This window comes from Moschus berezovskii, chromosome 4 (assembly GCF_049115385.1).
Source record: "Moschus berezovskii isolate FMDL1 chromosome 4, NW_MosBer_1.0, whole genome shotgun sequence".
In the NCBI taxonomy this organism is placed as follows: Eukaryota; Metazoa; Chordata; class Mammalia; order Artiodactyla; family Moschidae; genus Moschus; species Moschus berezovskii.
In genome coordinates this window covers 105,445,935-105,585,309 of record NC_142463.1, presented here as the reverse complement: position 1 = coordinate 105,585,309, position 139,375 = coordinate 105,445,935, and the positions used below count along the sequence as shown (strand labels likewise).

Here is a 139,375-nt window from a genome sequence, read left to right as displayed (position 1 = left end):
AACATATTAAAGAGCAGAGACATTACTTTGCCAACAAAGGTCTAGTCCAAAGTAAACTATGAGTTTTCCAGTAGTCACCTATGGATGTGAGAGCTGGACCATAAAGAAGGCTGAGTGCCAAAGAACTGATGCTTTTGAACTGTGGTGTTGGAGAAGACTCTTGGACTGCAAGGAGATCCAACCAGTTAATCCTAAAGGAAATCAGTCCTGATTTGATGCTGAAGTTCCAACACTTTGGTCATCTCATGTGAAGGGCTGACTCATTAGAAAACACCCTGATGCTGGGAAAGATTGAAGGCAGGAGAAGGAGATGACAGAGGATGAGATATTTGGATGGCATCACTGACTCGATGGACACGAGTTTGAGCAAGCTCCAGGAGTTGGTAATGGACAGGGAAGCCTGGAGTGCTGCAGTCCATGGGTCGCAGAGTCAGACACAACTTAGTAAGTGAACAACAACAATATAATATCCTAAGTGCCAGCTGCCACCTCCCAATCAGGTCAGTACCTTCCCTAGGACGACAGCTCTCCAATCTTTTCAACATGTGAAGTCCACCCATAGGTCCAGTTCTATGCCTAGTACTGTCCTACTTCAACCCCAAATCTTCCCCTAACAACATTTGGTGAACAGTTGTATTTGATGCCTATTTCAAAGGAGAAAGAAAAGAAGAAGCCATTCATCCTTCATTTCTGCAGTCCTTCAACAAATACTAGGGAGGGCCAGCAGGGGCTTCCCTGGTGGCTCAGTCAGTAAAGAATCTGACTGCAACACAGGAGACCTGGGTTTGATTCCTGGATCAGGAAGATGCCCTGGAGAAGGGAATGGCAACCCACTCCAGTATTCTAGCCTGGAGAGTCCCATGGACCGAGGAGCCTGGCGGGCTACAGTCCATGGGGTCGCACAGAGTGGGATAGAACTGAGCAACTGAGCACACACACACACGGCAGGTGCTGGGCTTTGGATACAGCAGTGATCAAAACAGAAACGGGAGCCTGCTACACAGAATGAAGTGAGTCCAAAAGAGAAAGATAAATATCGATACTAACACATATATATGGAATCTGGAAAAATGGTAGTGATGGACTTATTTGCAGGGCAGCAAAAGAGACTCAGGGCTCCCCAGGTGGAGCTAGTGGTAAAGAACCCTAGAAAATCCCTTGGACAGAGGAGCCTTGGGGGCTACAGTCCATAGCGTCACAGAGAGTCTAACGCAACTGAAGTGACTTAGCATGCAGACACGATAGAGACACAGACATAAAGGACAAGCTTGTGGACACAGGAAAGGAGAGGGTGGGATGAATTGAGAGGGTAGCATTGACACATACATTACCACATGGAAAACAGCCAGCTAATGGGTAATTGCCATATGACAGAGAGAGCCCAACCTGGCGCTCTGTGACAACCTAGAGGAGGGAGGGAGTCCGAGACGGAGGGGACCCGTGTGTAAACCTCTGGCTGATTCATGCTGATGTACGGCAGAGACCAACACAACACTGAAAGGAATTATCCTCCAATTTGGAGAAGGCAATGGCAAGCCACTCCAGTACTAGTGCCTAGAAAATCCCATGGATGGAGGAGCCTGGTGGGCTGCAGTCCATGGGGTCGCTAAGGGTCGGACACGACTGAGCAACTTCACTTTCACTTTTCACTTTCACACATTGGAGAAGGAAATGGCAACCCACTCCAGTGTTCTTGCCTGGAGAATCCCAGGGACGGGGGAGCCTGGTGGGCTGCCGTCTATGGGGTCACACAGAGTCGGACACGACTAAAGTGACTTAGCAGCAGCAGCAGCAATAAATACCCAGTGAAAAAAACAGAAATGGGAATCAGACAAGTTACAAAATGAATAAGCAAAATGTAAACATGTTACTTGGTAATCTGTTTTAGAGAAAATTGAAGCAGGAAAGGGGCAAAGGAAGGAAGTCAGACAGAGAGAAGAAGGGAGGAATGGAAAGACAGAGAGACTGAAACATTTCTTTTTAACCACAGAACTTTGTACCCATAGGTCCTGTATTTTACTCATGATGCCAGTTAATCATTGCAACCACTCAGCAAGGTGGGCTCTATTACCATCTGACCGAGCCAACAGATCAGAGAGGTTAAGTAAACTTGCCTGAGGAGCAGCCCCGGCTGCAGGGAAATTTCAGGACTGTGGCTTCCTCCAAACCTCCTACTGCTGCTCAGAGGTGGCTGAGAGGTGAGAATTCAAGTCCCTTCCAGTCAGGAGCAGTTCACCCAGTGTCCACAGCTGTGACCTCCCCCACACCATGGGGACCACAATGTCTCAGGAGGAACTTCCTGGCGAGCTAAAGCCACAAAAGCATGCCCGGGGGCCAATAAGGTCAGAAGAACCCCCTCCGGTGTGCAGACTGCTCTGGCCTCAAAGTATGTTCAGACACAAGTCTGGACTGATCTTATTGTCCCACTTTTATTTTTTTTAATTAATTATTTTAATTGGAGGCTAATTACTTTATAATATTGTAGTGGTTTTTGCCATACATTGACATGAATCAGCCATGGTTATCCATGTATCCCCCACCCTGAACCTATTGTCCCCCTTTTAATGATGTGGTAATTGAGGCCTGATAATAGTAGACTGCATTCTTATCTGTCTTTTGGCTCCAAAAATCAGAGCTCCTGCTTTTCAAAATTCCTTGCTGCATCCAAGCCTAAATGACCACAAACGTTAACTGAGTCAGGGGCACATGGAACGTTCAGGGCCAGGAACTAGGGTCAAATTTCTACTGTCCCTCCACCCACAGTGGCCTTTGTGACAGGAAAGGGGAGAGCTGGTGACTGAGGTGTTTATAGAAGTGGGATGTCTTTTCTTTCATGGTTGAGGGGCTTAGGCCCCCTTCCCGAGTTACTCCAGTGGGTTGAGGTCTCCCCAGGCATGGACCTCTTAAGGAGGACCCAAAGGAAAGTGTTCCTAATATCTGGGTCAGGCTTCCCAGAGGGGGTGGGCCTCGAAGGATGGAGCTAAGGTAGTATCTGGCATGCAGGCTGCCCAGGTCCCCCGTACTTTCCACCTTTCCACCCCAGGCCCCCCCCAGGAGGGCAGGCCTGCCCTGAGCTTTAAGTGGTTTCTGTGGTTTAGGGGTGGGGAAGAAGGGAAAGAGAAGTTGGTGACTGTTCCCCAGTTCCAAGCCGCCACCACCACCCTCCACCCCTTCTAGGCTGCTTGCCCCTCACTTTCAGATTACCCTGATAAGGGAACTTGGGCACGTGGGGGGTGAAATGATTCTCTGATCCCTATCAGCCTCTTCCTTGCATAAAAATGTGAGGAGGAAATAACCCATGCCCTGCTCTGAAAGGACTGATTAGTCTAGAAAGGGGGCTGTGATTGGAGCAGAAGAGAGGAGGGCAGGCACGAGGGGACTTCCTAAAAGGATGAGCTACCTTCTTGCCCCAGGGAGAAAGAACACCAGCCATCCACGCTTAGGAAGGTGTAGAAATGTCCAGGAAGCATGTAACTAGCTTAGGTCTAGGAGGACCCTGTCTTCCCAACCACCAGTCACTCCCTCCCCACCTTACACAGTGACCCAAGGTGGTGGGGCTGAGAGAGGCAACCAGACTTGTGGTATCTGGGGCAGGCAGGGCTGCCTGGCACCATGCCAGGGCTAAGTGCCCATTGCCAGGCGCTCTGCATGGCCTCTGCTCTGTGTCCAGGCTTGGGAGGTCAGGAAGGATCCTGAGAGACCCAGAGTCACAGAGGAAGGGAGGCTTAAAGAGAAGAGAAGAGAGAGATGAGGCACAGAAAACAGAAGATCCATAGGCGTGGGGGGTTGGCAGGGGGAACACAGAGAGAGGGTCCAGAGTGGAAGCAAAGCCAATCGTGGGTGGGGAGGGGCTAGCAGAGCAGCACTCCCAGTGCCCCTGCCTCCCTGCCTCTCACTGGCTCTATTGATCTGCCTGGGGGTTCTTCAGAGAGTTTGCTTACTGAAGCCTGCCCAAGGGGCTGCACCCCAAAACAGACCAACATCCTGTTCTGTGCAGAGAAGTGTACACAGACGCGTGGGCCATGTAGTTACCAAAAGGACATGGGGATAATCAGAGTCTCAGAGACACAGACACACGCCCTCAGACTCTCGGTACGAGAAGGTCCCCAAAAGTTTCCACTTCACTCTTCCTCACTCCCTACCCCCTTGTCAACCATCCTGGGAGCTGGAAAGCCCTTCTCCACTTCTAACCTCTGTCCTGACTCTGGGAGCCACCTGGGAATGGAGGTGCCGCTGGGAGCTGAGCGTGAAGCTCCAGGGGGCACGAGTGGAAGATGGCGAGATGGGAGGGCAGGCTCAGGAGGGGGCAGCTACTCGCCCTCTCCACGCCAGGTGCCACGTGCGCCGCGTCGGGGGGAGTGGGCTGCAGTCACGAGGCTGAGGCGTGTCTGGCTCCTGCTCCACTGTTTACCAGCTGGGAGTGAGAGCAGGAGGAGGTGCCAGGGAGCCTCCCCACTGCAGCCTGGCCCCTGGCCAGCCGGCCTGTTGGGTAACCAGGAGAGCCAGGCCCAGCTAATCAAACTCTGGGCCGAGGCTGTGCAGGAGATCAGTGGCACTCAGGACCCTCAGAAGCTGTATCCTGCGGCCTCCCCAGAGCCCTTCCTCCGTGGGGGCTGCCAGACTGGGGGAGGGGGTCTCCTTCCTGCAACTACTGCATGTAGCATGTCTCCTCCACACTCCTCTCCCATTGCGCCTCTGCCTCGGCACACCCCCCCAGCACCTAGCAGACCAGGAGGCTGTGAAGGCATCAGGGAGCCGGGGAGTTCTAGGGAAGTTCAGCAAAGCGCAGAGGCTAAGCAGGCAGAGGCCTCAAGGAAACCAAGAACTGCTGGGATGAACCCGATCTCACCCTGTAGAAGAGGCACCATCCCCCAAATAAACCATCCTATCATCATCTCTCCCCACCCCACCTCCCCTTAAATTACCAGTCACCTGTCTTGGTGGCTCAGTGGTAAAAAATCCGCCTGCCAATGCAGGAGACACAGGTTGGATCCCTGGGTTAGGAAGATCCCCTGGAGGAGGAAATGGCAATCCACTCCAGTATTCTTCCCAAGAAAATCCCAGTGACAGTGAAGCCTGGCAGGCTGCAGTCCATGGGGCTGCAAAAAGGCACGACTGAGTGACTGAGCACGCACGGTCTTGGTCAAATAAAAAGCACATGATTCTAGAGTCACAAAGACCTGGGTTCAAAGCAGAGCTCAACCACTTACTGTCCTTGTACAATCCTTGGGCAAGCTGGGACTATCTTTGACCATCATCTAGCTTACGAGCATCACATAGTTATCTGCAGCAACTATGCTTGCTCCATGGTGGACACTGGATTGGAGACAATCATGGGTTTACAGAAAGTGACTGGTAAAGGGCCCAGCACACAGTAGGTAATGCATAAGGGCCGGTGCCCTTCCCGTCACCTATCCTCTCTCCTCAAGCCCCAGACTCTGTTCCTCCCATCTCGCCCTGTGTCCCCGCCTGATGCCAGGACGCTCTGCCAGCCACTCCTTTCCCCTGCCTGCTGTCGGGCCAGGTGCTCCCTCCTCCTCCCTCTTCCCTCCCCTGGGCCCTGCTCCCTGCCCTCCTGGGCAGCCAGGGCAGCAAGGACGGCACCAAGGGAGTTGCCCCATGGACAGGGCCCCACAGAGACACCACCGAGCCTCGCAGGGTAAGAGGCCCTGCAGCCTCACAGGCAGGTGGAAGGGGTTCCCAGGAGGTGCAGCGGAGGGATGGGAAGGGGCTGGTCGGGACGTGAGAGGGCTGGGGCAAGAGGAGAGAGAAGGAGAGAAAGATGCGTTGGCAGGAGAGGGTAGGCAGGGGAGGGTAGGCCGGTGAGACAGGACAGGTCTTGATGGAGACTGAAGAAGACATGGGAGGAAGGGCTGAGGACCAGGCAGAGGAGAGAGAGGAGGAGGGAGAAGCAGGAAGCACATGGAGGGGAAAGAAAGGGAGACGTGAAGAAGGAAGAGACAGGTGGGCTGGGGGAGGAAAGCAGAGGAGAAGAGTCAGGGAAGCTGGAGGGAGGAAGGGCCAGCATGTGGGCAGGGTCTGGTTTCAAGTGAGAGCGCCCCCTGGGAGGAGGGGCGGACACTGCTCATCTGGCTGGGACCCCAGGCAGCAGTAAGAGGCCGAGCACTCCACCTTCTGTTCATTCAGCGACGGAGGAAGCCTTCCTGCCTCAAAAGATGACAAAGGTCAGGGAAGCAAGCAATAGAACCCTGTCCACTGCCCACGCCCACCCCCAGCACTTTGCTCCCCACTGGCTCAGGGTGGGGGCTGGAGGATGCGGTTTCATTTCTGCAGAAAATGTGGGACACTCGGCCAGGGGCAGCGGGGAGCCGGCGGGGTGTGGAGAGTCAGGCAGTCCTTGGCCCCAGGGAGGGTGTAACTCAGAGACCGCTCAGCGGGATCCCATGGCCACAAGCTCGGTCAGGGGTGAGCCCTGAGGTAAAAAGTGGTGGGGCCACCTGGTGGAGGAAGAACTCCACTGCCCGGACAAGCAAGGGGAGCTCCCCCACCCCAGGCCTGCTGTGAGGTTCAAGGCTAGAGGCTAGAGAGAGGGTGCCACGTCAGGGAGGAAGCTGGGTGGGGCCAGGCAGGATTGGCGGCAGGCGGGAGGGGCCGGATGGAGCCACTCCCTCTCTGCGCAGTCCTCCCCCGACCCTACCCCACCCCAGCTGAGCCCCAGACCTTCAAGTCCATCACTCCCACCCAGTACAGTGGAGGAACTGGCTTGTAGGGGGCATCTCCTGGGCAGAGGGACACTGTGTGAGCCGGGAAGGGAAAGATGCTGAGCATCGGGCAAGTGCTGTGCTTAGTCGCTCGGTGGTGTCCGACTCTTTGCGACCCCATAAACTGCAGCCCGCCAGGCTCCTCTTCCATGAGGATTCTCCAGGCAAGAATACTAGAGTGGGTAGCCGTTCCCTCCTCCAGGGGGTCTTCCCAACCCAGGGATCCAAGCCAGGTCTCCCGCATTGCAGGTCTCCCGGATTCTTTACCATCTGAGTCACCAGGGAAGCCCATTGGGCAAGTAGAAGGGAAAGGTAACAGGAGAGCAGAGTCAGAGGTCAGGGGAAACATAGGGGGCTTAAGGCAGGCCTGCAGCGTTTAGTGAAATGAGAGACTGGCCTTGTGCTCTGTGAGGAGCTGCTGTGTGGATGTACAAAATGCACTAAGGTCTGGCAGAGGGAGCTTCTTCACAGGGACTCCTTTGATAGGTGTTTAATAAAAGTTAACCATATGAATGAATGACATGCTCTTCCCTGCTCCAACCAGGCTCTAGCTAAGGCTTCCCCCACAGCAGCCGCCCCTCTGGAGGTCTGTGCCTCCCTGCCTCCCTCCCACATCAATCCACCTGCGCTCCCTGCAGCCTTCTCTTCACCTGGACCAGCCACACACAGCCTGAGGCGTGCCTTCCTCTGCAGGCTGGGGGGCCAGTGGAGCCAGAGCCTGCAGGAGGCAGTGTGTGTGGTGCGGGTCCCTGTGCTTGCAGCTCTCCCTTCTTCTTCTTCCTTCTAACATCCTCACTACCCTACCCTCAACCCCTATACCTTGAAATTCCCAGGTGCTTGCAGGCACAAACAAGCAACCAAGAGTTTTAACTCTGGCTGCTTGGCTCAGTAGTAAAGAATTCTCCTGACAATGCAGGAGACGTAGGTTTGATCCCTGAGTCAGGAAGGTTCCCCTGGAGGAAGAAATGACAGTGCACTCCAATATTCTTGCCAGGAAAATCCCATGGACAGAGAAGCCTGGCAGGCTACAGTAGTAGGGTTGCAGAGCTGAACACGACTGAGCCTGCTTGTGCAGCCAGCAGAATATTTACTGTGTATCTCTAAGGGGCAGGCACTACAGAACAACAATATGAGCAAGGCAGACATAGTCCCTGCCTCCACAGGGCTTACTGTCTAGCAGGAAAGCTCCCTCTTCGTAGATCATGAACAACCATAGCAGTGAGACAGTGTGATGAGTGCCAGGAAATCAACTGCTGGCGCTGAGTGTGTCTGCACACAGGCAGGAGGGCTTCTCTGGGGGAAAAGACCTGATTGGGAACCTGGGGATGAAAAGTCGTCTAGACTGAGGAGGGGCCGGGAAAGGGCCTTCCAGGCAGAAAGAATAATGCGGGGAAGTCCCAGAGTGGTGAGGAGCCCGGCACATTTCAGGATTTGAAGAGGCTTCACATGACTGTAGGGCAGAGTGAAGAGAGCAGTGCAGCGGAGGTGGTCCCACCTTCTCAGACGCCAGGTTCTTCCAGGAAGGATTGGGGTAGGGATGAGGGCCTGAGCACTGGGGAGGATCTCTTGACCCTCCATGGTCCTCAACTTTTGGCCCTGACCCCCTCTCTTCTCCTTACAGAGCTGCTGGCTGCAAAGAAGACCCACACCTGTGAGTACAGGATTGGGGCAGGAACTGGTGCTGGGGTGTGGAGAGATGGCAAAGAATTCAGCAAGGGCGCCAGGAGGTCCATGTAAAAGCAAGGCAAGTGCCTTGCATGCACAGAGCTGGAGCAACCGGGCAGAGGTGGCCAGGCCTGAAGGGAGATGGAGCTGAAAAACCAGGGAGATGGTGAGACGAGGAGGAGGAGTGATAAAACCTCAAGATTGGGGGGCAAAGGGAGGAGAGAAGGGAGAAGCCTGAAAAGTGCGAGGGAATGTCGCAAACAAGTAAGGAGAGGACAGTGAAAGGGAGCCACAGGAAGGAGAAGGGGCTGCTGGACAGAGGCACGGGTCAGGCAGGGAGATGCTGGGGCAGGGCGGCCTCGGGGCCTCAGGGAGCCTGCACCAGGCTTTGTGGCGGCAGAGTCAGGTTTGCTGTGCATCTCTGTGGTTAACACATCCCAAGGCATGAACAAGCCTGGGGCCAGCCTGTGCAGAACAGGAAAGCCTTCATCTTGGTAGGAAACCCATGGAGAGAAACACTCTGGGTCCTGGGGATATTGAAAGACTGAGGCTGCAACATGTGAGGAAGGGGTTAGAGCTCAGGAAGGACTTACCAATGGATACTAGCAAGGAACACCTTCTCTCAGGAACTCTCAACTCATCAGATCTGTCCTCCTAGTTCATAAGGGAGGCTACACCCCCAGAAAATGCACCCATTGCACCTTGGTCTCAAAGCTCATGTCCCATCAAGGTGCCCTTCCAGCCCCAGGATGCCTTCTCAGAATCCTTGAACTGAGGAGGGCCACTCCCGGGCATGAGAGGCTACCTGCCTTTCCCCATGGCCCTCCCTTGGACTGCCTACGAGTTCCTCCTGAGAGCTCACTGCGGCTCTTTCTGCTGCCGTCATCGCCTAGAGCTCCCTGTTCCAAGCGGAGATCTCAGTGGGCTCAAGCATCACCCTCCTCCCTGAGCTGGTCAGATAGGGGCTGGGGGGCCACCAGGAGGCTACATCCTTCTGAGTGGGGGGTTGCTTGGCTCAGCACAATCCTGATCAGTGCCTCGCCTGCCCCTAGCCACAGGGCCCCACGGAAATGCTGAGCAGGGCCCTGGGAGGAAAGCGGGTCAAGGAGTGACGCGGGCAAGCTGGGGAGGTGGGGGCCAGGGACCATATGTGGGTGGGGGGGAGAAGGGGGACTTTCGGAGCATCTGGAACTGGAAGAGGCTAAACGCCATTCCTACCCTCAACCCCTTACCACAGAAACCTCGACCAGGACCACACCCCCTCATCCCCTCCCAACCCACTGGCCCTGTGCAACCATACCCCCACCCTACCCCCACCCGTGAGGGTCCTCAGGAGGACAGGGCTGACAGCCCCTCCCCCATCCATTGCCAGCTCATGAGCGCCCAAGAAAGGCCAGCGGGCAAAGGCCTGAGCCAGGCGCCGTTAGAGTCCTGGCAAGATCAGAGGCCTCTTAGGAGGTTTGGCCCAGAGAATCCAGGAAAGATGAATGCCTCCCCCAGGCCCAGCAACTCGGAAAAGTGGGCTCTGGAAGTGGAGACAGTCGTAAAAGGGGGCTCCAAGACAACCCCAGGAAGGGAGAAGCCCAAGAGGGACTCCCAGACTGAAACGGACACCTGATTACTAAGGGGTCCTGAAGAGGGAACCCCAAGGCTGAGGTGCCCACAGAGCAGATATGAGGCTGAGAGGACCTCTGAGGTTGATGGACCCCCAAGAAGGAGTCCAAGACCAAGAAACTCTCCAGAGACTCACACAGCAGGAGACCCTCCTAAGCAGACCTGAACCAGAGAAAGCTTCCCATTTCTCAAGTGTAATCTGGGGTCAGACACCCTGCTTTTGAATCCTGACTCTACCACTTTGCTAGCTGTGTGGCCTCAGACAAGTTACTTAACCTCTCTGTGTCTCACTGTCCTCATCTTTGAAGTAGGGATAATGGCACCTACAACTTAAAGTTTTCTGTGAGGATTAGATCACCCATGTAAAGCCTTAAGAACCATTTCTGGCACGTGGTTAAGCATTATTATTAACATCATCTTCATTCCAAGTTCAGCAGTTTTGCTCCTGAGGAAATTTCTGACCGACTAATCCCTCCTACAGATAGTGGCATTTGTCTGTTGGTTATTACCGCTACTTTAATCACTTCTGCCCTAGCCCAGGACATGCACCGTGTGCAGGGAGGGCATGAGCGTGGTGGGCGGTGGGCAGCCTCCCAGACTGCATCTCACTGAGCACGGCTGTTGGCAGTCCATAGGGTCACAGGTGGCCCCAGGCAGACATTCTGTGACTTACCTCTAGAAATAGCCCCGTCCCTGGAGTCACCTGGCAAAGAGGGTCAGGGTCTTGGGGATCCTCAGGGGGAGGGGGAGTAAGGACCTGGCCCCAGCCTCGTGTGAGCTCCATTCCGGCTCCCCAGCCAGAACTACCCTGGCGGGTGGAAACAGCTTTTACGCGTGTGGCTGTCGCCTGTGGTTTTGGAATTTTCCAACGCCCCCTGCGATTGGCTGCCCCGCCCCTCACACTCTGCCCCAGGCCCAGATTGGCCACATGGGGCGCCTGTCATCCTACCCGCTGCACCCCAGGGGTGGTGGGGGGGTGGAGTTGGGGGGGTTGTCACTTGGCCACCTGTGTGGTGCAGATCTTAAACCCCCGGCCCAGAAGCATTGGGGGAGAGCTAGGTGCAGAGCTGCGGACTGAGGCTCTGCCAAGAGGGCCTGGCCCCCAACCCTACTACTGTCAGCTGCGCCCCATCCCTGGACCACCCCGGCTGAGAAGGACAGGGAGCCCAGGAAGCAAAACCCAGGACTCAGTCATGAGAAGTAAGTAAATGGGCCTCCTGGGAGCGGGGAAGCCTGGGGCCCATCATCATTCTCGGGCCTTCTGAAAAGGAGGGAACAGTGTGGGCAAAAGCCGAGTGCTCTTCCCTGTCAGGGTGTGTCCTGGTCAAGGGTAGGATCTGTTGGGTGGAGCAGTCGTGAGTCTTGTTCCTCAAGCGGTTCTCTTAGAGCAGTCGCAGTAAAGGGACTATTGAGGAACTCCTCTGTCATGGGCTCTGACAAGGATCTCCCAGAGTAGGTGAGGTGCCCCGTGCCTTGTTTTACAAAAAGAGACTGAGACCCAGAGGGGCCCAGTGCTTCACCCCTAGATCACACAGCTGTAGTAGGTGGAGGCTGGTAGTTAACAGGCAGCCCAAACTCGCTGTCCTGGCACCCACAGCAGTGTTTCCCTCCACGCCTCCAAACTACCTGTAGGCAGGGTGAGAACAGAGGCCGGAGGAGCCGCTGTGCCCTGAAGCAACAGGTCGGTGAGGGTAAAGAGAGGGCAGCTGGCAGAGGGGGTCAGAACCCCAGCATCCAGGCCTCTGAGCCATCACACTCCGTGCCCACTGCAGGATCATGAGGACCAAGTGGAATCCAGCCAGGGTGCCGTGTGTGTGTGTGTGTGTGTGCGCGCGCGCGCGTGTATGTGTGGTGTGTGTGTATGAGAGAGAGACCCCTCATCCCAGGTTCAGATGCCCGTTTGATGAGTAGGATCAGGCAGCAGAGATGAGAGCAAAAAGCCTTCAACTTTACCGGCTTCCTGGCCCAAAGCCATGGGCCAACAGCTGGTGGGCAGATGTCTGAGGTCCCTGTGCCTTCTAGCAGAGCAGGAGTGGGCAAATCGCCCTCGTGTGGGGAGCCAGAGACCCCCCCAGAGCACAGGGTGAAGAACGAAAAGGGAAGCCCTGGACCCCTGTGGCCTGAGGCATGAGGCACCCCCAGCCTCAACTGGGGGTCTTCCCACAACCCATATTGTATGCTGGAAAAACCCACGGGCTGAGTCTAAATACCAGGTTCTGAGGCCACCTCTGTCCCTGACTAGCCTTGTCCTTAGGCAAGTCATTGCACCCCTGTCTCTTGTTTAAAAAAAAAATAAGTAAGCTGAATTTAAAAACAAAACTAACTTTGGAGAAGCTCCCGTTCTGACCAAGAAGAGAGTGGTGGTCTCCAAGTCAAGCAGCCCCCAGGGCAGTGGAGGAAACTCAGAAGAGCCACAGAGAGGTGGCCAAGAAAGGAAAGAGCTTCACTTCCATGCTTGGGGTGGGGACTCCAGTGCAGGTGTATGAGCTGGGGCCGTCAGGAGGGCTGAGGAGACCGAAACTTCAGTTTCCCTCCTAGCTTCTTCCCAGTAGCAGCAAAGGTTAGCAGGAAAGGTTAGCAAAGGTTAGTCTTCCCAGAAATGGTCTCAAATCAGCCAGTCCACATTGAGAAGCAATGGTTGGATGTGCTTCAGAGCCTGGCAAGAGGGCAGGAGAGTCGGGGCTAAACAGGGGAGATGCTGAACAGAGCAGCTCTACATGACAAACCCACTCCCCACCAAGCTGGTAGGCTGGAGAGGGGTCTCCTCCCATCTGGGGTTGGTGCCACTGGTCCTTCTCCCTTGGACATCTCTGGGTACCTCATAGTCCCTCGTGAATAGCAGCTACCTCCATGTTCTCTGACCTTCTCTGGGGCGGGCAGAGCACTGGGGGCTTGGGACTGTGACCCACACAGCGACCAAGGTCCAGACCCACAAGAAGCAGAAAACAGACCAGTGGCACTTCCCTGGTGGTCCAGTGGCTAGGACTCTGTGATCCCAATGCAGGGGGCCCAGGTTCGATCCCTGGTAGGGGAACTAGATCCCACACGTTGAAAATAAAATATTCTGCATGCTGCAACTAAGACCCAGTGTAGCCAAATAAATTTTAAAAAGAAGAAGAAGAAGAAAGAAACCATACCAAGAAATAAAGAGAGATGCAGAGGCCAAACTCAGATGACAGAAGATCTATGAAACGCATGGGGAGAGAGATGTCTAGATAGAGCTGCAACTGGAGAAATGCCAGGAGAGCCGAAACATTGCGACGTGTAGCCTGAGACAGGGCTGAAGTGCAGGAGATGGAAAGGCACACAGACACAGCGGGTGACGGAGAGAAAAGAAGGCGGGCAGGAGAGGGGGACACTGAGTATGATCAGGTGTAGGAAGGCAGAGCTGGGAGGGAGGGAATTGATAGGAGTTCCAAAAGAGTGATAGGGACTCTGCCATCGTGACCAGCTGCCGAGTAGAGAGGAAACATCCATCAGCCAGAAGAACTCCCCAGCCAGCCAGAGGGAGGAGGGCCCCGTCAGCTCACTCCGGGGCATGGCTGCAGTGGAGCCAATGGACACAAGGCCCTGGCATTAGGCCTGGACGGGGAGGTTGGGAGGGCACGGGCTCTGAGGTTGCATTCTCGTCTTTGTTGTGCCCTGATCTTCCTCAAGTCTGGTCATGATGAGGAGGACCCGTGAACCAGAAAGAAGTTCAAGTCCCAGGGTGCCACAGACCTCACCCAGAGAGCTCAGGGCCATGCAGAGGGCCCCCTCCTTCCTTGAATCGCTGTTGGACCTTTGGCTTTTTCTCTCTGCCCATTTCTAACAGGACTCCCAAACACCTCCAGCTCAGGGCTCTAGAAGGTGGGAGCACCCCAGCCTGTCCCATCACCATGAAACATGGGTATTGGTGTGGCTGCCCCTCCCAGGGGCTCCCTCCCCCTACCCTGCCTCTGTCCCCTGATTCAGACGGGGGACAGGGACTTTCCCATGCTGAGAGCTCTCCTAGAGAGGCAGCCCTGGGGTCTCCTCCAATGACTAGTGCTTTCTGAGATCTAATCTCCACGCCTCCCTGGGACTCCAGGCTCAGAAAGGATGGAGATATCCATCTAGGAGGAGGGATGGCAACAGGGCAGGGGCTCGGGGCCAGAGCCTGGGTCTTTCTGGATGCCCTGGCCTTCCTACAGCCGCAGAGGCCCTCTGGAAAGGAGACTCGGGCCTTGGGAAGGCCACTGGCGGTGCGTCTGGGCTCCTGCTCCTTACTGCTTCCTCCTGGTGATTCATCCCCTCCCCCAATCCCCGGGTTGTTTTCACTCAATTCTTTTGTTTCCCCGCCTTTCTCCTGTCCCAGACTGCGGGGGTGGCGGGGGCACCAGGAGGGGCTTTCAGGTGGCTGGCTGTCTTTCGTAGCTTTTCAAAACCCCAGACTCTCCCTCGCCCACCTGAGTTTTAGCTTCGCTACTTTCTCAGCCCTGGGACCTGGGTGTATCAGCAGAAAATTTTCACCAAGGGTTCGCCAGGTATAGCGGCTTCTGTTCTGGCCCCCACCCTGCCCTCCCCTTCCTGCTCTTTGCGGCGGGGAGCCCACCGCCGTGGTTTCCAGCTTTGCAGAAGCAGCGGGAACTGAGAGCTGAGAAAGGAGGGAGGCTGGTGACGGGCTGGGGTACACAGGGATCCCCTGGCCGGAGGTTTGGTCTCTGTGGGGAGAGGGACTGAGTTGGAGCTGTGGGGTGAGGGCCCCTGAGCTAAGAAAAGAGATACAGTCCTTTCTCACTCACTGGTTTCTGCAAAGAGACCTGCCAGCATGCCTGACCTGAAAGCCAGACCACACGCCAGAGGAGCTGTGGTCCTGCGAGCAGTCCTAAGTCAGGAGCTCGGCTGGGGTGGGCGAACCATGGTTAAAGGCAGGAGGGGGCTGACACCACAGGAGAAGGTATGGGACAGAGGGAATAATGACTCTGTGGATCTTTAGACTAGACATGCGGCCCGGCTTTAGTTCCATGGGTGTCCTCTCTGAATTCTGGTCCTAGCCCACCCCCCTCACTTCGCACTTCTGCTGCAGCTGGTAACCATGCTCCCACCCACAATCTGCCTAGTGCATTTGAGTGTCTCATCCTTCTAGACTGAAAGGCTCAAAGGTTGGGGACACTGGCTCTCAGGTTACAGAGACCTGGGCTTACATACCAGATCTCCCACTTCTGGTGAGGACCAACAAGCTTGTGCAACTGTAGTCAAGCCACTTACTCTCCCCTGGACTCACTTTTCTCATTCTTAAAATGGGGGCGATACAAAGAGTACCTACTTCACGGGGTTATTGTGGTCATTAAACGAAAAATGTATGTAAAGCCTGGCACAGAGTAAGAATTCAGCCAATGCTTATGTCCATCATCCTTGTGTATGCTCAGCTGCTCAGTCATGTCTGACTCTTGGCGACCCCATGAACCGTTGCTCCACTGTCCGTGGAATTTCCCAGGCAAGAATACTGGGGTGGGTAGCCTCCAGGCTTTTCTGTCCATGGGATAAAAAATACTGGAGTGGGTTGCCATTTCCTTCTCTAGGGGAACTTCCTGACCCAGGGATCAAGCCCATGTCTCTTGTGTCTCCTGCATTGGCAGGTGGATTCTTGACCACTCTGCCACCTGGGAAGATGCCACCTGTCATCATCATCCTTAATCAATGTCCTTTGGAGAAAAAGAGACAGAAAGAGGAGAGAGGAAAAGCCTAGCCTTGGGCAGATAGAGCTCCAGGGGAAGATGAGGACCTCAGGGTGCCTCTGTCTGCATCTTTCTCTGCCAGAGCTGGGGTGGTTCTGGGGTTTGAGGGGAAAGATCCCCCTGGGTTGCAGCCCCTCCTTTGCTCCTACCACTTCCTCTCTGTGGCATAGGGCACCTGGACAGGGCCCAGGGCTGGCTTTCTAAGGTGGCACAGGGCCAAGCTCGGGACGCATTCAAGGAGCCCTATCAATGAATCTTGCAGCTGTAAGAAGGGTGAGATTAGAGGAGGCTGGAGGGAGGGGGACAGCCTACTTTGTCTCTACCGTATTTCCCCACATAGGAGGTGCTCAGAGGAGGCTCCCTGGGGATCCGTCAATCCCCAAAGCAGTCCAGAAGAGATTCATTTTCTTTTCCTCGTACTGTGTTGGAATGAAGTTTTAGAAGTCACACCGGTTGGCAGATAAAAGAAGATAAAAGAATGAGCTGGGGAGGAGACCACCAGCCCCACGCTTATGCCCCAGGAAGAGGCAGAAGCAGGAAGAGGGACCACATTCTTGCTACTCAGAAATGTAGGGTGAGGACCAGCAAGCTTGGGCACCAACCAAGATCTTGTTCAAATGCAGAACCTGGGGCCCTCCGACTTCCTGAGTAGGGACCTGTGTCTTAACTAGCTCCCTAGGGGATCTTGTTGGCGACTCAGAGGTCTAGGGCCACGCAGTCACCTGGTGGTTTCAGGAGGTATGTGTGCGTGGGCACGTCGTCTCCCTCCTTGGAATTGAAGGGCCTCCTTTGATGGGCCGGGGAGGGAACCACAGTGAGCTACACAGAGCTTCCTGAAGCAGCAGGCAAGTGGGGACGGAGTGAGGGCTGTTGTGGGAGCCCTGCTGCAGGGGTTGACCTCGAGGCTCCTGACCTCTGCTTAGTTCTAGTTCCTGGCACTGTTAGGCCCTTAGATGGTAAGTTCCTGGCAGGCCAGGCTCCTGGGAAACAGCTTGAGTAATCCTGTGATTACTCAGCTCCCCTCCCCAGTCGGGGTTCCCACCAGCTGCTGCTTCGGGGACAGGGCTCACGGGGGGCGGTCGCAAAGGTGAGGTATTCAAGGTGCTTTTCAGCTCCAGCTCACCCCACCGCCAGCTCTGCCAGTCCTCTTCCCGTCCTCTCCCCGCCCCTCCCCCACGAGCCACTCTCGTGTGCACCGGTGCTTTCTCTTTGAGGTTTCGGGTAGATGGCATGGCCGGGGTGCAGGTGGCAGGGCCAGGAGGGAGGAGTAGGATAAGAGGGCCTGACAGTGCTGACAGGGCCAGGGCTTGGGCACGAGGCCGGGACACAAGTGTGGGTTTTTTCTGTGTTTCCGGGGCTCTCGCTGCATCTCTGCGTCGTCTCCTGGTCCCGAACCTCTTGGTCTCTCTAGCTGAGGGGCTGGAGGGTCTAGCCCGAAACCCCTGACCCGGTGTGCCTGTCTCACTCTGTACCTCTGTCTCGGACTGTGGCTGGGGAGGGTGGGACTACGGTTGGCTGGCCCAGTGGCTGGGGTCCAAACTCTGGTCTCCCCCAAACACGGGTATTTGTGAAGGTGGTCTGTGGCTGGCCACATCGTCCTATGAAAAGGGCAAGGTCTCGGTGACACTGTTGTGAGGTTCCTGGGGCTGGGACCAGCAGTGGGTCAGGCGGTGGGACCGAGAGACGTGTCTGGGTCAGCCGTGTGGCCAGCGCATACACGCACACGGATGTGGCTCTAGGAGAAGGGAAGAGGCAGGGAGGCCTGTGGTTGAGCGCTGGGCTGGAGCCCAAGTTCCTACTGTGGCTTGGCCTAGTCTCCCTCCCGCTTACTTTTTGGGTGACCCACGATGGTTTCTGCCCTCTCCGGGCTTAGGGCCACTGGGGAGTGAGATCCCACAATGCTGGAGGGGAACTGTGTGGGGGAGAGGCAAGAGCTGACTCCACAGGAGACAAGTACTTCTCTTGGGCCTCAAATGCCTTCAGGGTTCTGTTCCCACCGCTGTGCTCAATGGCAGCCAGCACACAGTGTTCACAGCTGCAAGGCACGTTCCTCAGGTGATTCCATGTACCCGCCTGTGCTAACGCCCGTCACCCCCTGCACCGGCAGTGAAGGCTGTGCTTGCCCTGATTTTACTGACAAGGGCAGTGAGACCTAGAGAATCCAGAGGCTAAGATGCGCAGGTGTCCCTGCATCCTCTGCCCCTTTCCCAGGCAGCCAGTCCTCCCCTGTTCTCTCTTCCCTCCATTCATTCCCATCTGCTCTTAATTTACTGGAAAGAATCTGAAAGCTCTCTTGCCATCTGTCCTAGATGATCAGGACAGCCTATTGGGTGGGTGCTGGGCAGGCTAGTGGGACTGCCTGAGAACTCGAGTTAGGAGAGACTCGACTTCTGATGGAGGGATTTCAGACACCCTGTCCCCCATGAGAGGCAGCTGCTTACTCTGACTCAGGTCTAGACTAGCCTGAGGGGATGATGGTTTAAGGGTGACAAACACAATATTTGGGGGAGTAGTGGACAAGCCGTGGTCACCCTCCCCACCTCACATCAGCAGGCCCTACACCACAACCAGAGTCCAGGCCTAGGCCAGAAAAGAGTTCACAGGACTGTGGATTTGCCCTGTAGGTGGGCTGCTGCTTCCTCTGACCCTTGGAATCAGAGATGAGGAGAGGCTGCGGTCCTAGACCACTTTTACGTCCTGCTCCATCCCAGGCAGGGGAAGGCAATGGCAACCCACTCCAGTCCTCTTGCCTGGAAAATCCCAGGGATGGAGGAGCCTGGTAGGCTGCAGTCCATGGGGTTGCAAAGAGTCGGACATGACTGAGCGACTTCCCTTTCACTTCACTTTCATGCATTGGAGAAGGAAACGGCAACCCACTCCAGTATTCTTGCCTGGAGAATCCCAGGGACAGGGGAGCCTGGTGGGCTGCCATCTGTGAGATCACACAGAGTCAGACGTGATTGAAGCAACTTAGCAGCAGCAGCAGCCACCCAAGGCATTCTCCCTCAGAGGGGGAGGCAGCAGGTCAGCAACGGCAGAGGAGAGACGTGCGTGCCCTTAGGAGTGATGAAAACACCTGAAAGGGAACCCATCCCTGCCCAGTCCCTCCAAAGATTGGCTGGTGGAGAGGCCGGCGGCTCATCCCTGAAACTTAGCAGGGAGCTGTGGGCATTGACAAGGATGGGGCAAAGTAGAAATGAACCTGGGGCCCGTAACCAACTACAGCAAAGGCACCAGGGCAGTAGGTTACAATGAGTGGGGGGGGGGGTCCTGGCAGCCAATGGACAAACACTAACACACAAACACGCACAATGCACACTGGCTCAAGCAGCTGTGCCTGTTGGCTCATGAATCACATATACCTTTCATGCACACACACACACACACACACATGTGCACACGAGCACCCCTTCAAACAGGCAACATGCCCACTGATGTGTGTGCCCCTGAAATCACAGACATGGATCAGCAGAATGGAAAGCTATGGGGATCTGGGATATAGACCCAGCTCCTGAGTAAGCTAGCTGTGTGAACCTGTGGATCTGATCTCATCTGGCCTATTCCTTCCTCGGCAAAGGGGAAAAAAAGAGGTCTGAATGATCCGAGGGGCTCCAGTCCCAGCCAGTGTTAACATTCATGATTTGGGCTCACACAGCTGGAGGCAGAGGCCCGCGCACACACACGTAAGCGTCCATGCACAGAGCCACCCTCTGCTCTGGGCCAGGAACCTGGGGGCTCTGTTTGATCCGCTCCCTGGCTCTCAGACATCCAGAAGAGTTGGCTTGCTGACCCCACTTTCCTGGGCTCCATCAGGCTCCTCTCCGCCCTCTCTGGGGCCCACCCTGTGACCCAGTCCTCTTGGCGCCCCAGTCTCTGCACAGCCCCTCCCTGAGCCTTCACAGCCCAGCTGAGGATGGCAGGCAGCTCTACCTGGCCCCCAGGTGCCTCCCGCCTGGTGCACCACATCTTCCCACCAGGCCCCACACTCTGCCCTGGGGGCCAAGCCCCAGCGGGGGGAGGGCAGCTCAAAGGAAGCCCCCTGGGCGGGAAGCAGGTGTTGTGAAGGAGTGAGGACTCCTAGGTCCCCAGGCGGGAGGGAGGCAACTAGAGCTTTTCATCTCGAAGGGCTGAGCAGGTGGCCTCTCTGCAGCTGCTTTCTCTGCCCCCATAGAACTGATACATCCCCAGCCGCTCCGCAAAACTAAAACAGCCTCCACAGATCCTTTGCTGAGTGGCGTTTGGCAGTCACTCCTTCTTCCATCTTATTGTTCTTGTTCAGTCACTAAGTCCTGTCCCACTCTTTGCGACCCCATGGACTGTATGTAGCCCGCCAGGCTCCTCTGTCCATGGGATTCTCCAGGTAAGAATACCGGAGTGGGTTGCCATTTTCATCTCCAGGGGATCTTCCCGACCCAGGGATTGAACCCATGTCTCCTGCTTGGCAGGTGGGTTCTCTACCACTGAGCCACAAGGGAAGCCCCATCTTCCGTCTTACAAGAGAGAGAAAGCAAGATGAACTGGGATAGGGCAGCAGAGGACACACCACATCCCTATATCCACCTCCCAGGTGCTGGGGTAGGATGCTCTGAAGGCTCCCAGGCTGACCTCTGCTCTTTCCTTCTTCCAGCACAAATTGAAGTGATTCCTTGCAAAATCTGTGGGGACAAGTCATCTGGGATCCACTACGGGGTTATCACCTGTGAGGGGTGCAAGGTGAGTGCTCGCTCATACACAGTCTCTTCAGAGGGTAGGAGAGGGGGCTCGGCGGCCTTCGTACTGCCTGTAGGGCTGGTCTCCTGAGACAGCTAGGTAGCTGCCCGGTGGCGCCTTGCCTGGAGAGCCCTGTGCACTGGAGGGCCTTGTCTTCAACTAGGGAAGCGACTGTGGGACAGATTATAACGGAGGAGAGAAAGCTGAGGGGTCCTGCGATCTGGAGGCCCTCAGACTGACCTAGGCCTGGCCAGGATCAGCAGCCACGGTCTTCCCCTGCCTTCCCCAGGGCTTCTTCCGCCGGAGCCAGCAGTGCAATGTGGCCTACTCCTGCACCCGCCAGCAGAACTGCCCCATTGACCGCACAAGCCGCAACCGATGCCAGCACTGCCGCCTGCAGAAATGCCTGGCCCTGGGCATGTCCCGAGATGGTGAGGCCGAGTGGGCAGCCCCCCGGGGCTTCAGTTGCCAGAGCAGCGGCCTGACCAGCGGCACCAGACAGGGGTTAAACAGCCTCCCGGGTCTCCGCCCTCCATCCTTCCCTCTGGCGGGCCCTGGTCTCTTCCACGGTCCAACGTGGGGGTGGGCAGGCTGCCCTCGTCAAAGGTCTTCACAGTCCCCAGCCTCAGGCTCTGCAACAACAACCCTTATTTCCTCAAACTCCTAGACCCTCTTCCCCTTCCTCGGGAGGGACTCTACTCACCCAACTCCCCTCCAGCCCAGATCCCATCCCCATCCACAGTCCACATCTTTCCCCAGGCGCCCCATTGCGCCAACTCCCCGTACCCCTATCCCCAGCTTGGGACAAAGGGCTGTGACCATGAATGGGACCAGAGTCACCCTGAGAACAGCCCGGAAGGCTGAGGTTGGTGAGGGCAGCTGTTCCTGGTGCCTTTCTCCATCTTTCTCAGCCACTGCCTCCTTGCAGCCCCCAAACTGCTCCCCCCTCCAACACCACAGAAGGAGCCCAGGGTGGGGCTGGGGGAGGCATGAGGTGATGGGGAGCCAGAAGGAGCCTGTCAGCACTTTTCAGCGCCCAAAATAACAAAGTGAAAGGAAACACGCAGGGTTGCAAAGGGGCAGGCGGGGTGAGGGGCTGTGCCCCCACACCTGGGAGGGGTGGTGGGGTGAGTGAAAAGGCAGGAAAGAGAGAGCAGAAGAGGATGTTCAGAAACAAGCCGCGGAGCCTGGGTTGGGCTGTGGTGAGTATCTAGGTCACCAGGGAGCCTGCAGGCCTGACCACAGGGAGACCTGTGTTCTCGGCTCTCCTCTTCCTCCGACCCTCCTAGATGGGCGAGGTGACCCTGATACAGCTTGAGGCTCCCTCCTCAGCCATCTCCAGCCCCATAGCCGGAGGCCAGGCTCCTTGGCCCAGACTCATTGCTCAAATTCTGCCACTTAGTCGAAGCTGGTTTCAAGCAGGGAGAATTTGCTCAGAAGACTGATACGTCTGCTGATACATCTGGGCTGGACAGAGCCCAGAGGCAGACATGAGTTGGGGGGAGTGGGTCTTGAACAGAAATGCCTGGAAGGCAGGCTCTCCGGCCAGACTGGAGAAGCTCTGCTCGGAGTGAGCTCTTCAAGGAGCAGTGAGTTAATCCTGCAATGATCACAATGCCTACTGACTCTGCCCTGTACCATATCCTCCCGCCTCCAAAACTCCTGATCCCCCAACCTCTTTCAGCTGTCAAGTTTGGCCGCATGTCCAAGAAGCAAAGGGACAGCCTGCATGCAGAGGTGCAGAAACAGCTGCAGCAGCGGCAACAGCAGCAACGGGAACAAGCAGCCAAGACCCATCCCGTGGGAGCCCAAGGAGCAGACCCCCTCGCCTGCACCTTGGGGCTGCCAGATGGGCAGCTACCCCTGGGTTCCTCGCCTGACCTACCAGAGGCCTCAGCCTGTCCCCCCAGTCTCCTGAGAGCTCCAGGCTGCGGGCCCTCCTACTCCAACAGCCTGGCCAAGGCCGGGCTCAACGGGGCCTCGTACCACCTGGAATACAGCCCTGAGCGGGGCAAGGCTGAGGGCAGAGAGAACTTCTATGGCACAGGCAGCCAACTGGCCCCAGACAGGTGTGGACTTCACTTTGAGGACCCCAGGCGTCCCGGGCTTGGGGAGCCAGGACGGGGCCTGGACAGCTACTTCACCCCCAGTTTCCGCAACACCCCAGAGGTGCCTTATGCTTCCCTGATGGGGACTGGTAAGCAGCTGGGGAGGCGAAGAGCATAGAAAGATGAGGGAGGAGCTTCCAAGAAAGGGGCCCTGTGGGACTTCCCTGGTGATCCAGTGGTTAAGAGTCCACGTTTCCACTGCAGGGACATGGGTTCTATCCCTGGTCAGGGAACTAAGATCCCACATACTGTGCAGTGCGGCAAAAAAATGGGGTGGGGGCCCTAGTCAGCATCCCATGTAAACCAAGCATATACAAGGGTCTGGGGGGAGGCAGAGCAGGGCCAGGCCAGGCAGAGGAGCACCCTTGGTATGCGAAAGGTAGGAGCTGGCTGAGATGCAACCTCTGCCTTCCTCCCCTGGCCCCAGAGCACCTGGTGCAGGACGTTTGCAAGTCCTACCGGGAGACGTGTCAGCTGCGGCTGGAGGACCTGCTCCGTCAGCGCTCCAACATCTTCTCGCGAGAGGAGGTGGCTGGCTACCAGAGGAAGGTGAGGCCAGGACACCGTGCCGGGGAGGAAGAACCCCCGCTGCTACCCAGGGAGTCCTGCACACATGAGTGGGCTGGGGCGAGGCAGGGTGTCACAGAGAGACAGTGTGTACCCGCTTTTAAGTATGCACCCTAGCAGATGGGTGAGCGCTTCTCCTTAGCTCCTGCCTATGGTTGTTTTACCTGGTCTTCATCAGTAAAGAATTTGCCTGCAATGTGGGAGACCTGGGTTCGATCCCTGGGTCAGAAAGATCCCCTGGAGAAGGCAATGGCAACCTACTCCAGTATTTTTGACCCCCATGGACAGAAGAGCCTGGAGGGCTGTAGTCCATGGGGTCGCAAAGAGTCAAACACCACTGAGTGACACACACACACACACACACACACACACCCTATGTCCTTCACCACCCCGACCTAGAAGTACAGACCTCAGCATACTCTCCTTCCTCCTCCTCTGTCAACAATAGTCAGACTCCTCATTAGCATCTGTTTCAACACTCTTTCTCTGCCAGGCACTGTGCTGAACACTTTGCATAAATTATCCTTGACCCTTACAACAGCCACCCTATGAGCCTGCCATTCCTGTTTTTAATGGACTGAGAAAATGAGCACAGAGGCGTTCATAGACATACTCCACGTCACAAGGTAGTGGAGCCAAAGGCAAATGTAGATCCATTGGGCCCCAAAGTGCACTGTGCTAAGAATAGGCTAAAAACACAAGTGCTGAGAATGTGGGGGGTACTTGCAGCTTTGTCTGGGCTCCCGGGGCCTCAGTGGGGTCCTGGGGGTCCTAAAAGACAGCCCCAGCGGGATCGCCCTCCTCCTCTGCAGTCGATGTGGGAGATGTGGGGCCGCTGTGCCCACCGACTCACTGAGGCCATTCAGTATGTGGTGGAGTTCGCCAAGAGGCTCCCGGGCTTTATGGAGCTCTGCCAGAACGACCAGATCGTGCTACTCAAAGCAGGTGCCCAGGGAGAGCAGGCGGGCCGCGGGGTAGTGGGGCCCAGTGTGGAACAGGCGGGGCTGCGTGGAGGGAGGTGCCTTAAGGGCCCCAGGACACTGAAGGGGGCTAGAGACAGATTCCTGGCTCTGTGTGACAATGCGCCTGCATTTCTCCTCACGCCCCAGGAGCCATGGAAGTGGTGCTGGTCAGGATGTGCCGGGCCTACAACGCTGACAACGACACAGTGTATTTTGAAGGCAAATACGGTGGCGTGGAGCTGTTCCGAGCCTTGGGTGAGGGGCAGGGGGAAATGAGCAAGAGGAGTCCGATGCCAACCCCATCCGAGGCTTCCAGACCCAGGGCGCCCTCTTTTCAGGACAGATTGCCCGCTCTGCTCCAGACACCAAGGGGGCGGGTGTCCTCGGGCACCGTGGCCCTCAGCCGCCTTGCTCACTGTTTCGTTTCCACCCTCCCAGGCTGCAGTGAACTCATCAGCTCCATCTTTGACTTCTCCCGCTCCCTGAGTGCCCTGTGCCTTTCAGAGGACGAGATCGCCCTCTACACAGCCCTCGTCCTCATCAATGCCAGTGAGTGTCGCTGGGCTCAGGCACAGGACAGGCAGGCGGTAGGGGCACGCGAGGTACTGAAGAGTTTGGGCCTTGTGCGCTGTGCTCAGCCTTCGCAGGGGGCGCTAGTGCAAAAGAACCCGCCCACCCGCCAGTGCAGGAGACAGAAGACAAGTGGGTTTCCATCCCTGGGTCGGGAAGATCCCCTGGAGGAGGAAATAGCAACCCACAGGCAGGCGGCGGGGGCATGCCGGATACTGAAGGGTGTGGACCTTGGCTGTGGTTAAATCTGGGAAGGTGCTTTATAAAGCAGAATAAGCCCACCCAATGTTGCTGTAAAATAAGATGAGTCAAAATAAAGATCCAGAGGAGCCTGAGAGAGGGAAGAGAGAAGCGCAGGTGGGGCTGGAGGAGCGGGGAGACACGAGGAAGAGAGGAAGTGAGCCGCTGCCCTGAGAGCAGTTAGGCCACATGTGAGTCCCTGCCAGGGACTGAACTGTGGCTCCACACTGAAATCAGCTGCGGAGCTTTAAAAAATGAGTGCTGTGACTCTGACATCGTGGATCTCAGGTGCAGCCGGAACACCAGAATTTTTCACAGCCTCTCGTAGGTTATTGTAATGTGCCACTAAGCTTGAGAATCGCTGCTCTGTGTGAACTCATTTTAAGACAACACGCCATTGGGAATTCCCTGGCGGCCCAGTGGTTAGGACTCCATGCTTTCACTGCTGAGGGTGCGGGTTCAGCCCCTGGTGGGCAAACTAAGATCCCACAAGTCCTAGGACAGAGCCAAAAATAAAAACAAAAGGCTACCTGCCATCAGGGCAGGACTCTGGATGTCCACTCCACAGAATGGAGTGGGCTGGGTGAGCCAGCTAAATGCTAAGGATTCCGAGAACGCGGGGAAGTGGGTTGTGCTACTAACCTGAGTTTGTAGACCACGTTACCAGTCCACTGGCTCTGCCAATGAGTAGAGACTGAAACATGCCCCTTGAACTGCAAATAAAGACTGAAAAGATGACTTCTGGTTATTTTATGGAGTCAGGACAAAAGGTGGTTTGTCTCTTGAAGTCAGCCACAGACTGCTGCAGAAGCCCCGGTGCTGACCTAGTTGGCTACACAAGGCCCGTCTCCTCTCTGGGGCCGTCTTTGCCAAGTCGGGGTGAAGGGGGAGATCTTTTCTTCCCCAGAGCAGAGTTTTAGTGGAGAGTGCTGAATGAGCTATGTGCAATATCAGGTACCAGGGAGAAGGCAGCCTGGAACTGGAAGATCAGAATGTCTCATCTCTTTCATCTCTCCCCAGTTTTCCTTATCGAGAGCTACCCAAGGCCCCACAGCTTACCAACTCCAAAGCAACACACCTCCACACCCCCTACACTGTCTCTCACTCAGCTAAGCAGATCTCTGTTCAGCACAAATGTCCAGAATGACACACCCTTTGGGGGAAGTTAATGTCCATGTTCTTTCTTGTTTTTACTGTGGTCCCATCCCCTCCTTCAGACCGGCCAGGGCTCCAAGAGAAAAGGAAAGTAGAACAGCTGCAGTGCAATCTGGAGCTGGCCTTTCATCACCATCTCTGCAAGACTCATCGCCAAGGCATCCTGGCAAAGGTAGGAGCAGTCCCTGGGACAGAGGAGGACAGGCCCGGCGCCAGATCTGTGACCTCAGGGTTTGCAAGGACCAGGGTCTGAGGGTCCAGAGGAGGAAGTGCCTGAGAGCTAAGTTGTACGAGAGAGCTTGCAACAGCACAGGACACGGGGACTGAGCAGTCACTTCTGTGTGGGTACAGATGAAAAGTTAGGGGGCCTGAAATTGGGAGGGACCTCCAGGGAACAATTCAGTTTAATAGAGCCACCGCTTACCAGCACCTGCTTGTACTGTGAGTGGAAAGATACAGAGATGCCATCCTTACCCCCACCAAGAGTTTTAACCTGCTGTGAGGAAGAGATTTGTATACCAATGACTCTAACACAGAATAGGATGTGATACGGGATAAAATAATAATGTGATTAACAACGTGCTTTCCCAGATATACTCACCTTTGTGACAACTCAGTCAGTAAGAGAGACGTTAAAAGCCCCCTATAGTGATAAGCAGACCTAAATGACTTGTTCAAGTGTACACAATCGTGGGTGATAAATGCAAGTCCCGCGGCTCTTTCTACTACATCTCTGTGCCCCTGATGTATTACTACAATAAGAAATATTGGGGAAATGTGACGGCATGGAATAGGGGTTAAAAATAACCTGAGGGCAAAAGGAGAGGATCATAAATGCTTCCGAGTGAAGGTGGCATTTAAACTAGGCCATGAAATATTTATTTTAACAGGCATTGAGGGGTGGGGTAGGCACTCCAGGCTTAGGGAACAATATGAGCAAAAATAAGGAGGCAAGATAATGTGTATATGGAGAATAGTTCATGGAACATTTTGACTACACGTAAGATCGGAAGCTGGGATAGATTGATGGGGGCAGGAAAGTAGCAGAAGACAACCTTAAAAATCAGGTCAGGGAGCAAATCAGAGAGGACTTTCAATGCCACGTTAAAGAATTAAGACTTTATTTCCAGGCAATGGATAGCACCAAAGGCTAGAGGAATGATATCATCAGAGCTATTTTTTAGGCAATTTAATTTGGAACCAATGTTAGGGGACCATTTACGGAATGGTTCAAGCAAGGGACCCTTGCTGTGTGCCAGGCACTGTGCTGGGTGCTGAGAATACAGAAATGACTTAAATGACAGTCTCTGCCCTCCATAAACCTCAAGTCTGGTAGAAGAGTTCAGGAGGAGAACCTGGGCGGGCAGTTGGAAAGCCGATCTGGTGGAGTCCCCCTCGGAATGCGACACCTCCCCACCGCCACCCTCGTGCTGTCAGTGCTTATGTGGGCCACTGGGGAGGCCGCCGACCCGCTCCACCATGTCTGTCCTTCTGCAGCCACACAGCACTCCTCAGCTCCCGCACCTGCCGTCATACTGAGAGTCAGATCCACAGTCTGTGTCGTGGCCCACCGGCCTCATGACATGACCCCCGACTTCTTTGCTCACCTCCTCTCCTTGCACTGCCCTCTCAGTCACCCACCCCAGCAGCACTGACCTCCTTGCTATTCCTTGAACACATCAAGTTGCTTCTCAGGGCTTTTGCACCTGCTGTTCCCAGTGCCTGGATGCTTCCTCCCCTAGTTTTCCAAACAACCTGCTCCATCCCTTTATTCTGGAGAGGTTTTCTCAGACCCCCCCATCCAAAAAGCTTTCTACCCATCAGTCTGCTTTATTGTTTTTTTGAAGAAGTTTTCTAATATTTATTTTCTGGCTCCCTCACTAGAATATACGTTTAATAAAGGTAGAGATTTTATTTCACCGATGTATCACCACAGCCCATCACAGTGCCTAGCCAAAAGGTTCTCAACACAAATAATGAGAGTGAATGAAACAATGAATGAATGAGGCTGTTGCAACAGCCCAAACAAATGCAAAATAAAGCAGGAGGAATGCATTCAAGAGGTATCAAGGGACCCCACGCTGCCTGCTCTTCCCTGGCCGTCCCTTTCCTAGATAACTAACCTGGGGAGAAAGGGATGGTGGCTGGTGAGAGGTGCTTTTAAGCCTCACTTGGCGATACAGGAAACTGCACAAGATAAATGGTTTTCTCAGTCTTTCTCCGGTGAGGTCTCTCTGCCTCTGTCTCCTCATGGATCTCTGGGCCTTTTGCATTCCCCTCCACTGGCTGAGTGCTGGCAATGCTGGCTTACTTTTTGCAGTGTTGGGTATCTGTTTTGAAATTGCTTAGTCCAAAGAAACAGTTACTGAGCATTCGCCGTGTGCAAGCAGTACGATAGGTACAGAGGATACAGAGCGTGGGGGAGGGGCGGGAGGGAGAGAGGCTCGAGGAGCTTAAATCTAGGCTGGAGAGAGGGACAAACTGGATCATTTTCCTAAAGTGGGATTTAAGTGCTACACAGAGGGAAGCCCAAAGGAAGGGACCTTTAATCCAGGGAAATAGTCCTAGAGGAGGTAACACTGGAGGTGAGTAAGAATTAGCCAAGCACAGAAGAATTGAAAAGGCATTCCAGGTAAGGGGAACAGCATCAACAAAGGCAAACAGGCACCTAACAGTACGTAAGAGAGTCACGGACTTGCACTATTACAAAAGCACAGGGACTTCCCTGGTGGTCCAGCGATTAAGACTTCAAGCTTCCAGTGCAGAGGGCATGGGTTCGATCCCTGGTCAGCGAATTAAGATCCCACATGCCACATGGTGCGGCAAAAAGATTTTTTTTTAAAAGCATGAGAGAGTGAGAGAGTCCTGAACAGGGCTCATTTCAGGAGGAGCAGGAACACTGTTTGGGGCTTCAGCCAGAAAGCGTGCTCCTGTCCCACGGCAGCTCTCACGCACCTCCAGTTCCTTGAATACAGACCTACCCCTACCAATGGGATCTGGCTGACCCAGGAGAGCTGAGTGTGCAGGGCAAGAGCACAGAGGGTCGTCCCAGCCCAGGAAGGACGGGAGGACGGCTCTGACCTGGAGACAGAGCTGCAGTACTTACCCTCCTTCCCCATGAACCCACCTCCAGCTGCCACCCAAGGGGAAGCTGCGGAGCCTGTGTAGCCAACACGTGGAAAAGCTGCAAACCTTCCAGCATCTCCACCCTATCGTGGTCCAAGCTGCTTTCCCTCCACTCTACAAGGAACTCTTCAGCACTGAAATCGAGTCACCCGAGGGACTGTCCAAGTGACCTGGAGGAGGGACTCCGTTCCCTTTCCTAAAGCCTGCTGGCTCACCTTTCCCTCCGTCTTTTCCTTTCCTGTGGCCCCTGGAGGGTGGTCTCTGACTGTTTGGGGGGATGGGTGAACAAACGCTGAGACTGGGTTTCAGCCCACCGGCCTGCCTGGCAGCAGGCCAAGAACCAGAGGGTCGGGATGGAGGGACTCCATCCCCAGCCTCAGCTTTGTCCAGGCTTCTTTCCCATGCCCTGTCACCCCCAGCTTCTGGGAGGCCTGGGGTGGAATACAAGGACCTCTCGGAGGACCTAGGTATCCTCAGGACAATAAGGGGTTCCAGGATACCCTGGATGAATGGAACTCAACTCTGGACTCAGAAGCCAAGAATAAGACTTTGAAATACCTCATTGCATTTCCCTGGGGGCTTTGGCTGGGGCGGTGCAACAAGCTTGGAGACTGGTGGCCGGAGCCCAGAAGGACTTGTATATAATGATGAATCTGCATCATTAGGTTTTCTGCTTTCCCCCTTCCTCCCAGCTCAGCAAGGAAATGGTTGGGCAATCTGGGGTCTTAAAAAAAACCCAAAAAACTGAATATGTGAAGGGTAAGGATGGGATGGGAGTAAGGGAGGGGCTGGGGATGATAATTTTATGGGATTTGCATATAGGGATGGGGTATGATGAAGACCGAGAACATCACAGACAGACACACAGACAGAACGCAGACTTCTTATGGGCACTTTAAAAACAGACTTTAGGGGTTACCCAAATCTGTCAGATACACACATCCACAGACAGGTGAAACATACTCACACACTCAGCCTGCAGTCACATGGCTCTATAGACACATTTAATCTGACACAATCTGTCTTCCTTGAGGTCACAGCTCAGAGGAACTTAGCGGCCCCAAGGAAGAGTCCCAATCCTGAGGGATCCCAGAACATTTCACCTGGGACCCTAGTTCACCAGTCTTAGGCCAGGGGTGGCCCAAACTCTATGGCAGCGCCAGCTGACTTCAGTTGCAAGAAATCCTAAAAGAAGAGATAGCTGGACACTGATCTGTCACAGGGCCAAGGACAGACCCTGGTCCCCACCCTGCAGCCCTGCTCTTGTTATAAGAAAGGAAGCAGATGCAATTCTAGCACTCTCTACATGGATACCGCTGGGTCCAGCAAGGTGGAGAAGACCATGATCTTGCCCAAGAACTTCTCTTGGTTTTATAAATAGCTGTGTGCCCTCCTTGGAGGGAAACAGCAGGTGGTCAGGAGGTTTGTTTTTTTTTTTTTTTTCTTTTTTTTCCTCTCAGGGGAGTATAAGCATAAACTCCAACTTGTGCCATTCTTTATAAAATGATTTCAAAAGCAAGAGGTGTGTGTGTCAGGTGGGAGGAGCCTTAATGAAGGTTATCCTAGTGAGGCTCTGAAATCTCATTTCTGCGTGATGACCCAGGTTCCTAGCCCAGGCAGCCATCAACACTGTGTCTACCCTGAGCCGTCCTCCATAGAGGTGAGGGAGCTGACTATCAGGAATGCCGCCCCCCACCACTGAAGCAATCTCAGACTAAGCACCACAGCGGGTGTTCTGGACTGAGAACTTTCCCCACAAATGATACCCACAGGGGACATTTAGAATGAGAAGTGGTACAGAATTGCCCGGCATCGGGAGACTGAAAGACAACCCTATGGAGAGGGCCTGGCCAGCCCCAGAGCTCCCCGGGGGGAGTCAGGATGTCCGAGAGACTCTGTGGAGCTGCCAACCCTCCCACCCCTGGGGCTCCAAGCCTCCCCCTGTGCTCCCTCCCCACCACTGCCAGCCTGTAGTGGCAACTGCTGCAGCCCTCCCTGGTTGCTTTATTTATTTATTTTGCACCAACAGGGTTGCTGCAGACTCATTCTCGCCCGGTTTAAAAGAGAGAGAGGAAAAAAAAAAGGAGAAATGCTTTCTGGCTCTTCTCTCTACCTCGGTCTTGGCAGCAGGCGGCCGCAGCAGCAATAGCAGCAGCGGCCCGGCAGGCGGGCAGGCGGGGAGTGAGGCACACGGGGAGGAAAGGGCCGAGGGGCAGCTTGAATGGGACGGGCCCCCAGCCCCGGACAGATGCGGTGCCCAACTTGATGCCGCCCTCTGGCTTCTCCGGTAAGTGCCCCCATCTCCTGTCCTGGAGCTGCAGCTGCCCTTCTCCATAACATGCTCAGAGACAAGGCCAAACCCATGGGGGCTAGACGGTTTGTGCCCACTATGCCCCCAGCCCACCATTGATCTTGGCCCCTTAGGACTTTGATGGGAAAAGTAAGATGTCCCAGGTGCCCCTGGGCAAAAGGACTCCAAGATCTCCCTCTATTTCCTGGGTGCTCTCTACTTCTGGGAAGGATTATTTTGCAATCAGTGTGGATATTCCAGAGATCTTTCCTCCAGGAGCCCCCTCCCCGTGTAGTTCCCCACGCTTCACTCAGGTCTGCTTTAAAGAAGCTGTCCAGTATCAAATGTGTCCCTGGACTGGCACACAGAGACAAGAAGAAGAAAGAACCTCCTTGAGGGTGATGCCCCTGGACCCCAGCCCACATGAGGAGAGAAAGAAGCGCTTCTGACACCTATCTCTTCCTGCAAAGTGGCCGGGAGCCAGTCCCGTAGCCACAGAGCTCGGCAAAGGAAGTTTGTGATTACATTAGCCACCTTTAAAGAGAAGGGGGCTGGACCTGCCAGCCCCTGGTCTGGCAGGCTCTGGAGACTAAGACGATGCTCACAAGAGTGGGAAGGAGGGAAGCTGGGTTACACGCTTCACTGCACTTTTGCTGAATACAGGAAAGAGGGAAGAGCAGGAACTGCAGCAGTAGTGATAAAGAACTAGCTGTCAGGTGGACTTCCCAGGACAGGCCCTGGGGGAGGGGGACAGGGATGCAGGAAGCTGGGACACTGCTCCCTGGAGAATTCTTGGCATGCCATCCGTACCTGTTAGGTTGGGATAGGGAACTGAGGAGCCTCCTCAGTAGCCTCAGCCAGGCCATTCTTTCTCATGCCCAAGCCTCAGAACAGTGTCCCACGTCCCTTGCTCTTTCGGACTCTTTCTGCAGTTCCTGAACTACTGTGGTCCTCTGAAATAGCTGTAGGGTAGCCACCTGAATGATCCTTGTGGGAGGGGGTATGGTGTGGGAAATAAAGGGGAAAAAAATCACACTGTCTCTAAACTGTCTTTCCTAAGTTCCACCTGGGAGAAAATGGCCCATGTGGTAGAAAGCTGACCTCATAGTGCCCAGAAAGTCAGAAGTCTGAAATGTCAAAGGTGACTGGGATCTGCAGCTAGAAAGAGACCCAAGCATCCTGCCTCCCAGGGAGCATTATTTCACTCTTGTCCTCTCTCTGCAGCCATCCCTTGCCAATTCCAGCACTTCCCCTCTCTTGGGGTCCCAGTGGCCATTGAACAGGGTGGGTCCATGGGACCTTTTCTCCTCTGTCACCTCATTCAGCCTCCAGTGGTCATCATAGTCACCATCTTCCTAATCTTTCCCAGGCACCTGGCACCCAGAAACTTACTTTAAGTTGACAGACTGGGCACACAGCCTGTGCCGAGATCTCCTATGCCAGCCAAGGGCCTGCTTACTCCCACCACAGTATATGGTCAGACACTGGCCCTCCTCACTTGCCTATGCCTCCCTGGCTCCCAATGTGTCTCTTGTGCATTTCTCAAGCAGCAGAGGCCAAAGGCAACAAGAGAGCTCTCTCAGACTCCCACACGGGGTTTGAATCAAAACACCACAGAGGGGCATGAGAGAAGCCTAAGTCTGAGGACCAAGCAAACAATGCTTGGCCTCTCTTGGGTCCCTTACACCCCAACGTCATTTACAGAGGAGGTGGGCTGCCCTTGGGGCTTTGGGGAGGGATTCACGTGTGCCCTGTATCCTCTGCCACATTTAATGTGTAGCTTGGCTGTCATCCATAAGGCGTTCTGGGGAGATTGCCTCGTGTTAGTCTGGGGCCTCGGGCCCTGGGCCAGGCTGGAGGAGGGCAGAGAGGCAGTGACTGGAGCCTGGGGGCTCCACATGCTTGAGGCCCACATGCTTCCCAGGCTTGGATGACTTAGTCAAGGTGAGGCCTCTCTCCGATCAGGATCCAGGGATATGACCCCCTTAAGCCTTAGACAAAGCTGTGGGCAGATAAAATGAGAGAAGGGTGGGCAGAGAGGGACAGGGCAGAGACTAGGAGAGCAGCTGTCAGGAGAAGGGACCTGGGTATTTCTGGATCTCTGAGATAGAGGGAAACTCAAAAGTTACTTCCCTGCTGCTTCCTGTCATGTTCCCATAAAAGCTTCCCCACTGGACTAGGGTTCCATGAGCTAGTAAGCACTTGGCCTGTTACCCAGGGGTGGTGGAGGGGAGTAGAGAGTCCCCAAAGAGGAGGCTACAGGGGGTGTACGCCAGAATCCCTCCTGCGTCTGCACACCGCCTGGCCACGCTGAGACAGGCAGCTCAATCCCTCTCCTCTAGGGAGGCTCAGGGAAATCCACGGTACCCATCATCTGAGCCACTTTCCAAAAAGGGCCATGTCATCCTCTGTTCCAGGAGCAAAGAGGGTATGGCTGTGGCCGCAGCTCCAAGGCAAGCCTGGCCTCCATGGCCCCCCGTCTTTTTCCTGCTCCTCCTGCCGGCGTTGGGGAGCAGCGGCAACTGCCCTGTTGTGTGTGACTGCACCTCCCAACCCCAGGCAGTGCTTTGCGCCCACCGACGACTGGAGGCTGTCCCGGGGGGACTCCCACTAGACACCGAGCTCCTGGACCTAAGTGGGAACCGCCTGTGGGGGCTTCAGCAGGGAATGCTCTCCCGCCTGGGCCAGCTCCGGGAACTGGACCTGAGCTACAACCAGCTGTCCACCCTGGAGCCAGGGGCCTTCCACGGCCTGCACAGCCTACTCACCCTGAGGCTGCAGGGCAACCGGCTGCGAATCATGGGACCTGGAGTCTTCTCGGGCCTGTCTGCCCTCACACTGCTGGACCTTCGCCTCAACCAGATCGTCCTCTTCCTTGACGGCGCTTTCAGGGAGCTAGGCAGCCTCCAGCAGCTGGAGGTTGGGGACAACCACCTGGTGTTTGTGGCTCCGGGAGCCTTTGCTGGGCTGGCCAAACTGAGCACCCTCACCCTGGAGCGCTGCAACCTCAGCACCGTGCCTGGCCCGGCCCTGGCCCGCCTCCCAGCACTGGGGGCCCTGAGGCTCAGAGAACTGGACATCGGGAGGCTGCCAGCGGGGGCACTGCGGGGGCTGGGGCAGCTAAGGGAGCTGGAGATCCACCACTGGCCATCTCTGGAGGCTCTGGAACCAGGGAGCCTGGGTGGGCTCAATCTCAGCAGCCTGGCCATCACCCACTGCAATCTGAGCTCGGTGCCCTTCCAAGCACTGCACCACCTGAGTTTCCTCAGGGTCTTGGATCTTTCTCGGAACCCCATCTCGGCCATCCCAGCCCGGAGGCTCAGTTCCCTGGTGCGGCTCCAGGAGCTCCGACTGTCGGGTGCCTGCCTCACCTCCATCGCGGCCCATGCCTTCCATGGCTTGACGGCCTTCCACCTCCTGGATGTGGCAGACAATGCCCTTCAGACACTGGAAGAAACAGCCTTCCCTTCTCCAGACAAACTGGTCACCCTGAGGCTGTCAGGTAACCCCCTGACCTGTGACTGCCGCCTCCTCTGGCTGCTCCGGCTCCGCCGCCGCCTGGACTTTGGCTCTACCCCACCTGCCTGTGCTGGCCCCCAGCACGTCCAGGGGAAGAGCCTGAGGGAGTTTTCAGACATCCTACCTCCAGGGCACTTCACCTGCCGACCAGCCCTGATCCGAAAATCCGGGCCGCGCTGGGTCATGGCCGAGGAGGGCGGGCACGCCGTTTTCTCCTGCTCTGGAGATGGGGACCCAGCCCCCACTGTCTCCTGGATGAGGCCTCAGGGGGTTCGGCTGGGAAGGGCTGGGAGAGTGAGGGTCCTGCAGGATGGGACGCTGGAGATTCGCTCTGTGCAACTCCGGGATAGAGGGGCCTATGTCTGTGTGGTCAGCAACGTGGCAGGGAATGACTCTCTGAGGACCTGGCTGGAAGTGATCCAAGTTGAACCGCCGAATGGCACTCTCTCTGACCCCAACATCACCTCGCCAGGGATCCCAGGGCCTTTCTTCTTGGACAGCAGAGGCATAGCCATGGTGCTGGCGGTTGGCTTCCTCCCCTTCCTCACCTCGGTGACCCTCTGTTTTGGCCTCATCGCCCTCTGGAGCAAAGGCAAAGGCCGGGTCAAACATCACGTGACCTTCGACTTTGTGGCACCTCGGACCTCTGGGGATAAGAACTCTGGGGGTAACCGGGTCACTGCCAAGCTCTTCTGACCTTTCCTTCCACAGTGGGGCCTCATCTAGGCCAGCTTCAGGTACCACAGTGGGAGAGAACCAAGGCTGCTTGGACTGGACGTTCATCCCAAATGGCCCAGATCTTCCCCACCTTCTGCCCACACCATGCCAGCAGCAGATGCTGCCTCCTCATAGCCTGCCTCCTCAGGCTTTTGCAGTTTAAGGATAGCACTGACATCTCTTCCCTGAGGGTCCCAGGAAACAGAAGGTGTAGATCCTGTAGTCAGCCCAGCCCTCCCCTCACACCACATACATGGCAGGAACTATAACCCTCCAGTCTGCTAGTCTAAACTCCAGACTTCTTTCACACACACTTACACATTCCCTGAATAACCAATGCCAACATCCAACCGCAGTGATAAGGCTGCTTCATGGGTGGGATTGGAAAGGGCAACTGCTTCTTGGAGTCTGCTCCTTATCCAGGAGGTGTCTCTCCCTCTAGGCTCTGTCCCCTCTCTAGGCACAAGGATCTAGGGCCAATGACCTCAAGCTAAAGAGAAGAGGATGTGACGGGGGAGTGGGGTATGGGCAGGGGGTGGGGGGGAAAGACTACACACAGGCACTGGGTCTGCATGAGCCCCCAACCCCCGCCATGTCATTAAAGTTGCTGTCACATCATTAAACCTGCTATCAAAAGGCCATGACAGTGGCAGCCACAACTAAAGGTAATCGCCCGAGTTTTCTTGACTTCAGTCTTTTCCACCCCTTCTGTCAGAATCCCGCTTCCTACCCTTCTGCCTGCCTATTAAGCCTGTAACAATGACCTTGCCTGAATCTAATGAGCCTGACAGCCAAAGGTTTATGCAAAAGGTTGCCCGCCATGCCTGAAAAGATCAGCACCCCCAGCCCATTTCCATGTCAGCCCTTTCCTGTGTATGCTCCATCTCCAGAGTTGAAGGAGAGAGTCTCTGCCTTCCAAAGGATCCCTCTGCAGAAATTCCAACCCAGGACACCCCGCTCCTCCCCTTTTTCTCCTCCCCTTTTTCTCATTCTGGCTGGAATCTCCCTACCATTCCTGTTTTGCAGATCCCTAGTGCCGTTATGGCAAGCCACTCCAGTACTCTTGCCTAGAAAACCCCATGGATGGAGGAGCCTGGTGGGCTGCAGTCCATGGGGTCGCTAAGGGTCGGACACGACTGAGCGACTTCACTTTCACTTTTCACTTTCACACATTGGAGAAGGAAATGGCAACCCACTCCAGTGTTCTTGTCTGGAGAATCCCAGGGAAGGGGGAGCCTGGTAGGCTTCCATCTGTGGGGTCACACAGAGTCGGACACGACTGAAGCGACTTAGCAGCAGCAGCAGCAGCAGCAGTGCCCTTGGCAGAGAAGGAAATGGCAACCCACTCCAGTGTTCTTGTCTGGAGAATCCCAGGGAAGGGGGAGCCTGGTGGGCTGCCGTCTATGGGGTCACACAGAGTCGGACACGACTGAAGTGACTTAGCAGCAGCAGTAGCAGTGCCCTTGGCAGAAAGCAAGAGAACCTCCACAAAATGCTAACAAAAACAAGAATCTGTCAAAGGAGAGAGACCCAGAACACAAAAGGACTAGGTTAGGAGGAGCAAGGCAGGAGGGGCACCGCAAGCTCTCGTGAAACGTGGAGGGAAGAAGGAGCACCAGGAACTGCACGCCTCTCCACCGTCCTTATGGAAACCCCACATGCTGAGGCGGAGTAGGAGGAGATGCTGCCTGCCTCTGAGTGTACTTCAAAGAGAGGGCAAAGCAGTGCCAGAAAAAGTGGAGGTGCTGAGAGCTCAAGAGAGGCAGAAGCAGTCTCAGCATCATAGGAAGGGGAGGAGTGAAAGGGGAGGAAAGGAGCTGGGAGGAGGGACCGAGAAGTGGAGAGTCACGAGGTCCTGGGAGCCTCTTTCTCCCTCCCTCTCTCTCTGCAGCAGCATCTGCACAGCATCCTCAGTTCCCCTCCATCTTCTGGGCCCCCACCCATCCCTCACCCAACAATCCACGGCTTCATCAGCTTCCGAGACGTACCTGCTGTCATAGTCCTTGCTCTGGGGAGACTCTACTCATCAGAAGACTCCCAGCCCAAACTATCCCTGACAGGTGAGAGAAGCTGGTGCCATATGGAGGCAGCCAGACTTCACCAGTAGGCAAACTCCTCAGCGGGCAGAGGTGGGAATGTTGGGGTGGGGGGCGTGGAGAGGACGCAGAGGTGAATGTGAAACCCAGCAGTTTGGAGAGTGAGGCTGGGGAATCAGGCAATCTTGAGTACCCTGGAGCCTCTAACCCTGCCCCCCACCATGCACAGACAGTTCTCTTAGCCTTGCAGCAACCTCTCCTCTCCAGGTTATAAGGCACCAGAAAGGTTCCCCTGGGGCACACCCCTCTTCCCCCATCTCCAATATCTTCCACCAGCTGCTTGTTAGATTGGCACTTGGGAGACAGGTGCTAGAAGTCCTCATTTCAATTGTGCACGTTGCCATGCAGAAAAGGGCAGAAGCAGCATTGCGGTTCATAGAAATCTTCCCTGGGAAGCACCCCCACCCTGAGGCAGTGGGGAACAGATGACATGTGTCTAGATCAGGAGCTGCTGCTGCCTGAGCCCCACAGCCTCCAGAACAGCCCAGGAGAAACAGACTGCGAGTCACTTGTACTGTGCTATGCTTAGTCGCTCAGTCGTGTCCAACTCTTTTCAACTCCAGGGACTGTCGCCCGCCAGGCTGCTATGTCCATGGGGATTCTCCAGACAAGAATACTGGATGCCATGCCCTCCTCCAGGGGATCTTCCCAACCCAGGGATCAAACCCAGGTCTCCCGCATTGCAGGTGGATTCTTTACCAGTTGAGCTACCAGGGAAATCCCTCGAGTCACTTAGGTGATTTCTAATTTTCTGGTATCACGTTGAAAAAAAAAAAAAGCAACAGATACAATTAATTTTAGGGCTATAGTTTATTTAACCCAGTGTACCCAAACTATGATCATTTCAACATGTTATCAATATAAAAATGAGTGATGAAATATTTCACAGTATTTTTTCATACTAGGCCTTTGAAACTTAGTATATCCTTTACACTTATGGCACATTCCAATTTGGTAACTAAATTTTCACCAGAAATATCTGATCTGTATTTAGGTTTCATAAAATTCATTGTTGAAAAAAATCAACTCATACATCCAAGTTGTTCCAACCATATTAAAAGTTTTCTAGGGACTTCCCTGGTAGTCCAGTGGTTAAGACTCTGTGCTTCCACCGTAGGGGTGCATGGTTCCAATCCCTGGTTAGGGAACTAAGATCCCACATGTAGTTCGGTGTAGCCAAAAAAGTTTTCTGTAACTAAATATTGATTTTAACACTTAAATTAACTGAAATGAAATCAATTTTAAATTCCACTCCTCAGTCACACCAGCTATCTTTCAAGTGTTCAATAGCTACATGTAGCCAGTGGCTACAATATTAGAGAACACAGCTCCAGATGTTATAACTCTAGGTGTAGACTAGGGCCTCCCCAGAAAAGGTAGGAAAAGTATCCCCCCCCCAAAACACATTCAACCTAGAGGAAATGCCTGTGGGGCTCCCCCACCCCCACTACCACCCCTTGCTCTCCTGATACAGCCTTTCCAGAACACCTTCAAGGAGTGACACTAATTACTGTAACAAGGTTACTGGGATGAGCACTTGTACCACAGCTTGAACCATCATCAGTAAGCCAACTGCTTACCTCACCTGTCTGGAAAGGCTGCTTTAGCTGGGGGTGGGGGGAGCTGGGGGTGGTGGTATGTGTCTGTGTGTGGACAAGTGTGTGACGACAACCAAAGACGTGGTCAGGTGGCATGTGTGTATGTGCAGGGATGTTCTGGTCCACATCACAGGCAATCCGATGCCAGCTCTCCCCTGGGGCAACAGCCGTGGACATAGAAAGGAAATAACACTTATCTTATGTCAGTGGTTATATGCAGGATTTCTAATTTAATCCTCACATCAACCCTATAAGATAGGGAATCTTGGCTGATGGAACTAAAAGGTCAGGTAGATTACATAACCTGCTCGAGTTCAATTCAGTTCAGTCGCTCAGTCGTGTCCGACTCTCCGCGACCCCATGAATCACAGCACGCCAGCATCACCAACTCCCGGAGTTCACTAAAACTCATGTCCACAGAGTCGGTGATGCCATCCAGCCATCTCATTCTCCGTCGTCCCCTTCTCCTCCCGCCCCCAACCTTTCCCAGCATCAGAGTCTTTTCCAGTGAGTCAACTCGTCGCATGAGGTGGCCAAAGTATTGCAGTTTCAGCTTTAGCATCAGTCCCTCCAATGAACATCCAGGATTGATCTCCTCTAGAATGGACTGGTTGGATCTCCTTGCAGTATAAGGGACTCTCAAGAGTCTTCTCCAACACCACAGTTCAAAAGCATCGATTCTTCGGCAGTCAGCCTTCTTCACAGTCCAACTCTCACATCCATACATGACCACGGGAAAAACCATTGCCTTGACTAGACGGACCTTGGTTGGCAAAGTAATGTCTCTGCTTTTTAATATACTATCAAGGTTGGTCATAACTTTCCTTCCAAGGAGCAAGCGTCTTTTAATTTCATGGCTGCAATCAGCATCTGCAGTGATTTTGGAGCCCAAAAAAACAAAGTCTGACACTGTTTCCACTGTTTTTCCATCTATTTCCCATGAAGTGATGGGACCAGATGCCATGATCTTTGTTTTCTGAATGTTGAGCTTCAAGCCAACCTTTTCACTCTCCTCTTTCACTTTCATCAAGAGGCTTTTGAGTTCCTCTTCACTTTCTGCCATAAGGGTAGTGTCATCTGCATATCTGAGGTTATTGATATTTCTCCCAGCAATCTTGATTCCAGCTTGTGCTTCTTCCAGCCCAGCGTTCCTCATGATGTACTCTGCATAGAAGTTAAATAAGCAAGGTGACAATATACAACCTTGACGTACACCTTTTCCTACTTGGAACCAGTCTGTTGTTCCATGTCCAGTTCTAACTGTTGCTTCCTGACCTGCATACAGGTTTCTCAAGAGGCAGGTCAGGTGGTCTGGGATTCCCATCTCTTTCAGAATGTTCCACAGTTTATTGTGATCCACACAGTCAAAGGCTTTGGCATAGTCAATAAAGCAGAAATGGATGTTTTTCTGAAACTCTCTTGCTTTCTCCATGATCCAGCGGATGTTGGCAATTTGATCTCTGGTGCCTCTGCCTTTTCTAAAACCTGCTTGAACATCTGGGAGTTCACGGTTTACATACTGCTGAAGCCTGGCTTGGAGAATTTTGAGCATGACTTTACTAGCGTGTGAGATGAGTGCAATTGTGCGGTAGTTTGAGCATTCTTTGGCATTGCCTTTCTTTGGGATTGGAATGAAGACTGACCTCTTCCAGTCCTGTGGCCACTGCTGAGTTTTCCAAATCTGCTGGCATATTGAGTGCAGCACTTTCACAGCATCATCTTTCAAGACTTGAAATAGCTCAACTGGAATTCCATCACCTCCACTAGCTTTGTTCGTAGTGATGCTTTCTACGGCCCACTTGACTTCACATTCCAAGATGTCTGGCTCTAGGTCAGTGATCACATTATCGTGACTATCTTGGTCGTGAAGATCTTTTTTGTACAGTTCTTCTGTGTATTCCTGCCACCTCCTCTTAATATCTTCTGCTTCTGTTAGGTCCATACCATTTCTGTCCTTTATCGAGCCCGTCTTTGCATGAAATGTTCCCTTGGAATCTCTAATTTTCTTGAAGAGGTCTCTTGTTTTTCCTATTCTGTTGTTTTCCTCTATTTCTTTGCATTGATCACTGAGGAAGTCTTTCTTATCTCTCCTTGCTATTCTTTGGAACTCTGCATTCAGATGCTTATATCTTTCCTTTTCTCCTTTGCTTTTCGCCTCTCTTCTTTTCACAGCTATTTGTAAGGCCTCCTCAGACAGCCATTTCGCTCTTCTGCATTTCTTTTCCATGGGGATGGTCTTGGTCCCTGTCTCCTGTACAATGTCACGAACCTCCGTCCAGAGTTCATCAGGCACTCTATCAATCAGATCTAGTCCCTTAAATCTATTTCTCACTTCCACTGTATAATCATAAGGGATTTGATTGAGGTCATATCTGAATGGTCTAGTGGTTTTCCCTACTTTCTTCAATTTAAGTCTGAACTTCGCAATAAGGAGTTCATGATCTGAGCCACAGTCAGCTCCTGGTCTTGTTTTCGCTAACTGTATACAGCTTCTCCATCTTTGGTTGCAAAGAATATAATCAATCTGATTTCGGTGTTGACCATCTGGTGATGTCCATGTGTAGAGTCTTCTCTTGTGCTGTTGGAAGAGGGTGTTTGCTATGACCAGTGCATTCTCTTGACAAAACTCTATTAGCCTTTGCCCTGCTTCATTCCGTGCTCCAAGGCCAAATTTTCCAGTTACTCCAGGTGTTTCTTGACTTCCTACTTTTGCATTCCAGTCCCCTATAATGAAAAGGTACCTGTTCGAGTACACAGAGCTAATTAGTAAGGGGGCTGCTTCTGAACTTAGGGCTGTCTGACTCAAAAGTCAAATGCTCTTCACAACATTGTCGGACAGCTCCAGTCTCTGCTCTCATTACCCGCTTCCAGCTGCAGGAACTGACCTGTGAGAAAGGTAAAAGCCAGGGGACATCCTCCGCCCCACCGACTCTGACCAACTCTCAAGGAAAACTGCGGTCAGCTGTTGATCCTCACCTTCTTTCAGTCACTCTAATGCACCTGATTCAGGAAGCAGAGGATCAGCTGGTTTTTAATCTTTTTTTCTCAGTCTCCTCTCCCAATGTCCTTGCCTCTGCCCCAGGGACCAGCAGAAAGAAGCAGAAATTCCAGAAATCAGATGCAATGCCTGGATGCCAGCAACACAGCCTCTTGTGATTAAAAATGGAGGCTTCAGACTTCATAGGTGCTTTTCAGAGTTCTAACCTCAACAACCTCTTAGGTTATAGAGCTCCGGCTCAGGAATTTCTAGTACGGTGGGACGACTGGTGAACTGCTTTACTCTCAAGAATTCAGCTCTATTCACCTGCCTACTCCTGCTTGAGAGAACCTTCCTGAGATCATCCTGCCCAATCCTCTCTCTACCCCTCCTCTCTTTCATTTCAGACACGATCTCATCTAAGTTGAGAGAAGTTTGGACCCAAAGACATTCTGGCAGCACTTCCACACTCCCTATTTTGGTTCCTGAGATACTCTAATTTCCCTATGTCCTTTGCTGGGCTGTTTCCCTGATTCAAAGGAAGAGCATGCTGCAAGGCAATGATCCTTAACTTTGAGAGTTACAGACCCCTGTGAGAATACCCAGTGCACACAACGGACAAAAATGCTTATAGAACCTCTGCTGGGAGAAGCCTCGGGTGACAGGGAGAAAGGTGAAGGCTTAGGCTGCCTGTGCTCTCCAGGTCCATTAGAGGCAAAGAGAGAAGGCTAGGAAGGGCTATGGTGTGAAGTAGCTAATTGCATAAGTAAGAGCAAGTGATAGGACAGATCCTATAAGAAAACATACTGTTGCCTCCAGCAGCTCTGCTCCCCTCCCTGCCACCATCCTCCCCGCAGCATTCATCTCTCAGAGAGATTCAGGAGGCTTTGGGTAGGACTTTTGCTCTAAGAAGTCAGTGTGGTGGTGATGCAGGCTGGAGAGTGTGTGAGATAAGGAACTCCTGAATCCTCTTCCTCCAAACTGCTTTGTAAAGGGGAATTAAGGAGGAAGACTTCGAGCTGGATGGTGGTGGCCAAAGAGGCTGAGGAGAGTGTCTCTCTCCTAGGATGCCTGCCACAACTCATTAATCTGACCTAAAGACAGAAGAGTAGCACCAGCATAATTTCTGATACTAAGACCCACGCTCCCAGTTGCTGGTTTCTGGTGAAGACCCTTGAGTGATGGGGCGAATCCTACAATGGGCAGAGCCACTGTGTTGTTTTTCAAAACCTCAGATAGAGTATCATTTGAATGGTTTGCATGTTGTCCAAGAAGGGAACTTTGTAAGCAGCAGGCTCTGGAACTACCATATTGAGAATCCCTCCCTGTCCAGCGCTCTAGCTAAAGTCTACTTCCCTGCTTTGCCTTGTGAAGTAGAAACAGCTGCCGACTGAATTCTGGGCCACCCACACTTTAACTAGTTTCACCTGCTGCCACCTACACCTTGTTCAGAATACTCTTCAAGGAAATAAAATGGACTCTTTAGAACTGGAAATAAGAATAAAGAAATCACAATTCACCCAATCCCAATTTGTCCTATGTCATCTTCTTTTTATTGTGACTTTTTTTGTTATGCAAGTATTTTTTATTTTTATGTAGCTGAATTTGTCAGCATTTTCTTTGATAACTTCTAGGTTTCATATCAAATTTAGAAAAGCCTCCTACTATCTAAGATTATTAAAAAATTATCCTATGTTTTCTTTAAATACTTTTATAATGTCCTTTTTGTATATGTAAGTATTTAGTTCACCTGGAATTTATTTTGGTGTTATGGTGTGAAATAGAGATCCAATTTTGTTTTGTGTGCTAAGTCACCTCAGTTGTGTCCAACTCGTTACAGCCCTATGGACTGTAGCCCACCCAGGCTCCTCTGTCCATGGAATTCTCCAGGCAAGAATACTGGAGTGGGTAGCCATTCTGTTCTCTGGGGGATCGGGGGATCTTCTCAAACCCAGGGATCAAACTCACACCTCTTACCTGTCCTACACTGGCAGAGGGGTTCTTTACCACTAGCGCCACCTGGGAAGCTTTTATCCAACCCTTATCAGATATCCAAAGTATAGCAACAGACAATTTACAGAAAAATATAATTGCCACTTAAACATACTAAAAGATGCTCAACCTTATAAGAGAAATGAAAATTAAAATTGCAGTGAGATCCCATTTACACTATCAGATTGTCAAAAATCCAAAAGTTTTATAACAGCTGTCTAAGCTTGCTGATGGCAGAGAAAACTGGTAAAACTTCTGTGGAAGGCAATTTGGCAATACTATACTTACCAAAATCCTTTTCAAATGTTGTTGGTGGAATGCAAATGAGAAAAATCTTTGTGGAAGAAAGAGAATTTGTGAAATTGTATATAGCCAAATTAAAAAAAAAATACACACACTCGTCAGACTTAAATGTTTGCAGTCCTAAATATTTACTGTACAGATATACAAGAGACAAACAACATATACCTGGGTTATCAATACAATGTTAAAAGACTGATTGAATAAACCGTAATTCATGCCTCAAGCTTACCGTGAAACTAACTGTTAGGCAGATACATGTGTGCTGCCACAGAAGGATATCTGGACCATGCAAAAAGAAATTGCAAAATAGTCATACATAACACGTTACCAACTGGATAATATATAGAAATTTAATGTATGCATATTATAGAAATCTTGTGGAAAATCCACAAGAACTGGTAAAACCGGTTGCTTCTTTAAGGATGAGAAACCTGTTCATTCCTTGGTAGAATGTACATGTATTACTTATTCAAAACACATATTTTTTAAATTAATACAAAATGGAAAACTGAGGCTCGATGGCATCTCCTTAGTTGAGTAAACATATAATCTTGCATTTATTTTACAAACATTTACTGCATGCTTATCATGTGCCAGGCATTGTGACAGAAGCTGGTGCGCACGATTCCCACATTACATGGAGCGCTCAACCCCTGCCCGCAGGGTGAGCCCCTAGTGCGGGGCGGGGACTGGAGGCGGGGAAGGAGCGGGGCCATCTCGCGAGGCTGTCCGCCGCTCTGAGTGGGTAGCAGGGCCCAACCGTCCATAACGGTCCAAGCACCCGGACGGCGACTGGAACACACTCTTCCAAAGCAAACCGCCGTCTGCATCCCCTTCCTCGCCCCCACAGAAACGGCCCCTACCCGCAGCTTGTGCCTTCGAGCCAGTAGCCTTGACCGGTCTCCCTTGAATCCCCAAGGAAGGGTGGGCCCCCGATGCCCGAACTGCCCACAGCTGCCTTACCACGGGTTGCTCCGAACTTGGGTCCTTCATCTCTCCTGCTGTGTGCTGTCAGTCCTCCTCGTCTGTTCGCTCCTCGACAGAGAAATAGAGATCTCAGGCTCTGCGGCGCAATTCCTTCCGCTTGGCTTTTTCTCCATCTCTACAAAGCCTGTTTAATGTTTTCCCGCGGGATGAGGCGCGGGGGACGTTTTTCGTGTCTCCTGAGTCTCTGTCATGGTTTGCGGACCGATCGAGGCAAAGGATCGCCCGTCAGGCGGCGGCTTCCCCGGTGGTCACTGGGTTGTAGAGGGGCATTGGCTTTGTACAAAGGCACTAATTCTGTGCGAACAGTGATGCGGTTGAGTGATTCCACCCCCTCGCACCTCTGGAGCGCTGATTTACAACCCCACCCCCACCCCCACCTCAGTGGAAGCCTCCTAGGTAATTGGCCTGGAGATGAGCTGGGCGTACTCGTTGAGTCTCCAATTGGCTGTTTAATACGCAGCAGGTGCAATCTCAACGCCGTCGGCTTTCCCTGGAGTCTATTGGCTGACCTGGTGGGCAGGGCTTTGACTTCCATCCGGGTAATTGGGTACCGGCTCGCAGCACAGCGCCGTCGCTCAGGGGCAGCTCCCGCGAGGATTGGTTTCGAGGAGGAGCTTGATTGGTCGGGCTTGCAAACCGGGCATTGATTGGTGCGGGCGGGCTGCGGGGGCGGGGAAGTGGCGGCTGAAGCGAGGCTGGCGGGCCTCGGAGTGGCGCTGCTCTTGAGAGGCGGCTACAGCCCCAGGGGTGAGGTGCGAGGCAAAGAGCGCGACGCTGACTCCAGGAGCGGTAAAGGCAGGGACCAGGAGCGGAGGTTTGGGGAGTGGGGGAGGCTGAGCCAGGGACACCACTGGCAACAAGAAGGCGGGGAATGTGGGGCTGAGAGAAGAAAGGCGCCCCCGGGCAAGACGAGGGTGTGGGGCCCGGGAGCTAGCTTCTGAGCCTGGGGTGGTGAGGCGCTATGTGGGGGCAGCTTTCTCCCACCCCGGGACTAGTAACTGTTTCCAGAGAAAGTGCGCTCGTCCCAAGGTAGTCACAGCGGACCCTTGCACCGTGCGAGAGGGTTTGCCTCTTATTTCCCAAAGCTTTTTCTTTAATGGTCTTCAGTATTTGTTTTTCCAATTTCCCTCTTTAGTTTTTAATGCAGACAGAATCGTGGGTTTTGACTCAAGACTCCTGTGTCACAGCTACTCTTTCCTCAGCTGAGAGAAATGGGTGGAGGCTTTTTTCACTCACTGGTTTAAAAATAAATGTAGCAAGAATGAGAAAATTGAATGAGCTGCTTCAGTTCAACAAACCGATCACCATGTTTTAGGCACCTTGTAGGTTCTGGTTGTTAGGAGATACTGGAGTGATATATCAGATCCTGGCTCCCATGGAGTTCACTTTGTGTTTTAAAATGCATATCAGATAGTTGTTAGCAACTGTTTTAATACAAATATCAGGAAATGTCAAAGTTAGCTTTTACTGAAAAGAGTTGCCTACCTACATTTCTCAACTTTGAAATGACCCACAAGTCTACTGTTTACCTAGGAGCTATGATCTTAAGTTCTAGTCTCCTCCTTACATTCAACTTGAAGTAATAAAATCAAGCACAAGTTAGCATTTAGTACTCTTGAGAGTCCCTTGTACTGCAAGGAGATCCAACCGGCCCATTCTAAAGGAGATCAATCCTGGGTGTTCATTGGAAGGACTGATGCTGAAGCTGAAACTGCAATACTTTGGCCACCTCATGCGACGAGTTGACTCACTGGAAAAGACTCTGATGCTGGGAAAGATTGGGGGCGGGAGGAGAAGGGGATGACCGAGAATGATGAGATGGCTGGATGGCATCACCGACTCTGGACATGAGTTTGGGTGCACTCCGGGAGTTGGTGATAGACAGGGAGGCCTGGCGTGCTGTGATTCATGGGGTCGCGGAGAGTCGGACACGACTGAGCAACTGAACTGACTGACTGACTTGACTATAGAATTGGCTCAATCCCTGGTAGTTTAGATGGTAAAGCGTCTGCCTACAATGCCGGAGACCCGGTGTTCGATCCCTGGGTCAGGAAGATCCCCTGGAGGAGGAAATGGCAACCCACTCCAGTATTCTTGCCTGGAAAATCCCATGGACTGAGGAGCCTGGTAGGCTACAGCCCATGGGGTCGCAAAGAATCTGACGCGACTTCACTTTCACTTTCTATTTTTCACTGTAGAATTAGTCTCATTTCCATCATATTTTCCACTTTTAATTTTTAAGAGAAACTTAGCAATGTGAAAGGATATGTAAATTGTAAGCAACTATACTTGATTAATATCAATTAAGTAGAGATTCTTTGAGATATCAGCTGATATTTTAGCACAAACCTCATTTGTAGTATCTGAAGAGATGTTAGTATAATTTAGGTTTTGTGTCAAATGGAAGTCACCCAGTAAATTCATCCATGTCACAGATATTCATCCCCCCCCCCAACAGATCATCAATATTCTATCTCAGACACTACCATCTACCAGGTGCTCAAATGAGAATGTGATAGCCAGCTCCTTGGCTCACCCTCTGACTTTTCCATAAATCAATTGCTGGGTCTTGTGTATTCTTTCTTTGAAAGCTCTCTGAACCGTCTGTCTGCTTCTCTCCATCTCCATCATTGACCCCTGGACTAGCCTCTGAATTGGTCTCCCTGCACCAGCTGTTGCTGCCTTCAATTCATTCTCACTACAGACATAGCCGTTAGTCAATGATTATAAGCGATGCAAGTGCTATGAAGGGATGTTTGGAGTACTGTGGAAACCCATAGCAATAAAACCCAGCTTAGTACAGAGTCATACTAGGGTCATTCTGTCCTCTCTGAGACAGAGAAAAACATTTTGAGGTGTTCTAGAGACCCTTTGCTGCTGCTGCTAAGTCACTTCAGTCGTGTCCGACTCTGTGCGACCCCATAGATGGCAGCCCACCAGGCTCCCCCGTCCCTGAGATTCTCCAGGCAAGAACACTGGAGTGGGTTGCCATTTCCTTCTCCAATGCATGAAAGTGAAAAGTGAAAGTGAAGTCACTCAGTCGTGTCAGACACTGTGCGACCCCATGGACTGCAGCCCACCAGGCTCCTCTGTCCATGGGACTTTCCAGGCAAGAGTACTGGAGTGGGGTGTCATTGCCTTCTCCAGAGACCCTTTGGAAAACCTCAAAGTTAGTTAGAGGTAAGATGAACTTTATTTAGAATTTGAACTTTGGGAAGTTTGTCAAAAATATCAAAAAGTTTTGAGACTTCCCTGTCCGTGGTTAAGACTCTGAGCTTCCAACGCAGGGAGTGCCAGTTCCATCCCTGGTCTGGGAACTAGGATCCCACATGCCGCTCCGTGTGGCCAAAAAGTAACAACAACAACAAAAATTTTAATATATCAAAAAGCTTTAAAACGCTTAGTCAAATAGGATTATATGTGGAACGATTCTTAGTCACCGAACCGAAGTGACAATAAAAGATCTCAAAGGCAAATATAGAAATGTATTTCTGTTCCTCATATCTTTTTTCTGAAAACATTTTTCTTTTCTTGTATACTGCAATGTTTCCCTTATTCCGTAGCTTAAATTGCGTATATTAATTAGAATTCTCAGCTCTTAAAACTAATTTTTAATGAAAACTAACAAGCAATTATTAACTTTTTTACATTAGCATTCTGTAGATTGGCAAGCTTGTATGTAGTATGTAAATATTCATATACTATTTATGCTTATAAATAGCACCTAAATACTATTTATGATTTCTAGAAAGCATGTGCTTTTTAATAGAAAATGTCTTAGCATGGCACCAAACCTATTAAATAGTTCCAAATATCTTTAGTTTCTTTGTAAAAGGAAATCTATATTCACTAATGCTACAGTATCTCATTTTATTTGGTAATTATCTATTCAGTAGACTTTTAGCATTTAACTTAATTTAGCAAAACACTAAAATTTCAAATTACCAAAATATGGAGAGCATTTTGGATAGACATTCCCAAAACTTAATTAGTCTGAAAGAGTTTACCTCAAGGGTCTTATTTCATTTACCTCTATTTACTTAAAAGTTTCATCATATCAAGTTATTTTCTTGCCAGCAAATTTTGCAACAGATTTAAGGTCTTGTTTGATTTCTAATAAATCTAGGTACAATAAAAATATTATCCATTATGTTGATGATTCTAAAGAAATACATATTATTAATTCCACAAACTTAAGCCAACTTTAATACCAGATATTGATTCAGTATTGAGTATTTCCCAGATGTTACCAGAAAATTGGCTTCACCTCTTGGTGGGTGTCAAGCCAAAAAACCAAGTCAAAGACTGGGAGAAAAAAAGGATTCATTACTTGCAGCAAGTAAGGAGAACACTGAGGATCTGTCCCAAAACAGTGTCTCCTCAAATAGCAAAACTGGTGGATCTGTGTAAGGGCACATGCATATTCATGAAGGGACTTGGGTGATTGAGAGTCCTGGCTTTAGTTGATTGAAGTCAGGACAGTCAGGAAAAGACATCATCATCCCTTAGGTGTCAGTTGATATGGTGGTTCAGTGCTTCAGGGTAATCTTTAAAACTGAAATAGAACCTGAAGTTCTGTTAACAACTGATAATATTATCTTTGCTGTTGTTACTTCTCTTGCCTGATAAGCCGTTGTTTTCTGGATTCTTTGTTCCCTTAAAATTATTAGTTACTGTCATGAGACCTGTTCAGGGACAAGCATTGTGACCAGGCTTAGATCACAGAATGACTTAGGCTAGAAATGGCTTCTCTACTGTCAAGAAAACAGTGTCCAGGGACCTCTTATCCTATCTGCTTACAAGATCATGTGAAATTTCTGAGTATTTATGTATATGTTTTATTTCCTTTAAACCAATTATATAGAGTTCTTTTACAAATTAATTTTGGCAATACAGCACATCTGTCGGAGAAAGCAATGGCAACCCACTCCAGTACTCTTGCCTGGAAAATCCCATGGACGGAGAAGCCTGGTAGGCTGCAGTCCATGGGGTTGCGAAGAGTCGGACCCGACTGAGCGACTTCATTTTCACTTTTCACTTTCATGCACTGGAGAAGGAAATGGCAACCCACTCCAGTGTTCTTGCCTTGATAATCCCAGGGATGGAGGAGCCTGGTGGGCTGCTGTCTATAGGGTCGCACAGAGTCAGACATGACTGAAGCGACTCAGCAGCAGGAGCAGCAGCAGCACAGCTACAACACAGATACATAACAGACACCCTATAGTTTTCATTCTAAAATTTCAGCCGTGAATCAGGGACAGTAACATTAAACCCATCAGTCACAAGCAAATTCAAATTGGGTTTCTGGCAGATGGAACAAATCAGTCACGTTTTTAGATGGAGGTGATGGAATTCCAGTTGAGCTATTTCAAGTCTTGAAAGATGATGCTGTGAAAGTGCTGCACTCAATATGCCAGCAGATTTGGAAAACTCAGCGCTGGCCACAGGACTGGAAGAGGTCAGTCTTCATTCCAATCCCAAAGAAAGGCAATGCCAAAGAATGCTCAAACTACCGCACAATTGCACTCATCTCACACGCTAGTAAAGTCATGCTCAAAATTCTCCAAGCCAGGCTTCAGCAGTATGTAAACCGTGAACTCCCAGATGTTCAAGCAGGTTTTAGAAAAGGCAGAGGCACCAGAGATCAAATTGCCAACATCCGCTGGATCATGGAGAAAGCAAGAGAGTTTCAGAAAAACATCTATTTCTGCTTCATTGACTATGCCAAAGCCTTTGACTGTGTGGATCACAATAAACTGTGGAACATTCTGAAAGAGATGGGAATCCCAGACCACCTGACCTGCCTCTTGAGAAACCTGTATGCAGGTCAGGAAGCAACAGTTAGAACTGGACATGGAACAACAGACTGGTTCCAAGTAGGAAAAGGTGTACGTCAAGGTTGTATATTGTCACCTTGCTTATTTAACTTCTATGCAGAGTACATCATGAGGAACGCTGGGCTGGAAGAAGCACAAGCTGGAATCAAGATTGCTGGGAGAAATATCAATAACCTCAGATATGCAGATGACACTACCCTTATGGCAGAAAGTGAAGAGGAACTCAAAAGCCTCTTGATGAAAGTGAAAGAGGAGAGTGAAAAGGTTGGCTTGAAGCTCAACATTCAGAAAACAAAGATCATGGCATCTGGTCCCATCACTTCATGGGAAATAGATGGAAAAACAGTGGAAACAGTGTCAGACTTTATTTTTTTGGGCTCCAAAATCACTGCAGATGCTGATTGCAGCCATGAAATTAAAAGACGCTTGCTCCTTGGAAGGAAAGTTATGACCAACCTTGATAGTATATTAAAAAGCAGAGACATTACTTTGCCAACCAAGGTCCGTCTAGTCAAGGCAATGGTTTTTCCCGTGGTCATGTATGGATGTGAGAATTGGACTGTGAAGAAAGCTGATTGCCGAAGAATCGATGCTTTTGAACTGTGGTGTTGGAGAAGACTCTTGAGAGTCCCTTATACTGCAAGGAGATCCAACCAGTCCATTCTAAAGGAGATCAATCCTGGGTGTTCATTGGAGGGACTGATGCTAAAGCTGAAACTGCAATACTTTGGCCACCTCATGCGACGAGTTGACTCACTGGAAAAGACTCTGATGCTGGGAAAGGTTGGGGGCGGGAGGAGAAGGGGACGACGGAGAACGAGATGGCTGGATGCCATCACCGACTCTGTGGACATGAGTTTGAGTGAACTCCGGGAGTTGGTGATGGACAGGGAGGCCTGGCGTGCTGTGATTCATGGGGTCGCGGAGAGTCGGACACGACTGAGCGACTGAACTGAACTGAACTGAACTGAAACCCTTTTTACTAATACTTAATGGAGAAGATGGTTAAGATTTTGTCATTGACAAGTTCCAAATTACCTACACCCTTCCTAAAATTTGCATTTTGTTTTTTAAATTAAAGTGTAATTGATTTACAATGTTAAGTAAGTTGCTGGTATACAGCAAAGTGATTCTGCTATACATACATACATACATGTATTATTTTTCATATTTTCTATTATGGTTTATTACAGGATATTGAATATAGTTCCCTGTGCTATACAGTAGGATGTTGTTTATCTACTTTATATATAGTAGTTTGTATCTGCTAATCCCAAACTCCTAATTTATCCCTTCTCCATTCCCTTTCCCCTTAGGTAACCATAGGTTTGTTTTCCATGTCTGTGAGTCAGTTTCTGTTTTGTAAATAAGTTCATTTGTGTCATATTTTAGGTTCTACATGTAAGTGATATCATATGGTATTTGTCTTTCTGACTTATTTAATATGATGATCTCTAAATCCGTACGTGTTCCTGCAAATTACACTCTTTTTTATGGCTGAGTAATATTTGTGGTAGAGTAATAATTGTACCACATCTTCTTTCACTACTCCTCTGTCAATGGACATGTAAGTTGTTTCCCTGTCTTGGCTAATGTGAATAGTGCTGCCATGAACATAGAGGTGCATATATCTTTTTGAATATAGTTTTCTCAAATATATGCCCAGGAATGGGATTGCTGAATCATATGGTAGTTGTACTTTTAGTTTTTTAAGGAACCCCCATTCTGTTCTCCATAGTGCCTGTATCAGTTTACATTCCCACCAACAGTGTAGGCGGTTTCCGTTTTCTCTACACCTTCTCTAGCATTTATTGTTTGTAGACTTTTTGGTAATGGCCATTCTGACCAGTGTGAGATGATACCTCATAGTAGTTTTGATTTGCATTTCTCTAATAATTAACAGTGTGTTGAGCATCTTTTCATGTGTTTTTTGACCGTATGTCTTCTTTGGAGAAATGTCTATTTAGATCTTTTGCCCAGTTTTTGATTGGGTTGTTTTGTTTCTTTAATTGAGCTGCATGAGCTATTTGTGGTATAATCTGAAGTCAGGGAGCCTGATTTCTCCAGCTCTTTTCTTTCTTAGAATTGCTTTGCCTATTTAGGGTCTTTTGTGTTTCCATAAAAATTTAAAAAATTTTTGCTGTTAATTCTGTGAAAAATGTCATTGGTAATTTGATAGGGATTGTATTGAATCTGTAGATTTCTTTGGGTAGTATACTCACTTTGATGGTATTGATTTTTCCAATCCAAGAACACAGTACGTCTTTTCATCTGTTTGTCATCTTTGATTTCTTTCATCAGCATTTTATAGTTTTCAGAATACAGGTCTTTTGCCTCCATGGATAGATTTATTTCTTAGTATTGATATTTTATTCTTTTTGATGATAAATAGGATTGTCTCTTTAATTTCTCTTTCTAATCTTTCATGCTTCAGTCTTGTCCGACTCTTTGCAATCCCATGGACTATAGCCCATCAGTCTTCTCTGTCCATGAAATTCTCCAGGCAAGAATACTCGAGTGGGTTGCCATGCCCTCTTCCAGGGGATCTTCCTGACCCAGGGAAGATCTCTTACATCTCCTGCATTGGTAGGAGGGTTCTTTACCACTCACACCACCTGGGAAGCCCCATAGAAATGCAAGAGTGTATGAATTTTGTATCTTGCAACTTTACCAGATTCATTGAGCTCTAGTAGTTTTCTGGTAGTATCTTTAGGATTTTCTGTGTATAATATCATGTCATCTGCAAACAGTGACAGTTCTTTTCTTTTCCAATTTGGATTCCTTTTATTTATTCTCTGATTGCCATGGCTAGGACTTCCAGAACTATGTTGAATAAAGTTGGCAAGAGCAGACATCCCTTGTCTTGTTCCTGATCTCAGAGGAAACGCTTTCAGCTTTTCACCATTGAGTATGATGTTAGCTGTGAGTTTGTCATATATAGTCTTTATTATGTTGATATAGGTTCCCTCCATGCCCCATTTCTGGAGAGTTTTTTTAAAATCATAAATTGGTATTGAATTTTTATCAAAAGCTTTTTCTGCATCTATTGAGGTGATCATATGATTTTTATTCTTCTATTTGTTAATGTGGTATATCACACTGATCAATTTGCAGATATTGAAACATCTTTGCATCTCTGGAATAAATCCCAGTTGATCACGGTGTATGTTTTTTTAATGTACTGTAGGATTTGCATGGTTGGTATTTGAGAATTTTTGCATCTATGTTCATTAGTGATATTCACCTGTAATTTTCTTTTGTCTGGCTTTGGCATCAAGATGATGGTGGTGTCATAGAATGAGTTTGGAGTGTTCCTTTCTCTGCTGTGTTTTGGAACAGTTTCAAAAGGATAGGTGTTTACTCTAAATGTTTGATAGAATTTACTTGTGAAGTCATCTGGTCCTGGATTTTGTTTGTTAAAAGTTTTTAAATCACAGTTCAGTTTCAGTACTTATGATTGGTCTGTTCATATTTTCTATTTTCTTCCTGGTTTTCTTTCCTTTCTTCCAAGAAAGGAGACTGTACTTCTCTAAGAATTTTTCCATTTCTTCTAGGTTATCCATTTTATTGGTGTATAGTTGCTTGTAGTAGTCTCATATGATCCTTTATAGTTCTGTGGTATCAGTTTTTCATTTCTAATTTTATTGATTTGCACCCTCTTTTTTCTTTGATGAGTCTGGCTAAAGATTTATCAATTTTATCTTTTCAAAGAACCAGCTTTTAGTTTCATTGATCTTTTTTGTTTTCTTCATCTCTATTTCATTTATTTCTGCTCTGACCATTATGATTTCTTCTACTAACTTTGGCTTTTGTTTTTCTTTCTCTAGTTGCTTTAGTTGTAAGGTTAGGTTCTTTGAAATTTTTCTTGTCTCTTGAAGTAAGATTGTATTGCTATAAACTTCTCTCAGAACTGCTGCTGTGTCCCATGGGTTTTGGATTACTGTTTTCATTTGTCTCTAGGTATTTTTTTATTTCGTCTTTGATTTCTTCAGTAATCCATTGGTTGTTTAGTAACATATTGTTTAGCTTCCATGTTGTTTGTTTCTTACCTTTTTTTTTTCTTTAGTTGACTTCTGATCTCATACTGTTGTGATTGTTACAGTTGGAGAAGATGCTTGTTATAATTTGTTTACTATCATTACTCTCTTTTGTTTAACTTTCTATGTTTGTAGCCTCTGTTCCTCAGCCTGCAGGATTGTAGCTTCTTGCTTCTGTTCTCTGTCCCCTTGTAGGTGAGGTTGGTCCAGGGGCTTCTGCAGGCCTCCTGGAAGGAGAGACTGGTGCCTGCCCACTGGTGGGTGGAGCTGGGTCTTGTCCATCTGGTAAGCAGGAGTGTATTTAGAGGTGGCTGTGGGATCAGGACAACTTTAAGCAACCTGTCTACTGATGGGTGGGGCTCTTTCCCACCTTGTTAGTTTTGTTGTTGTTGTACTGGGTCTTCATTGCTGGGTCTTCTGTTGCTGCACACAGGCTGCTGCTTCGTTGCCGCACATGAGCTTCTCATTGCAGTGGCTTGTCTTGTTGCAGAGCATAGGCTGCAGTAGTTGCAGCATGTGAGCTCAGTAGTTGTGGCACATGGGCTTTCGTTGCTCCACAGCATATGGAATCTTCTTGGACCAAGGATCCGTGGATCCTGGACCAAGGATCTGCCCATGTCCCCTGCATTAGCAGGTGGATTCCTATCCACTGTACCACCAGGGATTCCCTGTTGGTTGTTTGACCTTAGGCATCTCAGCACTGGAACCTGTAAGCTTTTGAGTGGGGCCAGGTCTCAATGCCAAAATGGTGACCTCCTGGAGAGCTCACACTGAATATTCACTGGGGCCCCTGCCACCTGTCCTTGCCCCCACCCAGCCACAGCCAACCTCTGTGTCCCCAGGAGAACCTTCAAGACCTCCAAGTAGGTCTGGCCCAGGCTTCTGTGGAGTCACTGCCCTGGGTCCCAGTATGTGTAAAACCTTGAATGTGCTCTTTGAGAGTAGAGCCTGTTTCCCCCAGTCCTGTGGCGCTCCTGCAGTCAAGCCCCACTGGCCTCAAAGCCAAGTGCTTTGGGGACTCCTGCTTCTGATGCCAGATCCCCAGGTTGAGGAGCCTAACTTGGGGCTCAGAACTCTCACTCCGGTGGGAGAACCTTTTCTATATAATTATTTTCTAGTTTGTCAGTTGCCTACCCAATGGGTATGGGATTTGATTAAATCGTGAAGCGCCCCTCTGTCTTGTTGTGGTTTTTCTTTGTCTTTGGATGGAGAATGTCTTTTTTTATTGGTTTAAGTCTTTTTTGTCAATGATTGTTCAGCAGTTAGTTGTGATTTTGGTGTTTTTATGAGAGGAGGTAAGCTTCAGTCTTTCTCCTCCACCATCTTGTCTCTTCAGTATCCAGAGTACTTGCAAGCCTCTTAATAAGTGAGATTTTGTTGTTGTTTAGTCACTAAGTCATGTCCAACTCCTTGTGAGCCTGTGGACTGTAGCCTGCCAGGCTCCTCTGTCCATGGGATTTCCCAGGCAAGAATACTGGAGTGGTTGCCATTTCCTTCTCCAGGGGATCTTCCCAACCCCTGGAAGGGAACTCTTATCTCTTGAGTCTCTGGCGTTGGCAGGCAGGTTCTTTGCCACTGGCACCACCTGTGAGTTTTGTATTTTTTCTGGAGGCCACACCTCTGGTCCTATGAAGACTAGATTTTTAAAACAAGTGTTAGGGGAAGCACACTGACTGAAAACCACCCACCCTGGCAAGGCACCATAGTAACTATTTGCATGAGTTATTTTATGACAGGAGGTCCTGGTAAGGAACACGGAACTCATAAGCCACCACTAACTGGAAGAGTTCGGGAAAGAACAAAAGGAGACACCATGTGTCCAGTCACCTTCCGTAATCCTTCTGTTGGCATCCATCTTGGCTGAGCAATGCATGTGCCACCAGGAAGGACTCTGAGTCAGGATGATTGGCCAAAGACAACCTGGAAACTAATCCCATCACCATAAAACCTGGGACTGTGAGCCATGTGGCAGAGCTCTTTTCCTGGGTTCCCTTACCCTACAACTCTCTGCCCAGGAGCCCTTTCCAGTAATATTTCTTGCTTGGTTAGCACATGTGTCTGCTTGGACAGTTCATTTCCGAATGTTAGACAGGAGCCCATTTTGGGGCCCTGGAAGGGGTCCCCCTTCCTGCAACACAAGGACAGTGATTTTTAATTCCTCATAAACCTGAGTAGCCACCTCAGTGCAAGGACTGACATATGCATTCACCAATGCTGGAATTTTATGTTCCCTCATTTAGCTTGGGGGACAGAGACCCCACTCCCCCCAATAAAATTCCTGTCAGGTTTTAAATATCAGCTATGATTAGTTTAGTCAGGCCAGTGGTCACCCATCTTGGCAATCCATTTACAAACACTTTTAAGGATTCTTCCTGGGTTTAAGAAATTATTTAGCTATGGTCTACAATCTCAGGTGTCCCATTTCTTTTTCTTTTAATTGAAGTATAGTTGGTTTACAATACTGTGTCAGTCTTTGCTTTACAGCAGAGTGACTCAGTTTTACACATATATATTTCTTTTTTTAAATATTCTTTTCCATTATGGTTTCCTGCTTTATATATAGTAGGACCTTGTTGTTTAGCCATTCTAAATGTTTGCATCTACCAACAGCAAATTCCCAGCTGGTCCCTCCTCTCCCTCCCCCTTGGCAACCACAGGTCTGATCTCTGTGTCTGTGAGTCTGTTTCTGTTTGTATTGGTCCATTTGTGCTGTGTTTTAGTTTCTACATGTAAGTATGATATTTGTCTTTGTCTTTCTGACTTCACTTGGTATGATAATCTCTAGTTGCATCCATGTTGCTGCAAATGACATTATTTTGTTGTTCTTTATGGCTAAGTAGTATTCCATTGTGTATATATATGTCTCATCTTTGTCCATTCATCTGTCAGTGGACGTCTAGGTTATTTCCATGTCTTGGCTTTTGTGAATAGTGCTGCTGTGAACATAGGGGTGCGTGTATCTTTTTGAATTATAGTTTTGTCTGGGTGTATGCCCAGGAGTGGGATTGCTGGATCATATGATAACTCTGGTTTTCTGAGAAACCTCCATACTGTTTTCCATAGTGGCTGTACCAACTTGCATTCCTCAGGTGGTCCCATTTCTAAAGGTAACCATTTAGTAGTGTCTCCAGAGTGGAAAGGCAAGTCAGAGAGAGGATTATTAGAATGAGTATTTAAAGATAGAGGGGAGCAGTTTTTAGGTACCTATCATTAATCTTTCATTACCCTTCTACAACAAGTATTTCAATGAGGCTATTTTGAAATTTTGAAGTCTTTTGAAGCTTCTGCATATCAGTTAAAATAGGTACAGTAAGATGAGAGCTGTCTAAAATTTTAACTTGGAAGTTTTTCAATTCACAGGATCCAAAGCTTTAAAAAGTTAGCCCTGTACAAATATTTCTCTCTACTAACCTAATTTTTAAAAGAGAAAAATTCTTTCCACTATTTCTGGTAGACCCTGCAGGCAGAGTTTCAGGAGACTGCCAGCTTTTAACTGCATTCAGAAAATCAGTTTTGGAATGCCAAAAAGAGAACCCAGTCTTGGCCATTTCAGGGTGGGGTTTCCTCTAATTTTTAGTTAAGTATTTGCAAGCATACATAAACCCAGCTGGTATTCCTGTAGGTGGCTGTCTGTCTGCATGAGAGTTTGGCCTTCGAGGCACGATTTCCCATTATTAACTTGGCAACCTAATTCAGATATGAGATAGAGTCTGAGCAACATTATAAGGGCAGTATAGTGGATGGAATGTGTGCTGCTTCTGAGTCTAGCTCCCCAAGAATGTTATGCTTTATGGTTCGGGCAGGGTTCTGCCAGTGGAGTGGTTTGGTCGATGCATGGTGCAGATACACAGTGCAGCCGGGAGAGGAGAGAGAAGGCCAAAGGGCAGAGAAAACTTTTAATGTTTAAATTATCCTCAACTTGCCTTCGAATATGAATTTTTATTTCATCACATGTAATTTGTTAAAGTTAAAAACAATGGTTGTAAGTGTATTGATGGGCTAAGGAGTAAGACTTTGAAGACAGAAGTGACATGTGACAGAGCAGGGATACTTAAGAAAGCATCCTGTTCCCCTAGTAGAAGTAGTGTTAGAATATAAGGCTGTGGAGATGACAGGCAGGGATTAGGTTATAAAGAACCTTCCAAACCACTGAGCTTACATGCAGGCAAGAGAGTTACTGAAGAATAAGAGGAAGTGTGTTCAGTCAAAGATTATTACTGACCAAATACTTATTAAGTGGCTATTATGTGCTAAGTACTGAGGGACAAAAAAAAATTCCTGCCTCTGGGGAGTTAACTTTCCAATGGGGAAACAATCAAAATGAACACCGTGCAGGTCATTATAATGACTGGCTTTTAATCATAGTGAAATGGAAAACCATGGAAGGATTTGAGCAGATGAATAACACTTTTCACTTAACTCCAGCTGTTGTATGGGGAATAAATTGGATGATGATGAAAAGCAGGGAGGTAATTAAGCTTTGTAATAATCTGGACAAGAGATAATGGTGGTTTTGAGCAGATGTTGGTCATAGCAATAGAGAGGTTAAAAGGGGGTCAGATTCTGGATAATCAATGTAAAACAAAAAGGATTTGCTTCCAGGATAGATGTTCTGTTTGAGAGGAAGAAGAGTAAGATTTTTAGCCTGAGGAACTGAAAAGAACGGAGTTGCCACTAACTGATAGGGTAAAGAAGAAAGGAGTGAGATCCGGAGTGCTTAGCAAACTTGTATTTGCTAAGTTTGAGATACCTGTTAAACATCAAATGGAGATATTTCATAAGCAATTGGATGTACAAATCTGGAGTTCAGAACAGGTTTATCTAGCTAGAACAGAGATCTAGTTCTCATTAGATCCATGAATTTGGGAGTTAAACATCAGCAAATAGGTGGGGCTTAAAGCCAAGACGGAATGATTCTTGAATAAAGAGTGCAAAGGACAGAGCCCTGGGTCACTCCAGTGTTTAGAGGTTAAAAAATGGAGCACGAACCAACAAAGGAGGCTGATGGAGCAGCCAGAAAGGAAGAAGGAAAACCAGGAAACAGTACTGTGAAGCCAAGTGAAGAAAGTGTCAGAGAAGAGGGAGTTAGCAGCTGCGCCAGACTCTGGTGGGGGGGGGCGGTAAAGGAAGGACTGAGACTTGATCATTGGATTTAGCAAATCCAAATCACTGGTGACCTTCACTAGAGCAGCAAGAGTGAATTCAAGAAGAGAAATCTAGCGCAGAAGCATTGATGCTTGTAAAAGTAAGAAAGAAATGAGTAGTATTTGGAGGAATAAATGGAATTGAGAAAGAATTTTCTTTAAGAAAGAAAGAATAGCATGTTTGTCTGCTCGTGGAAAGCTTCTGTAGAGAGGAAAACATTAATGATGCAGGATAAAGGAGAGCAACACTTATATGAAAGACTCAGTGCTAGAGCCAAGATAGTTCATCCATGACCACAGGAAGGAAGATGAGGAGGTGGAGGTGGATGGATCAATTTGGAAGTTAATATTTTCTCCAAATGCTTTACTTTCTCAGTGAAATAGGAAGCAGACATCGGTTGAGAGGAAGAATGAAGAAGGAAGCACTAGAGGTTTGAGAACAGATGGTATAAAGTAATTAGGAGGGTGAGAAAGTATTGATACATGAAATAAAGAAATAGAGTGAGGGACATATTAAGATATGCTTGGTAAGAAAATGAAGATACAGTGTCAGAGAGAGACTAACAGCAAGACTGTTATAGTGGTCTAAATGAGATCTGACAAGCAATCAGTTCAGGTACAGTGTGGGGTCATTAGCATATAGATAGTAGTTCAGGCTTCAAGTATGGATAAAACTGCCCTAAGAGAGCAGAGGATGGATGGAGGCCACTGGAAGACAAGCTCAAAACTCAGAAGACTCCTCCAGATAGATAGAAACCATGGGAGAGAGGGAACAGAGGGGAGATTAGATAAGGCTTACATATGCCATCTCGGTTAATTACCTGGAAAGTTTTTTTGATGAAGGAGCAGGAGAGAATCCCCTTTCACTGTTAGTTGAGGAGTAAGTAAAAATAAGTAGTACAGAGAATAAATAGACCACGCTTCCAAGAAAGAGAAGTAGCAAAACCTAAACCTGGGCCTGGAGTGCCATTCCTTTCAGAGACAACAGCATCTGGAAAGGCCAGGAGGCATAGAAGTGCACACGTAAGGAATTTTAAATAGTTTGATATGAAATGTAATTTTTTTTTAATATTTGATTCAGTTAATTTCTTGTTCCTTTGTCTTTTAAAGCTGATCAGCATATTGTTCTCTTTGCAGGGGTTGAGAAGGGAGTAGTCCTCCTCTATTTAGTCATATGTGTATGTATCCCTCAGTTAACTTTCTGAAAAAATACCCTGTGACCTTTCACGTGAAGTACACCTTGAGACTGCTCAAGCTCTTGAAACGTTAAATTAGGCTGTAGTATTCTTTGAAATATTGTAATGTGTTCCATTCTCTCTGGCGTAAAAGTTGTATGAAAGCTCCTTTCTCTTCATTTGTTTATTTCAGGAGGCGGCCGAAAATGTCCACTGAACGGACTTCTTGGACAAGTTTGTCCACTATTCAAAAAATAGCACTGGGCCTTGGGATCCCTGCCAGTGCAACAGTTGTCTATATTCTATACCGCAGATATAGGGAGAGCAGAGGTATGTGAATCCATGGCTATACATACTGAAATGGTTAGACTATATTCTGGCAGTTAACTTGAAACTTCTTTCAAGTTATCATTTGTTGGGATGTAATTGGCTGTCTGTGAGGGACCTTTGAAACAAAAGTTTTTCTTTTCTATGTTAATGTGAAGCTAGTCTGTGAAATAAAGAACTCACTTTGTAATTCTGTTGATTTGTTCCCTTCAGCAACACCAGAACTGTAAGGGATTCTGCTAACTGTTGGGTCCTGTTTCGCAGGCTAGACCTAGAGAGTAGGACTTAGAAAAATGATTTGTGTATAAACAAGGGAAGTTCTGAGCCTAGTGGACTCCTCAGGCAACTTCTGGCTTTCATTCTTCTCCAGGAGTCATGTCTTGGGAGAAGTAGTTTGCCCAGAATCCAATAACTTTTCCCACTTTAGCATTTGAAAATGGTATCCCAGAGAGAGTGCCCATCTTCTGGTCTTTTGGGACCTTTTAGTTCCCACTCAGATGCTGCTTCTCCTTCTCTTTATGATTGAAATCCTCAGTTTATCTTTTACATCAGTGTCTCTTTGACAGCTTTGATTCGTGGGAGGGGAAGTGATAGCTTTGGATATTGTCTATAAGTCCGATCTGATGATCTGTGCAGAAGAACGGCTGACATTTGTTGGGGAAGATGACATTGAGATAGAGATGAGAGTCCCCCAGGAGGCTGTAAAGCTCATCATTGGCCGGCAAGGAGCCAATATTAAACAAGTAAGTGTGTGAGCAGGCAACAGCTTTCCCAGAGATTGATTTCTGCTGTCCATCCTCTGCCCCCATTCTGTAAACCCATTTACACTATGTATATTTTAAACAAACAAACAAAATAGGAAGTTTCTAGCTGCTATTTTCCTTCCAGAGATGAGTACTTCTACTGCTTATAGAATGGATGACTTAGCTTGAAATGGGGATTTTTAATTGGATGGTTCTCATCCTGGTATAGTTTGAATCATTCCTTTCTGCTATGGAATTCCAAACTCTTATTAATTGGCAGTAATAAATTAATTGCTCCCTAATTCTTTTTACCATCTTCCATTATTCAGTTGAAATGTCAAGAAAACAAAATAATTGATTCTTTAATCCAAATTTGGGGAAAGACCAGTCTAAACACAGAGAAACTGTTTTGGATTAACTGCTGTTCAGGGTTACCTTTGTCTCTCCTTCCATAAGTACATGTAATTGAAGACTGCTTATAGCACCCGATTTCACTGATTACTGTGTCCAGTTCCATCCACCTCCAGGGTTAGGTTTAGAGTATCCTTAGCTGACCCAGGTGAGAGCTCTTCCAGAACATACTGCCATGTATCCTTTTCTCTGCAGCTAAGAAAGAAGACAGGTGCTCGGATCGATGTGGACACAGAGGATATAGGAGATGAGCGGGTGCTGCTTATCAGTGGTTTTCCTGTTCAGGTGTGCAAGGCCAAAGCAGCGATTCATCAGATCCTGACAGAGAATACGCCAGTGTCTGAGCAGCTCTCAGTCCCCCAGAGATCCGTGGGCAGAATCATAGGTACCATGGACAGCTTTCTCTGCTGTCTCCTTTTTTGTTCCCTTTGTCTTCCTTTCACACCTTCCGGAGGGCTTTTCCTGGCCTACTTCCCCTCCACCTTGCTGAGGAAAAAAGACAGGGAAATTGAGAGCAGAGCTTTGCTTTTTTATAGAGCCAGTGGTAAAGCAAGACTCATGACCTCAAGAAGTTGTACGAGAGCTTCCCTGGTGGTTCAGTGGTTAAGAATTTGCCTTCCAGCGCAGGGAACATAGGTTAAGTCCCTGGTCAGGGAACTAAGATCCCACAAGCCTCAGGGAAGCTAAGCCTGTGTGCCACAACTGCAGAGATGCCTGCGCGCTACAGCTGAGACCCGACACAGCCAAAAATAAATAATAAAAAATTTTAAAGTATGATCTGAACCTTACAAGTATGTTTCACAAGGGTTCAGGTAAATGTGTTTACCTCATATTAGACTTTTAAAGGGAAGCTAAGGATGCTCATTTTATCCTAAATCTCTCAAGACCATGCTCGTGAAAGCACCTTTTATGCCTTCCCCTAGAGCATTCCTCATGCTGCTGTGAGAGGCAGAGAAACATCCTGTCCTTGGTCCAGTGGTTTCATGTAGGATATCTTCTAATGAAGTGAGGATGTGAAGTCTGCTCAGTGGCCAGAAGATGAAAGTGACATGACCACATTAACTTGGCCAGTGTGTAGAAGTTAAATAAAATGAATAGAGCAAATAATCTAGTACCCCCCACTTATTATAGTAAGGATTTCAGTAGCTCCTGTTTTCCATTCACTATCCTACATTCTGTTTAGTTTGAAAAGGAGCCCTGACTCTCCCCTCATAGTGTATACAAGATAGTCTTATCACTAGCAGTAATAGAGGAAAGGACAGGGTTTTATGTATTATTCAATACAGGGAGAGGCGGCGAGACAATTCGTTCTATCTGTAAGGCCTCAGGAGCCAAAATAACCTGTGACAAAGAATCAGAAGGAACATTGCTACTATCAAGACTTATAAAAATCTCAGGAACGCAGAAGGAAGTGGCAGCAGCTAAGGCAAGTAGCTAACCTGAATTGTATCTGAGAGTGAGACGAACCCTTTACTCCATCCTGGGCCAGTATCTGACCATGGAGGTATCATCCCTTCTCTTATTTTCCACAGCACTTGATACTGGAGAAAGTTTCAGAAGATGAAGAACTTAGGAAGAGAATTGCTCATTCTGCAGAAACCAGAGTTCCACGGAAGCAGCCAATCAGCGTAAGAAGAGAGGAAGTGACAGAGCCAGGTGGAGCCAGAGAGCCAGCTTTATGGAAAAACACTGGCACTAGCTTAAAACAGGCTGCACCTCTGGCAGTTCCTCCCCACAAAGGAGATGGCGACATGGCTGTTGTAGGACCAGAAGAGGGTTCCTGGGAGAAACCTAATGATGACAGCTTTCAGAGGTCTGGTGTCCAGACCAGTCCAGAGATGTCCATGTTTGAAAGTATGTAACAAAGGGGGACCCCCTTAGCCATATGGAAGATAGAAATACTGGCTATGTGTGTATGCTCAGTTGTGTCCGACTGTTTGCAACCCCATGGACTGTTGCCTGCCAGTCTCCTCTGTTCATGGGATTTCCCAGGAAGAATACTTTAGCAGGTTGCCATTTCCTTCTCCAGGGTATCTTCCCAACCCAGGGATCGAGCCCTCTGCCAATCCTGCATTGGCAGGTGGGTTCTTTACCACTGCTACCTGGAAAGCCAGAAATACTGGCTTAGATAACCCAGAATAAGGAAACAATAAAAAAATAATTTCTGTTTTCTTGACTACATTTACAGTTCTTTAATTACAGATGGGACTTTCTGGTAATATTTTCCTTGGGTTAATACTGAACACAAACCAGTATTTCTGAATACAAACCAGCCAATAATTAGAGAACAATATGGAAATTTGCTCGTTCACAGGAAACTGGTCTGCGAGTAATACATCGAATAATTGAATTACATGGTATTCTTTCTTCAAACATATACAAATAAGTAAAATACTTTTGAATCCAATATTTTTTCCTTTCTCATTACTGTTCTTAAAAATCTTCACCATTCAAGAAGAATGACAAAGCTGTGGGCTTTTTCTTCTGTACATAGGTACTGGGATGGGCAGGGAAGGCCAGAGACCTTAAGAGGTCCATAGACGTGTCCAGGGTCTGTAATGAATTGGTGGTGGAAAACAATCTGGAGCAGGCCCACATCTGTCCACATGTCTTCTCCCTGGTCCTGCTGCAGCTAGCATATGGGGATTTCCCTTCATTATAATTGGTGTTGATTTGAATACATGGCAGAGGACAATGTGAATGAACTCTAATTACTCAATTACCTAGAAAGGAACAGAACATAGCTTATAGCATCTTTCCTTCAGGATGTTCTTCTATGATTCATCCACTTGTCCCTCCAGCCATTTTTAAATGGTATTAGCCATTTGGTATTTATACCTCTCACCCCACCGATGCAGTCTTCCCATTTCAACCAGAGATGATTCTGATAATGGTCATCATATTAGATAATAATGATTCTGTAGCTTAACTTGCTTATGCCTGTGGTTAGTTCCCAGTCCAGACTTCAGTTTCCATGCTGATGAATTCCTAGAAGTCTATGTCTCTGCCTCTGAACATCCTAACCACTTCTGGATCCAAATCATTGGCTCCCGCAGCCTGCAACTGGATAAGCTTGTCAGTGAGATGACCCAGCACTATGAAAATAGTCTGGTGAGTTGCTATAGGGACAGGGCTGGGGTCTGATGAAACGGGGACATATCTTTTTCATTGTGATGTATTCTCTTTCCTTTCCTGTGGAGCAATGGCTTGTTCTTTCTTCCTTCTGGTATTCAGTTTTTTAGCCCATCCCTTCCTAACTCTGCCCTCTCCTGACTCCTTATTTCCTTGTGTAGCCTGAAGACTTGACTGTACATGTAGGAGACATTGTCGCAGCACCTTTACCTACAAATGGTTCCTGGTATCGAGCCCGAGTCCTTGGTACCTTGGAGAATGGGAACCTGGACCTTTACTTTGTTGACTTTGGAGATAATGGAGATTGTCCACTGAGGGATCTCAGGGTGCTCAGGTCAGTGTGGAGTCAGGCTGGAGTCGCATCTGTTGACTCAGCCCTGGCCATAGGGTGGTGAGCTGTTGTACTTCTTACTGGTGTACTTCTTACTGGGGAAGAGGTGGGGGGAGGGTTGGAAGAGAACCTCTTTACAGAGATCAGTTAATTATCTTCTGCTGCTGGGTTAACTGGTGCTGTCTAGAAGCAACAAATATAAAAAGGCCCTACTAGCACTAGGATTCTAATTTCAGTTTCTTTCACTTTAGGAGTGACTTCCTAAGCCTTCCATTTCAAGCAATAGAGTGTAGTCTGGCACGGATTGCCCCCTCAGGTAAATTGGCTATTTATTGACTCTACGTCCAAATAGAATAACTTTTATAGGGCATGTGGTGGGGATTCTCACATTCCCAGGCTTTTTGAGTTCTGGGGGCTCAGGTGCCTTTTCATCACCAGTGCCAGACAGCAACAGCCAGAAACCTGCCTGGCAGTCAGACGTAGGTACCTTCTGAGGTAGACAGAGGTAGTTCCAACTTCCCTCCAGGGCATAACCCCTGTCAGCACTGACCCCTTCTTAGGCTCTGTCTACAATTTTTTTTAACCAGGTGAACAATGGGAAGAGGAAGCTTTGGATGAGTTTGACAGACTCACTCACTGTGCTGACTGGAAGCCCCTGGTAGCCAAGATCTCTAGCTATGTCCAGTCTGGGATCTCAACTTGGCCCAAGATCTATTTATATGATACCAGCGATGGGAAGGTAAGACTGAGGTTCACTCGTTGCTCGCTGTCTCTTCAGCATATTTATACGCTCATCTTTTCCTTTCCCAGAAATCCTTATTTGATGATAGTCCTGCCTCATAAGGTCCTGCTTAACTGAACCACCAAAGGAATTTTTTAAAGTAACAATCCCAGCTTTTTTGCCCTTCCTTTGATTTGCCCTTCTTTGAACACCAAGTAGCCTTTTCATTTCTTTTCTCAGAAACTTGATATTGGGCTAGAATTAGTTCGTAAAGGATACGCAATTGAGCTTGCAGAAGACATGGAAAAAAACGGAGCTGTCCCAGTAATGTTGGACGACCTAGTAAGTGAGCCATTATCGTCATTTGGGGTGCTGCTTTGGGACAAACGTTGTGCCTCAAGACAGGAGGGCTTCTAGTCATGCATGCAATTTGTTGAACACCCTTAAGGACTCTGAGTTGCTCCACTCATTGATCAAGGGAAGCACTGTGTCCCTCAGCAGCCACACCAGACTCTGTGAGCAAAGTGATGGGGTGACTTCTCCTTTCCTACCAGCCAAACACGTTCTTCCTTTTTCTCCTGTTTATGCCCTCAGGCCACAGAAACAGATGTCTCACTGAGCATGCTCACTGAGACCAAGAAGAGCCCTGGAGAGATACCAAACACCCTGTCCTGCCTCAGTTTATCAGGTACAAACAGCATTGCTCCCTCAAGCATCTCTGGAAGTTACCAATTCTTAGTCAGCTTCTCCAAACTAGGGAAGTTGTGTCAAGATTTATCTCCTAACCAGAGTGGTCGTTGAACACCAGAAAGCCTATTTTTTTCTCTGATCCTCAGTGGCAGTGCCTGCTACAGTAGGGCAGTATCTAATTTTACCCTCATGTCTGAATAGAAGCTGCCTCTATGTCTGGTGATGATAATCTTGAAGATGACTACTTACTCTGAAGTCACCTTCAGTTGCCTCGGCCATCTGCTTTGCTGTGAGTAGAACTGTCCTCTGTCTGTAGCAGCCGGAGAGTAATGAGGGTGACCACAGGGCCTTGCCTCTTCCCTGTAGCCCATCTTATTACTACTTCTCTGCAGCTGCCTTCCTGCAGCTTTACTTTCAGTTTGAGCCCTTTCAAGCTTTTTGTGTCTGTGTGTGTTTCTTTGGCAGGTTTGGCATAAGACTTGGTGCCTGGAGAGAAGAGCCTGTAATAGAGATCTATGCAGTTCTTCCTTCATTATATACATGACCTGGCTTGCTGTGAACCAAATGCATTTTCTTCTTCCACTGGACTACCAGAGAGCATGTGGGGTGGAGGGAGACAGACACATGCCCCTAACTCCATCACCACCCCCTGTGCAGTGTGCAGTACTGCCACACGATTTTCAGGCTGCTTAGTATCCAGCTTGTTCCCCTCTGCCAGTCATAATGCACAGTACTGCTAGGCAGTGTCCTGTTTGAGGCTGGGAAACAGCCAGGGTTTGGTTATTGGAAGTGATGATTCTGCAGACTGACTCACCGCATCAGGTGACTCTAGTTAAGGGGAAGTCTTTTGAGTGGTAAACTCAAAGATTGCAGTTAAGTCAGGCAGCAAAGGAAAACATCAGCATAATTATATTAAAAGCCTCAGGAAGGGAGAAGAGAATACTGCCTCCCGGCCTCAACTGCTGATGTGTTATTGGAGACAAGATATTTGTAACAGTGCTCCAGCTATTTCCCAGTAAACTTTGGTTAAAATACAAGTAGACAAGGAGAAAGGTAACTCAGGAAATATTGCTGTATTGCTGGTATAGTATCTATATCAATATATGTATACACAAAGCCATAGAGAACTTGTAGAGCCGTTTAGATCATTTGGGGTTTTCTTTGCTGAATAAAGTTCTTAAGAAAGTTATCTAAAACTAAATGCTGGTTGAATCACAAGGTGGAAACAAGCCTATGGGTATCTTCTGTACTGAAATCTGGTAAAAGTGCCTAACGCCTCACACCACCTATGAAACAGCTGTCCCTCTCATGTGCAGATCATATTCTTAAAGCGACTTCAGAATTAATCATTCACTAAAACCGCACCTAAAAGAGGTAGATTAGAATTATAGAAACCTGGGTTCTAGGACTAGATCTTTGCTGTGAACTTATGGAGCCTGTTTCCTTGCATAGCATCTCTCCATTTCTGACAGTATTGTGAGGATCCAGTGAGAACTGTGAGGGTGTTTGAAAGTGGGTGGGAGAATAACAGTAAATTAACCTTTTTTTTTTTTTAAAGATCAGCAAGGTAAAGTAGAAGACTTAAAACTATTATATAAGACTCTGATATGCAGGACTTTTTAACCTAGGAATTAATGAAGTCTACCCATATACTACATGGCATCTATATTTTCCCAGAAACACAATTTTCAAATTTTACTGTCTTAGAAAAACCTTGGTACCAATTAGCAGAAAGACTTCAGTGACGGAACATCTCTGGGTAGCTTGGGTAGTCCCAAAGGAATCAATGAAAGCGTGCCGTTGATTTGATATTTCAGACCTTGGCTGCACTTTCTCACTGAAGCAGGCTCGACCCTGGAATTGGAGCTACTCTACGACAGGATCATAGGGCCAGCTAGTCCCCAGTTTCCTCAGCCTTTACTCTTTTTTTTAAATTTTATGTAATTGAAGTGTAGTTGATTTACAGTGTTGTGACAATCTCTGCTGTACAGCAAAGTGACTCAGTTATACACATATAGACATTCTTTTATTTTTGTATTCTTTTTCATTATGGTTTATCCCAAGATATTGAGTATAATTCCCTGTGCCATACAGTCAGACCTTGTTGTTTATCAGCCTTTACTCTGAAAAGAGGTCTCCTGATAGAAATTGTTCACAGGACTTCTCTGAAAAATGAGTGGTATCTCATTCTTAGCTGCCGTTTGTTACTGTGTACATGAAAGCCTTTTCCTTTAATATGGCTTTTAAGACCTTTTAACCCATTCTGATGGGTTCCCTGCTCTTAACAACACTACTTCTGCAGTCTCCTGGAATGTTCCTGCCCTTAAACTAGTGCCACAGGAACCCTGTACCTTCTCTGATTTCCTTCACTTGTCTCCAGTTTGAACCGAAATACATGGATAAAAATATCCCAGTAAAGCTTAAGTCTTTCTGAATTCCCTGGTGCTTGGTTCCTGCTCCTGGCAGGTGCTCAGATGGTTAAAATAAATGAGGGAATGGTTCTGGACAGGGGGAAGGCAAAAGCTTAAAATCCTTGGGTCCTTTCCCTGTCTTGCTCAGACCCCTTTGAGCTTTTCAGTCATCAAATGTCTATCCTACAGTGAATTCAGCTCTGTAAGGCTTAGTTTTCACTCCAGCCAACCTTCTCCCCCGCCACCCCCGCAAAGAAATAGTAAACACATGAGGATTGCACTACCCTTTACTCCTAGACGGAAGGTGTTTTGTCACATCCTGGAAGCTTGGTGTCACTTAACAAGGCTCCCAGCCCCTCACAGAGTAGGAATAAGCATGGTCAGGGAGGTTCACTGGGCAGGTGGCCAACATCCCTTTCAAGGGGATACACCATAAAGATGACATTGTCCCAGGGAGGAAGGGCTGGGTGGTCTGGTCTGACCACCTCAAAGCCCATGTAGCTGAAGGCGCGTAGCAGAGCACCTGTGAAAAGAGGACAAAGTTAGAATACTCAGGCTCCATGCAGCCATTCCCCTAGATTTGGCTTCTTCCACTGGGGGATGACTGGGCAGGGAGCAGTGTGGTGCAGGCACGGGGATGATGTGCTTTGGAGTCAAACAGAGCTGGACTCTAACCTGGCTTCAGTGTTCTACATGTTTGTAAAATGAGGATCACAGAATTTAAATGAGATGTTTACAAAGTGCCCAACACAATGATGGTATAATAAACTCTTCTTTGTCTCTCATATCCAACAGAGTATAAGCTCCCTGAGGGAGCAAGGGTTCCTGTAATGTGCACCTCGCATCTGGTTAAATGTATTCCTGGCCTTACCCCTGACCCTTTCACACTACGGGTGCTTAATACATTCGAGACTTTCTGTCCTGCCAGCCACATCCCTTGAATGGCTTCTGTGTAATTTCACCAGTGCTCCTCGAGTCTAGGTTCTGAAATCTGTGTGCAGGGCCTTCCTGACAGTTCAGTTATGACTTAAATGAACAGAATACTAGGTGCCTTAATTTCCTTGGTGGGGAGATGGGTGTTGAATCCCTGAACTGCCTGAACATGCCCTTTAGAGTGAGGGGAGGAAGGTCTCCTATAAAGGGGAAATCACTGTCAGCTGCTTCGGCACAAAGGGCCAGGAAGGATAGAGCAGATTCCCCACCTCTGTCATTCCGGTTGTTTTGGAAGTTTACAAACACGGAATCCACATTGGTCTTCTCCTCCACATACTCCAGTGCTGCAGTCAAACTAGGGACCAGAAGGAAAATGGTTAATGGCATGTTTCGCCAACTTAAAATCGAGAAAGGTGCCTATTTGCAGCAGAAGATATTTTATTGCTCAGTGTTTCCTGACCCAAGGAAGTGAAAGTTCCAAACTAGTTTTGATGGATTTTTCTCTGAAGCTAAGGGTTAATACACTATGGCCTGATACCCCTGCCATGGAAGGGGCTTGGGGAAAAGGGGCCACTCTATAAAGACAAACAACTGGAGATCACTTCCTTTCAAGTATTTATGGATTCCACCTTGTGATTCTGAATCAGTTTAGCAACCTCCTATGGGCTGTTATCACTTGAATCCAGATCCTGGCTCAGCTCACTGGCTGGTTCAGTGATTTGAATGTATCCAGCTCCTGAATCGGAGAAGGCAATGGCAAGCCACTCCAGTACTATTGCTTAGAAAATCCCATGGACGGAGGAGCCTGGTAGGCTGCAGTCCGTGGGGTCGCTAAGGGTCGGACACGACTGAGCGACTTTACTTTCACTTTTCACTTTCACACATTGGAGAAGGAAATGGCAACCCACTCCAGTGTTCTTGCCTGGAGAATCCCAGGGATGGGGGAGCCTGGTGGGCTTCCGTCGATGGGGTCACACAGAGTCGGACACGACTGAAGTGACTTAGCAGCAGCAGCATCAGCTCCTGAATAAGCGCTCACTGGCTAGCATGCCCATTACCTGATTGTGACATCAGAGTGAAACCCCTACCTCTTCCCTTCACCTCCCCCTCCCCCTATCCAGACTGTCACCTTTCCCAGTTGCCTTGATCCAAGGCCTGATATGGGATGTCCAGGAAGAGCCTGTGGTCACATAGAAGGCCGTGCCAGTGGGCAGAGGTCTGGGGGGTGAGGCGGAAGTGGAAGTCTAACTGCACCGGGTCCTTATGAAGCAGGGGGTCAGTAGACAGCACCGTCAGATTCCCAGCCTAGAACAGAAGTAAAAATGAAATAACAGTCTCCTGTTTCTGTGCTCCCCTAACCCTCAGATCAGATCTCAGACCTGTTTGGGTGTGTCTGTGGAGGCAAGGAGAGGGGGCTGATGGAGAGCCTAGGTGAAGTTGAGCCAGGCCTTACTCAATATCTCTTAGTCCTAGGACCTAACTTTGTCCCTATGATGGAGTTTTCCTTGATAAAAATTTGGAATCTGGAGTCAATACTACCTGCTGACTTCACTCAGGGGTGCACTAATGGTTCAGAAACTTGTGTTTACATCAAACAGCTTATTCTTTAAACAAAGCTGTGCCATCTGTTTACTGTCTCACTAATAATACTCTACTTTTTTCCATCATATATGTTTTCTCTAAATTCTGCCACTTCTTATCTAAAAATGCATAGCTTATACCTAGGCATGATGACACAAAGGCAAGTGCAGGAGTTCCAGATTCTAGACCCAAAACTTAGCATCTAAACAGCTTTATGTCCCAGAATACAGCTTTATGTCTTAATATAGTCTGTCTTTGTTTTCAGTTCCTCTTCCCATCCTGCTTTTCAATCCCAGCCCTGGGACCCTGCCTTAAGTTCTCTGGACCAGAATCCTTGTCTATAAAGCAAGTCACTTTTACACAGGAGCTCACATGAGCTAGCTTTCTATGATTTATTTTCCAACTAGTTCGTGTCCCTTTGCAAGATACCATATTACAACAAGCAATGGGCTGCCAAGTCCCAGCACCAGCTCCCAGTCTACTTACCGAATATAATTCTTTAAGCTGGTCTTGGTCACCCTGCTCAGTGCGTCTGCCCCCCTGAAGACCTACTAGGGACTCAGGAGCACTGAAGACAGCAACGGGGCCGGAGTGTCAAGTCCTCCTCTTCCTTGTAAGTGGTGATGCTGATGAGGAAAAAGAGGCCCAAGTTAGTTGATCTCTGAGTCTGAGATGAGGAGAGACGGACCTTCCAGGTACCCTGGACCAGGCTCTGGCACTGTCTTCTGTATTTTATGTGAACCAGCCTATCTATCTACGTTTCCCCAGGCCAGCCAGATAGGAAGGTTTACAAAGTTCCATGCCAGCCTTTCACCCTATTTTGCTATTATCTTTTGCCACTTAGGGATTCCTTTCAAATTCTTTTATTTTTCTTTACAGTTTGTATAAACAACTTCAGGTAGATATTAAAACAAGTACCTTTTACAGCAAGGCAGCATCTTCTCCCGGAGTGTGATCCGGTACTTGTAACAGTAAAGGTAATAGGCGTATGGTGACCAGAACGGGTAGAGGTAGTTCCGTGTTTTTCCCCTCTTGATATAAGAAAGGGAGTAGAAAGAGGGGCGTGACCTGTAACAAGGCAGTTTCTTAGTTCAGTGCCTCCCCGCGGCAAAGTGAGGCTCAGGGGCCGGTGGCAGGGGTTCAGGCCACTGGTGCCATTGTGACACAGCGAGCACTGTGACATGGGCTAAGGGTCGGCCCTTCAGTCACTGCAGGACTCCTCTCTGGTGCTCCCTACCCCACCCTGCCCCCTTAGGCAGCACCCAAGGTTCTTGTTCAACTAGTATGGACTTCACGGCTGTCCCAGAAATTAAAATACTTCTTGTTTACGTATGGTTGGTAAACAGCCCTGGTGACCTCTTGCATTCACAGAACGTGGGCTCCCCTCTGGCATGTGCGTGTGGCAAACACACACTTCAGTAACAGATTGGGGTCTGACACTGCAGGAGGCTACTAAGGCCCTGATCCAGTATCTGACTCGATTGGTTGGTTCCCTGTTCCTATCAGTTCAATATTTTTATTATCCCTAGCTTTAATAACCCAATGGTTCTACATGTTGTTGAACTTTCTCAGTATCTTATGGGATAGGAACTGCAAACTCAATGCCTCCAGGGTCCTGGACAGCTAGGGGAAATTAGTGGAGCTGCTGGATGGGACTATAGCAAAATGAAAAGCTCACACTCTTAAAGGGCGGGGGTGGGATGGGGACACAGCTCAGCTCCAAGTTTCCATGCAGGAATGCAGACCAGATCATACGATTTTCAACAGAAACTGGAAAGAGATTTTTGTGGTAAGTTTCTCAAAAAGATTTTTTTTTTAATCTGAGAAATTTTACTACTAACAAAAAATAAAAATTATTGATTAAAAAAATCAACATTGTGTGCAAAATTTGGAGCTGGCACCACCAGTCAGACGTCTGCACGTTCTTCATTCATCCATTTACAAATACTTATTGGGGGCCTACTGTGAGCTTGGGCTACACCAGTAAACAAACCAAATATCCCTGCCCCATGGAGCTTCTAACACTGAAAGAACAAACCTAAACACTCAACACAAGAGAACTATTTCATGTGTTAGAAGATAGAGTAGAAAAGAAGGATCAGGAGTGTGAAGGGGGTGGGACAGTGGCAGTAATAAATAGGGTAACCTAAGGAGGTCTCGTTGAAAAGGTGACATTTAAAGACTTGAAGGGGGTGAGGGAGTTTAGGCCAAGCCAACATCTGACGGTAACAGCTTCTGTGTGAAAGCAACAGCTAGTGCAAATCCCTAAGGAGAACGGGTCAAATGGATTCAAGAAACGGGAGTCCACTGTGGATTGACTGCAAGCTATGTGCTAAGTTGTTTCGGTCATGTCTGACCCTTTGTGACCCATAGACCATAGCCTAACGGCCCCCCTCTCCATGGGATTCTCCAGGCAAGAATACTGGGGGTTGCCATTTCCTCTTCCAGGGGATCTTCCCAACCCAGGGATTGAACCCTCATCTCTTATGTCTCCTGCACTGGCAGGCAGGTTCTTTACCACTTAGCGCCACCTGGGAAGCCCTGTAAGCTATAGGGGCTGCTGCTGCTGCTGCTAAGTCACTTCAGTCGTGCCCGACTGTGTGTGACCCCATAGACGGAAGCCCACCAGGCTCCCCTGTCCCTGGGATTCTCCAGCCAAGAACGCTGGAGTGGGTTGCCATTTCCTTTTCCAATGTGTGAAAGTGGAAAGTGAAAAGTGAAAGTAAAGTCGCTCAGTCGTGTCCGACCCTTAGCGACCCCATGGACTGCAGCCTACCAGGCTCCTCCATCCATGGGATTTTTCTAGGCAAGAGCACTGGAGTGGCTTGCCATTGCCTTCTCCAGCTATAGGGGCAGTAGAAGAAAAAGAAAGCTAATGGGACCGGGTCATACAGGGCCTTGTAGACCATTGTATGGCCTTTTCCTTTGACTGAAGGGGAAAGCCTGCAGGTTTTGGACAGATGAGACATGATCTGACATGTTTTTCAAAAGATTGACTGGTGTATTGCAAATAAACTGTAGAGCTCCAAAGGATTATTTGTTAGGAGACTATTGCAGTAATCCTGGATAAAGATAGTATCTAATACCATGGTGGGGAGCTGGAAGTGATGGGATTTGGTTGGATTCTGGAAATAGTATAAAGGTAGCACCCACAGGATTTCCTGAGGTAGGAGAGAAGGTGAGTCCAAGAACTGAAAGAAGCGAGTCACCATCGACAGAGAAGAAAGGCTGCAGGTGAGGCAGTATGGGGCAGAGGACAGACATGGGTTTAGTTTGGAGCATGTTAACTCTGAATTGTCCACAGATGTATAAGGGGAAGATGAAGTAAGCAGCTGGATAGTCATGTGTGGAGTTTAGAAGTATAGGGTGAAGACAGAAATTTGAAGTCATTGCCATGCGAGTGAAGATTGGCATTGAGAAGAGTAAAGATCCAGAGACTGAGCCCTGGGGGCACTCGAAGAGATGAAGAATAAAGGAGAAATCAGCAAGAGACTGAGAAAAATGAGTGAAGCTCCCCGCTTGTTTCTGGGAGCATGTTGAGACCGGAAGGAGAAAAATAAATCGGTGTCCTGGAAGCTACTCAAAGAAAGTGTAATTACAAGGAACTATTGGCCAAAGGCTGTTTATAGGTCTAATAACATGATGCTTAGAACATCTTTCCATAAATCTCTTACGCCAAACAGGCCCTATTCATTCCATTTATATGGTTTACTCCCCAATACTGAGACCTTCCACAGAGGGAGCTGTCTCCCTCGTGATTTACACTTATTTAAATATTTGTTAGGAGACTCGCAGTAATCCTGAAGGAAGATCGTATCTTATTCCAGGATAGGAGGACTAAATACTGTTCTGTTCCGTTGCTCAGTCGTGTCCGACTCTTTGCGACCCTGTGGACTGTAGCCTACCAGGCTTCTCCGTCCATGGGATTCTCCAGGCAAGAATACTGGAGTGGGTTACTGTTGCACAGTAATCCTGAAGGAAGATAGTATCTTATTCCAGGATAGGAGGACTAAATACTGTAGTGTAACGATTAAGAGACGATCCTGAGTGCAAGGTCGCGAAAACGGGCGTCTCAAGCTGTAAGGAAATAACCCAGACACCAAGGGAAAGTAACAGGCTTTATTGGCAGTGCGCTCCCGGGCAGAACCCACTGACAGCAAGAATGGACACGAGGAGTTCTGCCCCTAACAAAGGCAGGGTGCGATTTTTATGCCTTCGGGGCAGGAAGTGGCATCATATAACCTGGACAGGCCAAAGATAAGGTAAAGCTGGGAAATGCGAGATTGCGAATGGTCAGCTAGTCGAGGTGGTGAGACCGGGTTGGTCACTCTGGAAGTCAGGAAGTGGGGTAGATCTCAGCAGAGGGTTATTAAGTCAGAGATTCCTCAGCGGTTTGGTGGAACTTTTTCCCTCCAGCGGGGGATGGAGAGGGGAAGAAGGAGCCAAGATAGCCACTGGGAAGGGGAAGCCAAGAAGGCCACCAGGGTCCGACCTTACACTGAGGTTGGCAGTTTTCCAGAGGATTCCATCCTTCCACCACTTTTAGATAGGTTTAAAGTAAGGAAAAGGAAGACCAGTACCCTCTCCTCTCAAAATCCAGATATCACAGAACATCAGAACTGGAAGTGACCTCAGAGAGCGACTGGAGCTAAATAAAAAGTCCCCAATAATAAAGACACTAATAAAGACAAGTTAAGCCATTCTAAAGGAGATCGGTCCTGGGTGTTCATTGGAAGGACTGATGCTAAAGCTGAGACTCCAATACTTTGGCCACCTCATGCGACGAGTTGACTCACTGGAAAAGACTCTGATGCTGGGAGGGATTGGGGGTGGAGGGGAGGAGGAGACGGGGACGACAGAGAATGAGATGGCTGGAGGGCATCACCGACTCGATGGACCGTGGGTTTGAGTGAACTCCGGGAGTTGGTGACGGACAGGGAGGCCTGGCGTGCTGTGATTCATGGGGTCGGGAAGAGTCGGACACGACTGAGCGACTGAACTGAACTGAAGCCAAGGGAGGGACCGGGTGACTTTCCCGGTGTCAGTGCAACTAACAGTCGTTCCACTATCTGTCTGGCTATGGGTGTCCCTCCCCCGAGAAGAAATTGGGAACAAGGAGTGGCGGAAACGCTGAGTCGTGGAGCACTCATCCCAGCCGGATCTCTGGTCTCCAGACACGCAAATCGCAGCTCAGTCCGCGGCAGGCTTTCCTGGAAGCTCCGCGCGCACAGAGCCGCCTCAGGCGCGCCGCGGGCAGCCCGCGGGGGCCTTTCCTGCGCCTGCGCCCTGCCGACCCTCCTCTGCGCCCGACGACATGGCGGCAGCCGGTGTTGCGGTCCTGCGGGGAATTCAGCTGCGGGTGTTCGCTGAGCGGCTGCTGCGAGGAGGGGTCCGGGAGCTCCTCCGGCCGCGACTTTTAGGGAGCACGCCCGGCTCGGAGCGCGACTTCAGCCTGTCTCACGGTCGGGTGAGGGCCGGGTCTGCGTTCTGGGGCTCCTTGCCTGTGGTGGAGCTCCTATGGCCGAGGCTTGCGTTGAGAAGCGCGCTGAGACCGGGTGGGCCCCAAATCGAGGGGGGTGGGCTCTCCTTGAGGTGCCGGCGGCCAGTGGAGGAGGCTTCTCCTTGAATACTCGCTCACCCTCGCTCCCCCGGCTGCCAGGGCACGGTCATCGTAGAGCGCTGGTGGAAGGTGCCGCTAGCGGGAGAAGGCCGGAAACCGCGCCTGCACCGGCGACACCGCGTCTACAAGCTCGTGGAAGATACCAAACACCGGCCCAAAGACAACCTGGAGCTCATCCTCACCCAGTCGGTGGACGGTAAGGCCCGGGGAGAGGTACTTCTCTCAGGCTGGTTCAGTTCAGCATCAACATTTTTCTGCCCTTTCACTACTTTGGGGGAAATGATCAGCTGTCTTGTCTGAGAAGAAGCGGTAAAAAGTACTGTGATTGTGACATTGCTTTCCTACATAAAAAATTAGAATATGAATGCAGCCTCATCTAGTATTATGTTCCAGAGCCTTGGAAGGCCTCATTTTGACTGTTTCCCTATGCATGGGCTTCCCAGGTGGCGCTAGTGGTAAGGAACCCGCCTGCCAATGCAGGAGACTTAAGAGACACTGGTTTGATCACTGGATCGGGAAGATCCCCTGGAGAAGGACATGGCAACCCACCCTAGTATTCTTGCCTGAGAATACTCCAGTATTCCCCCCATGGAGAGAGGAGCCTGGCGGGCTACAGGCCACATGGTCGCAAGTTGGACAGGGCTGAAGCCACTTAGCACAGCATCTTTAACAGTGTGTGGGGAGAAAGGCCTGACTAGGCACCACATACTGAAATCTCCGTGATGGGACAATGCTTCACCTTGTACATGGAATATTGAGTTCCTCAGTCAGGCCCTAAAAAAATGAATTAGAAGTCATGTTGTTCCTAGTGAATACTAATATTTCTTCTGGGAGGAATAAGCATTGTGAGAGAATAAGAGGTCTCTTTTTCTTTGATCATCTCTTTAGGGACTGCTAGATAATTCTGATCCTGTGCCTCTGTTCTCTCTTGGCAGAACTCGGAGTCCGAGGTGACCTGGTCTCAGTGAAAAAATCTGTGGGCCGTAATCGACTACTTCCTCAAGGACTGGCTGTGTATGCATCTCCTGAAAACAAGAAGCTGTTTGAAGAGGAGAAATTGGTGAGCCCAAAAAGAAAGCAGAGGGACTCAAGAGATATTAAAACCTGAACATTACTTCTAACAACTTCTTTCCCTTTGATATTTAATTTGAAAATGAGGTAGGGACTAGAAGAACAGGAATTCAGAAGCCCAGACTATGCCCAGCATTTTAAGAATTTGTTGTTAGTTACTATGGACTCTTCTTTTTTTCAATTTGTAACTTTCTTTTCTAGCTGAGACAAGAAGGAAAACTAGACAAGATCCAGACCAAGGCAGGTGAGGCGGTGAGTAGAAACCTAGAAAATATTTATTTATTGGTCACCTACAGAAGTCACCAACCTCTCCCTAAAAGGCTTCTTGATTTCCTTGAAGTCTCCTGATTTCACGCACAAGGTAGGTGCAAGGGGAAGTATTGTGGCTACTGTAACTGATACTAAGACCTCCTAGGAGATCCTGACATGGTGGGTTAAGTGCTCTAGCTTATTGAGGGAGGCCCCAACCTGGGCACCAGGGCACCCATGGAAAAATGTGAGATGAGGACTCTGCCTTCAGGGGTGTTTACAGACAAGTTGGAGAGAACACAGACACAGAGAAAGTGATACATAGACTCAAGACAATAAATTATGAGTGACATGGACTAAAATGGATTAGGGTGATTGAGGAGGGATTTTTTTCAGATGGGATTGAATTCGGCCTTGTGGGATTAATAGGCTTTGAATAGACCAGGAAGGTAGGAAAGGTATTAAGGGAGACAAAGTCTCAGTAGATAATTAAGGCATGTTTTAAGGTTACACTTTATTTATAGTTATTACAAAATACTGGCTGTATTCCCTGGCTGTACAGTACATCCTTGTAACCTGCCTTACACTCTGTATCTGTGCATCTGTTTTTTTCTCATTATATGCACTGATTTGTATTTTTTAGATTCCACATATATGTGGTATCATACAGTATTTTTCTTTCTCTGACTTATTTCACCTAGCATAATGCCCTCCAAGTCCATCCTTGTTGCCGCAGATGGCAAAATTTTGTTCTTTTAAATGGTTGCATAGTATTCCATTGTGTCTGTGTGTGTGTTTGTGTATATATATGTTTTCCACATATATACTATTAGTATATACTAATATATACTGTTTTCCACAGTGGCTGCACAAATTTAAATTCCCACCAACAGTGTACAAGGATTCCCTTTTCTTCACATCCTTGCTAGCATTTGTTACTTGTATTCTTCTGATGATTGCCATTATGTCAGGTGTGAAGTGATAGCTCAGTTAAAGCATGTTTTAAAATAGAAAGTAGACCAGTCTAGTTAAAGCAGAGGACTTGAATAGTATATTGGGAAATATATGACTGGAAAGTGGGGTGGGCATGATTTATAAAACATCTTTCAGTTCAGTTCAGTCACTTAGTCGTGTCCGACTCTATGACCCCATGAATCACAGCATGCCAGGCCTCCCTGTCCATCACCAACTCCTGGAGTTCACTCAAACTCATGTCCATCGAGTCGGTGATGCCATCCAGCCATCTCGTTCTCTGTTGTCCCCTTCTCCTCCCTCCCCCAATCCTTCCCAGCATCAGAGTCTTTTCCAGTGAGTCAACTTATCGCATGAGGTGGCCAGAGTATTGCAGTTTCAGCTTTAGCATCAGTCCTTCCAATGAACACCCACGATTGATCTCCTTTAGAATGGACTGGTTGGATCTCCTTGCAGTATAAGGGACTCTCAAGAGTCTTCTCCGGCACCACAGTTCAAAAGCATCAATTCCTCGGTGATCAGCTTTCTTCACAGTCCAACTCTCACATCCATACATGACCACTGGAAAAACCATAGCCTTGACTAGACGGACCTTTGTTGGCAAAGTAATGTCTCTGCTTTTTAATATATTATCAAGGTTGGTCATAACTTTCCTTCCAAGGAGTAAGCGTCTTTTTATTTCATGCCTGCAGTCACCATCTGCAGTGATTTTGGAGCCCAAAAACATAAAGTCTGACACTGTTTCCACTGTTCCCCATCTATTTCCCATGAAGTGATGGGACCAGATGCCATGATCTTTGTTTTCTGAAAGTTGAGCTTCAAGCCAACCTTTTCACTCCTCTTTCACTTTCATCAAGAGGCTTTTGAGTTCCTCTTCACTTTCTGCCATAAGGGTGGTGTCATCTGCATATCTGAGGTTATTGATATTTCTCCCAGCAATCCTGATTCCAGCTTGTGCTTCTTCCAGCCCAACATTCCTTATGATGTACTCTGCATATAAGTTAAATAAGCAGGGTGACAATATACAGCCTTGACGTACTCCTTTTCCTATTTGGAACCAGTCTGTTGTTCCATGTACAGTTCTGACTGTTGCTTCCTGACCTGCATACAGGTTTCTCAAGAGGCAGGTCAGGTGGTCTGGTATTCCCATCTCTTTCAGAACTTCCCACAGTTTATTGTGATCCACACAGTCAAAGGCTTTGGCATAGTCAATGAAGCTAGTCCTCAGCTAATGAATTTATGCTTCATTCTGTAAGCAAGGAGGACTCATTAATGGTGCAGTGGTAGGATTGAAGGGTCAGAATATTGGGTTAAAACAGTCTATGAAAATCTGTCCATCCTAAGATGAACAGTCGATGAGCCTGACTTTGACGTGGCCTGTGTCTCCTTGCTTAGGAATAGCCAAGTATAGGCAGCATTCCCTTCCATAGCATTGCCAATACATCTTTCCATAGTGTCAGTCTTGAGACAATAGGAATTTTTTCCTACTCATCATCTCCCCTCTCTTGGCTATGAGGCAGGAATCGTGCTTTGCCTGAACTCTCAGACTTTATGCTTCTTGGCCTCTTGCTAATGTGTTTCCTCTCCTTGATTCCAACTCTAACCTATTCTCTGTTTTAATTCCTCTCAGACAGTGAAATTTCTGAGGAGTTGTCACCTGGAGGTAGGAATGAAGAACAATGTCAAATGGGAGCTAAACCCTGAAATAGTTGCCCGCCACTTTCTCAGAAATGTGAGTACTCCCAAACACCACTATACCCCAAAGATGGAAGCTACCCCTGGGAAGAAGCAGCTATTCTAGGATTGATCCCTCTGTTAGGAAAGGGTGTGATCATCCAGTTGAAGTCAGGGAAAGCTTTTTTTTTTTTTAAATCAGAGTTGATTTAAAATATATTAATCTCTACTATACAGCAAAATGATTGTTTTATATATATGTATCCTTTTTCATATTCTATTATGATTTGTCACAGGATATTGAATATAGTTCCCTGTTGTATACAGTAGGACCTTGCTGTTTATCCATCCTATATAGTCACAATATATAGTCTGCTAATCCCAGACTCAATCCATCCCTCCCCAGTCTGGCAACCACAAGTTATTTCCCTCCCACAGCTGTGCAAGCCAGTCAGGAATGTGTTCCCTAAGTTGGACAGCCATATGTAAATCAGTGCACCCTCCTCCTTGGCAGTCAGAAGTCTGTTCTCTATGTTTGTGAATCTGTTTCTGTTTCATAGATCATTTGTGTCATATTTTAGATCCACATATAAGTGATAGCCATATGGTATGTCTTTCTTAGTTCACTTAGTATGGTAATCTCTAGGTCCATCCATGTTACTACAGATGGCATGGTTTCATTCTTTTTTATGGGTGAGTAGTATTCCGTTGTATATATGTACCACAGTTTCTTTATCCACTCATGTGTTGATGGACATTTAGGTTGTTTCCATGTCTTGACTGCGATGGGTCTTTGTTGCTTCACGCAGGCCTTCTCTAGTTGCAGCGAGCATGGGCTGCTCTTTGCTGCGGTGTGCAGACTTCTCATTGTGGAGGCTTCTCGTTGCAGAGCATGGGCTCTGGGTGTGGGGGCTTCAGCAGCTGTGGCACAGGGGCGTAGTTGCTCTACGACATGTGGGATCTTCCTGGACCAGGGATCAAACCCATGCCCCCTACGTTGGCAGGTGGATTCTTAACCACTGGACCACCAGGGAAGTCCCACATGTATCTTTCGGAATTACAGTTTTGTCCAGATATAAACCCAGGAATGGGCTTCCCTGGTGTCTCAGACGGTAAAGAATTCGCCTGCAGTGCAGGAGACTTGGGTTTGAACCCTAAGTTGCAAAGATCCCCTGGAGGAGGGCATGGCAACCCACTCCAGTATTCTTGCCTGGAGAATCCCCATGGACAGAGGAGCCTGGTGGGCTACAGTTCCTGGGGTCGCAAAGAGTCCAGCACAACTGAGCGACTAAGCGCATACCTAGGAGTGGTATTGCTGGATCATATGGCAACTTGAGTTTTATTTTTTTGAGGAAGCTCCGTATTGTTTTCCATACTGGCTGCACCAGTTTACATTCTCACCAGTGGTGTAAGAGGATTCCCTTTTGTCCACACATTCTCCAGCGTTTGTTATCTGTAGACTTTTGTTTCACCTTTGGATACACTGGCCTTCATTGCTTCATGGGGGCTTTTTCTAGTTGTGGTGAGTTGGGGCTACTCTATACTTGCAGTATATGGGCTTCTTATTGCAGTGACTTCTCTTATTGCAGAGCATGGGCCTCTGTGGTTGCAGGTTGCAAGCTCAGTTGCCCCTCGGCATGTGAGATCTTCTCGGACCAGGGCATTGAACCCATGTCCCCTGCATTGGCAGGTGAATTCTTTACCACTGGGTTACTTGGGAGGTCCATGTAGACTTTTTAATGATGGCTATTCTGACCAGTGTGAGATGGTACCTCATTTACTTTTGATTTGCATTTCTCTAATCATTAGCAGTGATGAGCATCTTTTCATGTGTCTGTTGGCCATTATATGTCTTCTTTGGAGAAATGTCTGTTTAGGTCATCTGCCCATTTTTTGATGGGGTTGGCTTTTTTTCCTTTCAGTTTTTATTTTTAGCCGCACTTGGTCTTCATTGCTGTGCACAGGAGCTACTCTTTAGCTGCAGTGCACAGGCTTCTCACTGTGGTGGCCTCTCGTTTCAGAGCAGGGGCTCTAGGATGCATGGGCTTAGTTGCCCCACAGCATGTGAAATCTTCAGGGATTCAACTCATGTCCCCTGCATTGGACCACCAGGGAAGTCCAGTTGGGTTGATTTTTTGGTGTTGAGTTGTGTATGAGTTGTTTGTATATTTTGGAAATTAAGCCCTTGTCAGTAGCATCATTTGCAAATATTTTCTCCCAGCCTGCAGGTTGTCTTTTTGTTTTATGGTTTGCTGTGCAAAAGCTTGTAAGTTTGGTTAGGCCTCATTGTTTACTTTTGCGTTTATTTCTGTTGTCTTGGGAGACTAACCTAGGAAATCATTGGTACAATGTATGTCAGAATGTTTTGCTCGTGTTCTCTTCTAGTTTTGCGGTGTTGTGTCTTGTGTTTAAGTCTTTACACCATTTTGAGTTTAATTTTGTGTATGGTGTGAGGGTGTGTTCTAACTTCATTAATTTACATGTGGTTGTCCGTCTTAGGGAAAGTGTTCTTGATTGGTTTGCAGGGGTGTGGAAGGGAAATGACTAAGGATGGTCACAAAGAAATTGAAAACTGATAGGAGAAGATGGGAACATTTATTTTCTCTAGATAGGAAAAGCTGGGGAATTGTGACACTGGAGAATTTTTACTTATGTGGATGAAGTGATTTTAATCTTAAACCCTGTTTCTCTTTGTGAAACCACCTCCCTGAGAAATCAGGACTGAGTTTCTCTGCCACTCTATGGAGGTTTGTGCCTTTCTGTGGAATCAGCCAGGGTAAACCCCCCAGTTTTACTCCTCCCTGTACAGGGAAGTCTAGAATCCTCTTGAGATTGCCCAGAGTGGCAGCCATGTAAAAAGAGCTCCTTTTGGCCGTGGTTTTTTGCAGCTTGGCGTTGTGGTTGCCCCACATGCATTAAAGTTGCCCGAAGAGCCCATCACCCAGAGGGGTGAGTACTGGTGCGAGGTGACGGTGAGTGTTTCACATACGGTCTCCTTTTTCTGACTGGGTAGAAAGCTGGGATTGGCTGGTGTTAGCCTTATTTGCCCACCTGATCTAAGCTTCCTGTTGTTCTGTGGGCAGGTAAATGGACTTGACACTGTGAGGGTACCTATGTCCGTGGTGAACTTTGAGAGGCCCAAAACCAAAAGATATAAGTACTGGTTAGCCCAGCAAGCTGCCAAGGGAATGGCCTCCCCCAGCTTCCAGAAGATCTGAACCTGTTCTCCCTCGAAAGCAGCAAAGCAGAATCAGAGGAACGGTGGAGCAGAGATGGCCCAGCACTGTGATACTGCTCCTAGCTCCAACCAGATACGGAAGCTTAGAGAGCGCACAGAGGCAGCAACAGCAGGCCAGACTGTGCTATGTGCCGAATCGGCCACATTTGCCGTCTTCAGCCGTTACCACGTTTGGCCTTATCAGGGATGCCTGCTCCAGAAGTACAGGCTGTGGATTTGATAAGCTAAATATTAATAGACCAAAAGAGTCTAGATCCTGTTTAGCCTCTTCCTTTATTGGAATTCACTGGAATAAATGGTAGAGCTACCTAGCTTATTCTCATCATCCAAACTGAACACTGTATCTCAGAAAAAATAAAAAGGTTGTGTTCTTTTTAGGTGTTGTTTACTGACTTGAGACGACTGGGGACAGGACTTCCAAGTGGAATGTCCTCTTGGAAAGCCCCTGGGGTTTGCTGCTAAAAGGGGGAAAAGAAACATTTTTGGGGCTACAGCCCACAGTTGCTATGGACAAATTACTCAACAAGCTGATATGCCTTATGGTCTTAAAACTCATTAAGTATACTAATAAAGTCCTCAGTACAGATAAGCACAGTGGATTCTACTTTTCTAAGGAGATCTGAATAAGGCCTAAGGACAGTTGTTGGAGAAAATAAAGCTGGGATGAAAGAAGTTTAAAAAGGGAACTCTTGAAATTTTGAAAAAGAAAATACCTTGGTTTCCAGACAAAGGTTAAGATGTGGGGCTAGTACATAGGTAATTATGGATTGGGAGAAGAGGCAAGTAGATAGTTCTGCATAAGTTCAAGGTTCATTCCTGGAAGAAAGACCAACTCTTGTTAAGTGGATTGTGCCAGAGTTATTTAAATGTGAGATTCTTAGGAAGGATAAACATGAGACCATTGACTCTTTGCTACCCTTACCAGAAGCTCAGAGAAATTGATTTATCCTGTTTGAGCTCACCTGCCTTGCCACGCCAGTTAACTACTTTCATCCACATGTAGCCATCCTTGCTAGTGAGAGTGCTTTCATCAGTGGTTGCAGCACTTTTATCCGTATCCAACGTCACACTTTCCAGAACTCCATAACTCAGGTCGAGCACTAGTATTCTTTGAAATTTGCTATTCCACTGTCAAATTTGCCATCAATCCCTGCTGTCCTTGAAATGGAAGGTCATTTAACACCGCATCATTCCACACCACCACCATCACCACGTTGAAGCTCTCTGAAACTGAGCAATAGACAACATTCCACACAGCTAATCTCAAGAAGTGTTTAAATACTTGTCATAAGGTGAGTTCTTGGCAAAACCGTGATGTGGGTGAGGTTTACTGGGGGGAGTTCTCTAGATTAACACCTGTTGGGGCATGAAGGAAGCGAGATGAGGTAAGACAGAAGTTGAGCTGATGAAGCTTCAGCAAAGGTCTTAGTCCCACAGGAGGCTGGAGCTAGAAGTGGCTCTACAGAGATGGCGTACCACATTGAGGCAAGTGGCCAGCCCTATAGAACCCGACACTGACCAGGAGAGGGTCTAGGGTGTGGTGACTGATTTCAGGCACAGGCAGTTCCCAGGGGGAACAGATGAGAGCTGTATGCATTCTCAGCAGCCTGGGAAATGAGTGCATTGGTGTCTGGGCAGCACACCATAGTGTCCACTACAGTCACTTGTGCTCTTCAGACCCATTTGCTTCCTAGGTCCTGAAATGATCCTTCAGGTTCTGGGGAAACAAGAGGAAGATCTGGGGCAGACTGCAGCCCCTGCTGCAGTAGCTTAAGTCTACAGCTGACACCTGTTTCCTCTTTGACTACCCAGTCTAGATTCTCCCCCACAGCCCCTCAGTTTATCCTTCTTTGTGCCTAAATGGGTTACCTTCTCAGGCCATGACTACACTTGTCCATTTATAATAAAAATTAGGCAGGAGAGGAGCCAGAGTGGATGACTTAGGTGCCAAATATACACTCCCTTGTCCCCACTAACAGCCCTACCTCCTGATGGTTAAGAGTCAGTTACTCCTGCCAGGTTAATGATTCCTTCCCTTAACCTCATTGACTTTTGGTAGTGATCTGAAGTAAATCTGGTGACAGCCCTAACTTTAATGAGATTTTTAGTGTATCCACTAGTGAAAATATTCCCCTTCTGTGAAGCAGGACTTCTAAATATTCAGAGCCCTGAGTTGGAGGCACAGTTTCCTCCAGGTGGGTCACTGAGAGCGATGGTAAAGGGGGGCTTGCTCCTACACCCAACCCCCGTTTCCCAGGCCCATATGTTACGGACAGCACTCTAGGCTGGCTGTCGATCCAGGGTATAAACTGTATCCTGAGGATGGTATCTCATCTTTACAGGGTGTCGTCTCCAAGATGTTCCATTGTTGTGTTGCTTCTAGATAGTATGGTGTGTGATCAGACCATGGATCCTATGGTCATGTACCCAGTGCTGTACCTCCATGCTCTAACAGGGGTCTCTTAGGGTTGATGGAAGATAAACTGACTAGAAATTGAGAAAGACCACTGTAGATGAGGGAGTGACCAGTTTTGAACATCTGCAGAGGGGTCCCCTCAAACCTTGGTCTGAATACTGATCTGTGGATGTGTGGGGTGAAACCATGAGGCTTGTGGGGTGGGGAACACCAAAACAGTAAGCCCAACAGTTCTCCGAGCTCCCACACACAATACTGGGAATGTTTTGTTTGTATTCCTGACAGTGTGGGTAGATATAATACATAGAGCACTGGGTGGAGTCTTCAAAAGGGCATTAGGATACAGGCTACTCTGGACCCACCATGCAGAGCTTGAAAGCAAGCCTTGAAAGGATCAAACTGATAACCATGTATGACAGAACCAAGACCAACACTCATGAAAGAAATGCAGCAAACATAAGATATAACACTAAACAAAATTTCCAGTGTCTGATGCCCAATCAACATGCATGCATGCTCAGTCATGTGTGACTTTGTGACTCCATGGACTGTAGCACACTAGGCTTCTCTTCTCTGTCCATGGAATTTTCCAGGCAAGAATACTGGAGTGGGTTGCCATTTTCTACTCGAGGGGGATATTCCCAACACAGGGATCAAACTCACGTCTCTTGCACCTCCTGGACTGGCAGGTGAATCCTTTACCACAGAACCAGCCAATCAGATATGACCATTAAAAAAAGACAGAGTCAGGAAAATGTTATCCCAACCAAAAGAAATTTTCCTAGAAATGACAGTGATGGTGGAATTAAACAGCTATAAATATGCTTCAGACATTTACGGCTGTAAAGGCAAACAAAACTAATGAGAGAATGTAAGACCCAAATGGAACTTCTAAAGATGAAGAATACAATACCTGACATGAAAAATACACTGATGGAACTCTTTCTAGTGGGGCTTCCCTGATAGCTGGTAAAGAAACTGCCTGCAAAGCAGGAGACCCCAGCTCGATTCCTGGCTCGGAAAGGTCCCCTGGAGAAGGGAACGGCTACCCACTCCAGTATACTGGTCTGGAGAATTCCATGGACTGTATAGTCCATGGGGTCGCAAAGAGGCAGACACGACTGAGCGACTTTGACTTTCAGAGATGAAGAATACAACACCTAACGTGAGAAATACACTGATGGAACTTCTACTTCCAGGTAAGGTAGAATAGATACACTTTCACCATTCCTGGTACAACTATAAATGCTAGAAATTATACATGAAACAAAGACGACTGAGAAGTGGAAAGAAGGAAGCATACTGCCTAGGGATGGTGGGGCCCAAGGAACAACGCTGCAGGGAAGCCCTTGGATTTTCTTTTTGCCTCATTTATCCCAGATTTAAAGAACCAGCAACCTGGAAAGGCCAAATTGGGGTACAAATAATAAGCCTCAGTAAAAGCCTGCTCCTAGTCAAAGTAAAGGAGCAGCCTTAGCAAAAAATCTTTTAGACATTTAACTGCTCTACTCTAGCCAAACATCACAGACAATACTGTGGCCCCACCACCACCATGCCAAGGCTGAGAGGGGAATCTAGACTTCCATTCTCTATAAAGGTTATAACACCTGGGCCAACACCCCTGCCAAGGTGCTGCCATAGAATGCCAAATAAGAAACTACAACCTTCCCCTCCACCAGCCAGTAATGAGTCCTGTCCCTCCCTGGTGTCAGCAGGGAACCTGGAATTCACTCCCACCTGGCAGAAAAAGGCATGCTTCTGCCTTCCTACAGGGCTGAGTTAGAGGAGGCCTAGTGGAGAGTTTGCACTTTCACCATTACCCAGCAGTAATGAGGCGTCATTCACCATAGTATCACTGGAGACCACATAGGAAGCTGGAACTCACATCCCCACCTAAGGAAAGAGAAGCTCCACGTGCCTTGGTGTCAATGGAGGTAAGGGGTAAAATCTGAAATTATACTTGTCAGTAATGTATTTTCCCTTTCTGTGCCAAAGCAGTATAAGATAAAGTCAGTTAAAACAGAAGTAAGTTTTAAATTAAGATTCAGAGTCTCAAATACAAAAATGTCCAGATTCTGATTTTTTAAAATCTGTCCTCATACCATGAACCAAAATGATTTCAATCAATGAAAAAAGAAAATCAATGCCAGTACTGAGATGATAGAGTAAAATATTAGAATTACCTGGCATATTTTAAAGCAGCCATGAGAAAAATGCTTCAACGAATAATTATGAATATGCTTTAAACAAACAGGATGAAATAGCTTATAGAGAAATAGACGGTACAAAGAAGAATTAAGTGGAAATATTAAAACCATAAAATGTAATAATGGAAATGAAAAGTTCAGTGGATGGACTCAGCAGCAGAACGAAGAGAGCAGAGGAAAGGGCTGAAAGAGAGAACAACAGAAGCCTCCCACTATGAACAGAGAGAAAAGAGAACTGGGGGGGAAGAACGGAGCCTCAGAGGCTGTGAGACTGTAACAAAAGACCTCATATTTCTGTCATTGGAGTCCCAGAAGGAGAGGAGAAAGAAAGCAGGGCTAAAATATACATATATATATATGTAACAGTAATGGCTGAAAACCTCCCAAATTTGTTAAGAGACATATTGATTCAAGAAACTAAGCAAACCCCAAACAAGATAAACTCAAAGAAATCCATGCCAAAACGTATCAGGACTAAATTTCTTAAATCTAAAGACAAAAAGTCTTGAAAACAGCTAGAGAAAAATGACACTGCTACTAAGGGGAAAACAACCCAATTCAAATGACAACAGACTTCTCATCAGAAACCACAGAAACAAGAAGGAGTTGTTATCGTATTTTTCAAATGTTGGACTGTTGACCCAGAATTCTATATGTAGAAAAATATATATATCCTTCAGGAATGACAGGGAAATTAAGACACTCTAAGACAAAGGAAAACTAAAAGTTTGTCACCAGTAGACTGACTCTAAAAGAATGGCTAACTATGGAGAACAGTGTGGAAATTCCTTAAAAAACTGGAAATAGAACTGCCATAAGACCCAGCAATCCCACTGCTGAGCATACACACCGAGGAAACCAGAATTGAAAGAGACACGTGTACCCCAATGTTCATCGCAGCACTGTTTACAACAGCTAGGACATGGAAGCAACCTAGATGTCCACTGGAAGATGAATGGATAAGAAAGCTGTAGTACTTATACACAATGGAGTATTACTCAGCCATTAAAAAGAATGCATTTGAATCAGTTCTAATGAGGTGGATGAAACTGTAGCCTATTATACAGAGTGAGGTAAGTCAGAAAGAAAAACACCACTACAGTGTACTAACGCATATATATGGAATTTAGAAAGATGGTAACGATAACCCTGTATACGAGACAGCAAAAGAGACAAAGATGTAAAGAACAGACTTTTGGACTCTGGGAGAAGGCGAGGGTGGGATGATTTAAGAGTATAGCAATGAAACATGTATATTATCATATGTGAAACAGATCGCCAGTCCAGGTTCAATGCATAAGACGGTGCTCAGGGCTGGTGCACTGGGATGACCCTGAGGGATGGGATGGGGAGGGAGGTGGGAGGGGGGTTCAGGATGGGGGACACATGTACACCCATGGCTGATTCATGTCAATGTATGGCAGAAACCACTACAATACTGTAAAGTAACTAGCCTCCAATTAAAATAGATAAATGAATTTTTAAAAAAAGAAAATCTTGCATGTGTGCTCAGTCGCTTCAGTCATGTCCGACTCTCTGCGACCCTATGGACTGTAGCCTGCCAGGTTCCTTTGTCCATGGGGATTTTCATGGGGAATCAAAACAAACAAAAAGAATGGCTAAAGGAAATTCTCTAAACAATAAAGAAAAAAACAACTTGGCATATCAGGAAGAAAGAAACAGCAGAGTTAGTGAAAATATGGGTAAAGTCAACAGATCTCCTCTTGAGTTTTGTAAATTATGTCTGACAGTTGATGAAAAAATTATAACGTCATCTGATCTGGTTCTAACAATATGTGTGTGTATATGTTAGTCAGTCGTGTTTGACTCTTTGCGACCCCATGGACTATAGCACACCAGGCAACTCTGTCCATGGAATTCTCCAGGAAAGAATACTAGAGTGGGTTGCTATGCCCTTCTCCAAGGAAATCTTCCTGACCCACAGATCAAACCCAGGTCTCTTGCATTAGCAGGCAGATTCTTTACCATCTGAGCCACCAGGGAAGCTCCTAATGATACGTAGAGGAAATATTTTAAAAAATTATAAACGAGAGAGAATAGGGTATTATACAGATGGAAAAGACTCTGATGCTGGGAGGGATTGGGGGTGGGAGGAGAAGGGGACAACAGAGAATGAGTCGGACACGACTGAGTGACTGAACTGAACTGAAGGTTTCCTTACTTCACTCAGACTGGTAAAGTATAACATCAGTAGGCTATGATAAATTATGTATATATAATACCTGCTGCTGCTGCTAAGTCACTTCAGTCATGTCCGACTCTGTGTGACCCCATACGGAAGCCCACCAGGCTCCCCCATCCCTGGGATTCTCCAGGCAAGAACACTAGAGTGAGTTGCCATTTCCTTCTCCAGTGTGTGAAAGTGAAAAGTGAAAGTGAAGTCGTTCAGTTGTGTCCGACCCTTAGCGACCCCACAGACTGCAGCCTACCAGGCTGCTCCATCCATGGTATTTTCTAGGCAAGAGTACTGGAGTGGCTTGCCATTGCCTTCTACGTATAATACCTGCAGCAGTCAATTTTTTAAAAAGCTATGCAAAGAGATACACTCAAAATGGAATTCTAAAAAATGTCCAAGTAATCCTCAGGAAGGCAGGAAAAAGAACACAGAAACAGAATAAAAACAAAAAATGGAAGCCTTAAGCTCTAACATACCAATAAATATATTAAATGCAATAGTCTAAATACATCAATTAAAGACAGAAATCAACAATGTCGGCAAAAAAAAAAAAATGACCCAAATGAATACTGAAAACTCACTTGAAATATAATGATACAATGAGCAGAAGAAGAACTGGATGAAAACAGTCAAAAGGTACAAACTTCCAGTTATAAATAAGTACTAGGGATATAATACACATGATAAACATAATTAACACTGCTGTATGTTATAAATAAAAGAGCAAATTCTAAGAGTTCTTATCACAAGGAAAATGTATCTATTACCTTAATTTTGTATATGAGCTAGTGGATTGTCACTAAATTTGTTAAAATCACTTCATGATGTATGTAAGTAAAATCTCTATGCTCTATACCTTACACTTATACACTGCTGTATGTCAGTTATATCTCAATAAAACCAGAAGATATATATATATATGTGTGTGTGTATATATATATATATACATGAAAGTAAAAGTGTTAATTGGTTAATTTCTCAGTTGTGTCCAACTCTGTGCCCATGGACTGAGGCCTGCCAGGCTCCTCTGTCCATGGGATTCTCTAGGCAAGAATACTGAAATGGGTTGCCATTCCCTTCTCCAAGGGATCTTCCCGACCCAGGGATCAAACCTGGGTCTCCTGTATTGCAGGCAGATTCTTTACTGTCTAAGCCACCAGGGAAGACCTTTATGTGTATGTGTGTGTATATATATATATATAAAATGATATAGTCAAGTGAAAAGTAAAGGATGGGAAAAGTTATACCATGCAAATATTAAACAATAGGAAGTGGGAGTGGTTGTATTAATATCAGATAAAGTAAACTTCAGAACAAAGAATTACCAGAGACCAAGAAGATCACTATATAATAATACAAAGACCATTTCACCAAGAAAAACATGGCAATCCTAAATGTATATGCCCCAAACAAAGAGGTGAAAAACAAGTGAAGCAAAAATGAACTGAACTATAAAGTAGACAAATCCAGAATTATATCTGGAAACTTCAGTAACTCAGTAACTGACAGAACAACCAGAAAATCAGCAAAGATACAGAAAAATTCAACACGACCATCAACCAACAGGGCTTTATCAACACTTATAGAACACTCCACCCAACAAGAGCAGAATACATATTTTTTTATTCTCCCAACATAGGCCATATCCTGGACTATAAAACCAGGCTCAACCAGTTTAAAAGAACTTAAATCAAACTAGGAATCAATAATAGAAGGATAAGAGGAAAATCTCCAAATACTTGGAAACTGACTTATGGCTTAAAGTCTCAAAGAAGAAAAATTTCTAATACATCGAACTAAATAAAAATGAAAATGAAACATATTAAAATTTGTGGCACACAGCTAAGGCAGTACTGAGGGGAAATTATAGCACTAAATGCATACATTAGAAAAGAAAGGTCTAAAATCAGTCGTCTAAACTCTCACCTCAAGAACCTAGAAAAAGATCAAACTCATGGGGTCGCAAAGAGTCGGACACGACTGAGCGACTGAACTGAACTGAAACCCATAACAAGTATAAGCAAGGAAATAAAAAAAGATAAGGAAACAGAACAGAAATCAATGAAACTTATAAAAGAAAGACAATAGAGAATATTAATGAAACAAAGAGCTGGTTCTTTGAGAGAAAAAAAATCAATAAAATTGACAAACCCCTAGAAAGAGTGACAAGAAAAGAGAAAATTACAAACACAGGAATGAAACATGGCAGAACACTAAAACCCCCACAAATACTAGAAAGATAAGGGAATAATATGAACTCTATACACATAAAACTGAGAACTTGGACAAAACAGATTAAATCCTTGGGAAAAAACATTACAAACAACCCAATATGAAATATATATTTGAACAAACCTATAACAATTAAAGAGAAAAGGGAAGATATACCCATTTGAATGCAGAGTTCCAAAGAATAGCCAGGAGAGATAAGAAAGCCTTCCTCAGTGATCAGTGCAAAGAAATAGAGGAAAACAGAATCAGAAAGACTAGAGATCTCTTCAAGAAAATTAGAGATACCAAACAAACACTTTATGCAAAGATGGGCTCAATAAAGGACAGAAATGGTATGGACCTAACAGAAGCAGAAGATATAAAGAAGAGGTGGCAAGAACACACAGAAGAACTATACAAAAAAGATCTTCATGACCCAGATAATCACTATGGTGTGATCACTCACCTAGAGCCAGACATCCTGGAATGTGAAGTCAAGTGGGCCTTAGGAAGCATCACTACGAACAAAGCTAGTGGAGGTGATGGAATTCCAGTTGAGCTCTTTCAAATCCTAAAAGATGATGCTGTGAAAGTACTGCACTCAACATGCCAGGAAATTTGGAAAACTCAGCAGTGGCCACAGGACTGGAAAAGGTCAGTTTTCTTTCCAATCCCAAAGAAGGACAATGTCATGGAATGCTCAAACTACCACACAATTGCAGTCATCTCACACGCTAGCAAAGCAATGCTCAAAATTCTCCAAGTCAGGCTTCAGCAATACGTGAAACGTGAACTTCCAGATGTTCAAGCTGGTTTTAGAAAAGGCAGAGGAACCAGAGATCAAATTGCCAACATCCGCTGGATCACTGAAAATGCAAGAGAGTTCCAGAAAAACATCTATTTCTGCTTTATTGACTATGCCAAAGCCTTTGACTGTGTGGATCACAATAAACTGTGGAAAATTCTGAAAGAGATGGGAATACCAGACCACCTGACCTGCCTCTTGAGAAATCTGTATGTAGGTCAGGAAGCAACAGTTAGAAGTGGACACGGAACAACAGATGGATCCAAATAGGAAAAGGAGTACGTCGAGGCTGTATATTGTCACCCTACTTATTTAACTTATATGCAGAGTACATCATGAGGAACGCTGGGCTGGATGAAGCACAAGCTGAAATCAAGATTGACGGGAGAAATATCAATAACCTCAGATATGCAGATGACACCACCCTTATGGCGGAAAGTGAAGAAGAACTAAAGAGCCTCTTGATGAAAGAGAAAGAGGAGAGTGAAAAATTGGCTTAAAGCTCAAAATTCAGAAAACAAAGATCATGGCATCTGGTCCCATCACTTCATGGCAAATAAATGGAGAAACAGTGGAAACAGTGGCAGACTTTATTTTTCTGGCCTCCAAAATCACTGCAGATGGTGACTGCAGGCATGAAATAAAAAGACGCTTACTCCTTGGAAGGAAAGTTATGCCCAACCTAGACAGCATATTAAAAAGCAGAGACATTACTTTGCCAACAAAGGTCCGTCTAGTCAAGGCTATCACTATGGTTTTTCCAGTGGTCATGTATAGATGTGAGAGTTGAACTATAAAGAAAGCTGAGTGCCGAAGAATTTATGCTTTTCAACTATCATGTTGGAGAATACTCTTGAGAGTCCCTTGGACTGCTAGGAGATCCAACCAGTCCATCCTAAAGGCAATCAGTCCTGAATGTTCATTGGAAGGACTGATGTTGAAGCTGAAACTCCAATACTTTGGCCACCTGATGCGAAGAGCTGACCCATTGGAAAAGACCCTGATGCTGGGAAAGATTGAAGGCATGAGGAGAAGGGGACAACAGAGGATGAGATGGCTGGATGGCATCACCGACTCAATGGACATGAGTTTGATTAAACTCCAGGAGTTGGTGATGGACAGGGAGGCCTGGCATGCTGCAGTCTATGGGGTTGCAAAGATCGGACACAACGGAGAGACTGAACTGAACTGATAACAATTAAGAAAAATGAGTAATTTTAAAGTGTCCCTTTCTGCCCCACCACCAAAATAGCAAAAACCTCTTGAGGCCCATATAGTTTCTCTGGAGAATTCTACAAAATGTTTAAAGAAGAATTAACACCAATTCTATATAATCTATTTCACAAAGTAGAAGAGGAGAGAATACTTCCCAATTCATTTTATGAAGCTATATTACCCAGGGGGTGGGCAGAGGGGACAGACTACAACAGTACAAAAAAAAAAGATAAGTACAGACAAATATCTCTCATGAATATAAGTCTAAAAATCCTTAACAAAGTATCAGCAAATAGAGTTTAGCAATGTATGGAAAGATTTATATACCATGCCCAAGTGGATTTTATTCCTGGGAGGCAAGTATGGTTCAATATTCAAAAATCAACCCATGCAATCCACCATATTAAGACTCTGAAGAAGAAAATCACATGATTATATCAATTGATTCAAAGAATCATTTGACAAAATTCAACACCCACTCGTGATTTAAAAAAAAAAAAAGACTCAGGAAAATAGGAATTCAGGGAAATCTCTAAAACTTGACAAGAACACCTTCAAAGCCTACAGCTAACCTATACTCAATGCTGAAAGTCTCAGTGAGTGCTTTTCTCCTAAAATCAGGAACAAAACAAGTATATCTGATCTCATCTCTCTTATTCAAAATAGTGCTAGTAGTTCTAGACAGTGCAATAAGGCAAGAAAGGACAAATAAAAGGCATACAGATATGAAAAGAAAAACTAAAACTGTCCCCATTTGCAGATGCCAAATTTTCTACACAGAAAATCTTAGTGAACCTACAAAAAACCTCCTAGAAGCAAATTAACACATTATTGACTGGGGGATTTCTGCAGAAACTAATGCCTGTGGCCAGCAAATTATCATGGAAGTAAATATTGAGATGTCTCCAGTCAATAACATATGGGTAACAAAAGATGTATTAATGTGTCTCTGGTCAACAATGCATTAATACACACACACACACCCATGTGAACACCAAAATTAAAAATACTATTTGTCATTGCTCAAAACATGCTTAGGTATAAATAACAAAACAAACTATACAATGTCACTGAAATAAAGATCTAAATAAATGGAGACATTCTATGTTCATGGATCAGAAGACTCAACTTAGTAAAGGTGTAAATTCTTCCCCCCCAAACTGATATGCAGGTTTAATGAAATTTACTATCAAAATCCTAACATTTTTTGTTGACAAATATAGTGTGTGTGTTAGTCGCTCAGTTGCGTCCAACTCTTTGCGACCCCATGGACTGTAGCCCACCAGGCTCCTTTGTCCGTGGGATTCTCCAGGCAAGAAGAGTGGGTTGCCATTTCCTTCTCCAAAAAGGATGATGAAAGTGTGTAAAAAATATAGTATTGTTCCAAAATTTATATGGAAGGCAAAGGGACTAGAACAACTAAAATAATTTTAGAAAAAAAAACAATGAAGTGTAATAAATCATCTACCCAACTTTATTATTAATATATAGCGACAATAATCAATGCTGTGTATTATAGGTGGAGGGACAGACATAACAATAAGAGGAAAAATATAGAGATCTCAGAAACAGACCCACACAGATATGTTCTACTCCTTTATTTGACAAAGATACCAAAGCAACTCAATGGAGGAAAGATAGCTTTTTCAACAAATGATGCTGGAGCAATTAGACAGGCATAGGCCAAAAACGAAATTCAACCTAAGTGTAACGCCTTATTCAAACATCAACTCAAAATGGCCACAGACTTAAACGTAAATTGTAAAATTATAGAACTTTTTTTAAAGGAGAAAATCTTTAAGATCAAGGATTAGACAAAGAGTTCTTAAATTTGACAACAAAAACATGCTATATAAAAGGAAAAATCAAGAATTTGGATCTCATCAATGTTACAAATGTGTGCTCCTTTGAAAGCTCACGTAAAGAAAATGAAAAGACAGACTACTGGGAAACAATGTTTGCAAACCATATATCTACATATCTAAATAAACTAACTCTCAGGAAAAAAAAAGAAAAAGGACACAGGCAATCCAGTCAGAAAATGGGCAAAAGAAATGAAAATATATTTCACTAAACTAAAAAGGAAATAATGAGGGACAGGAAGCACATGAAAAGATGTTCAACACAATTAGCCAGAAAAGTGCAAATTAAAACCACAAGGAAATATTACTATGTACCTATCAGAATGGTTAAAGTAAAAAATTGTGACAATACCAAATGCTGGTGAGAATACAGAGAAACTGGTCATACAATGCTGGTAGGAATGTAAAATGGGGTAAGTGAAGTCACTCAGTCGTGTCTGACTCTTTGCAACCCCATGGACTATACAGTCCATGGAATTCTCCAGGCCAGAATACTGGAGTGGGTAGCCTTTCCCTTCTCCAGGGGATCTTCCCAACCCAAGGATCAAATCCAGGTCTCCTGCATTGCAGGCAGATTCTTTACCCGCTGAGCCACAATATATATGCAGAATGGGGTAGCCACTATGAAAAAGAACTTGGCAATTCTTTACTATGTTAAATATACCCTTACCATTTAACTCAGCAGTCTCATTCCTAGATATTTACTAAGGAGAAATGAAAAGTTACTAATAATATTAATGTTATCAAAGCTTTATTTCCCCAAATGGAAATAACCCAAACAGCCATCAACTGGTGCATAAAGAAGGGACTACTATCCAGCAGATAAAGGAACAAACTAGTGAATACAGATAGATTTAAATGGATGCTACGTGAAATAAGCTGCACAAAAAAGACCACATGCTGGACAGTCCCCTGGTGGTTCAATGGTTAAGCCTCCATGCTTCTACTGCATGGGGAGCAGGTTTGATCCCTGGTTAGAGAGCTAAGATTCCACTTGCCTCAGCCAAAAAAAAAAAAAAGATTACACTGTGAAATCTTGCCTTCTCTCGAAGGAGTGAGCTACCTTTCTTTACACTTGGTAGGTCCTCCCATAACATCTAGTGCAAGATGATATAAAGAACTGAAAAATGAAAAGCATGGAGACGGAAGTGACCTTGAATGAGAGAGTGCTGGCACACATTCAAATGTCTGTTGATAAATGAATGGATTTTGACCTCACCTACAGTTAGAGTAAGTTAATTATCCATGGACACACAGTGCGTCCTTGTCCCTGAACTGTCATCTGGTTATTGTTCTCCAAGCTAAACGAGGCTAGGTAGTTTTTTCCAGTGTGAAATACTGGAAGCACACTAGATTTAAATCAGGAGAGTGCCAGCCCCCTGTGCCACACTGTCATGTGTCAAGTTTCTTCATCTGTGAAATAAGACTGGACTGATCTCCAAAGCAGTTTCTACTTGAAGAAATTTTGTGATTCAGTCCTTCTCTTTGGCATCTAGTTTTCATTTCTCTCAAGTGTGGAAACAAAACACAGTAACCCATTTAGCCTCTTTGCATCAGATTTCGTTCTCGGGTACATCTTAACTGATGTACCCTACAGCTTAATTGATGTACACCCAGAGCTATCTTTTCACACTGTTGAAAGGAAACATACCCATTTGAATGCAGTTCCAAAGAATAGCAAGGAGAGATAAGAAAGCCTTCCTCAGCGATCAATGCAAAGAAATAGAGGAAAACAATAGAATGGGAAAGACTAAAGATCTCAAGAAAATTAGAGATACCAAGGGAACATTTCATGCAAAGATGGGCACAATAAAGGACAGAAATGGTATGGACCTAACAGAAGCAGAAGAGATTAAGAAGAGGTGGCAAGAATACACAGAACTGTATGAAAAAGATCTTCATGACCCAGATAACCACAACGGTGTGATCACTCACCTAGAGCCAGACATCCTGGAATGTGAAGTCAAGTGGACCTTAGGAAGCATCACTACGAAGAAAGCTAGTGGAGGTGATGGAATTCCAGTTGAGCTGTTTCAAATCCTGAAAGATGATGTTGTGAAAGTGCTGCAGTCAAAATGCCAGCAAATTTGAAAAAATCAGCAGTGGCCACAGGACTGGAAAAATTCAGTTTTCATTCCAATCCCAAAGAGAGACAATTCCAATCCCAATTTCATTCCAATTCTAAAGAAAGGCAATGCCATAGAATGCTCAAACTATTGCACAATTGCACTCATCTCACACGCTAGCAAAGTAACGCTCAAAATTCTCCAAGCCAGGCCCCAAGAACAGTACATGAACCACGAACTTCCAGATATCCAAGCTGGATTTAGAAAAGGCAGAGGAACCAGAGATCAAATTGCCAACATCCACTGGATCATCAAAAAAGCAAGAGAGTTCCAGAAAAACATCTGCTTTATTGACTATGCCAAAGCCTTTGACTATGTGGATCACAACAAACTGTGGAAAATTCTGAAAGAGATGGGAATACCAGACCACCTGACCTGCCTCCTGAGAAATCTATATGCAGGTCAAGAAGCAACAGTTAGAACTGGACATGAAACAACAGACTGGTTCCAAATTGGGACAAGAGTACATCAGTTCAGTTACTTAGTCGTGTCCGACTCATTGTGACCCCATGGACTACAGCACGCCAGGCCTCCCTGTCCATCACCAACTCCCGGAATTTACTCAAACTCATCTCCTTTGAGTCAGTGATGCCATCCAACCATCTCATCCTCTGTCGTCCCCTTCTACTCCTGCCTTCAATCTTTCCTAGCATCAGACTCTTTTCCAATGAGTCAGTTCTTCACATCAGTTGGCCAAAATATAGTATTGCAGTTTCAGCTTCAACATCAGTCCTTCCAAAGAATATTCAGGACAGGATGGACTGATTGGATCTCCTAGCAGTCCAAGGGACTCTCAAGAGTCCTCTCCAACACCATAGTTGAAAGCATCAATTCTTTCAGCGCTCAGCTTTCTTTATAGTCCAACTCTCACATCCATACATGACTACTGGAAAAACCATAGCTTTGACTAGACAGACCTTTGTTGGCAAAGTAATGTCTCTGCTTTTTAATATGCTGTCTAGGTTGGTCATAGCTTTTCTTCCAAGGAGCAAGCATCTTTTAATTTCATGGCTGCAGTCACATCTGCAGTGATTTTGGAGACCAACAAAATAAAGTCTGTCACCGTTTCCATTGTTTCTCCTTCTATTTTCATGAAGTGATGGGACTGGATGCCATGATCTTAGTTTTCTGAATCCTAAGTTTTAAGCCAACTTTTTCACTCTCTTTCACTTTCATCAAGAGGCTCTTTAGTTCTTCTTTGCTTTCTGCCATAAGGGTAAAGTCATCTGCATATCTGAGGTTATCGATATTTCTCCTGTCAGTCTTGATTCCAGCTTGTGCTTCATCCAGCCTGGCATTTCACATGATGTATTCTGCATATAAGTTGAATAAGCAGGGTGACAATATACAGCCCTATCGTACTCCATTCCCAATTTTGAATGAGTCCGTTGTTCCATGTCCAGTTCTAACTGTTGCTTCTTGACCTACATACAGATTTCTCAGAAGGCAGGTCAGGTGGTCTGGTATTCCAGTCTCTTGAATTTTCCACAGTTTATTGTGATCCACACAGTCAAAGGCCTTGGGGTAGTCAATAAACCTTATTTAACTTATATGCAGAGTATATCATGTGAAATGCCTGTCTGGATGAAGCACAAGCTGAAATCAAGATTGACAGGAGAAATATCAATAACCTGAGATATGCAGATAACACCACCCTAATGGCAGAAAGTGAAGAGCAATTGAAGAGCTTTTTAATTTTTGTTTTTATTGGAGGCTAATTATTTTACAATATTATACTGGTTGGTTTTGTCATACATTGACATGAATCCACCCCGGATGTACATGAGTTCCCCCTCCCGAACCCCCCTCCCACCTCCCTCCTCCCCTTATCCTCCCTCTGGGTCATCCCCGCATACCAGCCCCAAGCATCCTGTAACATGCATCGACCCTGAACTGGCGATTCGTTTCACATATGATAATATACATGTTTCATTGCCATTCTCCCAAACCATCCCACCCTCACCCTCTCCCACAGAGTCCCAAAGACTGTTTTATACATCTGTGTCTCTTTTGCTGTCTCGTATACAGGGTTATCATTTCCATCTTTCTAAATTCCATATATATGCGTTAGTATGAAGAGCTTCTTGATGAAAGTGAAAGAGGAGAGTGAAAAAGTTGGCTTAAAACTCAACATTCAGAAAACTAAGATCATGGCATCTGGTCCCATCACTTCATGCAAACAGAAGGAGAAACAATGGAAACAGTGACAGACTTTATTTTCTTGGGCTCCAAAATCACTGCAGGTGGTGCCTGCAGCCATGAAATTAAAAGACGCTTGCTCCTTGGAAGAAAAGCTATGACCAACCTAGACAGCATATTAAAAAGCAGAGACATTACTTTGCCAACAAAGAGGTCTGTCTAGTCAAAGCTATGGTTTTTCCAGTAGTCATGTAAGGATGTGAAGAGTTGGACTATAAAAGAAAGTTGAGCACCGAAGAATTGATGCTTTTGAACTGTGGCATTGGAGAAGACTCTTGAGAGTTCCTTGAATTGCAAGATCAAACCAGGCAGTCGTAAAGGAAATCAGTCCTGAATATTCTTTGGAAGGACTGATGTTGAAGCTGAAACTGCAATACTAAATTTTGGCCAACTGATGTGAAGAACTGACTCATTGGAAAAGAGTCTGATGCTGGGAAAGATGGAAGGCAGGAGGCGAAGGGGATGACAGCATGAGATGGTTGCGTGGCCACCGACTGACTGGATGGACATGAGTTTGAGCAAGCTCCAGGAGTTGGTGATGGACAGGGAACCCTGTCGTGCTGCAGTTCATGGGGTCACAAAGAGTTGGATACAACTAAGCAATTGAACTGAGTACAGCTACCAGACAACTATTGGGATTTTGTTCTTCCAGTTCCCAGAGATGCACTTATCGCTGTAATTCTTTGAGTGCTCTATGCTGTCACTTCTCCAGCTCAATGACCAAAGTATAGGCTACTTTGTGAAGTCCTCCTCCTGAAGGACCTTAGATTCCAGGCCACCTGGGGCCTGTGTGAGATGGGTCCAAAGTATGACTACTACTGTTGTGTTGGGCCTTGAAGAAGCTTTTTCCAGAAAGCTGTGAGTCTTCAGTCTCCCACAAATAGCCTTAAATGCCAACATACCAACTTGCATTTAATTTTAGTTTACTCCCTCTTCCCCTGGGGAGACTTCTCAGTGACTATGCCCTGCCCCAGGTTAAATTTACCACCTCATTGAAACAAGCACTTCTATCTACAGAGCCCTACCACGGGCATGCTGCCTGCAAGTGTAACAGCACCCCCACAGAAGTCCACAAGAGACATGTTATCCCTGTTATAGATGAAGAAACTCAGCAACCAAAGGGGACAACAGGAATACTTTATCAGTGCCAACAGCGTGTTTTTTTTCAACAAGCATTTAGTGAAAAGCTACTGTATGCAAAGCACATTTGGTTCTTTCTGGTAAAGCAGAATCCTCCCATGGATGCTGAAAAATTTCTGAGTTTGTATGTCTATAATGAATGTGCTAGCATGCTCCCAAGTTGTTTTTACAAAGCAAATGTTAGCATCCATAGAACTCAGATTCATGATGACAACAATGCTCAAAGGTCAAATCTAGTAGCATGTCCCACTTTTTACAGATATGGAAAACTGAGGGCCTACAAGACTGTTAAGCACAGAGATAAGAGTGAGGAAAGAATTCAGGAAGAAGTCTGCTTGGAAGAAACAAGACTTGCCCTTCAGATTTAATAATGGGGAGATATGATATTGGGCAGCAAATTGGTGCCTATTGATACCTGATCATGGTAGCATTTAGCTCCACATGTTGGGAAATGTTTTCTGGCCAAGGTACCCCTCCCCATGCCCTTGCAACGGCTTGCCCTTTTCTCTCATCATTTCACTTTTGAAACTGATTATAATTATCCACGAATCCGTGGGCACTCTTTAGACTACGGGTTCCTTGAGGAAAGAGTGTGTCTTATTTCCAAAACTTTGCATCCTGATTATATAATGTACCCTAGTATCTGAATAGTGAATAAGTGAATAAATGAATAATCAACCTTGCAACCTTTCATTCTGACACTTTTAAGGAGACATCAAAGGAGTTCATGAAGCAGCTCTGCTGGAGATAAGGCGCTAGATTTTGCAACTTCTGAAAAGCTTTCTATTACAGGGATCTGGGAATGTGTGAACATGCTCCCAATTCCTAGCCCTGTTCCTCTTCCTCTTGCTCACTACTTGGGCCTGGAGCGGGCATTCTCCAAGCGGTGTCTCGCCCAGGAGAGGGCAGCAGAGGCCCATCCAGTGAGACGAGAGCCCGAGCTTTCCGGCTCAGCCCTGCCTTCCCACCCAATGAGGAAAGCAAGCCCATGAGAGCTTCTGCTCCAAGTATGAGGATGAGAAAACTGACACGGAGTTCGCTCTGGGTCACATGATGTCAAAGTCAGGCCTGCCCATTAGTCCCCATTACTTCTGGATGGCAGGGCCCATCTGACGTTTCCAAGATGCACCGAACATTTTTTAGCCTAAAACAGACCTGCAGCAATGGAAAACCTCAGATCCCTGGATGCTCAGCATCTCCAGTTACAAAAGCCCATCCTTGACGCTGCCTCTCCACCTACTGCCTTCCTCCATTCTCCTCCCGGCCATGTTCCTAGAAGGTCATGTCCATAGGGAGCATGCATCCACTTCCTCAGCTCATAATCACTACTACGTCCACTGCAGTCAAATCCTGTCAACCCCCATCTGAAGCTAACCATCAGTATTACCCACGACCAGTTACACATTGGTGGAAACCTTTTGGTCTTAATTCATCTCCTGGGGAGTTCCCTGGTGGTCTAACAGTTAGGATTCAGTACTTTGTCTGCCATGGCCTGGGTTCAGTCCCTAGCGAGGGAACTGAGATCCCACAAGCCACGCAGCACAGCCAAAAAACAAATCCATCTCGCCATTTCCTTTGCCCCTTACACAACCCTTCTGCATAAGGAAATGATCCTCTCACCCCTTTCCTTGTCCACACAAGAAACTTGTAAGTCAGTCTAGAATCTACTATCCCCGCTTATAACTCCACCCCATTCAATTCACAAGCCCAGCAATTCCTCCCCCTAAAGACAAGTAGGATTCATTTCTTTTCACGCCGCTGCCTCAATCAAGCCTCCATGGTACATAGTCAGGCTTCTAACCACCATTCACCCATCCAAGCAAGTGCTGCGGGTGCTGGCCTTGGAGTGATGAGCAGGATAGACAAGGCCTGCTCCCCTGGGGCTCACATTCCTGGGCCACAAACAGTAGCAGGAAAACAAGCCGACAAGATAATATCAGACAGTGATAGGTGCCGAAAACAAAACAAACAGTGATGTGACACTTTCTTAATTAAAGACTTTTAAATGTCTGGGGGAGGCTACTTCAGTTTGATCCCCAGGAAAAGACTCTGAGGAAGTGACAAGAAGCTACTGAGGGCTCTGGTCACTAGCTAAACCCTCAGTTTCCCAGCCACCCTTCAAGAGGGAGCCACATACACAGTTCTGGCCAAGATGGTAATAAAAGGTTGGGGTAGGGGGTGAGGGGGGTGTCCTGAGGAAGCTTCTGCTTTTCTGAAAAGACAGGCAAGTACCACTGGCAAGTCCCTTCCAGGTTCTCCTGCTTTTCCTGTGACCGTGGAGGCAAAGGTGGGAAACGCAGAGAGGCAGCCCTGAACCAGCTCTGGCAACTGCCCTCTGTGAGAAAAGCGTTGTCTGCCTGTTTAGCAGGCTCTTCCCTCCAGCACAGAGCACCCCAGCTTGGATCACTAGCTCAATGAGGTTCTGGGGAAGAGAAATCCAGGCAGAGTTCAAAGGCCTTACAGTGGGAACAACCTTGGCGCGTTCGAGGAGGAGAGGAATGATTGGTGTGGCTGGAGCCCAGTGAGGCGGGAGGAAGAGAGCAGAGGGGGAGATGTGTTAGGAGGTGGAGGGACTTGTGAAGCTTCGTAGTCCTGGGAAACGCATCCGGATTTTAAGGTTTTAGGCAGGAAAGTAACACTTATTTCGGTTTCTTAAAAGATCATTCTAGCTGCGATGTGCGGAGAACGAGTCAAGGAGGAAGGGGCCAGAAGACACAGCTTTGGGACTGAGCCAAAGCTGCTGCCCTCCCCTCCTCCTGTGCCCTCTTCTGCTCTGGAAGCAAGGGAGAAAGGGGTGATGAGCATCAGCAGGCCGCCAGCGCCCTGCCGAGCAGAGCAGAAGCACCAAGATACCCTGACTGCCCAGGCCTCTGCCCTTACGCCTGCCCGGCAAACCCCTCCCTACCCATCACATGCGAGCTGCTGTGCGGCCTCCCTCACTTCGCAGGCAGGCCAGGTGTTCTTCCTTCTGCCACCTCGGGCATGACGCCCCTGTCACCATCATAGGTACACAGTGGGACTGGTCACTCAATTCTACAAGCATTCATTCCCTCCACAAATGCACACTGAGCACTTGCTGTATTCAGACACTGTGACAGGAAGTCAGAAACTCAACAGTGACCAAGATCGCCTTTCAGGTGTGGTCCCTGCCCTGGTGGAGTTTTCAATCTAAAAGGTGAGACATCTAAAAGCTGAGGTTTGGGGAGTAAAGCGGCCAGTCTCCCAGACCCTGAACCATTACAGGGAGGGACAATGGCCGCCTTATCCCCAGGACCTGGCACACGGTCTCACACTACGACCTGTGTTAACTGCATTCTTTACTCAGAAAGGCTTTCAAATGTATTTTCAGTGGAATGCATTTCTTCTTCTTACCAGGAAACTCCCCAAGCATGGGCCGTTGTGCTGTCACAGTACTGAATCATGCATCCGAGCACTCTGAAAAACACTCTGCTCTCTCTTCACACTGCCGCAGGTCCCTTCTCCCACAGAAGGCTCCAAGAGTGTCGATGTAACACTTCACATCAGGGGGCCTTAGTGGATGTGTGTTTGGCTGATGGCTTCGCTTGGATTTTCTAAACAGGGATAGCTCATTATCAGATCCATGGCTGCTGAACTGTGTGATTCTGAAAGCACTTAAAATAACTCCTCAGGTTCCTACCACATAGCTTATTATCTGCAGTTTTAATAGTTCTGTGTTAGTCACTCAGTCTTGTCTAACTCTTTGTGACCCCATAGTCTGTAGCCCAGGCTCCTCCATGGAATTCTCCACACAAGACTGCTGGAGTGGGTAGCTATTCCCTTCTCCAGAGGATCTTCCCAACCAGGGATCAAATCCAGGTCTCTCGCCTTGCAGGCAGATTCTTTACCATCTAGGCCACCAGGGAAGACCAGCAGTTCTCTAACTGCCTATCTGCTTGCCTTTTTTACTACTGCAGGTGACAGTAGCTGGGGACAAGACAGCAGAGACAAGGCAAATAGAAATACAGCCCCTGCTTCAGTCTGTATTATGAATATTTGGTGTTTCTGTAACCATGGTGAAGCTGACAAGTGACACACAAGTGAGAGGTCCTTCCTACAGTGGCGCTAGTATGCTGCGAGGCCAGAGACGTAGACACACATGCAAAGCTTTCCTGCCTCCCAGGCCAGGAAGGACTCCACAAGGCCAGCTGGCCCACTCTCCTGCCTCTAACGCTGAAAACGAAATGGCTGGGCAGCTTGTTCCTAAAAATCCCCAGAAAAAAAGTCCACCACCTCTGAGTCCCTCACTCTTATTCATGAGCCTGAGTGGGTTTTCTATGTCTAATCTCATTCACTCTTGCTGTTCTTCCAACCCAATTCCTCTTATTATTGCTTCTATGGAAATAAAAGTTAATCATCACCTGTACTCTCTGTACAGTAACCCCAGAGGTGAGATAAAACACAAAAGCCACCTCGGAAGCGTGGACTCTGCTTGTTTGAGTACCACCATGGCCAGCTGTGGTCCTCTCCAGATACTCACCGCTGTACTTTTGTCCAGTCTTGGCTCTGGGAGGGAGGGCCTTGAGGGGCAGGGAGTACACAGGGCTAAGGCACATGAACCAGCCCACTGGCTGAGCTGAGAGGCCTCTGCCATGGACACAGAAACAGATCTTGCTACCTCCCGGGTCAGAGGGGGAATAGAGCAGCCTCCCATGAAGGATGTCTTCCTCCTCCTGATTGAAATAAAGCAGAGAGCACAGGAAGGTCTGCTTTTAATGAGTATCTTTAAAAGCCTTTGCAACAGCAGGCACAGCCCAGGGCAGCCTGGAAACCCACACTGAGGGCAACAGAGCGCTCTGGCTTTCAGATGACCCTGCAAAAAAAGAAATGGTGCTGCTCAATCATGAGTGTGGCTTCTTCCCACTTCACATTTAAAAATCCCAACCTTCCAAATCATTTCAGAAAGCCTGCCTGGAAAATGTGTGCTGGCCCTCACAGGGTAGCCAGGTTTGACGATGGGGTGGGGGGATGCCCAATCCAAATGCTGGGAGGGAAGCGGCCTCCACCCCTTCCAGAAGCAGTGGGGAAGCCCTTCTACTCCCACCACCAAGGACACAAGGAAAAGGCCACTACAGGAGCTCGCAGGGAGCCTGTGGTAACAGATCCCACCCCCGCTTCCCTGTCTCCCGCTTTCCTCCAGAACTACTCCAACTTCCACTCTCCTCAACCGCGTCACTAGATTAAGAAGATGGATGTCTCTGCCACAGATATGCCAGACAAACCCTCGGCCTCTCTTCACAGCCCCTAATTCCCCAGGGTAGTGTCAGGAAAACTCAACACTTGCAGAAACTTCTCTGCAGACTGTCTGGTTTCTTTCACACCCCAGGCCGAGGAGCCAGTGCTTATTTTCTCAGGAGTGAAGAAGCCTCTGTCTGTAAGAGAGGTTAACACCCACCAGAGGCTGGATTCTTTCTGGTCTCTCTCAACAGCTGAGCATCATGATTTTGCTAATTAAGCTGCTTTCTTCTCCTTAATTAGCTGCATGTGAATCTTGTTGGGAAGTCTTGGATCCGTGAAATAGTCTGGGATGAGAATCAAAAAGAAGAAATCATCTAAACCCAAGGGGAATAGACGAGGGGAGAGACAGCTCACTCTGCTAAAAAGTTAGGACAGCTGTCTTGGCAGGACGGTTCCTGCGGTCCAGTTTTACGATGTAATATGAGATGTCACTGCAAATTCCAGGGTCACCATCTGCACTGCCCCAACCCCTAGCACTTCTGAGCCTCCAGCTCCAGCGTTCCCGGGGAGGGGGACAGGGGGTGGCCCCGGTCCCCACCACACCACCCTGCCACTGGCTTGTCAGCTTGCTGACGCACAGGAAGCCGTCAGAGAGTTGATGAGTCTCTGGCTTTCTGCTCCAGGCCCATCTTGGGGCCCAAATAAATACCAAGTGTTATTCTTGTCTCCACTCGGCCTGCCGGCTCCTGTCTGAGACATCACGCCCTCTCTGAGAATATCCTCTCCAAGGAGGGCCAGGCTCTCGCAGGATGACGACAGAGGAGGATTTTTATACACCCGGCATAATGTGAATCAGAGGCAGCATCTGCTGTGGCAGCAAAGACGTACTTAGATTCAATCAGGAAACGTATGAGGCTGTAACGTCCCAGGGCTAAAAGGACCTGGCCTAGCCCCTTCCCTTTAAATACCATTGACCTCAAGCCCTCTCAAGGCAGCGGAGCCCATTAGAATCACCTGGGGAGCCTTTAAAACAGTGGATGCCAGGCCCCGCCCCAGACTAATTAAATAAAACCCTTGAGGGGGGAGGACCAGGGCATCAGTATTTTTTAAAAGCTCCCCAGGTGACTTTAATGCACAGCCTGGGCTGAGACCCCTGCTTTAAGATTCCCGGGAAAAGAGCTGCCTGTCTGTCCCTTTGGGAATCTCAACATTCTTAACCATCTTTATCACGAGGAAGTTCTGCTTCATTTCTTATCTGTCCTCATTCTGAGGAAATGATATGGTGGAAAAAGCATTTTGAAAAAAGCTCCCTTGGGAGACATCAGGTGAAGTGGTATCCCAGGCTCTGCCTTGTCCAAGTCACAATTCACAGGAACACTCCTGGTGCGCGTTGATCACTCACCCAAAATGGATGCTGCCTTACCTGCGGCAAATTCTTGAATGTTGTCTGGTCTTTTCAAAAACATTTCTCTGGAAAACAACAAGGGGTACGGGGTGGAGGTAAATCAGGTCCTGAGCTGTCTGTCGGCTGATGACCTGAGACACACCTGTCGTCGCGGGCAGACAGCCAGAGGCCTCCTGCCGAGGGCCCTTTCCGGTATGATTCTCCTTCAAGACAGGATCCGGGGCCAGAAGCAAGGAGCCTAGGGAATGCTCAGCTCACGAGACAGCGGCCAAGTGAAGCCTGTCATTCACTTGACAATCATTTCACAAAATCAAGGCCAGGCCAGGGTTGAAGAGCTCGCTGCCTCATCCCTGAGGGTCTCACGTGTCGGGGGACAGGTGTGCCACCCACAGCCTTCTGAGGAAGAGCAACCAGAAACTGCCACAGGGGGAGAAAGAGCACAAGAAACAAAGCTGAGCAGACAGACGTGAGACAGTTGTTGGCCCGGCAGACCCATGGACACTGTGACTACACCCACAGTGCCGGTCCACTGGGAAGCTGAAACTGCCTCACATCCCACGGAGTTTTATGGCTCATAAAGCAAGTCCACAAATATTACCTCACTCTCCAACCCCGTGAAACAGCGATGACTGCGCCCCGTTTTACACAGGAAGAAACCGAGCTTTCAAAAGGCTGACCTTTTGCCCAAGTTCATAAAGTGAGTAAATAAAGGAGAGGAGCCCCAGGTCGCGTGGCTCCAAGGCCAGGGTTCTGCAACACAGCCTTGTGGCCATAGCTGCCCCACCTGCCCAGAAGGCCCCTGCCTTCCAAGTCTCAACAATTTGCTTCCCTTCTTCTCCTTCAATTCAACTTGAGAACTGCTGAGCACAAATTAGGTGTAAGTCACTATATAAGATATGAGGGATTGATTTTAAAAAGATAAATACAGCCCCACCTCAAAGAAAGGACAGTCGAGCACAAGGAAACGGGTAAGCTCCCCAGATGCCAAGTAACCTCCAGGCAGTGCTACAGGAGGGTTTGGGATAGCGCGCTGAGAGATCAGAGGAGAGAGGACAGCCTCTTCAAACAAGACCCCCCAAGTCATCACACAGCATCTGGCGTTTGAGAACCCTTGAGGAACACATGGGACAAAGGCTGAGGGACCAGAGCCTTCCAGAACAAGGAAGCAGCAGGAGCAAAGGCCCAGAAGGTAAGGGAACAGCTCACATTCTATTGATAGTGAACTCCTCTAGGGTAGGAACCGGGTCATCTCCACTTTCACTTCCCCAGTCCCTAGAAGAGCACTCAGTGAAAAACCAGAGGGGTCCAGTCTGGCTAGAGTCGGGGCCCATGCAGGAAACAGAGGAGAGTGAAGGAGGGCCTGGTATGGAGGGCCTTAAAGACCAGGGGGAGACATTCCTACTCAGTTCAAGAGATGATGTTGTTAGTCACTCAGTCGTGTCCAACTCTTTATGACCCCGTGGACCATAGCCTGCCAGGCTCCTCTGCCCACGGGGATTCTCCAGGCAAGAAAACTGGAGTGGGTTGCCATTTCCTTCTCCAGGGGATTTTCCTGATCCAGGGATGGAACCTGGGTCTCCTGTATTGCTGGCAGATTCTTTACCGTCTGAGCCACCAGGGAAGCCCAAAAGAGATGATGGGAATGGATTAACAAAGTGTGGTAAAGTGCCACTGTGGAATACTATATAGCAAGGAGAATGGAGGGGCTACAAGATGTTGCTGAGCAAAAGAACCAGGCACAAAAGAGCACACACTGTGCAATTCCATTTATACAAAGGACACAGAGGGCTTTCCTCATAGCCCAGTTGGTAAAGAATCCGCCTGCAATGCAGGAGACCCCGGTTCGATTCCTGGGTCAGGAAGATCCCCTGGAGAAGGGATAGGCTACTCACTCCAGTATTCTTTTGCTTCCCTGTGGCTCAGCTGGTAAAGAATCTACCTGCAATGCAGGAGACCTGGGTTCAACCCCTGGGTTGGGAAGACTCCCTGGAGAAGGGAAAGTCTACCCACTCCAGTATTCTGGCCTGGAGAATTAGTCCATGGTGTCGCAAAGAGTCAGACACGACTGAGTGACTTTCATTTCACTTTCAAAGGACACAGAAAGGCAATATGAATCTGAGCAATTAGAAGTCAGGACACACACACACACACAAAGAAGTCGGGATACTGGCTAACTTTTTGGAGGCAGTGCCTGGAAGGGGCCACAAAGGGTCTGAGGTGCTAGGCGGATTCTAATTCTTAATCTGGACACTAGGACCATGTGTGTGCTCAGCTTGGGAAAGTTCACGCCCCTTTTTTGTATTTTATATTTCAATAGAATTTTTTAAGGTGATATTGTGGATCCACTGCAGATTTTTCCAGCCAAGGAATGATATGATTGGAGCTATGGTTTCAGAAGATTCATCTGCCTGGCTGTTTACAGAAACACCTAGTAAAGCCTTCCTACAATGTCACACTTTGTTTCCTATCTCCAGCCTAAAACCTGAGATCTCTGGGTGCCTAAAAATAGGTTAGATCCCTACTCCTTCCATTTTTCAGTTCCCAAATTCAAGGCATGAAGAGTTCCGTACACTGTATATATAAGTACAGACCGGAGAGCTGTGGCTGAATGGCCATAAATCATTAGGATCTGGAAGAGCCAAGCGGGGAGCCAGTTTCCCAACAAAAACACTGTGGGGCTTCTCACGGCTAGCAGCGAGTCTACAGCAGAGACCTGTGGACAGGTGAGGACAGGCATGCTGCCCTGGACTCTGTGCCCTCTTCTCCCTTCCTTTTTTCTCATAGGAAGGACCATCAGAAGCATCCAGGGCCAATGACAGGCTGATTCTGGTTCATTCTGGTACCATCCAAAGGAAATAACAATCTCACACACACACACACACACAAGCCCTGAAAACAAACCCTCAAACTTCAAACACTTCTCCTTTCCTCCCACCTCCATCCCAGAAAGAGAAAGACCTAAAAGGGACCAGGAGGATTTCATGAGAGGAGCTTGAGGGACAGCAAAAGGAGAGGCCTCCTGGCCTACCTGGCCCAAGAAGGGGATGATAAGGAAGGAGAGGGAAAATTGCCTGGGGCTGTCCTTGCAGACGCCAGGCTACTCCTGGAAACTGTTCCTGGGCAGAGAAGCAGGGTCATTCCTGACATGTGACTAAAACAATGCCCTCTTCATTCACCGTCCCCACTGCTTTTAATCCTTTTTTCTGTGAACACTGCAAACAGTGAGATATTTCAGGTTTTACCATCTATTCCCAATCTCCATGCTGGAATCATTCCTAACTTGGATCGTGAGCTCCCCAGGACAGGATAGATGTCTTCCTTTATCTCCCTTTAGAAGAAAAGGTACAGAAAGTGATGGCCCGATCCCCAGGGCTGACACTGCCAGAGGACCCCTGATCGATCTTTTGGCCCAGCCTTACCCCTAACCCGAATAAAGCCAAACTTCACAGATAGGTTTCCATTTGCCTGTTCCCCTTCCCCTATCTGAGACTCCACTGCCACTTGCAGAAATGGCTAAAACATGAAGAACAATGAAGCATGAAGAAATTCACCCCTCTAGGCCTACTTTTAAAAAGACAGGGGCTTCCCTGGTGCTCCAATGGTTACCACACTTCTGCAGCAGAGGGCTCAAGTTTGAGTTCGATCCCTAGTCAGGGAACTTAAGATCCTGCGTGCACTCCCATATGAGCAAAAAAAAAATCTTTAAAAGACAAAGGAGAGCACAACTGGCTCCCAGCTCCTGTGTGCTTACAGTGAAACACAGTGGAAAAACCAGGGGTTTGGATCCTGGTTCAGCACCTGGGGAAGTACTTCATGTGTAAAATGGAACTGATAATAAACTATCTTTGTAGAGCTGCTGGGAGAATCTGCACAAATGTACCAATTTGCCATACACTGTGTGGGCCCTGGGGACAAAAACATGGCTCCACCAGCTTAGAGCTTTGGTCCAGGGAGAGAAACAAAAGATGGACAATGCAATTACAATACAGTGTGATAATTGCTAATGTAGGAAACCAACGCAGTGCCTGGATGTGAAAGCCATCATTATTTAAATCTTGTCTATTTGTCTGTAGCCAAACAGTATTTCTGAGATAGTTCTATTGTTTCCATCCATTGATGCGCCATGATTTTTACCCCCCTCAGTTCCTTGCTTTTCATCCCATTAGGAAAATTTTCCATTCAAGCAAATGTCACGCTGAAAAGCAGTGTGGGGGAAGAGAAAAGGTCTCCAAGATATGGTGGAAAATGGTTTTCTTTTCCCCAGGACTTACAGGGGAGTGGCTTCCAACCCTTGGAGTCTTTCTACAATAGTGTTCTCTGATACATCTGAAAGGCCAGACATCTGTAAATTTTTTTTTTTTAAGTTCTTATGATCTTGTTAAATACCACTGTGGAGAATAGTGTTCTACACCCAGCAGCTGTCTACTGAGTTTCTCAATGCCAAATTCCTTCTTCCAAGTGTCAGAAGGTATATATTTATCCTCACAGCTAAAATGAATGCATATTAATATTTTTGAGATAACTGAAGGAAGCCTCTAGCAATAACAAGAAAATCCTGGGTGTCACAGGCCCCAGCATTAGAAAACATTCGATCTTAGGATATTTTCTAATCTTCAGGCCCTAAAGGAAGCAATAAGCAGTGTTTAAACAAAGAGGAGATGACTCACACTCATCTATCCCCAACGAGATTTGGTAAAAATTTCCACTATTTACTCAAGGCCAGTCTGGAAAACCACCTACCTGAAGAAACCACTTATGAGCAACTCCACTTCTTTGTGGGTCCTAAGGTACTTTTCATTAGCAATCCGAGTTTGAATCTGGGGGGCAAGAGCAAAAGGTCACCTTCCATGAAGAGAAAGATTTCAGGGTTCCAGGCAGAGGTGCAGAGGGCTTGGGGAAACAAGGGGCTCCCTTAACCCGGGTCTCTTCCCAGGATGTTTGAACAGTTAAGCCATCTCTCTTCTTACAGATTATTAACATCTCCAGTGCTGTCTCAGGCTCAGGCTTAGGCGCCTTAACTAAAGTCGGGTCTCTACCGTTGGGAAGTTCTTTTTTGTATCTAAGTTAAAGTATCCGGCAGTCAATTCGGTCCATTTCTCTGGTCCATTCCTATTTTAGTTCTTTTTGCACTTTCAAGAGCCTGTCGGGATCTGTTCAAGGACCCAGAACCAGGGGTCCGCCGGAGGTGTCCCCATCCCCCAGCCTTCCGCCCCTTTACATGGGCACAGGCTCCCGAGTCCCTTCTCTCTGGGGCCCGGCCCTCACCCAGGGAGGAGCTGCACTCCCGATGGAGGCGGGAGTTGGGACCGCACCCACCTTGAAGCCGCGCAGCTTCTCCAGCTGCTCTGGGCTCAGTGTTTCGGGGTACAGCCCCTTAATCGCGCCCGTCAGGTTCGCCATCTTGTCGCGGTCGTCAAGGCGACGGGCGGCACAGCAGGTGAGGGCCCGCCCCCAGCCTGGCCCCGCCCTCAAGCCCGGCCCTCTCCAGCAGGGGGCGGGGCTGAGAGAAGCAATAAGGGAGCCATTCTGAAGTCAGGGAGTAAGCTCCGGAGGGACTCTAAAGGACCCCACCTTCCCCAGATTTGGAGACTAGATTTCCAGCTTGACTCTGTGAAAATGAGCCCTTCTTCTTGACCCCACCCAACCTCAAATAGTTTTTTCTTTAGCTTGAGAGCAAAACTGGAAAGACAACTGTGGAAAATTCTTAAAGAGATGGGAATACCAAACCACCTTATCTGCCTCCTGTGAAACTTGTATGCAGGTCAAGAAGCAACAGTTAGAACCGGACATGGAACAACGGATGGGTTCCAAATTGGGAAAGGAGTACCTCAAGGGTGTATATTGTCACCCTGCTTATATGCAGAGTACATCATGAAAATTGCTGGACTGGATGAAGCACAAGCTGGAATCAAGATTGCCAGGAGAAATATCAATAACCTCAGATATGCAGATGACACCACCCTTATGCCAGAAAGCAAAAAAGAACTAAAGACTCTTGATGAAGGTGAAAGAGAAGAGTGAAAAAAACTGGCTTAAAACTCAACATTCGAAAAACGAAGATCATGGCATCCGATCCCAACACTTCATGGCAAATAGATGGGGAAACAATGGAAACAGTAACAGACTTTATTTCCTTGAGTTCCAAAATCACTGCAGATGGTGACTGCAGCCATGAAATTAAAAGACGCTTGCTCCTTGGAAGAAAAGCTATGACAAACCTTATAAAGCAGAGACGTTACTTTGCTGACAAAGGTCCATCTAGTCAAAGCTATGGTTTTTCCAGTAGTCATGTATGGATGTGAAAGTTGGACCATAAAGAAGGCTGAGCACCAAAGAAATGATGTTTTTGAACTGTGGTGTTGGAGAAGACTCTTCAGAGTCCCTTGAACTGCAAGGAGATCAAACCAGTTAATCATAAAAGAAATCGGTCCTGAATATTCACCGGAAGGACTGATGCTGAAGCTGAAACTCTGATACTCTGGCCACCTGATTGGAAGAACTGACTCACTGGGAAAGACCCTGATGCTGGGAAAGATTGAAGGCAGGAAGAGAAGGGCATGACAGAGGATGAGATGGTTGGATGGCATCACCAACTCAATGGACATGAGTTTGAGCAAGCTCTGGGAGATGGTGAAGGACAGGGAAGCCTGGCATGCTGCCATCTATGGGGTCACAAAGAGTTGGACACGAGTGAGTGAGTGAACAAAAAAAAAGCGAAACTGGAAAAGGGATTCCTTAAGGCAGAATCTCCCAGAATTTGGTTTCTGACCCTCTCACTTAAAGTTTTAGTAGTAGTAAAGGAGAATCTAGGCTCCTTCCCTCTCCACTAGCCCGGAAGCCAAACCCCTCCATCTGTCCTGTAGACACTTGACACTGAAGTCTCGGGTTCTTAACAAAACATGAAAGCACCCCATAGCAAGGAATGAACTGAGTTCTATGAAGGAAGGAACATTCTCAGACTAAGAATGCTGGACAGGACCTGGGGACATCCTGCCAGAAGTTTCCCATCTTGGACTGACTTTCTTGTGTAGATTAACTGCTTCTTATAAATTCTAAACCATGTCTCCCACTCCCAGTGGTACACAGGAGGGGAAAGGCAGTTGGTCTTCAAGATGTGTTCTTCCACTAGCTAATTAAGAAGAGAAAGTGAGACAAAAAGTCAGAGAGCTGAAAATAGCACCTAGAAAGGGCAGGAGGCTGTCTGACAATACACACAAGTGCTGAGTTTCTACACCCGCAGAGATCATGCCCAGCAGACTGCCTGAGAGGCAGGCAAGAGAGCGCAAAAGGGGGCAGTCTTTTCAGATTTATGAACAACTGCATCACATGGCACATACACCCATAAGCAAGGAAAGAGCTTAACAAACCCAATATCAGGCCATGGCTGGGAGAGGTCTCTCTGCCATCTGCTTCTCAGAAAAGACTGAGGAGGGAATTCCCTGGTGGTCCAGTGGTCAGGACTTGGTGCTTTTACTGCTGGGGCCAGGTTCAATCCCCAGTCAGGGAAGTAAGATATCGCAAGCTGCAGTGTGAACAACAACAACAAAAAAAAAAGACTGAGGAAAAGAAGTGAAAATGTTGGCAGTTCTCAAGCCAGGAGAAAACCTCCAGAGGTAGATTAAATAGTGGCCTAAAAGCTTCTTCCCAGAAACCCCATCTGGGTTAGTAATCATTTGGGTTGTTTTTTAGGAGCGTGAATTATAGTGAGAGGTAGATAAGCTGCCATCTGTCCAAAGTGATTCTTTTAGGCTGAAGCAGAGGTTAATCAGAGGTGATACTTCTCCCCGCCAAGACCTGTCTCTGCCCACCCCCCCACTCCCCAGAGAAGTTAGTAGTAAAACCTCTAGATTTGTACCGTCCACTGTGGTCATCGCCAGATACCTGTGGCTGAAATTTGCTGCATCAGATGAGCTCTAAGTGCAAAATACCTGCTGGATTTTGAAGACTTCACTTTTTAAAATCTTTTGTTTATCTTTGGCTGCAGTGTGTTTTTGTCGTTGTGTGTGGGCCTTCTCTAGTTGCTGAGGGTGGGGCTACTCTCTTTTTGCTGTGTTCAGGCTTCTCATTGCAGTGGTTCCTCTTGTTGCAAAGCATGGGCTCTAGGGTGCAAGGGCTTCCATAGTTGTGGCTTGAGGATTCAATTGCCCTGCAGCATGTGGAATCTTCCTGGACCAGGGATTGAACCCATGTCCCCTGCACTGGCAGGCAGACTCTCAACCACTGGACCACCAGGGAAGTCTGACTTTGTATTTTAAAAATGTAAAATATCTCGTTATTAATCCTTATGTTGATTACATGTTGAATATTTTGGATATATCATATAAACTCATTGAATGATATTTTGAATATATCAGTTAAATAAAATATATTATGAAAAGACTTTTCATTTTTACTTTCTTTAATGTGGCTACTGCTGCTGCTGCTAAGTCACTTCAGTCATGTCTGACTCTGTGTGACCCCATAGACGGAAGCCCACCAGGCTCCTCCATCCATGGGATTTTCCAGGCAAAAGTACTGGAGTGGCTTGCCATTGCCTTCTCCGAATGTGGCTACTATAAATTTTTAAATTATTTATATATAGCTTGCATTATAGTAAACAGTGCTGGTCTGGACTGGAAAATCTACACACACACACACATAATGGGCATATACATGCAGAATTCCCTCCACGCCCCACACCATCGTGTATAAAATGATTCATGTCCTCCTCCTTCTAGGCTATGATCTTCGTGTGCTTTGAGAATCAATCAAGCCTTTCTTGACTGACTACATCCCATGGCCTAAACCCCAAATACACATATGTGGAAATAAGAGAAGCTACTTTTATTTTTTCAAACTGCTTCCCAGGTGGCACAGTGGTACAGAATCCTCCTGCCAATGCAGGAGATGCTTAAGACTTGGGTTCGATCCCTGGGTCAGGAGGATCTCCTGGAGTAGGAAATGGCAGCCCACTCCAGTATTCTTGCCTGGAGAATTCCATGGACAGAGAAGCCATGGAATCACAAAGAGTCAGATACAATTGAGCATGCACGCGAGTGAAGGGTCAGTTCTCACTATTGTACATTGCGTTGGCCTGTCTTACCTCTCCACTTGAGGGAAGGAAGGTTATAGCATCAATTCTCTCTGTACATTCTTATAGATTCTGCTGCAGAATTCTTCACTCTTGTTTTCAATTAGTGAGGCCAGCAAGTATTTGGTGACCAGTCACTCTGCCCACACGTGCCATCACTGCATTTTGTTCTTTCTGAAAATCATCCCAATTATTTAGCACTTCTCAGTTCCTAAGAATCTAAAACCAGGAGTGTGCTCTCCCTTTATAAAGTCAATAATCCTTTAATGTAGGACATCTTAATGTTGAGTGCAAAAGCACAAGAAAGAGGATGAGCTTGGGGGCAGTGGGAAGAGAAAGCACCTTGAGGAACTCGGAGCTGGAAGCCTCATTTCCTCCAGGAGAGCAGTTCCCCAGTATGGGCCTCTGGGTCATTTCCCCACACACACACCCCACTCCAGCATTTACCTCATAGGGATACCCTCCCCAGAAAACACAGATGTGCCCAAAGTCACCTAGCAACGAGGGCCTAAAGAGAGCTCCCCCTCTTTTCCCCTAAACCCTGCCTCTCCTCTCAGACTGAAACCTTCCATCTGGGGACCACAAACTAAACGAAGGATTGAAGACATTTTGCTGCCTGCAGCTGTCTCCTCAATTGCTGACTGGGAGGAGGAGTGAGGGGAGTTCATTATAATTCGCTTTTGTGAATGTTTAATATTTCAATTAATATGATTAGCCCCAAGCCTGAATGAGCAGCAGGGCAGCAGTTCTGCTGACAAGACACAGAGTAATGAGATCAACAGGGCCATGGGGTCTTCCTAGGCTCTGTCCTCAGAGGGTGAGATCTGTTTAGCATCTCCATAAATACCAAGATCAGATTAGGAGGCAAGGGAAGGAGCAGGGGGGGTGGGGAGGTGAGTGGAAAGTTACTTTCCAGATGTGTTTGCACTCTTGACTCCCTGGCACTGCCATCTCGTATTCTGACCACTCTGGTCAGAATGGTGGTCAGGTGGTCCTCTACCATCTCCCACCACCCACCCATTTTAGAGTAGGATCTGGACATTCATACAGTGAAGTATAATCATGTCTGTACACACACACACAAACACTTTCTCTCTCTCTCAAACATACATACCTGGCAGAATGTGACTTCAGGCCACAGGAGGGAAGGATGGAAGGGGGTTAATGAAGGATTGATCAGTAGAAAGAAGGATGTGTCTCACCCAGGGCTCAGATGAAGACACAAGAGGAAGAAAAGCCAGGCTCAACCACTCCCTGCATTCCCACTAGGAGATGTGATAGAGGAGTTAAACCCGTGGATCTGGAACCAGACTGTCTGGCCTCAGCTCTCAGCTAGCTATATCTCTTTCTAATGCACCACCTTAGGCAATTCATTTAATCTTTCTGCACCTTGGTTTCATCTTTGCTGGAAGATAATGATAGAGCCTACATCATAGGGTGGTGCTGAGGGTTCAAAAAGTTAGTCAATATAAAGCACTTGCAAAATGCCTAGGACATGAACCAGCACCATAAGAGCCTTCTAAGCAGTGTTACTATTACTTCCCTTTCCAGAATGGAAGCTGGCCTGCCCAGAGAGCCTAGGAAAAGGGGTACTGGGATTCAGGTGGGACAGATTTCAGGTGTGGAAACATCAGCCTCATTCTCGGGTGACGAAAGGGTGACAGGAGGCAGGGTGTCCCACAAAAGCTGTGAGCCCTGGTAGGTGAGCACCAGATGGTGGGCAAGGGCTGCCCGGGGGAAGGAGGTTTGAGGTCAGTGGATACTCTCTGCACTGAGGGGGAGCTGAGAGCAAGCCCAGTGCATGGCGGGGTCAAGCTTCCACTGAGGGGGAGCTGAGAGCAAGCCCATTGCATGGCGGGGTCAAGATTCTTCATCATTGGGCAAACTGATCATCTAAGTGGGCTGTCTAGGGGAGTACTGGCCCCCAAGTGTGCTTCTGTTCGACCTGACTCGGTCTCAGAGTCCCATTCAGGAAGCCTAACTGGAGCAGGGGGAGGAGAAGGAAGGAGTCTGGGTCTCCTCTGCACTAAAGGGGAGCTTGATGGGTGATTCTGCCCACTGAAGCAATCAGGAATCTACTCTCATCAGAGGTTCTTTGCGTTGACTATTTCTTCAAGAAATATTTGTTAAGCTCCTACTATGTGTGACTAAGACACTGTGCTAGACACTGAACAGTAAAATGCTGAATTAAAGGGTGTCCCGTTCTTCAAGGAGCTTCCCAGTGAGAAAGCTGTCACCACCCGTGACACTGTCACCACCGGCTGTCACCACCACCGCTGCCTCTCTACCCACGCAGTTATTACACACAAACCCCCCAGAGGACAAGAAGGGGGCGTCAGCAAATGCCAGCAAAATCGAGTTTTCCTTGCTTTCTTTTCTGGAAAACACACAATTCCCTCTCTGCACTCTTCTCACCCTGCTCTCTCTTCTACAACCCCATTTCTATATTTCTCTCTGGGTCCTTCTGCCCTTTCCCCCAGGCTCCGTGACCTGCTTCCCTCCCCAGCTACACCCTTCTCCTCACCCATCCCTAACCTGCCCAACTGTCTCTATGCCCTCTTCTTTCCCCTGATTTCTCTCCTTGGCTCCCCACTCTCAGTCTCCCCAGACGCCGGCTCCCGTCTCTTCCTCCCCCTTGCTCCCCTCTCCTGGGTCTTCTCTTCCAGCACCGGGGACAGCTCCAGCCCCCGGAACAATGGACCCCACTTTAGGGCTCCTCTGTAAATTCTCCATCTTAGTGCCTTGCCCAACTGGTGATTGGGGAGTAAGATGGGGGAAGGGTTATTATCAACAGGACCAGCTGCTCTTCTGGGTGGGAAGGGAGTCAGGGAGGAAGGAGATAGAAAGAGGGCGTGGCTCTTGTCTGGATTGTGCGTCCCTCTCCAGGGTAGAGAATTTGTATTCCACCCCTGAGACTGACATCACTGATGTCAGGGGAAAGGAGGTGGGAGTGGGGAGGGGGGTGTGGAGGGGGGAGGTTTTTGTTGAGGAGAGCGCGGCCGGAGAGCAGAGCTCCGGGACCCAGGTGACCGGGAAAGCAGGCAGCCCCAGCAGCGGGAGCAGCCAGCAGCAGCCCAGGCCCGGGGACCGGGGTGGGGGTGGGAGGGGGGCTGAGGGGAGGACCTGAAGGGGGGGCGGCAGGGCCAAAGGGACCCCCGGAGCCCTGCCGCCATCAGAGACCAAGCATCTGGCATCAGGGATCTTCGGACCCAGCAGAAGGACCAGCCACAGGGGAGGTGTCCTCCAGGAAAGCCAAGGAGAACTCCACCTGCCCCACATCAGGAGTGCCCCCCTCCCAGCGCTGCTGGCCACCATACCAGGACCCTTGGCCCCCATCCCCGTCACCCTCCTCAGGCCCCCACCCCCCGCCCTCCACCTCCAGCTTTCATCTCAACCCCCAGTTCCCAGTGCCTCTGCTATCACCCCGACCCTCCAGGTCTTGGCCACACTGCCCCCCATCCTGGGATCTCTGCCAGCTCTCCGGGAGGGAGATCATTTGTTTGGGCTATGCCCCCTGGTGGCATGACAGTGTCTGCCTAGACCCCTGACCCCTAGCCTTCAACTCCCTGGGCCTCCTTTGTGTGAAGAGCTGCCCCTCTGCTAGCACTGTGGTTGGGGCCACAGAGGAAGCCAGCCCCAGCTGGGCCCCAGCCCCGGCCACTTGCCTCCTTGCTGGGCAGCTCCCCCTGGCCTTCGGGCCTCTCCCTGCTCCCCTCGGCCCCTTCTCCTGGGCCGCCCCGATGAAGGAACCGGATGCCATCAAGCTGTTTGTGGGGCAGATCCCGAGGCACCTGGAGGAAAAGGACCTGAAACCCATCTTCGAACAGTTCGGTCGGATCTTCGAGCTGACTGTCATCAAGGACAAGTACACCGGGCTGCACAAGGGTGAGGGGTCAGGACAGGCTGGAGAGGCTTCAGGGAGTGGGCTGGGAGGCTGGGAGGAGGGAACAGGCCAGGCTGGAGGGATGGAGTGGCTGGAAAAGGCTGATCTGGATGGAAAAGAGTTCCTGGGCTGGGGAGTGTGGATGGAAGAGCTAGAAGAGAACTCAGCTAGGGTGACCAGGGGACTCCAGGTGGAGGAGTCAGGAGAGCCTCTCTGGGGGAAGAGTTGTCAAGGGGCTGCAGAGGTGTGGCTCCCCGAGTTGAGGCGGATGATGTGGATGTGTACGCAAGGAAGGATGGAGGAACGAGAGAGCTGGTTTGGGGTGTGTGTGTGAGGGAGGTGTCGCGCGAGGTGAGAGTCTTAGTAGCCTCGGATACTCCTGGGACAGGGGTATGGACCCGGGGTCACGTGCTCAACCTGGAGAGAGTGGGTGGATGTTCATGGACTGGGCAGGGCAGCGCCAGAACTAGAGAGGGGCCTGGAGTGACTGTAGAATGACGGGACTGGCGAAGATGTGGGAAGTGTAGGGACTGGGCAGTTAAGGGAGATGGGGATGAAGAGAGGCCTCAGGGCTGTGCAGCTAAGCAGGGTCAGGCCCAGGGTCAGTCAGGTCTGGGCTCAGGCTTTGGAGAGCCCCTGGTGGTGGGGCTCAAAGGGGCCACACTGCCTCCCCCTCCACCAGCCCAGCGACTCCTGTGCCCCGCTCTTCCCTTCCTTCTCTAGTCTGCTCTCCACCCTCAGAATTGGAAAGAAAGGAAGAAATAGGGAAAATGGGAGAGGGGAGGGGTGATGACCAAGATGGAGGGAGGTGGAGGCGAAGGAGGAAGGGGAAAGAAGACCAGCTAAGGAAGAGAGGAAACCACAGGCGCGTACTTGTCTGGAGATCACATGCCCCTTCTCCTCCCCCCACACAAAGCCCCAGCTTCTCTCTCCCATCACCCCACCGTGGAAGACTCCTGGTCTCAGGGTCTCTGCCCTGTGGTCCTCAGCCCAGAGACTCCTGGGGAGAACGTGTACCCCCTCTCAGGCACCTCCCCACCCTGGCAGGCAGAAGGTAGCAAGAAGAGACCAGCGCCCCAGTCCTCAGGCTCATGGGGGGAGGGGAGCTTTTTAGGGAGGGGAGATGGGGACTCACCCCACCCGGCCTCTCTGCCCCTGCCCCTCCTCAGGATGTGCCTTCCTGACATACTGTGCCCGCGATTCAGCCCTGAAGGCCCAGAGCGCCCTGCACGAACAGAAGACGCTTCCAGGGGTGAGTCCCACTACAGGGCCAGAGGGCTGAGAAGGGCCATAGCAGGGGCACCACCTTCCCGAGACACTGAACATATCTTCCACCTCCTCTGGTCACTAGGAGGTCACTTCCTCCTGGTAGCTCCCCTCCTCCTTGCTGAAGATGCATGCATTTCTTTCCACCGAGATAGAAGGAAAACAGCGATGAGTGGAGTAAACATAAACTTTGCCAGCAGCAGAGGCGGCCCCTTCCCCACCCGCCCACCCACCCCTGGGGCCACATGTAGAGGGAGGAGTTGGCTGGCTGGGCGGTGTGGGGAGAAGACTGTGGGCACCAAGTGCAGGGCAGAGCGGGGCAGGAGGCGCTCAGGCACTCTTTCTGGCTCTGGGGAGGAAATCTGACTGTGAGATGGGGGAAGGGTGCTTGCACCCTGAGATGAGCAGCTGGTGCCCGCTGGATGGGCATCTCTGAGCTGACTTCTGAGGTCGAACAAGCTCACCTCGTGTCTCCCAGGAGAAACCACAAGAACAGTGTCACAGGGCACCGGGGTGGATCAGGGCCTGGTGGGCCTGGGCTGGGAGTAAGCCCTGAGGAGGGGGGCAAGGGGCAACAGGCAAGGGCAGGCAGCCATAGCGTGGAGGACCCGGCCTGACCCCACCAAGCGTGCCTAGGGAGTCAGGGTGGCCTCTAATGTGGCCTCCCTCCTGCAGGGTCAGAGCTCTTTGTCTTCCTCTTAGCCATCCTTGCAGCTTGTCCCAGGCCTGGGTGGGGGGAGGGTGAGGACAAGAATAAAGACTCTCAGACTGCCCCCCCTAGTTATGCATCCTGGGGGGAAAGGACGTGCCATTTCTTTTCCGTATCTCTCGGCTTCTGTGGCCTCCCCTGGAAAGTAGCTCTTGAGAGCTAACTCCATCCTTCGCTCTAGCCAATATTTGCTAATCAGTCTGAGTGCTGGAGACACACCTGTCACATCCCCTTCTCTTTCCCTTGTGTGGGAAATGGAGATGGAGCCTGTTTTTCCAGCTCTTCCAGGGAGGGAAATAGACAAAACAGATGGAAAGAGGGTGGGGGGAATCCAGGAAAACAGAACTGTCTCCATCACTCCCAACTTCACACCCTCTGTAGCTCAGTGACCCTCTGTGGCCCTCGACCCTCAGTGCTGGAGCAGGTTTGGGTTCTAAGAAGCGTGTGTGTGTGTGTGTGTGTGTGTGTGTGTGCACTCATGTGTGTGCTCATGTGTGTGTGCACTCGTGTGTGTGTCTGTGTGTGCACTCATGTGTGTGTGTGCGTCTGTGTGTGTGTGCTCATATGTGTGTGTCTGTTTGGGCACCAGCATCTCCAGGAAGCCTGGTTTCCATCGTATGACCTCACGACTCTCCTTTTTCTCTTTCTTCTGTGAAGGCCCCACACAGATCAATAGTTTTCATTTCCAATGCTGTTTCTCTGTCTTTTTCTGTGGTCTCCCATCTCAGAGTTCCTGTGAAAAGAGGAGTGGGGAGGGACAAGGGAGGAGGTAGAAAGCAGGGTTGGGGGGTCATGGGTGAGAGAGATGGCAGGGATGGGCAGGAGCCCCGGGGCCAACCATGCCAGCGGGGGCTTCCTCCCTGGCCCTGGCCCCCTCCAGCCGCCTGTGTGGCCCGGGCAGGGCTCCATCCTGGGTATGGAAAGGTGCTGCCTCCTCTTCCTGAGGAAGTAAGGCCTGGGCTCAGAGATGAATGAGGAGGGCACCCCGGTTAATAATTGTCCAGCCCTGCCCCAAGCTCCCAGGTGATGCTGAGTTCTCACTCTGGCCCCTGCCCCAGGTGGCAGAATCCAAACGCACCTGACAGAGCTTTTAGTAGGAAATGAGGGGTTCTGTCCTCCAAGAGGGGTCCGTGTAGGGGGCCCATGTTGGGGTTTTGGGGGAGCAGATCAGGGCAGCCTAGGGGAGCCAAGCTCAGCCTGACCCTGTGTGCCCCCAGGTCTTTTCTCAGCCACCTGCCTTCCTGGCAGCAGTGTTTTCCTTCAGATGAGTGTGCAAGTGTGTGTGTGTGTGAGTGTGTGTGTGTGTGTGTGTCCAGTCTCCAGCTCTGGCACAAATGTGTTGGGAAGTTCCCACTACTGTCTAATCTCCATGCCTCCTGCTTCAGGCTCTTTCTTTAATGGGGGCGTTCACTCTCTCTCCTTTCCCCCATCTTTGACAAACCAGAATCTGGAAGGTGCCACCATATTTGGGTGATGCTTAATGCTGCAGAGAGAAAGAATGGGGGCTGGGCCTATGGCCATGGAACCCCATTTCCTTCTCTCCTTCCTGAGTTCCCAGGAGAGGCTCTGTCACAGGACCCTGAATTCTCTCTGCAAGCATTCTCCCTGTGGCCTCCTGGAGGTGGTGGCGTGAAGGACTCCTATCTGGCCTGCCTTTCCTGCTCTACTTGGGCCAAAATCCCACGGCGGGGACATAAGTCCCCCCTTCACCTTGCCGTTGGGCAGGAGGATTATGGCTCCACGGAGAGGGCCTGTGTGTGATCTGGGACACCGGGCTTGAGTCTGGAGCTGAGAATGGCAGGGCACCCGGCCTCTGACTTCAGAAAAATTAGATTTGTGGGCATGGGGAACTCTTCTTGGAAGTGGGGTCTTTGCTCATGGTGAGAAGGACTTACTTACAAGTGACCATGTTGGTGAGGGTCTTATAGATACTCGGTTGGAGTATAAATAGCCCCTTCTTCTTTGGGAGGCCTTGGGGAGGGCTTATCACCTGGCGGGTAGTAGCTAGGGAAGAGAGGCACCCGGCACCTGGTTGCCAGGTAAACAGGGCCCAGCTGGACTCAGGGGAGGGGGCAGGTGTGCCCAAGCTGAGCTAACAAAGGCTGAGCTTCCCACAGGAAGTGCCAGGCCAAGAAGGAGAGGCTGGGAATGGGGCACTGGGGGCCACCAAGGGAGAAGGCTGTCTGTGGGGGAGTAGGGAGAGCCTTCCGTCAATGTGGTCTGTGCTGTGGTCTGTGCACTTGTGTGTTTTTGTGCGAATCTATATCAGCTGTGGATATTTATTGACATGCTATTTTTGTGCCTGGGAGCCTTGCAGGGCAGGAACACCATTCTCTCTCTCTGGATCCCAGGTTCCCCATCCCCAACCAGAACAGCAAATCCCCAGGGGCCTGCTGGGAAGGGGTTAGTGCCAAGCCTCAGAATTCCCCAAAGCTGTGACTCCAGTGCTGTGACTCAGGTCCTACTGCTCCTGGAGTGGGGGTTGAGAGGCTGGCTGCCGAGATGCCCATGAGGGGACTTCCTGGCCGCTTAGACCAGAGAAGAGGAGAGGAGGAGAGTGAAAGAACGGGAGGCCTGCAAGGCTGACCACTGTCCCTTGCTGCACGCGCGCGCGCACACACACACACACACACACACACGCGCACCCTTGAGGAGACTGAGCCTCCGATGGGATAATCCCAGATTGCAGAAGGATAAAGCTGGGGCAGATTGGCCAGAGGATTTGTGTGTCTGTTCCCACCCACCCCCGCCAGCTGCTCTCAGATCCAGAGACTAGGGGGAGGGGTGGACAGGGAGGAAGCATTGGTTGAGGTGGGGCCTAGATTGGATCTGGAGCTGAGAATACCTCACCTGCAGACTCCAGCTGGACAGACTGGCATGATCTGCCACCTGGGAACAAGGTGCATGTGAGAAGTGGGCAGGGACAACTATCATTCCTGCACTTCTCTGGGTGATGCGCCGACACATGAAGTCTCAAGGTTAGAATACTAGGGCTGAGGGGAACCTGACTCCAGACCGCCAGATCCAGCCCATTTCACAGATGAGGAAGCTGAGGCCTAGAGGAGAGAAATGTCCAAGGTCACCCAGCTAGTGAGTGGCAGGGTCAGTCCTCAAAGTCTATCTAGTGCCTTTCCTGAGGGTAATTTTGGTCCCACCCTTGGAATGTGGATAAATGGTTACTTCTGTTTATTTTTTGGCCACTAGAACAAGGTCTGCTCCACCAGCACGTGAGTGGGGTGACCAGGTGTGGCCCCAACAGTCAAAGTCTTCAACAGCAAAATATACTCAGACCTGAAATACTGAGTCCTCTCCTACCTCTCCAGCTCCCCACCCTGGTGAAGGAAATCAACCTGCAGGAGTCATTCCCAAGTCCTCTCACCAGACAGGAACACAGAGAAGGGAACTGTCTGCATTTCCACTGGAAGCTGAACAAAGGCAGATGATGCAGGAGTAGGGAGAGGGTAGAGTTCGGGAGGACTTCTGGGTACCCGGAGAATCTCAAAGGAGCACAGGACAGCAATTCCTCCCTTAGAGCTGTCTTGACAGTGAGACACCAAGGATTTGATCTGGAAGAGGAAGACAGGAGCTTGGATGGTATGGCTCCTGTAGAGCCTACTCAGCGCCTCCCTCCAGAATCAGGAAGCTCTCCTGGGCCCCTCCCCCACCTTTCAGCCCCCACCAAATCCTCCACCCCCAACATACCCTGTTCCCACCCCCCCTCCCCACTCCTTCTCCGGGTGTGTGGAGCAGCAGAAGTGATGACGTCACCACGGTCGCCAGGGCGACGGGGACGGATAAATCAGGCTGAGTGGGCGGTTGCCATGGCGCGCATTCTCCCGTTGCCACGGAGACTGGGCATCTGCTCCCTTTGTGCTGCCCGAGTGCCTTCCCCCTGGGGTCAAGGGGTGTAGGGGGGCAGAAAAAGAGGCAGACACACCTCCAGGGGTCAGACGGAAGTCGGAGCATCTGTGGGGTCTCCTTCAGTCTAGAGTCTTCCTTGGGGCTTGCTTGATGGGGTGGCCTCTGCTGCTCCTACTTTGTAGAACTGAGGGAGGCATCCTTGCTCAATAGCTCTTGGTTGGGCTCTATCTCAGGGCCCGGGTCCTATGGGCAGCCCAACTCTCCCCCTAAGGAGAGCAGCACCTCTCCTTGGCCAAACCAGCTGGGGCCCTACCTGAGCTTGGAGTCCTGCCCCACGAGCAGGACTCTACATCCTCTCCTTCCTCTGCCTCTCATCCCCTCGGGTCCTAATCCCAAACAAGATTGAATCCCATCCCTTCCTTCTCACAGTTTAGAGGGCTGGGCCTGGGGCTTACTCCCTCTAGCCTCTGCAGGTCCTGGCCTGGGGAGGGCACCTGGGGTGGTCAGAAGTGGTCCCCAGCAGTTCCTTTCTCTTCTTTCCTTTAGATGAACAGGCCAATCCAGGTCAAGCCAGCCGACAGCGAGAGCCGAGGAGGTAGGTTCTGTACCTTTGGAAAGGTGGGCATGAGTCAGGGTGGCCAGAGGGGATGTGATCCAGTCCACTGCTGAGATGGCAAAACTGAGGCCCACAGGGGAGTGTAAGTCAGTCCTTCAGAACCGGGGTGTCCTGTCTATGTAGCCTATCCCTCAACCATCCCCGTTTCACACTCTAGAGCCATTGGTCCCCAGGGTGAGGGGAGTCCCAGGGAAGAGTGGAGGTGAAGGGGAGAAGGGGAGGGTTCTCTGCCTGTCCCAGGCTGGAGCAGGGCAGGGAAAGTGCCCCCAAGGCCCTGAATCTGTCCCTCCTCCTATGCCCTCCCCGCCAGAAGACCGGAAGCTCTTTGTGGGGATGCTAGGGAAGCAGCAGACAGATGAGGACGTCCGGAAGATGTTCGAGCCTTTCGGGACCATAGACGAGTGCACTGTGCTCCGGGGCCCAGACGGCACCAGCAAAGGTAGCCACCGGCACCCCTCCCCAACCGGGCCCGCCGCCGTCCCGCCCCTCCCCGACTGGTTCCACGGGCAACGGGGACTATAGGGCACCCTCCAGGGTGGGCACTCACCCCTTCCTCCTCCCTCTTGAACCCATCAGGCTGCGCCTTCGTGAAGTTCCAGACCCACGCGGAGGCCCAGGCGGCCATCAACACCCTTCACAGCAGCCGGACCCTGCCGGTAAGTCCCACTGCTGCCCTAGCCCTCAGGTCTCTTCCAGCCTCACTGGGGCCCACACCAGACCCTGGCTCAGAGGGGGCTGAGGATCTGGATAGGATCTTTGAATTTATTAAAAAAGAATTTTCTAGCAGAAGAATCAAACCTCTTAGGGACAGCTTCCCCTTGGAAAGACCATCTCCCTGCCCCTTGTCCCCATGCCCATCCCCCATCTTCAGTCCAAAAGCCCTTGCCCTCCTCTCCAGCCTCCTCCAGCCCTCAGCCCTCTTCACTTTTCACCTCTTCTCCCTCCCCCTCCCACATCCCCCGCCCTCACTGGCTGGGCATCAGGACACTTGCTCAGCACCCCACGTGCCCTCCGCACCTTCATCCTGCTGCCCCACCCCTCCCCTCACAGTAGCAATGGATTAGCTAGCTGACTGCTCTCACAGAGGGCTCCCCAGCAGAGCAAACCCCTCAAAAGGAACTAGCTGCCTCCCAAGGAAGTTTGGTTTCCCCAAACTCCATCAGGTTCTCCAGCAGAGGCTGGGCAAGCAGGCACTTAGCAGGGACCTGGGCAAGAAGGTACAGTATCAGATCGAGAAATGCGTTCCAGAGCCCAGGATTCTACAAGTATCCTTGCAAATGTTCCAGGCTAGTTTTTATTTACTAATAGCATAGTATTCATATACTATACATAGTATTCATATACATAGTACCATAGCATATGGTATTCAATGTCGATCTGTGTCCCCTGAGCACACCGTGAGGACTGGGACACGGGGGAGCATCTACAAGGACATGGCGGGTAGCTACAAGGCGATGAGCTTGAGATTAAACATTTACTGTAGCTGATCCACCCTGGGGATGATCTCCAGCTCAGGATCTGCATGGAGAGGCCAGGGGTGCCCTTTGCATTCTGGGAGCATCTTCCCCTTTCCAGCACATGGCTTCAACTTTTTCTAGTCTCTTGCACAACCTGTCACGGGGGGAGGGCAGGATGAAAGCCTCCCCATTTGACATCGGTGCTATGATGGCTGCCCTCCCAACGAGGCCAAGCCAGGAGTGGTGGAACTGAGGCCAGGTCCCAGGTCCTAAAGGCTCTGGGGAGGAGAGACGCTGACTCCATCCCTCTGACCACGTGTGGGGCCGGTGCTCAGGGCGCCTCATCCAGCCTGGTGGTGAAGTTTGCCGACACGGAGAAGGAGCGCGGTCTCCGCCGAATGCAGCAGGTGGCCACCCAGCTGGGCATGTTCAGCCCCATCGCTCTCCAGTTCGGCGCCTACAGCGCCTACACCCAGGCCGTGAGCATCTCCCTCCGGGGTCCTGCCCCCACCTCCCAGTGCCAAGGCCCCGGGTGGAGAGGGGAGCCGGCCCAGGGTGCAGGGGCCCCACTCTCCTCTCTTCCTCTGTTCCCAGCTGATGCAGCAGCAGGCAGCCCTGGTAGCGGCTCATAGTGCCTACCTCAGCCCCATGGCCACCATGGCTGCCGTGCAGATGCAGCACATGGCCGCCATCAATGCCAACGGCCTCATCGCCACCCCCATCACCCCCTCCTCAGGTAAGGTCCGGGCAGGGCACAGCAGGGCTGGGGGTGAAGGGGGCAGGTTGGGGGATCTTCCACATGGTGCAGGTAGGGAGGGGGACACAGGGACCCCCAATACCCCCTCCTCAGGTAAGGTGCAGGCAGGGCTGGGCTGGGCTGGGGTGCAGGAGGCAGGTCATGGGAGCTGCCACATGGTGGAGGCGGGGAGGGGCTCAGGACGTCGCTCAGGGAAGCATGGGCTCTGGGAGGGGTCCGGGGTCAGACAGTAGCTGCTTCCTCCCATCTGCCTCCGGACTTGCTGACCCTTTCTCTGCGTCTGTGTGTGTATCTGCCTCTCTGCCCTGTCCCTGCTGCTTTCTCCGCCCCAGGAACCAGCACGCCTCCTGCCATCGCTGCCACACCCGTCTCTGCCATCCCTGCTGCCCTGGGCGTCAACGGCTACAGCCCAGTGCCCACCCAGCCCACCGGGCAGCCTGCCCCTGACGCTCTGTATCCCAATGGGGTTCACCCCTACCCAGGTGGGGTTCTTTGCGCGCCTGCCCACTGCCCTCCCCAGCAACCATCCCTCCCACCACTCTCACTGTGGGCAGCCAGGACCCCGCTTTCCTCTCCAGACTCCGAGGGGACGAGGTGCTTTCCCCTGCTCTGTCCCCTGGTGCAGGGATGTTCCTTCCCCATCTTGGCCAGGGAAGCTGAGGCATAGAGAGGCGAGGCAACTTGTCCAGGGTGGCATGGCCAGCCACGACTCAAGTCTTGTTGATGCCAGGCTCTCCCCTCTGCCCGCGGCTCGGTGCAGGTCCACCCTCTGAGCTCACCCCCGTGCCCTCCCATGAGGTTCTCCTCCCCACCCGCCTGCCTCGGCTCCCAGAAGCACAGGGGGGGCTCCCCGCTGCCTCGGAGCCCCACTCTCATGGTCAGTGCTGCTCTCCCCAGCCCAGAGCCCCGCGGCCCCCGTGGACCCCCTGCAGCAGGCCTACGCAGGGATGCAGCACTATACAGGTGAGGAGCCCCGACCTCAGCCAGGGTGGAAGGGTTGGCGAGAGGAAAAGAGGCCTGGGCTTCCTGCTTTCTGCCAGGCACCCCCTCAGACTTCCCTCAGGCCATACCTGCAAGGACACACCTTTATGCGCATGTCTGACACCTCTCATCTCTGTCAGCTCCACCAGCCAGGCTGTGGGCAGAGGGACAGGGTTGGTTAGGAGGGCCAGGGGCAGGGGCATCTCAGGAACCCCATCAGCTCTGTCTGTTCTCCACAACCACCACCCCCCCCCCAGCAGCTTACCCAGCAGCCTACAGCCTGGTGGCACCTGCGTTCCCACAGCCTCCTGCTCTGGTGGCCCAGCAGCCCCCGCCACCCCCACAGCAGCAGCAGCAGCAGCAACAGCAGCAGCAGCAACGGGAAGGTGTGGTGTGGCCTGGGGTGGGGTGGGGGTCCCAGCTAAGCTCTTTCAGGGGTGGGGTGCCCTTGTCATGGGCTTCAAGGCCACCTCTGGCCCCATGCGTGGGAATGGGAGTGGGTAGGGGACAGATGCGGTGGCTGGCGCCCTGGCCTACATGTTGGGGGCTGCCTTCCCCGGCCCCTTGCAGTCTGTCTCCCCATCACTGATCGCCTCCTCCTGTCTCTGCTGCCACCCAGGCCCTGACGGCTGCAACATCTTCATCTACCACCTGCCCCAGGAGTTCACGGACTCAGAGATCCTCCAGATGTTTGTCCCCTTTGGCCACGTCATCTCAGCCAAAGTCTTTGTTGACAGAGCCACCAATCAGAGCAAGTGTTTTGGTAAGGATGCAATGATCCAAAAGAGAAAATAGGGCACATTTTGGCCAGACTCCAGATGAGGACAAGGTCTGATGCATTTGAAGGCACTCTGGGTTGCAGTGGGGCTTCCCAGATGGCACTAGTAGTAAAGAATGTGCCTGCCAATGCAGGAGACTATGAGAGACATGGGTTCGACCCCTGGATGGGAAGATCCCCGGAGGAGGGCATGGCAACCCACTCCAGGATTCTTGACTGAAGAATCCCATGGACAGAGGAGCCTGCCAGGCTACTGTCCATAGGGTCGCACAGAGTCGGACACGACTGAGCGACTTAGCATGCACACATGCACATGTGGTTGCAGTGGGCCCAGTATTTGAAATCCAGATCATCAAGGAGTCTGAAAGAACCATTTTTTTCCACTCCTGATATCCCATACCAGCTGCTGCCCAGGCCCATCCCTTCCTCCAGAAACCACATCTTTCCTCCTTTAAGAGCTGGTCAAATCCATGCTCCAAGAGGACTGGAAGAGGCTCAGGAGCTGGGATAGATCAGTTTTCAAAAGGAAGGTTTTAGGGAGCAGGGTTTAGTGGTCTTCATTCTTTGAAAGGCTGCTTCAGGGGAGAAAGAGGATGTACTTGTCCTCTGGGCTTCAGATGTCACTTAGGGTCTGGAGTGGAAGTTTCAAAAGGCAGGTTCTGAGCTACCCAGGCCAAGGAGGGGGCTTCCACTCAAAGAATGCAGAAAGGAATCCTGGGGTATGCAAGAGGGTGGACTGGACTCATCTGCTCAACTACTACTTACTGAAAGCCTCCGGTGTGCTGGGCAGTTTCTGGGCATTTGGGAGACATGGAAAAAGTAGGGTGATTATAGGAAAGCAAAGGGTAGGCCTTGGCCTAAGCTCAGGGGAGTGAGGGGGGGCTGGGCCAGGCTTTATGACCCTCTCACCTTAGGCTTTGTGAGTTTCGACAATCCAGCCAGCGCCCAGGCTGCCATCCAGGCCATGAACGGTTTCCAGATTGGCATGAAGCGCCTCAAAGTCCAGTTAAAGCGGCCTAAGGATGCCAATCGGCCCTACTGAGGGCACCCAGGTGGGTCCCGCTCCCGTCCTGTCAGCTTTCTAGCCCCTCACACTGCAGCCAGGGCTCCCACCCCTTTTCCCACCCCGCTCAGGGATGCCCACCCCTGACTCTGGGCACTCAGGGACCTGGAGCAGCTTCCTCAGCTGTTTTCAATCACCCAGGTCTCTCTGTTTCACTTTCTCTTACACACACACACACACACACACACACACCATGACCCCAGAGAGCGACCAAGTCTATCTGTCTGCGTCCTCTCCCTAGAACTTCCCCAGTATCTGGTCTCGTTTGTCTGGTCAGTGTCCATGTGTCTATGTGTCTCTCTTTCTGGTTTTCCTTTGGGATGGAGTAGAGTCAGGGGAGTAGGGTTTGGGGGCTAGGGGGACTGGTTTAGGGTACTGGAGGGTCCTAGACTCACTGGCTCTTAGAATATCTGTTGTCCTGAGAAGTGGGGACATCAGGTCATGGTGCCCTGGACCCCGAGTGGTAGCAGTAGACCCATGGGGCAGGGGAGAGTGATAGAACAGACTGGGGGGAGTCTGAGTGTCAGGCCTCCGGGGAGTACCTTTGGTTCAGGTGAGGTGGCTGGAACGCTGGACTGCCTGTGAATTTTACATAACAGGCCCCCTCCTCCCCATTGCCCGCCACCACCCCAATCTCATGGCCACAGAGCTGTGAGCTTTGATTACTTTTGTATTGTTTAATCTCTTTTGGACCAAACCCCTGAAAAAAACACAACCCAAGAACAATACCCACATTTTCTGTTTTTCCCCCTTTCCCCCCAATCCTGGCTGCTTAACTCCCCCCCACCCTGGGGGCCCCCCAGCCCAGGGCCCGTGTCCATTGTCGGCCGAAGCCCCCATCCCCGGACCCCTGCTCCGGGCCCCTGTAAGTTGCATGGAACGAGCGTGTTGTCTTTGGAGCCGATTGTTTGTTATTTGGGGAGGGGGCCGCGGAGGGAAGCGCCCCCCAGCCCAGGGTCAGGGCCGGGGGCAGCTCGCGGGACGTGCTTGGTCAACAGTGGTTGGTGACTGTGGTCTGTGTTCCGTGCATTTCTCTCTGGCTTTCTTTGTTCCTTTTCAAAAAGGAATGAGAGCACCCCCTAGGGGCTGGGGCGGGTCTCACGCCGTGAGACTGCAGCCCCGACTCCACCCTGGCCTGCTCTGCCGCCCTCTTGCGGACGCCCCCTTGCTCTTTTCCAGGTGTCTGTCCCTGGGCCTCACCCTCCTTCCTCTGAGTCCCCTCTGCCTGCCTGTGTGTCACCTTGTGTCTCTGCCTCTCCTCCTCTAGTCCCTGTCTCCACACCCTCCAGTCTCTTCTCACGGGCCGTTTGAGTATTTCCTTCCTAACATGCTTCGGTTTCCTGTATCATCCGCCCGGCCCCTCCCACCTCCTGTCCTCCACCCTGGCCCCTTGTCGAATGGCTGGGGGGCCAGACGGTTCAGTTTGGACCGAGGCCTTCCCGATGACCTGCCTTCCTCAGCGCCCCCGGCTCCCTCTGACCCAGGGCCTGCGACCTGCATCCGCTGCCATCTTCCTCCCAGCCTCATCTGCATTTCCTTCCTTCACAGGTCTGGAGATACCAGAGGAAGGGGCGCCTCACCCCTCTCCCCACGGCTGGCCCCGGCCCTCTCTGCACATCCGCCCCGGGCCTTGTCTGGGCTCTGGGGCAAACGCTGCTTCGTGGCCCTGGGGGCACAGGACACCTGCCCACTCCCATCCCCCCGCCTCCCCCAAAGGGCCTTTTCCTGCCAGGTGCCCTTTTGGCCTTTTGTGAGGGAGCATGGACCAGGCTCGAAGGCTCGGGGGTATCTGCCTTCTGCTGAGGTTCCTGTGATGGGCCTCCTGTGCCCAGCTTTCGCACCTGCCTCCCCCACCAGTGGGCCTGGTCTACCTGTGTGGCCCAGGAGGGCAGCGGGGGCCTCCGACACGCTCCCCACCCACCTCACCCCAGCCTCTTCCCCACATTAGGGGTTTCTCAGAAGCTGGTTCTCACACTCCCTGCCACCCTCAGCTCGAGGTAGGATAACCCTTAACCCTGGGCTCCCAGCCCTAAAACACTGCCTCCCCTGAGGGCCCCCTCTAAGGAGGGTGTGGGGGAGCCCTGAGGGCTGCCTCTCCACCAGTCAGCCACAGAGACCCTCCTCCTTTCATGAGGAAAAGACCTCCCCCAAACCCCTAAAAATGTTTACAGTCTCTGCTGGTCCCCTCCGTGTAAATACCACTACCACCCGTGCGTTATCCAGCCCGGCCCAGCCCGGACGCTGCCATCTCTCTTTCTGGGAGTTTAGACAATTATTTCCCTTGGATTTTTTCTCTCTCTTGATTTCTCCCTTTGCTTTGGGGGGTAACTGGGTATTTGGGAGGAGGGGTGCGGGGCGGGCTAAAAGGGTTTATTACCTGATCATTTTCTTTAGAAAGAGGTTTTAGGGAAAAGAAATGGGGTGGGGGTGGGAGTGGTAAGGGGAGAGTGGGGAGTCAGTTTCAGACACTTCTCTATGCTTAACTTATTTATTTATTGCATTTTACTTTTAAAGAGTTGGTCTTTTCTGTCTAAATAAAGAAAAAAGTTTAAAAGCTTCAAATAAGTGTCTTGGAAGGATGGAGGTAGATGTGGTGCCCACGGGGGATGGGGAGAGAAGGAGGTAAGGAAAGTGAGGTTGGGGAGAGAAAACTCTGTGAAGAAGGCCCAGACTTCCTCACAGGAAGTCCTCTGAGCACAGCCAAGGCCTTGATCAGGCCTTCTTGATCTTATTCCTCTGCCCTTCTTTTGGGCTTAATTCTGGAATGCGCTACAGAGCAGGCACAGAAGAAAGCAGGTCAGCAGGCCTCTTGCCCATAGCCAGCCCTGTCCATCTGAAGGCTGAGGACATGCAGCCTCACTCTTCAGACCTCCACTTGTCCCTCGTTCACGTGGGGGAGCTGGCCCAGCACCCAGCCAGCAGGGATACTGGGAGCGGAGTGTACCACCGCCGTTTACAAAGCAATTGCTCTTCCTGATTCTTTTCTAGGCCCTTAATGTGCATTTCCTCATTTCAGCAACCCTGTGATGTTGTTGTTCAGTTACTCAGTTGTGTCCAACTCTTTGCTACCCCATGGACTGCAGCATGCCAGGCTTTCCTGTCCTTCACTATCTCCTGGAGTTTGTTCAGCTCAAACTCAGGTCCATTGAGTCGATGACATGAGGCCGGATATAATTTTACAGACAGGGAAATGGAGGATGTGGAGGTGAGCTCACTTACCCAGCATCACAGAGTGACAAAGGGATAGTGCAGGAATGGAACCCAGGCCCCAAAGCCCATGATGGACTTGTCTCACAGCTCCAACCACCTGTCTGTGACCTGAGGCAAAGATCCCAAGAAGTACCTAGCAGGCCGGAGCAGTGACTCCTATCAAGCAGAAAGTGGATGCATTAGCCCTACGTTTCTCGGTTTTCTAGATTCCACTCTGTAAACTGCTTTCCTGCTGGGGTTCACACAGGTGTTGTCTTTAACTTCACAACCTATGGGCCATTTGCTTCTAGGCGGCTACCTGCAACCTCACCCTCATGACATTCTATTTATAAACTTGCTCACTTTCCAGCCTAGATCTGGCCTCAGGCCAGAGCTGTTCCGTGAGAGGACAAGGATGACTGAATCCCCACAACTCACCCCCCATCTATGCCCCATACTTCTGCCTTTTCTTAAACTGCCCCAAACTAAGAAGAGACAGAAAGAGAAGTAACATGTGTGGCACGAAGGGACTATCTGTGGACATTGTTTCAAGAAAAAAACATGTCTCTTGGCTTGGTGAGACATCAGGGATGGGACTTACTCAGGATTCTGAGCCAAGTCCACAGCATATGAAATCTCAGAGACACGGGTGTGTGTGTGTGTGTGTGTGTGTGTGTGGAGTGTGTGTGTGTGTGTGGAGTGTGTGTGTGTGGTGTGTGTGTGTGTTCAGAGATGGGATGAGGTGTGGACAAGGAGGAAGGTCACCAGAGTTGGAATTAACATTGTGAATTTTCCCCTGAGCTGCTCACTGTGGCTTTACAAGTTTCTGGACCAGGACAGAAAGATGGAAGG

At 49.0% G+C, this 139,375-nt stretch overlaps 7 protein-coding genes across 62 annotated transcripts; 5 read left to right on the top strand and 2 right to left on the bottom strand.

Moving 5' to 3' along the window:
- The first annotated feature begins 5,348 nt into the window (after positions 1–5,348).
- RORC (RAR related orphan receptor C) lies at positions 5,349–31,086 on the top strand. Of its 5 annotated transcripts, none has more exons than XM_088835763.1 (12): positions 5,349–5,659; positions 6,148–6,185; positions 8,344–8,373; positions 20,328–20,413; positions 20,700–20,841; positions 22,095–22,607; positions 22,946–23,067; positions 23,898–24,030; positions 24,195–24,302; positions 24,486–24,596; positions 26,075–26,184; positions 29,146–31,086. In XM_088835763.1, exons 1-12 carry the CDS (start codon positions 5,382–5,384, stop codon positions 29,305–29,307), a joined length of 1,833 nt encoding a protein of 610 aa, XP_088691889.1. In that variant the 5' UTR covers positions 5,349–5,381; the 3' UTR covers positions 29,308–31,086. The 5 variants fall into 5 exon arrangements, with proteins under 5 accessions (XP_088691889.1, XP_055258277.2, XP_055258279.2 ...); XM_088835762.1 differs by lacking the exon at positions 5,349–5,659 and adding an exon at positions 11,021–11,201 and having other exon boundaries at positions 5,757–6,185; XM_055402300.2 differs by lacking the exon at positions 5,349–5,659 and adding an exon at positions 11,021–11,201 and having other exon boundaries at positions 5,757–6,185; positions 8,344–8,553.
- A 2,762-nt stretch (positions 31,087–33,848) lies between these two features.
- LINGO4 (leucine rich repeat and Ig domain containing 4) lies at positions 33,849–35,766 on the top strand. Its single transcript, XM_055402297.2, has one exon. The coding sequence runs from the start codon at positions 33,859–33,861 to the stop codon at positions 35,641–35,643; it is 1,785 nt and encodes a 594-aa protein (XP_055258272.1). The 5' UTR covers positions 33,849–33,858; the 3' UTR covers positions 35,644–35,766.
- Positions 35,767–46,289: 10,523 nt separating this feature from the next.
- Positions 46,290–68,825, top strand: TDRKH (tudor and KH domain containing). The gene is made up of 14 exons (XM_055402272.2): positions 46,290–46,406; positions 62,004–62,140; positions 62,774–62,880; positions 63,487–63,676; positions 64,578–64,717; positions 64,824–65,145; positions 66,242–66,402; positions 66,585–66,757; positions 67,006–67,070; positions 67,342–67,493; positions 67,716–67,817; positions 68,070–68,163; positions 68,367–68,454; positions 68,631–68,825. Exons 2-13 carry the CDS (start codon positions 62,017–62,019, stop codon positions 68,417–68,419), a joined length of 1,683 nt encoding a protein of 560 aa, XP_055258247.1. The 5' UTR covers positions 46,290–46,406; positions 62,004–62,016; the 3' UTR covers positions 68,420–68,454; positions 68,631–68,825.
- A 2,131-nt stretch (positions 68,826–70,956) lies between these two features.
- On the bottom strand, positions 70,957–74,043 carry OAZ3 (ornithine decarboxylase antizyme 3). The gene is given in 6 exon segments (XM_055401431.2): positions 70,957–71,099; positions 71,779–71,864; positions 72,639–72,814; positions 73,577–73,651; positions 73,653–73,716; positions 74,009–74,043. Coding segments are annotated over 6 exon segments (564 nt in total). The 5' UTR covers positions 74,029–74,043.
- A 4,331-nt stretch (positions 74,044–78,374) lies between these two features.
- MRPL9 (mitochondrial ribosomal protein L9) lies at positions 78,375–86,287 on the top strand. 2 transcript variants are annotated; one of them, XM_055402274.2, is made up of 7 exons: positions 78,375–78,557; positions 78,750–78,906; positions 79,646–79,770; positions 79,983–80,033; positions 82,633–82,734; positions 85,565–85,625; positions 85,760–86,287. In XM_055402274.2, exons 1-7 carry the CDS (start codon positions 78,405–78,407, stop codon positions 85,771–85,773), a joined length of 663 nt encoding a protein of 220 aa, XP_055258249.2. In that variant the 5' UTR covers positions 78,375–78,404; the 3' UTR covers positions 85,774–86,287. The 2 variants fall into 2 exon arrangements, with proteins under 2 accessions (XP_055258249.2, XP_055258248.2); XM_055402273.2 differs by having other exon boundaries at positions 78,376–78,557; positions 85,565–85,648.
- A 16,502-nt stretch (positions 86,288–102,789) lies between these two features.
- Positions 102,790–116,315, bottom strand: RIIAD1 (regulatory subunit of type II PKA R-subunit domain containing 1). Of its 2 annotated transcripts, none has more exons than XM_055403331.2 (5): positions 116,210–116,315; positions 115,634–115,710; positions 110,912–110,958; positions 109,706–109,832; positions 102,790–109,123 (listed from the first exon to the last, which is right to left on the bottom strand). In XM_055403331.2, the coding sequence occupies exons 1-4, from the start codon at positions 116,291–116,293 to the stop codon at positions 109,762–109,764; spliced, it is 279 nt and encodes a 92-aa protein (XP_055259306.1). In that variant the 5' UTR covers positions 116,294–116,315; the 3' UTR covers positions 102,790–109,123; positions 109,706–109,761. The 2 variants fall into 2 exon arrangements, with proteins under 2 accessions (XP_055259306.1, XP_055259305.1); XM_055403330.1 differs by lacking the exon at positions 102,790–109,123 and adding an exon at positions 110,198–110,353 and having other exon boundaries at positions 109,711–109,832.
- A 7,388-nt stretch (positions 116,316–123,703) lies between these two features.
- Positions 123,704–135,313, top strand: CELF3 (CUGBP Elav-like family member 3). Of its 50 annotated transcripts, none has more exons than XM_088834926.1 (14): positions 123,707–123,848; positions 125,016–125,098; positions 130,229–130,277; positions 130,612–130,737; positions 130,875–130,954; positions 132,091–132,231; positions 132,350–132,491; positions 132,845–132,994; positions 133,410–133,475; positions 133,647–133,649; positions 133,751–133,812; positions 133,861–133,879; positions 134,113–134,196; positions 135,186–135,313. In XM_088834926.1, exons 3-14 carry the CDS (start codon positions 130,229–130,231, stop codon positions 135,311–135,313), a joined length of 1,050 nt encoding a protein of 349 aa, XP_088691052.1. In that variant the 5' UTR covers positions 123,707–123,848; positions 125,016–125,098. The 50 variants fall into 50 exon arrangements, with proteins under 50 accessions (XP_088691025.1, XP_088691024.1, XP_055257923.1 ...); XM_088834906.1 differs by having other exon boundaries at positions 134,113–134,256; XM_088834921.1 differs by having other exon boundaries at positions 132,091–132,234.
- Positions 135,314–139,375: the final 4,062 nt, after the last annotated feature.

What these genes read in the sequence shown, in the direction of transcription:
- RORC (XM_088835763.1), top strand. Translation starts at nt 5,382, where the DNA reads ATGCATAAGGGCCGGTGCCCTTCCCGTCACCTATCCTCTCTCCTCAAG. An exon ending in GATCGTGCTACTCAAAGCAG is followed by an intron (nt 24,031 to 24,194) that starts GTGCCCAGGGAG and finishes CTCACGCCCCAG; the next exon opens with GAGCCATGGAAGTGGTGCTG. An exon ending in GCCAAGGCATCCTGGCAAAG is followed by an intron (nt 26,185 to 29,145) that starts GTAGGAGCAGTC and finishes ACCCACCTCCAG; the next exon opens with CTGCCACCCAAGGGGAAGCT.
- LINGO4 (XM_055402297.2), top strand. Translation starts at nt 33,859, where the DNA reads ATGGCTGTGGCCGCAGCTCCAAGGCAAGCCTGGCCTCCATGGCCCCCC.
- TDRKH (XM_055402272.2), top strand. Translation starts at nt 62,017, where the DNA reads ATGTCCACTGAACGGACTTCTTGGACAAGTTTGTCCACTATTCAAAAA. An exon ending in CAGATATAGGGAGAGCAGAG is followed by an intron (nt 62,141 to 62,773) that starts GTATGTGAATCC and finishes TGATCTGTGCAG; the next exon opens with AAGAACGGCTGACATTTGTT. An exon ending in GGCACGGATTGCCCCCTCAG is followed by an intron (nt 67,071 to 67,341) that starts GTAAATTGGCTA and finishes TTTTTTAACCAG; the next exon opens with GTGAACAATGGGAAGAGGAA.
- MRPL9 (XM_055402273.2), top strand. Translation starts at nt 78,405, where the DNA reads ATGGCGGCAGCCGGTGTTGCGGTCCTGCGGGGAATTCAGCTGCGGGTG. An exon ending in AGACCAAGGCAGGTGAGGCG is followed by an intron (nt 80,034 to 82,632) that starts GTGAGTAGAAAC and finishes AATTCCTCTCAG; the next exon opens with ACAGTGAAATTTCTGAGGAG. An exon ending in CCCGCCACTTTCTCAGAAAT is followed by an intron (nt 82,735 to 85,564) that starts GTGAGTACTCCC and finishes GGTTTTTTGCAG; the next exon opens with CTTGGCGTTGTGGTTGCCCC.
- RIIAD1 (XM_055403330.1), bottom strand. Translation starts at nt 116,293, where the DNA reads ATGGCGAACCTGACGGGCGCGATTAAGGGGCTGTACCCCGAAACACTG. An exon ending in CTCATAAGTGGTTTCTTCAG is followed by an intron (nt 110,959 to 115,633) that starts GTAGGTGGTTTT and finishes GTTGTTTTCCAG; the next exon opens with AGAAATGTTTTTGAAAAGAC. An exon ending in CATTCAAGAATTTGCCGCAG is followed by an intron (nt 110,354 to 110,911) that starts GTAAGGCAGCAT and finishes CTGCCACAGCAG; the next exon opens with ATGCTGCCTCTGATTCACAT.
- CELF3 (XM_055401948.1), top strand. Translation starts at nt 123,704, where the DNA reads ATGAAGGAACCGGATGCCATCAAGCTGTTTGTGGGGCAGATCCCGAGG. An exon ending in AACAGAAGACGCTTCCAGGG is followed by an intron (nt 125,099 to 130,228) that starts GTGAGTCCCACT and finishes TCTTTCCTTTAG; the next exon opens with ATGAACAGGCCAATCCAGGT. An exon ending in ACAGCGCCTACACCCAGGCC is followed by an intron (nt 132,235 to 132,349) that starts GTGAGCATCTCC and finishes CTCTGTTCCCAG; the next exon opens with CTGATGCAGCAGCAGGCAGC.